The sequence below is a fragment of the Mesoplodon densirostris genome, chromosome 14, assembly GCF_025265405.1.
Source record: "Mesoplodon densirostris isolate mMesDen1 chromosome 14, mMesDen1 primary haplotype, whole genome shotgun sequence".
Classification (NCBI taxonomy): domain Eukaryota; kingdom Metazoa; phylum Chordata; class Mammalia; order Artiodactyla; family Ziphiidae; genus Mesoplodon; species Mesoplodon densirostris.
The window spans coordinates 7512530-7645489 of NC_082674.1; the positions used below are offsets into that span (position 1 = coordinate 7512530).

Sequence of the window (132960 nt, forward strand, 5' to 3'; positions counted from 1 at the left end):
GAAGAGATGTGATAAGGGCTACCTTAAAGACTTTCTTGAGACAAGAGGATAAGTTATTTTCGATCACCTACACCCAGCAGATAGCATACTGCGCTTAGTGGAACCCACTCCGACGCTTTCTTTGCGTTTTCCCAAACACAGCAGTCACTCGGTAGCATAGCAAAACCTTCCCAAACGACAGAGATTCTGTTTGCGCTTGCAAATGTTATTATGTGGATGTCAGCACTGATTAACAAATGAAGTAAAGGAAAAAACACTGCTGGAGCTCATGACTGCTGTGTCTGCTAGTTATCAGTCAGGTGGACCTGACAGAGGGAATAAACACAGTAATCGGAACACGTACTGTGGTTACTGTGAACCGGGACACAACTCAAGACGGAGTTCTTCCTGATCTTCCTGTTAGGAGAAATGACTTCTGTTTTATCATGTTCCAGAACCTTCAAGCTTTGGTTGTCTAGTATGCTAACAGTTCTAGAAAGCATTCATGAACTTATGAGACTGTGTTACTATGGCAGGGGAACATTTTGTTGAAATACATAAAAATCCTAAAAAGTGTAATTTTGTAATGGAACTAAAATCGCAGGTACCTTTAGGCTCAGGGAGGTAGGTTATTTGTATAAGTAGGGTTGATAGTTACATTCTTATATTAAAATATTCTAATGAAGTATGTGAACTAAATTGCTGGTTTTCTAAGATAAGATATGGGACACGGGTCATATAAACAATATTTTATATTTTGTTTTATGGGATCGATTTTGTCTTGTTTTTAATTGTACAATTGAAGATGTATGTTAAACCAAAGGGATTAAATTTTATATGTCTATTTCGTAATATGTCATTTCCTGTTATTCAGTTTGACTTTTTCCTTTCATTAGTCAGTAAAGCAAAATCTGAGATCTTAAAATAGTAGAGCTGAAAAGAATCACCTTAGCATTTTCTCCTTATTTCCCAACATGTATATTTGGGTCTCTTCCTTCCTCTTAATTTTTCCTTAGACGGGTCTGAAATGATCCGAGTAATTGTTAACTGAGGGGGCCCTGAATTAGTTTTCAGCTGCTTCCAAAATTTAACCACCAAAGCTTAAGAGGAATGCTTTCAGACCTAAAACCTTAGTGTTCTTGGTTTTTAAAAGCTTAACAGAAAACGTCTATTCCCTGGTGGTCCAGCGGTTAGGACTTGGTGCTTTCACTGCCGAGGGCCGGGGTTCCATACCTGGTCGGGGAACTAAGATCTCATAAGCTGTGCAGTGCAGCCGCACAAAAAAAAAGGAATAAAAATCTCCCAGTAATGTCTCAGTTCATCAGAATTTCTAAGTCAAACGGCTGTTGTAAGCATATGCAGGTAATCCAGGGCCTAAATGTGATAGACACTAAAATATATTTCTAGTGAACACATGATCACGTGAAGGAAGTAAACTCCCTGATAGATGTCCTGCAACGTCTGTGCACCTTGCACTCTAATCCTCGGGCCACATGTCAGAACTTCTGAGGTGCGCGGACTCCGTTCCTGGTCACCCAGCGGCTCCAGAGCCTGTGGGCTGAGGCCCACATGTCCTCTCCCTGTGGGGCCTTCCTAGACTCCTCTGCCCGGTCCCCTCACACTCTCTGCCTTCCCGCCTCTGGGTTTCTTTCTCCCTTGGTCACTAGCTCTTTCTTTTGCCTCAGAGCTTGTCTTTGCCCTGGAGGCGAGGGGCTTCCGCAGCCTGCACAGTGGACGCGCTCGGGTTGCCTGGCCCTGCACTGCTGCGGCACGTTGTGACCCAAACTGCCTCTCACCTCCCTGGATCACTGGCACCCAGCCTGGTGCTGGTCACATGGCAGGCGCTCAGTAACTGATTTTGCAACGACTAAGTGCCAGGCTGGTGCCCTTGACGAGCCCCACCCCTTGCAAGACATCATCAGGGAGATGGTTTAGAAGTTAGAAGCTCAGAGCTGAGCGAGGCTGGACCTGGACCTGTAGGGACACAGTGGGGGGTCGTTTGCTTAACCTGGCGGCAGTCAGGAAAGCAGAGCCGCTGAGGCCATCGTGGGGAAGGGGTCGCAGGAGAAGGCGGCCACAGCCGCAGGTGTGGAGGGCTGGACCACGCCTGCTCAGGGCCGCCAGGCGTGCCCTCGTTCGAGATCGCTGTCCTCTGCTCACGCAGTGGAGGCGGCACATTAGTGTCGTCCGGTACCAGCCGTATGGCATCTCACCCGCAGATGCTGGCCACCAGGATACAGCAAATATAGGCTGGTAGGGGGCATCGTCAGGTCTTGAACCATGCCTCCCCTCTGCCTCCCCCTCGCCAAGGGCGTCACGGCAGGTGTGAGTAACAGGCCCGCAGACTGTTCCTTCTCTGTTCGGGTCGCTTCTGTCTGACACACACACCCTTGGCCCTGAACTCCTTTAGCCGTCACCCCCTTCAAATCTTTTAGCCAAATTCTTAAAAATTTTATAAATGTAACACATGGCTAAGAAAAAAACGTAAGCCATTAGAATGAATGGAGCTCCATGAGAGGATCTCTCTGAGGGATGAATTTTCTGCCACCCCAATCCCACACCTCGGAGAGAACCACTGATCATTTTTCTAAGGCCACACAAGAATCCTTGAAGCAAACTCAGGTGTACTGTGCATACTGTTTGGCAGATAGGGTCATACTATTTTTTTTGCAAACGTTTTCACAAAAACACTATCACTGTTCTTTAGACGTGAGTTCTTTTTAATGACTGCGTTGTGTTCCATTATATAAATAACTGTCATCTTATCAGCACCTACCCGCCGATGGACATTTAGGCCAAGATTTTGCCATTACAAACATGGCTGCAGAAGAACCTGCGGGCAGGTCTGTCCTTACGTACTTGGGAGGTAGAGCTGTAGGATGAGTCCTTAGCAGGAGATACTGAGGCAGAGGCTGTGGTCTGTAAACATTCTGTAGAGACTGTAAAAACTGCCACCCAGAGTAAACCAATCACATTCCTGCCCACTGAGGGAGAGTCTGTTTCCTCAGCATCTCACTGCTTTAAGTTGCACAGCTCTGAGCGCAGGTGAGCGTAACTTCGTGTTCAGTGGCTGTTTGTTCTGGGAACCGTGTGTTTACCTCCTCGAAGGAATAATCTGTTCATCGTCCCGCTTCCTCACTTCTTACACACTCAGCCCGGGGTAGCCTGACTTCTCTCCCCGCCGCACCACCTGTGGAGCTCTGTGCCGGGTGCTTGATGACCTCCTTTAATCCTCAGAGGACCAGTGAGGGGGGCTATCGCCCCATTTCACAGAGGAGGTTCAGGAGATCACACTGCTAGGGAGAGAGCAGTATGTCCAAGTCCAGGCCTCCGTTTCTTGCCACTGTCACATGCTGTGTCCACTGCAAATGCTCTTTTCAAGGTAACCGATGACCTAATTGCCCTTTTCCCTCTCTGTCTCGGACATTCAACGTTAAAGAAAACCTTCTAAATTACTTTGGCTTTCGTGACGGGTATATCAGCTAGAAAGTTTGGGTTGCAAATATCAGAAACTCTCCAAGCTGGTTAAACAATAAAGGAAATGTGTTGCTTTCCAAGCTGAAAGGTGGCCCAGCTTGGTCCTGGACCTTGATGTCACCAGCAGCTTAATTTCTTTCCTCCATTTTTTTTTTTTTTGCTGTACGCGGGCCTCTCACTGCTGTGGCCCCTCCCGTTGCGGAGCACAGGCTCCGGACACACAGGCTCCGCGGCCATGGCTCGCGGGCCCAGCCGCTCCGCGGCATGTGGGATCCTCCGGGATCGGGGCACGAACCCGTGTCCCCTGCATCAGCAGGCGGACTCTCAACCACTGCGCCACCAGGGAAGCCCTCTTTCCTCCTTTTTAGGCTCCATCCTAAATTTTACTCTCCTTGAGGAGTTCTACCATACTCTCTTTCAAGGATAAAATGCTGAGGAAGGCTAGGCAGGCTTTTAGGAAGGTAATGCCTCTGGCGGGTGGGTGGGTTTGCTTGCAGAGATTAGGGAAGAAAATTGGACGTTCCCAAAAATGTTTCCAGCCAGCACACACGTGTGTTCAGGTTTCATTGTGTACTTGCAGGAAGATCATCTCAACGACCTGGGTGGATTTTTCCTTCTGGCCTACTCCTTTCCGTGCACGGTCTCCTCTTTCTCTTTATAGAAAATTAAGTCCAAAGCCTCCTCACACGAGTTCACACCAGCCTCTGGGATCAGGAGACTCTGAGGCTGGACAGCAAGTTACACAGTCACACCTGGTCACCTCTCCATTCGTTGCATGGCCCCGCTGAAAAAAAAGCACGCTTAATTAATTTTCAGGAAAATCGTAGATGATAAAAACTAAAATAGTACAAGATAATTGTTTTTTTACTCCCTATTTCCTTTGAGGCTTTCCTCCCTCCCTCCCTCCTTTTTTTACTTCCTTCCTTCCTTCCTTCCTTCCTTCCCACATGTTAAGAACTCAACTGCTGACCAGGGGAATGATGGGAAGAGAAAATGCTTGAGAGTTCCAGGTGGCCGGCTATCTAGGCCAGAGGAGAGGCCTCTCCCTGTAAACAGCCCTCTTCGGGGTGAGGCATGATCCCTTCTGGTCCCCAAAACTTAAAAATCACCAGGTTGTTTATCACGCAGACTGCTGTGCCTGGGTCACCTTAAAGGAGGGCAGGAAAGTGCCAAGAGTAGTTCACATTTTACCCCCTAGAATGGGTACAGAAGCTCTCCCCAAAATGATCTAGACATAGACTTAAAGCCTTCACAAAATTTAGTTAAAAATGGATCACAGGGGCTACCCTGGTGGCGCAGTAGTTGAGAGTCCTCCTGCCGATGCAGGGGACACGGGTTTGTGCCCCGGTCCGGGAAGGTCCCACGTGCCGCGGAGCGGCTACGCCTGTGAGCCATGGCCACTGAGCCTGAGCGTCCGGAGCCCGTGCTCCGCAATGGGAGGGGCCACAACAGTGAGAGGCCCGCGTACCGCCAAAAAAAAAAAAAAAACCACACAAAAAAATGGATCACAGGCCTAAATGGAAAATATTATAAAAAACGATAACATTCCTAGAAGATAACACAGGAGAAAACCTAGATGACCTTGAGTATGATGATGAATTTTTAGGTATGATCCATTAGAGAAATAATCGATAAGCTAGACTTCATTGAAGTTACAAACTTTGGCTCTGCAAAAGACAGTGTCACGAGAATGAGAAGACAAGCCACAGGCTGCGAGAAAATATTTGCAAAAAACACACCTGATAAAGGACTGTTAGCCAAAATACAGTTTCCAAAGAACTTTAGAAACTCAGTAATAAGAAAACAAACTACCCTTAGCCAAAGACCTTAACAGACATTTCACCAAAGAAGATATACAGATGGCAAATACGCATATAAAAAGATGCTCCACATCATCGGTCATCAAGGAAATGCAAATTAAAACAACCAAGAAATACCACCACACACCTATTAGAATGGCCAAAATCCAGAACACTGATGGCACCAGATGCCGGCGACGATGTGGAGCGACAGGAACGCCCAGATGTTGCTGGTGGGGATGCAGAATGGTACAGCCGCTTTGGAAGACAGTTTGGCAGTTTCTTACAAAACCATATTCTTACCATATATATGATCCAGGAATCATGCTCCTTGGTATTTACCCGAAGGAGTTGAAAATTTGTATCCACACAAAAACCTGCACATGGATGTTCATAGCAGCTTAATTCATCATTGCCCAAACTTGGAGCAATCCAGATGTCCTTCAGTAGGTGAGTGGATAAGTCACCTGTGATGCACCCAGACAACAGAGTGTTATTCAGAGCTAAAAAGAAATGAGCTCCCAAGCCACGAAAAGACATGGAGGGAACTTAAATGCATATTACTAAGTGAAAGATGTCAATCTGAAATGTCACCTATATGTCACCTATATGACATTCTGGAAAGAACAAAACAATAGGGACAGTAAACATATCAGTGTTTGCCAGGGTTCATGGGAGAGGGGCGAATAAGCAGAACACAGGATGTCTAAGATGGTGAAAATACTCTGTATGATACAATAATGACGGACACACGTCAACATGTTATTATATGGTGTCCAACCCACAGAACGTGCAACACCAAGAGTGAGCCCTTATATAGACTGTGGGCTTTGGGTGATAATGATGTAGCATAGAGGCTCGTCAACTGTGACGAATGTCCCACTCTGCTGAGGGATGTTGATAATGGGGGAGGGAGGCTGTGCGTGTGTGAAGGCAGGGGGGTAATACATGGAATATCTCTGTACTTTCGATTTTGCTGTAAACCTAAAACTGTTCTAAAAAAATAAAGTCCTAATAAAAAAATGTTTTTCCCGCACAAATGCACAGACCTGCTCTCCTTCAGGCCTGAGGTGCCCGAGAACGCACAGCCGGCCAGAACCCAGCCCGCCCTCCCCTCCTGGCTGCGTACCCAAAGCCAAGGCCAAAGAGTGATCCTTTGGGGGTGCGCAGACCGCCTGTCCTGGCTCCCCATCCCTGGGCAGTGTTGGGGTGACCCTATCCCTAGGTGGCCTGTGTGCCCAGATCTTGGGCTCAGCCGTGCAGGGAGGGTGGTCCAGGTGGACACAGCCCTCTCGGCCTCCTGGGACCTGAGGCCAGTCAGCTCTCTCTGCTGCGGTTCCCGGACTTGCAGCAAGCCAGACTGTCCCCCGGCCTCACCCTCCCATGTCCACGTCCTGCTGGACCACGTGGAGGCCGTGGCCTCCTTGCCCCGTGGCTGCAGATGGAGCCCGAGGTGAGCCTGGCAGCCGGCACAGATGGCCCAGTTATCAGGCGCCCACACGGAGCTCCCCACCTCTGTTTGCATGCGGGTTGCGATAAGAGCAGGCAAACATCCTGCAGGCCATGCAGGCTGAGGGGTGCGGCTCCAGAAAGAGAAGGTGCCCCAGGGACAGTAGCTCCTCCCAGGAGGGTCCTGGGGGCGAAGCCGAGAGAGAGGAGGAATCCACCCTTACAGTTGGTCTGCCTTTGATTCTCAAGGCAACGCTGTGAGGTGGGAGGAGAGGGGTTCATGATCCACTTCACAGAGAAACAAACAGGCTCAGAGAGGCTCGGCGGCCTGTCCCACATCACACAGCAGCAGACAGAGCCGGCCATCCCTCAGCCCTCCCCAGAGCCGCGTGGCGCCGGTGTCTGAAGACAACCGTGTCCCTTTCAGTTTCCACCCTGCTCCCAACAGCTGACTCCCATTTCCCATTTTCATTCACGTGGAGTCTGTCCTCCAAGCCTGGTGTGCCCAGCTCAGTAGAAGCAGGCAGGGTGCCCCCTCAGGCTGAACCAGCTGCTTCCTCAGAGGCCGCCTGGCCTGCCACTTCCCTTCCCGCTCCCTCTGGGTTGGGCGGGGGCCTTGAGGGGCGTCTAGTGCCCCCCAGCCCAGATTTCCAAGGGCAGCCGTCTCCGGGCAGCCCTCAGAGGGCGCAGGTTGGGGGGCAGTGTGGGTGACCCTGAGCGAGCCCACAGCACGAGGGCTGCTGTCCAGTGAGGCGTCATCCTCTCGCTTTTCGTTCTTTAGACATGGTTTCCTGTGGGTCTGTGAACACATTTAAAATAACTGATTGAACACCTCTGTCTAGTAAGTCCAATATCTGGGATTCCTCAGGGACAGTTTCTATTGGTTGGGTTTTTTGCCTCTTTATGAGTCACACTTTCTTATTTCTTCTCATGTCTTGTAATTTGTTTTGTTGAAACTGAACATTTTAGATAAGGCAACACGGCTACTCTGGAAATCAGATTCTCCTGCTTTCCCAGGGTTTGCTGTTGTCTGTTAGTTCGGTGACGTTTCTGAACGAATTCTGTAGAGTCTGCATTGCATGTTGAGCATGGGCACTGAAATCTCTGCTCACTTAGTTTAGTGGTTGACCGACGGTCAGAGATTTCCTGAAACGCCTGGAACCAATGAATCGCCTAGTCTTTGCGGAGGGGCTCAGTGTGGATGCTGGGGTGCAGCATCCCCGCTCAGGCCTGCTGCTCACAACCCTGCCTTAGCCCTCCAGCTCAGCCCGAGGCGAGGGCTCAGGGCCCCCTCAGGTCTCTTCTGGGCGTGCACACAGCCCTAGACTGTGCCTGGCCTTCCAGGCTCCCGGGAGCCTTTCAAAGCACCTATGCCTTGTCATGGCCCAGGTAGGCCAGATGATAACCGTTCTCTGGGAAAGGGGCTCTGAAGGAGCTCCAGCTCCTCTCTGCCCCCTGCGGTGGCTGCTGGCTGTCATCGCAGCTGCAGGTTTTGGATTTTCAAGACTCCCTTAGAGCTGAAGAATACAACAGGATACTACTCTGCAGTAAAAAGGAAAAGCTATAGACACACCCAGAAACATGGGTAAATCTCAAAATAATTATGCCAAGTTAAAGAAGATGACCAAAAAAAAAAAAAAACCATATTATATGACTCCATTCACAGAAAACTAGAAAATGCCAACTAAGCCACAGAGCCAGAAAAGTCAGTGATGCTTGAGATTGGATGGGGGCAGGGAGGGGTGGGTGAGCTTTGGGAGTGATGGAGACGTTTGTCCTCTTCATTGTGGCCATTGTTTCATGGGTGTATACGTAGTCAAAACTTATCAAACTGTACCCTTTAAATGGGGGCACTTTGTTATATGAATTATACCTCATTAAGTTTTTTTTTAATGTTAACGACTACGTGGGTTTATCTACTACCTGAAAACAATTTTCTCCCTTCTCCCCACGCCCCCACAGCTCCCGTCCACCTGCATCCAGAGCTGACGCCAAGGTGCGTCTCCCTAAGTCACAGGCCACCGGCCAGGTCCCCGTGGACGTGGGCCCCCCCTCCCCTCCCGCTCCAGCCCCTGGGCCTCTGCCCCCGCTGCTCCCCTGGCCCGCATGCCTTCCCGCGACTGGCCCCTTCCCCTTTACCTGGTGGATGTCTATGCGCCCTTCAGCTGAGCCGGAGCTCCCCAGGCCAGGGCCGGTCCGCCCGGGGCTCCCCTAGCAGCTCCACTGCTGCTCTCTGCCCAGGCGCTGCACCCCAGCCCCACCCCTTGATCCTGGAATCCTGTTCATACAACTGCCTCTGTCAGGAGCAGGCAGGGTCTTGGACGGGCCCTGGGAAGCACTTAGCAGGAGCCGGGCTTCAACATCAGCTGCTTGAAACAAACTCAGCAAGAATCTGGAAACAACCTGAATGTTCAACCCAGGAGGCCCGGGAAGGTGGCTGGCGGCGCTCCTCGGTGGGATGCTCTGTGCCCGGACAGACAGTTCGGGGGCATCTCGGGTGAGGTGGGTGGATCGGAAAGGGCGGGATGCCTGGCCAGGTGCCCCACGGGCTGCCGTTTCCCAGCTATGGCCTGGCGTGGGCAGGCCTCGCCGAGCGAGGAAACTCCGAAGCTGAGCCCCGTCCACCTCTCTCCTCTCTGTCCACGTGTCTCCTCCGAGAGCCTCTGCCTCCGGTGCGGAGGGACAGACAGACAGCTCTGCGGGGCCTCACACCCACCAGACCCGCTGGCCGCCGCCCCGGCACCTGGACCTCCGTTCCCAGGAAGCCCTCCCTTTGGGAAGCCAGGCCCGAGGCTGCAGGAGCCCCGGTCAGGGGCAGGACGGGGAAGCGGCCGCAGCGGGGCCTCCACCCACCGAGCGCGCCCGCCCAGGAGGGCAGAGGCATGCCTGGCCTCCACGAGCTTTGTGCCGCCTTCCTGGGGCGGCCGGCAGCCAGCCAGGCGCCGGCCCGTGGGTGTCTCTGGCCCAGCTGGACGCCGGCCACCCTCCTCCCGCGGGCCCTGGCGCACAGCCGCCGCTGGAGCGACGCTCCGACCTTTCCCCCACTTCCCGCTCTGGCTTCCGGATGATTCCAGGCCCCTGCAGTTGACAGGAGTCACATGCGGCTGGCACAGGGCCTCCCAGGCCATCCCCTCCCCCCCTCTCATCGCTCGGGCCTCAAGGCGGCCCGACGGAGCAGGGGAGGACCTCTGGCCCCGCAGAGGGCCGGGTCTCCGGCTGCAAGGCTGGGGCCACGCCCAGTGCCCCGGCTCGGCCCAGGGACCGGCCCCACCGCCGTCAGCCTCCTTCCCGGCCCCGGACGTGGGCATCCGCCCTGGGGGCGGGGCTCAGTGACCCACCTTCTCACGCTGCCCACACTGTGGGTGGTCCTCGGCCTGGGAGCCTCCCTGTGGCTCGAGCCTCTGTCATCCGCTTTTAGTTCCCTGAACACGCCCCCAGGCCGGCTCTCGTCTCCCCCGCCCAGGGTCACAGCCCCACTGGGCTCCCTCAGCCCTCACACTCCAGACACAGTCCTCAGGACAGAGGCAGACAGCTCTTCTCTTCCCATCAGGCCCGTGACAACACGGGGACAAGGGGCTTTGTCACAGAGCCACCACGGGGCAGCAGGGCCCAGGTGTGAGCGCAGGTCTGCACGAGCCACAGCTGGAGGCGCAGATGGGGAAACAGAGGCACCGAGAGGTAAGCAGGGGCCAGACAAACTGGGCCTGGTGACCCCAGCTCCACACCCTGCCTGGACCCTGGAGCACAGAACGGGGCTGGGGGAGGCAGGAGGGATTCGGTCCCAACGCCGTCACGCCTGCACGAGGGGCGGAAGCCGCTTCCCGTAAGGCGCCGGGCCAGCCTCGACCCTGCGCCCTGCACCGTGCAGCTCCCTGGTTGGGCGGGAATGTGGGGAGGTCACCTTGGCTACTCCCCGGCGTCTGGAGAGGGCAGCAGGATCATGGGAGGGACCCCCGTCCATATGGAAGCCTGGGGACGTCGGATGCTTCCCCTCCTCACCCTTGTCCTCTGCTCTGGGAAAGTGCCTCTCCCCCGCTGCTTGGTGATTGCCAGGCAGGGGCACCCAGAGTCCGGGACCTGCTCCTGGGAGAGTCGTGGGGACTTAGCGAACTGGGAAGTGGCATCCCCCGGGCCTGCGCCCTTCCTGTATCTCCGGGCAAGCCCTGGTCTCCCTGCAGCTGCCCAGCTCCTGGGTGGGCTGCTCCCTGCCTTCCTGTCCCTGCAGGGACAGCCCCTGGGGGCTCCCAGGCTGCAGGGAGGTGACTGCAGTCCCTGAGCGAGCCCTTCTTATCTAGAGCTTGAAAGGACGTGGTGCCAGGGGAGGAGGACCCAGAGCTGGGGGCCTGGGACAGGTGAGAAACGGAATCCAGTGGTACTTATAGAGGTGTCCCAGACACACAGAAACACCCACGGAGCCGATGCCTGGCTGCTGCACCTCTCTGCTGTGCGACGGCATGGTCACTGAACCTTTCCTGAGCTTCAGTTTCTGCAGTTTGAAAACAGGAGCCGTGATAAAGCCAGCTTCGCAGACTTGTGTGAAATGGAGAGGGTGCTGAGCTTGCTCAGAGTCTGTGAGCCAGGGATGCTGCTAGAACGTCCTGTCCCGGCACCCAGCGCCTGCCCCCCCACCGCCTTCTGTTAGGAAACAACAGCTCTTCCCCTCCCCTCCTCTCCTCTTCACTCCCTTTCCTAACAATTTGGTCCAAAGCTTCGGTAAGGCAGAGCAAGGTAGGCATTGGTACCTGTCTGGGGGACACAGCGGCCTAGAGTGGGTGTGGGGCGAAGAGGGCGTCCGCCCAGCCTGAGAGGGTGGAGAGGCGGTCCGTGGAGCACCGGTGGGGAGTGGTGCCCAGCGGAGGCCCAGAGCGGGCATCATCCGTCTCAGACACACCTCAGAGAATTCTCCGGCCTGGCGTCTTCCTCAAGTAGTCTGATGTCGTCTACTCAGGGGCTTCTCCATCCTGGGGGTACTCGTTTCACCTTGCCAGTGTGGACAAAGCCAGCGCGCTGGAGAGGGCGTCTGTAGAGAGCATCCCTCTAAGGATGCTGTCAGATTCTGGACAGAGCTGTGGGTGAGCCTCGGAGGGGTCCTGTCGTGGGGAGGACAGAGCTGTGACCAAATCAATGAAGGCCTCATGGGGGGGACAGAAGAGGTGTGTGGCCCCAAGGGACAGAAGGGGTTGGAGGGATGAGAAGACCGGGAGAGAAATCTGGGTCCAGCGTAGTCAGAGAGCCCCACTGAAGGCAGCCCTGAAACTGGGGGTGCTCGAGCACCCCTGCAGTGAGAGTGCTGGGAGGGCAGGGTCTCAAGTGGCACCTAATGCCTCACGCAGATGAGGTGCGGCCGTGACAGATGTCCACGTGTGCGTGCACGTGCCTGTGCCTGTGAAGGGTGGGTGGCCTGGTGGGTTTGCCAGTGGCCTGGCCTCTGACTCTGGGAAGAGGTGCCGTGGGCGGGGCCACCTGGGGCCGCTCAGAAATCCCTGAGGGAACTATGCAAAGTCAGCCTGTTTCCCGGGACACTTTCAGCCATTCTCTTCCTGCCCCAGGGAAGTTTGCCAGCAGGTGGGGTGCCAGTCTGGACGCAGAGGGAGGAGGCAGCTAACTTTCTTGGGCTCTAACCTCACCCTGGGCACAGTGCTGGGTGCGGGGATTCTGGCTTTTCTAGCTTCTCCGTTCATCTCAGCAGGTGTCCTGGTTGCAAGCAACAGAAAATACTCTAACTTAGAAAGCTGGGAAACCAGCATGGGAAACAGAAAAGAACCACAGCTAAGGCCACACCCACAGCGTCCCAGGACACGTCCTCCACCCACCCCGTCACTGGTGGCTGCAGGGCCCTGTGCTGGCCCCCAGTTCCCCTCTGGGCCTCACTCAGGGTAAAGGCTAAACCAAGGTCACTGCCAGGCCCTGGCCACTGTGCAAGGGCAGGGAGGTGAGCCTGGGCCTCCGCAGAGGAAGACAAGCCGTCACCCTCCATGACTTCCTACCCAGGGTTTCGTGGAGGCAGGGTTTCTGGAAGGATGGGATGCAGGGTGGCCCTACATGCCCACATCCCCCATGACCCCGTCCCAGGACTCTCAGAAAGGTGGGGAGTTAACCAGAGTCTAGAGAGGTGGAAGCTGTGTGGGGAGGCCTGGAGGCTGTGATCTAGGAAGCCTTCACAGAGGAGGTGACGGTGATGCTGGGCCGTGCAGGCTGGGCAGGAGCTCCCTGGGAAGAGAACATGGAGAACGTGGGCGGAGAGCCGGGCCTGCTTCGGAGCGGCCGAGCTTTGCTGTGAGGGCTTCAAGCGGGGGCTCAGGCTGCAGACCTGGAGGGACGGAGTGATGGAGCCGCCTGCCTCCCCCTTAAAGGGTGTCCTTCCACGGGAAGCGGGGGGGGCGCATGTCCACCCCTCGGCCCTGGCCCCCTCCCGCTGATGTGGGCACCTTCCCAGTGGCTTCCCGGGACACCCCGAGGGCACAGACCCAGGCCTGGGACTTGAATTTCTCACTCTGCTGCCGTGTGTGTGTTTTTAACTGTCCCAGAGGGAGGCGGAGCCACTGAGGGGCTGTGAGCAGGGGAGCTGCAAACCCGCTCTGGGCTACAGAGACAGGATGCTGTGTCCAGCTGGACCAGAGACAGGACATAGTAAGGCCAGAGGCAGGGCTCTGAAGGCTGTGATGAAATCCAGACACAGACAAGATGGTGGGGGACACCCGTGAGAGGGGCTCCATGACTGGTGGCTGGTGGAACACAGCTTTACCTGAACAAACCTTCCCGTCGGAGGGAAGGCAGCAGGACAGTCCCCCTGGCCTGTCCAGGCAGCAGCCCTCCCGCACGACATCCCCTCCCCCAGAGCAGGGCCCTGGGCGGCAGGCTCAGGGCCAGGTGGCCTTCTGGGAAGGTGGCTCTGATTTCCTGGAAGAACCAAAACAGCAAATGCACAGCCTTTCTCTGCACTTCGCACTGTGCCCCGGCCTCTGCTCGGGGAGAAAGGGCTGTGTACGCAGCGGCCACACTGAGAGGGTTCGCTAGCTTCCCCAGTGGTTGCTGGGACCCAGGGGAGGGATGGCAAAGGGATCTGAGGGCACAGGGACCCAGGAGCCGGGGCCATTCCCCACGGAGCTGCACCTCACACAGGGCAGGAAGCACGGCCAAGGGCCTGGGCATCCACGAGCAGCGGGGCAGGGCCTGAAGACTGCACAAGTCACGTGCGTGTGCGCATGCGTGCGTGTTTGAGCTTACTTTGGGGTGTGTGTGCATGTGTTGGGCTGCCTCACGCTTTTGCTCAACAGACGCTGAACAGGCCCAGCACATAAGAATGTAGCAGGGACCAAGGTGGTAGAACCTGCCTTCAGGCCTCTCAGGCTATGGGGGAGGCAAACAAGATGTCACCGGGGATGCATAGGGAGACACAGGAGCACACTGATGGGCCCCGGCCCGGGGAATCTCAACAGAAGCTGAAGGATGAGTAAGAGTATGTGTGTGGTGGGGGGAGGGTCAGCGTCCTGGGCAGAGGGGACGAGCATGGGACATTCTGGATCGTTCATGGAGCATATGCACGTGCACTGGTGAGGAAGAAAACAGAAACCCAAATTCTAAATGTAAAGAGTACTACTCGGGCTTCCCTGGTGGCGCAGTGGTTAAGAATCCTCCTGCCAAGGCAGGGGACACAGGTTCGAGCCCTGGTCTGGGAAGATCCCTCATGCCGCGGAGAAGCTGAGCCCGTGCGCCACAGCTGCTGAGCCTGGGCTCTGGAGCCCACGAGCCACAACTACTGAGCCTGTGTGCCACAACTACTGAAGCCCGTGCACCTAGAGCCCGTGCTCCGCAGCAAGAGAAGCCCGTGCACCACAACGAAGAGCAGCCCCTGCTCACCGCAACTAGAGAAAGCCCGCGTGCAGCAGCGAAGACCCAATGCAGCCAATAAATAAAATAAATAAATAAATGAGTAACTTAAAAAAAAAAGAGAGAGAGAGTACTGCTCTTTTCCGGCTCCAGCCGTAAGAGGGTAACAGGTATCAGACTTACCGTCCCATCATAAACGACTAGAAAACTGGGCAGACTATACGAAGCAACTGTTTTCATGCACTGGATGACACTGCAGGGCAGTGGTCCCCAGAGAAGGGCACACATGAGGGCAGCTCCACATTCACTCTGGCACTCTGCCTGGAGCCAGCCCAGGCACTTTCTATACCACACACAGGAAGTGAGGCCCAGGGAGTGGTGGTCTCACCAGGCAGAGAAAACAGAGGCTGGAGTTCAGGGCAGCAGAGGTGGCTAGAATTTATGGGGTCTCAGAAGAACAGAGAAGAGAATTGAGCCAAGAATTATGCATAGGAGGAGCCCCAGAAAGTTGCATGGGAGTCCCCTTGAGTTTTTTGAGCAAATACTAAGCTGCACAGGTGCCGGGCAACTGTCAAAGACCCTCCTGGGAGCGGTAAGTTAAGGTAGACTCCAGAAGATACCCTGTAATGGGGACATCAGAGTGATAAGACCTTGCCAAACACACTGGGTATCCAGTTGTGACCTCAGAAAACCTACCGTCTTTTAACATTTAGGTTAGTGCAGTATCATTTACATATAGTATAATTCACCACTTTTAGTTGTACAGTTCTGAGTTTTGACAAATGCATACAGGCATGTAATCACACTACAATCAAGATCTAAAACATTTCTGTCACCCAATAACATTCCCTGTGCCCTTTGACTGTCATTTTCTTACCCTCTTCCGGCTCCTGGTGAAAAAACAGCACTTTCGGTGTAGAAAGACACTAGCCCTGGAGTAAGGGCTGCTCTAGACTAAAAGCCTAAAAACAAGTCTTGACAGGATAAAACTGACTTGCAAAAAAATGTAACTAGCTGCTAAAACAAAGCTCGGTAATCTTTAAAGGAAGACAACACAATTCAAACTCTCAGCAATGTAGTTCACAATGTCCAGCATCCAACCAAAAATGATTAGACATGTGATAAGGCAGGGAAACGTGAATCATAACCAGGAGAAAAATCAGCCAATAAGGAGCCCTGGTGAATTCATGGGGCAAACAGGCAATACTTTTTGTCCTTATGTATTTTCCCACTGATAGATGATACAGTTGCCATAAAAATGTTAATATTGAAAAGGAGTCCTCAGAAGCAAAAGAAAGAGGACCTCAGGCATTGGAGCCAGCCAGAACCCAAGTAGATCAAGATGTCCAGTAAGTACACAGTGTGGACAGGCCTGGAGCCAGGCACTGGGACCCAGAGATGTGGGCTACACAACCACATCCCTGAGAAGTTCAGCCTGGGTGAAGACAGACATGAGAACTGCACAGATGGTAGATGCCAGCAGAGAGGCACAACAAATTCTCTGGGGGGTTAGAAAGTGAGAGGTCACCTGTGCCTGGGGGAATTATGGAAGGCTTCATGGAGGAGATTCCCTTTGAATTGAGCTTTAAAAGATGGTTGGATGTCAACTGTATCTCAATAAAACTGGGGAAAAAATAATTAAAGATAGTTGAGAAATAAAATAGTTTTTTAAATCACCCATTAAATCATCCCATTACCCAAATGTGATCACTGTTAGTGTTCTAGTAAGTTTCTTCTTTTTGAATTCTCTTTTCCTCTTCTCCTAAACGTAGCTCAAACCCTGGCTCCTCAATTCTGTTTTGCATTTTTCAGTTGATGTCATTTCAAAATAGCATTTTCTGAAAATTCTTTGTAACATCCTTTTTTTTTTTTTGCAGTACGTGGGCCTCTCACCGTTGTGGCCTCTCCCGTTGCGGAGCACAGGCTCTGGACGCGCAGGCTCAGCGGCCATGGCTCACGGGCCCAGCCACTCCGCGGTATGTGGGATCTTCCCGGACCGGGGCACGAACCCGCGTCCCCTGCATCGGCAGGCGGACTCCCAGCCACTGCGCCACCAGAGAAGCCCCTGTAACATCCATTTTTGATGGCTGTGAAATATTTCATTAAATGTCTACGACATGGTCCAATTAACCTGTTCTCTGTTGTCGAATATATAGGTTATTTTCAATTTCTACTTAATGCTGCAATAAGCATTTTGTTCTCCCCTGTTTAGATTAGGCCCTCAAGTTAGATTCCCAGGAGTGGAATGATTGGCTCAAAAGGTATAAACATTATGAGGTTCCTGATACATATTGCCAAATGACTTCTCTACATTTGACTTTGTACAGACTTACACTCCCTCCATACTTACTCTCTTATGTTGTAACATGTGCTTTCATGCCTTCTCCCCCACGAATCATGTCCTATCCACCTTCCTGTCCTCAGTGCCCAGCACAGGGCAGGATTCCAGTGACATCTGTTGCACTAATTGTGGCCACACTTTTGTAAAAAAAGGAAGGATTATCCAGAGTCAGGGATAAAAGCCCCGAGAGATTCTCCAGGAGCCGAGACTCGGCCAAGTGTAGGTGGACACGTGGGTCTCTGGAGCCTGGCTCGAACACCTGGTGTGGAGATGGGGTAGCTCTGAGAGATCTGCAAGTGCAATATCTCATTTGAAAGCTGGGGAAACTGAGATCCAGGTGGGGCGGGTGGCTTTCAAGGGCACAATGCCTATTCCTCTGGGTTATGGCCCCAGTGGTGTGGACGGGCAAGCCAGGATGTTGGGGCATCAGGCACCCATCGGGACCCACATGGCCAGGGACTTCATGTCACACCACTCACTCTGCTGTGCTGTGCATGTGTGGAGGTGGGACAGGAGCCAGAGGCCAACCCCCTCCGAGCAAACAGTCCAATGACAGGAGTCAGGAAAACGATTTTTTTTTTTTTCCAGTACGCGGGCCTCTCACCGCTGTGGCCTCTCCCATTGCAGAGCACAGGCTCCAGACACGCAGGCTCAGCGGCCATGGCTCACGGGCCCAGCCGCTCCGCGGCATGTCGGATCCTCCCGGACCGGGGCATGAACCCGTGTCCCCTGCATCGGCAGGCGGACTCTCAACCACTGCGCCACCAGGGAAGCCCGGGAGAACGATATTTGACTTGGGGGAAGCAGGAGAGGTTTCTCTTCTTATCATCCAGGGAAGACCCTCAGGATGGCTGTCACCCCTTCAGAGACCCAGTGTGCCAGAATCACACCGTCTAAGGGGCATCTGGAGCAGGAATCTCTTCCTCAACCTCCCAGACCAGCTTCAGCCTCTGAGAAGCAGAGACCGGGAGCAAGTGTCTGAACCTTCTGAACCTCAGCCTCTTGTCTGTAAACAGGGGCTGGTCCCGCCCGTCTCCAGGGCTACAGGGAGCCCCCGGTGGGGTGGTGGATGCAAAGCCCTGGTGCCTTGTGCTTGCGGTGCAACGTCCTTCAGGACACAGGCAGGTGCCGCGAGGTGTACTGTTGAGAAACCCTGATTCCCCATCATGGCCGAGATCCACTTTTCTCATCCCCTGTGGTTGACACCCCAGGGATCCGCACCTCCCCACGTTCCTTATCTTCTGGGTCCCTCCCACACTGACTCTGGACAGGTCTGGTGGCTCATTTGGCCAACAGAAGGTGCCAGAAGTGAAGCTGGGCCGGTCCCAGGCCTAGACCCCGAGAGACCTGGCAGCCTGTGCTCTCCTGCGCCCCTGGAGCCCAGTCGCCATGCTGTAGGGAAGTCAAGCCATCCTGCTGGAGAGGAAGGCCTGAACGCAGCTGCCAGAGTGAGGTTAGCCAACTCGGGAAGCAGGGTAGCCACGGGCTCAACCCACAGAGCCGTGAGAAAGAATAAATCACCGTCATTTTAAGCCACTACAGTTTTTGGTGGGGGGTGGAAGCGCTTTACTCGAGAACAGATAACTAACACCCCTCCCCTGCATCCCAGCCTTCCCTCTGGGTCTCTCCAGGGCTGTGCTGGTAAGTGTTTAACAAGCAGCCCTCTGGGCAAGGGTGGGGGGCTAATCTGTAGTGTTTTTCCGAGCTCTGTGCTGTCAGTATTCTCACCATGGCTGGTTTCAAGCTACAACGTGACACCGCTAAACATGGGCTGGAGGGGACGTGCAGAGTCAGGGTGCAAGCCCGCTCGGGCCACCACCGCCCTCCTCCCTCTAGCATGTGACAACCCGCAGAGCTCGGCGGTGAGTGAGCTCAAGGCAGGTGACATGTGGCTAGAAGCATTTTTTTCACAGGCACTCAGAGTTCCGGGCTCAGCCTTCCCTTCAGGGCAGCGGGTGGCGGAAGGAGTTTGGAGTCACGCACACACCCGCCTCCTCTTCTCTGCCTTTGCCATGTGGAAGCGGGGCCCTCGGCATGAGAACCGGGGCCCCTTGTCTCCGATGTGGGCAGGTGAAGGCCTGCGGAGGCGACAGCCAGGCTGTGTGTGCCAGGCTAAGGCGTTGCCCTAAGGCCAGGGCAAGGGCCGGCCAGAGGAGATGGGTTCTGAGCACCAGCCCTTAGCTCAGACCCTGGGGGGTCCTTCAGCCGAGTCCTGAGCCCTGTAGGAGCGGAGGGCATGCATCTGAGTGAAGCCCTGGGGACTGGGAAGCCTGCCCTGCAGCTCCAGACGCCCCCGCCACCCCACCGGCCAACACGCACACACACACACACACACACACACACACACACTCCTTTACTCTTCCTTTTCTCTTTCGTCCTTGAAGCTCAGCTCAAATATGGCCATGAGGCAGGGTTCTGACCCTAGGAGGAAGTGCCTGTCTACCCTGGGCTCCCCCTTCCCCATGCAGTTCCTCTGGCCCAGCCCCCAGTGCCTGGTCACCTATGTGTCCCCCCAATCCCCATCGTCCCCCAGACTGTGGACTCTGGGAGGGCAGGAAAGGCTCACTGTCTCTGGAACCTGGGACCAGCTCAGGGCTGGCCATCAGCAAGGGTCTGCTGAAATGAATTAATGAATAACATGTCTACTTTCTGGATGGGGGTGACCATCATTTAACCCTTTCATGCCCTCTAAATGAGGAGTGGGATCTACACATGAATGGGGCAATCTTGGGAACAAATGCTCCCCAACCCCAATCCCTGATCTGAACTGCCAGGGCATCTGCAGTCCAGCTGACATTTTCTGGAACCCAGAGAGCCTGGTTGGGCTATTTTATCTGTGCTTCTGCCAGTCCATTACCACCATACCAGCAAGGTCCTCTCATACCTAAGAAGGGGAAACTGAGGCTGAGGCCAAAAGGAGCCTGCCTCACCATGATCACTGTCCCCCCTCCCCAGTGGCGGCCAACAGCCTGGGTGTGTCCCTCTGCAGGGGAAGCAGTCCAGGCCCACCCACAGGCTGGGGAGAGACCTTCCCCAGGGTGGGGAGTTTCCTGCTCTCGGGGTACCAGACAAAGCCCTCAGTGGGCCCTGTGGGACCAGGAGCTTCCAGCACCCCTTCCCACGTGCCTCCACCCCGAAGCACGTGCTGGGCCTGTGACACCCTCGTCCCTCCCTTCTTTCGCCGCCCAGCGCTCTGTGAACCAGGAAGCCAGAAGGTGGGGAGACTGAAGGGTCTCCAAGCCCCGCTCTGAAAAGGCTGAGCAGCGAAGTGTGTGTGTCCGAAAATGCTCGAGGGCCTGGCTGCAGGATGGGGTGCCCTCTGAGAGTGCCCTGGGACCACCCCAGCTGAGGCCGGCCCACCAGCCAGGTGGTGCAAACTCAGTGGCTTTGTTTCCTACACCAGCGTTCCGGAGGTGCTTCCCCCAACCCTGTCCCTGCCAAGGGTCCTGGGGGTCCCACATCCGGGGTGATGGGTGTCGCCCCAGTGTGAGGTTCCCAGCTGCCCGCTTCTCCCTCAGGCATAGAATAAGAAGCTCTCCCACCCCCAAAGTCACACACAAGCTGGTTCTGACATGAGGGTAAGGTTGGGCCCAGCCAAGCCAAAAAAATTACCTGTTCTAGATGGGGATAATTTGACTGCCTATAAGGGCCATGTTTTGTGGAATATCACCTCCAATTCTTAACACAACCCCGCTAAGGAGGTATGATTGCTCCCGTTTTAGAGTAGAAGAAACTGACCTCCTGTGAAGGTAATGGTCGCTGCCTGGGTGACCACAGGAGAAAATGGAGGAAAACGTGCTCTGTAGATGTGTGTGTCAGGGAGCATCATGACGGCTCATGTGTGCTGGCTCTTAACTCAGGTGGCCCGAGATCTGGGGTCAGGCCTTGAGATCAGACAAATCAGAGGTCAGAGGTTCCCAGTGGGAGAGAGTCAAGCCTCCCTGGGTCTGTGATCGCTGCCCAGGCCGGGGGACCTGCCCCTGGGAAGCCGTCTTCCCACAGGAGGTGAGGTGCCTCGTCACCTGGCAGCTACCACGGCTCCTCAAGCCTCCTCCTGAGCCCAAGTGCCGGGGCGTCCAATCGCCTGCAGGGCCCGAGGCCCCAGGAAGCCCCGTTAAAGGAGCCCGGGAGGCAAAGAGCAGGCCGGCGCGCTGCACGTAGTCCGGAAGTGGGAGTGCGAGGAAGGTCCTGGAGGGCGGCTGGCGTGATGAGTGAGGACTTCCTGCTGAGGCTCACTTCCCTGGGGGTTAACCCCTGCATGAGCCAGTCAAAGCGGCTTCCCACACCAGAGAGGATTGGGAAATGATGCTGCTGATGAATACGGGCAAGAGAAGATGGAGTGCATTTGCCAAAGAAGAGGAATTTGAGTCTTTCTCCCGGACCCTTGGCCAGCCTGTAGGGCTTCCATCTTGGTAGACGCCTGATGAGGGGCCACGAACTTCAGAATGATTCCTGGCAGGCTCTGCATTTTTTGGGTTGGTATATATGCTGGAATGGGGGTACAAGCTAAAACTGCATCCCAGGGACTTGTGGTACCTAGCTAATAGCAGACAGCACGGCCAACTCAGGCAAGGGCTGAGGAGGGACTTCCTGGTGAGAAGGCTAATGCTCTATACGAGAATGGGCTGCCAAGTGCAGTCACACAGTCTGGAGGCCTGTGATACTGTGGGTCCTGGGAGGAACTGCCCAAGGCTGTGGAGACGGTGTGGCCCTGAGCCCCCAGAATCTCAGGACTGGCCCTGGGGCCCCAGCAGCCAGCATACCCTCGGCAGGAATCACTCCGCACCCCTGATGGATTTCTGCCCTTTCTGGCTTGGGTGCATCTCAAGTTGGGGAGCTCGTCCCTTGCAGGGCGTCCCTGCATGTATCACAATCCTAATACATATTCCCATTCACTCTTGGTGTACAGGGAGAAAACACGGCCAGTCCCAGAGCTGGCTGCAGAGCTATTCTTGGAGGAGAAGCACCTACGCGTGGGTCACTGGTTGTGGAGAGAGAGTCCCCAAAGCCTGACCACTCTGGGTGGGGGGTGGGACAGAGTTAACGGAGTGGGGTTGAGGGAGCCGGGGACGAGAGAAGAGGGGGGCATGGCACGTGGAGAACACTCCCTGGACGACAGAGGACTTGGGCTTTTGTAACACGGATGATCCGTTTCATGTTGTCATTGTTTATCCCCCCTCCTTCAGCGTGACCTTCACTCAAGTCCTCCCCACACTTGGCCGTGATGGACAAGGGCTTGTCCAAGGGGAGTCTGTGCCCAAGAGATGAGAAGAGGAGGAGAAATTGGTACAAACAGGTCTCAGAGCCAGAGGTGCCTGGGAGAGATGGAGCCCCCGGGGGATCCCTGGTGATACTGGAAGGGATGCAGATTTCCAGCTGGATGAGGGTTGCACATGGGCCCTTGAAGCTATTTTAGCTGAGTCATAAGGAACAGGAGGGCTCAGGAGCACTGAGGGTCTGGGAACAGCCATGGAACAGTACTGGGAACAGTACTGTGGATGGAGATTGCTGATGGGGCAAATCAGTTGTCGGTCTCCCTAAGAATTGGGGTGTCAGCTCTGCGTGGTGCATCCCCTTTCCTGGAAAACCAGGTTCCTCAGCGTGGTTGACAGAGGCCCCCCGCAGCGGCCCCCGCCTTCCTCCAGCCTCCCAGGACTCCCTCCCTCTCGGATCCAGCCACACTCACAGTTCCCCAAAACTCCATGCTTTCACCTCCGGCCCACTTGGCAGGTATGTACTGCTCCCTTACCTACATGTGCACAGGTGCACACACACCTGTGCTATCTGGAAAACTTGCTCTGATTCATCTCTTACAGTGAATTATTTAAAAAATTTTTTCTTACTTTGTAATAATTTTAGATTTACTGAGAACCTGCAGATAGTACAGAGAGTTCCGGCACGCCCTCCACCCAGCTTCCGCTAAGGTTAGCATCTTACATAACCGTGGTTCATTTGTCAGAACTAAGAAATCAACATCGGGAGAACACTACAGACTAAACCGCAGACTTTATTCCGATTTCACCGGTTTTCCCACAAACGCCCTTTCATTACTTCCGGATCCCATCCTGGATTTCGTGGTGCATTTAGTCCTCGTGTCCCTCTAGTCTCCTCCGATCTGTGATGGTTCCCCAGTCTCTCCTTGACCCTTTTTGAAGGGTCCTGGTGAAGCATTTTGTAGAGCATCTTTCAATCTGGGTTTGTCTGAAGATGCTCACGGTTAGACTGGGGTTGTGGAATCAAGGAAAGAATGACACACACGGGAAGATGCGCCCAAGCCAGAAAGGGCAGAAATCCATCAGGGGCGCGGAGTGAGGGTATGCTAGCTTCTGGGGCCCCAGGGCCAGTCCTGAGATTCTGGGGGCTCGCCTCACCTAAGGGGCCTGTAATGTCAATACGACTTATCACAGTGAGGTTGGCCCCCATCACCTGATCATGTCCGCCCGCTCTCTCCACTGTGAAGTTTCTACTGCCCTTTCCATACTGTATGTGTTCGAAGTGAGTCACTACATCCAGTTCATACTCTGGGGGAGAAGATTTAAGCTCCAATCCCTGGAGGGGGTTATCTCTGCTTGTCATTTGGGATTCTTCTTGGGGGAGAATTGTCTATTCTCTCCCATTTGCTTACTGACAATGCATTTTAATGACCTCCGCTTTAAGATCTTCATCAGGTCTCCTCCTTCCAGCTGAGCTAAGTGGCTAAGACAGCCCCCCACCCCCGGTATTTCCACGGCCTGCTGTGCTTTCCTCTCTCATTGCACTTACTAAACTATACCGTTATCACTGCTTTCCTTGTGAGCCTCCCTATCACTGGACCGCTTTCTTAGTCATCATTTATGAGTAGCTATGCGGCAGGCACCTGTGAGTATTTGTGTAAGCATCATCTCATTTAATCCCCACGACATTCCTGTAAGTAGATGTTTTTACCATCCCCATTTTACAGAAGAGGAAACTGGGGCTCAGAGAGGCTAAGCAACCGGCCTAAGGTCACACAGATAGTGAGCAGAGTCCGTGAGGACAGGAACCGTGTCACACCTATCTCTCCCTGGTGGCTGGCACAGCGCCGGGCTTCATCATCAACTTGCTTGCCTTGCAACAGAAAGAGCAAAAGCCGGAGCTGCTGTTGTCCACACCCGCTTGGGGGAGCTAAGCACAGGGGCCAGGTCCTGCTGGCTTCCTGCCCCAAGTCTCCGCGAGGCCCCCCGGGTGGCGGCACCAGCAGAGGCGTCGCTCCTGGCAAGGAGGTGCCCACCTCTCAGCGTCCCTGCCCGGCAGGAGGGAGAGAGCAGGGCAGGGAAGATGGCCCTCAAGTCGTGAGCCCGAGCAAACTACCTCTCTCAGAGCCCACGATGGGGTGGCAGCCTAGCGAGTGACCCGAGGGACCCAGCGGGGATCCATGAGTGACATGGAGCCGGAAGAGTGTCCGGGCAGGGGCTCCGGACAAATCAGGGCACGAGGCATTTTCTAAACTCATCCTGGCTAAGCAGTTCACTCATTTCTTGGCCCAATCAACACGGGCCTGCTCTGAGGTCAGAGCTCCCAGTTGAGGGTAGAGACAGAAAGGTAAATAAACAAATGCTAAATATAGCAAATGTCACTGTAGAGATGCCGCATGGGGACACCGAGGGGGGAGGGGCACTGACTGCACCTGGGGCGGGGGCTCCACGGGGAAGATGAGGGGCTTCAGGGCAGAGAGGGAGCCGGGGAGCAAGAGCCACCGCCCAGGAGCCCCTGGTACACGGGAAGCAGCGGGCAGCGGGACCAGCCCACCCGAGGGAAGAGGGGAGATGCCCCCTGGTTCTTCTGTGCTCAGCTCTGAGCTGGGAGCTGGTATCTCCTTCGAGGGTTTAAAATCCATTCCTATGCTGAGTCAGGCCAGCTTGGGACCACCGAGGTAGTGCAGCCCAATCAAGGCTCGGCCTGGCGCTCCCCCGAGGGCAGGCGTGAGGAGCTGGCATCCCGGCAGGTCCCAGCTCAGGCCTTGCAGGGCCCGTGCAAGTCCCCCTGTGAGATGCTCCTCCACCGGCCACTCTGCCAAGCCTCGAGCTGCCGCCCCGCTGGCCCTGCTGCCCGCCTGGGCTGGTGCCAGCACCACACTGGGTCACTGGGGAAGCCGGGCTGGCAGCACATTCAGGTACAGGCCACTGGCCAGGCAGACAGCCTGGGCGGCCGCGTGGACACTTGGAAGGCTGCCCGCCTAGGCCAGCAGGTACTTTGTGCTGTTGCCCAACACTGCACTGGCCTCTGAGGGCTTCCTTCTGGGGCTGTTCTCAGGACAGTGGCCCTGGGGTGTCCTCCAGGGGGCCTCATATGTGGTGGAGGGCACTGAGCCCGTAGGCGTGAGTTCTGGTCGTTTGAGAGCGATTTGGATGAGTCGTTCCCCTTCTCCGGGTCTGTTTCTCTTCCCACAAAATGAGGAGGGCGGACTAGATGAGTGCTTCTCGCAGCTTGCTCCCTGGGCCAGTGGCAGCAAGGACATCTGGGAACGTGTTAGAAATGAAAACTCTCTGACCCCACTGGAGACCTGCTGTATCAGGCCTGCCGGGCTGGACCTAGCAGTCGGTTTGGACGCAGCCTCCAGGGGATTCTGATGCTGCTCAAGTGTGAGAACCGCTGGACTGGCTGCTCTCACCCCAGGTCTCTCCCCAGGCTTATTTCCATCTATCGGGCACCTGCTGCCTAGGCACAGGTGAATGAGGTGTGTCGTCAACACTGAAACGTCACTTCCGCTCCCTGGACGGCTACCTCCCACTTGTCCCTTAACACCAGCTCCAATGACATCTCCTGCAAAAATGGTCCCAGGCGGCCCTCCCGCCAGCTCCACAGGCTCTGCCTGAGTCAGGTCCCCTCTGTTCCCCCCCAACCTGCGCCTCCAGTGTGGCCGCTGTGGACAGTACACTCCCTCGTTTGTAGGCCAGTCTCTCCTGCCGAATGGTGGGACCAAAGGGGAGGGGCTGGTCTGGTCCCTCCATGGTCCCCTAGCACCAAGCACACAGCAGGGCTCTCCTTCCCCACAGCACCACAGGCTCTCCTGCCCAGGCTCTCAAGGCCCCACTGAGCACCCATCCCCTCCGAGAAGCCTCCAAGGGCCCACTACGCCCACGGCCGCAGCCCGGAGCTTTCCTTTGGCAAATGTTGCAAGTTGGAGGCCCCTCTACCCCGGGCCTGGGGACCTGACATACACACAGCCCGGTTCTCCCTCTTAGAAGGTCTGAAGATGCAATACACAGAGAGGTCGTGCCCTGGCCTGGGGACACACAGAGAGAAGGCAGAGCACAGCAGCCACAAGGCAGCCGCAGCCACCATGAAGTTGTGTGTGTGTGTGTGTGTCTCTGTGTGTGTGTCTCTCTCTGTGTGTGTGTGTGTAGAGGGAGGAGCTGACCTTCCCCCTTTTGTCTCGTGGGAGCTGCCCAGGCCCCCGCCCCCACCCAGGTCCACTCACAGGACTCACATGTGCTCTTTAGTGCCTGTTTTCCAGGAGGAGATGGTTGGGAGAAAGACGCACTGGATGTGGGTCTGAGAGATGGAGCCTGGCTCCCCCTGTGCCAGCCAGGGCTGCTTCATCTCTCTAGTCCTCAGTTACTACCTCATTTTACAGATGAAGAAACTGAGGGTGTTAGGAGTGACGGATGCCTGCTGTCAGGTTGGTGGATCAATCATCCAACAGGGGGGTTGGTGGGTCAGTGATTCATTAATCCATCCACTAATCAATCATTGATTAGGTTGTTTAGTCAACCAGCCTGCCGGTCAGGCAGCTAGTCAGTTTACACCATGTTCCGGTCCTTGTGTGGCTTCCAGACAGTGAGCTCAGCCCAGCGAAAGAGAAAAGCAGGAAGGATGGGCCGGACCCAGGCCTTGCCAGCAGCCAGCGCTCCCCTCCCAAGTCAGCTCTCCCTGGCCCTCCCACCCACCCTGGCAGCAGTCAGGGCAGGGAAGGCAGCCTCTAGACTCGCTTTGTTCCTCTTGGCTCCACAGCTGGGCTCTGGCCAAAGGCTGAAATACTCAAGAGCTGGCAAAGCCCGGGCTGGCCAGTGTGCAACCCAGAGAGGGGATGCTGAGGGTCAGAAAAAAGAGTCTGCCTGCCCGCTGTGGGTCCTTGCCTCTTGGCAGCTGCCAGGCCCAAGGCAGAGTGAACTGGAGTCATGCCAACCATCTGTTTCTGACTAGGCCTTGAAATCAACTCCTCCAAGTTCAACATGGAAAGGGGACGACCCTTGTAGAACCACGGTTATCCAAGATGGAATGTGGACCTCCGAAAACATCTAGTACAGAGATTCCCAGATTTGGGCATTTCACTGACCATAAAATTTCAGGACACGTTTGAGGGGCTGCCACAGGGTTGCCAATGCTTTGTTCTCACAACTTAGAGTATGATGTACCATCTGCTATCACCATCGCTTCCTAAAAGACGTGACACTGTAACAAGAAAAAATTAGGAGGATTCAATCTCTGAGTAAATGATAGCCCTTAAACTGTGCTTAACTATAGGAAGAAATGTATTCTTTGCCCTTATTTTTCTCATTCATAACAAAACCTTGAAAGCTAACTTGATCACAATTCACGACTGATTATTTTGCAGGTCAGGAAACAGGCTCAAAGATGACGAAGAGACCCGCCCAGGTGATCCAGCACTTTAATACCAGGAGCTCGGACACCAGCCCAATACTCCGTCCAGGGTCCCTCCAGCATCCTAACTGGGTCCTCGGTGCAGTGGGCAACTGCTGTCACTCTCCCTGGCCGAGTCCTTGACACGTTTCCCGCTGAGTCTGTTCCAAACCTTCCTCATCTCACCAGGGCCCCCTCCCCAGCAGATGGCTCCTAACGTCCCCAAGAAGGTAAATCACAGGTCATCACCCTGGCCGTCTCTCCTCTGCATCCCAGAATCTTCCTGACTCCCCAGCCACCTTCTCTTCCTTCCCCTGTTCTCCGATGAAGCAGGTCCTTCCTCCTGCCCAGGGCCGGCTTCCCTGTTGTGCTCTCCCAGCCCTCCCTCCCCTGACACCACTCCCCAACCTCCTTCCCTTCCCTCTCCCTCTTGCGTCACTCGTTTTCCTCCTCTGAGCCCTTCACTTCAGCATACAAACATGCTCAAGTTCCTGCACTGTCATTTAAAATTCCTTCAAAGTTCACAGAAACCGAAATCATGATGGCTTTCAAATACATGAAAAACTCTCAAGGAAACTCCACCAAGGAAATGCAATCTACTGTTATGAGTTCTCATTTTTTCCACTGAGCTTGGTAGAGGTCAAAAATTCCAGATGGTTCAGTATTAGTGAAGGGAGAGGGGACTGGCTTTGCAGTTCACTGTTCATGGGGTAAATGGACACAAAAGCATGTTTGGACGGCACTTTGACAATTTTCCTCAATTAAAAATGCACATACCCACATATCAGAATTTTCATAGCAGCTTTACTCGTAACAGCCCCAGACTGGAAAGTCCTGATGTCCATCGACAGGAGACTAGATGGACACACTGTGCTGTATTTTACATCAACAAGAATAAATGATCTTCAACTACACGCAACTCCATGGCAGACCCAACAGAGAGCAAACCATATGATTTGTTTGGAGTGGGCTTCTAGGATTCTGCTAATACTCTGTTTCTTGATCTCCATGCTGGTGACACAAGCGTGTTTGCCTTGTGAAAATTCACCAAGTTGTACACCTAAGTTTTTGCACTTCCCTATATCTATGCTATACTTCGATAAAATTTATCAAAAGGGAAAAAAAGGGGGCTTCCCTGGTGGTGCAGTGGTTGAGTCCACCTGCCGATGCAGGGGACACGGGTTCGTGCCCTGGTCCAGGAAGATGCCACATGCCGTGGAGCGGCTGGGCCCGTGAGCCATGGCCACTGAGCCTGCGCGTCCAGAGCCTGTGCTCCTCAACGGGAGAGGCCACAACAGTGAGAGGCCCGCGTACCGCATAAATAAATAAATAAATAAATAAATAAATAAATAAATAAATAAATAAAAGGGAAAAAACGGGAAAAGAAATGCAAGAGCATTTCCAGCAATTCCAATTCTAGGAAGTAATCTTGTAGTGATTTTTGCATGTGGGCAAACAATGAATGGACATGATGTCCTGGCAAACTGCAAACAGCCTAAATACCCCAGTGATTTAAGCAGGAGTGGTTAAATAAAGTACAACACGTCCATATAACAGAATAGTATTTAACCGTGATAAATCATGAGGGTGACCTTTTTGCATTGATTTGCAACAGGCTCCAAGACATGTTGTGAAATCAGCAAGCAAGATGCGGAAGGTGCACAGAACACTACGTTCTGTGTAAAAGTATTTTTTCCATATACACAGACTCTCTGGGAGGACCCATGAGAACATGGTGGCAGTCTAGCTGGGGGCATCATGCTCTACTTTATCCAGGAGTTATCTGTGTCGAGGCCCAGTCTGCCTGCTGGACCGTGCTCTGCCTGAGGGTCTGTGGGGCCTGGTGCCAACGAGGGCCTTGGTGATGGCTCTGCATCAATGACTTGTAACTGTCTTCAGTTTATAAACATGTCAATATCCACTGACTATAGGCAGGACCAGCATCTGGGGTTTGGCAGCAACCACAGACTGGTGTGTGTGTGTGTGTGTATGTGTGTGTGTGTGTGTGTGTGTGTGTGTGTGTGTGTGTGTGTGTGTGTGTGTGTGTGTGACAGAGAGAGACAGAGATAGACAGAGAGAGACAGAGAGAGGCAGGGGGTGGAAGAAAGGCTTCGTGGAGAAGCGGTATCTGGGTAGAGGTGGGGAAGAAGAGAGCAGGGACAAGCATAAGCGAAGACCTGTCTCTCTGTCACATGGACGGATGTAGGAAGGGTAGGGCCTTTCGCTTGAAGAGCCCCAAGCCAGCCTGCTGCCCAAGTTTCCAGGTATTCCTGCTGTCCAGGGAGAAGAAACTGAGCTGGAAGTGAGAGAAGCTTGTGCTCCAGACTCCTGGAGAGTCAATGCCACCTCCTATTCTGCAGAGACATAGCCAGCCACATGGCCTGGCCACATTGGCAGAGCTGGGATTTGCATCCGGGTGTGACTCCAAAACCCTGCACTTAGCACTTGGCTGAGTCGTCCTGCTGTCTGGGGGTCAGGAAGGGCTTCGCTGAGGAGTCACACTGCAGTCTTACAGAGTAAAAGTGGAGAAGGGTTGTGGTGTTCCACACAGAAGGAACGCCACGTACAAAGCAGAAGACAGTGATCTGACCTGATGTGGGCGGCACAGGGTTCTGTATGGAGGCAATGGGGGCAGGAGGGAAAGGGATTTGGGGAACTGGTCGGAATGATGCAGGAAGCACTGGCTGGGGCCTGGTTATGCAGACTCATGGATTCCCACGTACGGAGTAAGCAGTCCCATAGCTGTTTGGATTCCAAACTGAGGGTTTGATTATGGGTTTGGTACCATCTCTACTTCTAGAAGATCACTGTGGCAGTGAGATGAGGCACAGATTACAGGTGATGAAGCAAGAGGTAGAGAGACCCGTTGGGAAGCAGCGGAATAATTCAGGTGAGAGAAGATGGTGGCTTGGACCAGAGCAGGAGTAGGTGATGGAGAGAAGTTAAGAGTTTGAGAGAGATTTAGGAAGAACACAAAGTAATTGGCAGAAGGAAGCAAGTGCAGGAAAAGGAAGGGTCAAAGGTGACTCTCATAGATTCCGGGGTGAAGGAATGAGGTATCTGGTGGTGCCCTTCCGGAGGTGAGAAACCCGGATCGGGGTAGAATGGAAGTTCAGTGTCAAGGACATTGAAGTAGAGGGGTCTGCAGCATGTCCAAGTGGGTAGGCCAGATGGTGTTGGCCTTCATTCGCTCATTCAACCAGTGGTTACTGTGTACTTGCAGCGAGCCAGGCACTGGGGGTTCACAGTGAATTAGACAAGGTCCCTAACCTTGGGAGGGCTCCTTCTGGTGGAGAGACAATTAACAAATAACTGAAGAACCAGAAGTTACAGGCCATGAAAGGTACTGCGAAGGATCTGAAGAAGATGAAATGGAGAGAAGCTGCAGGTCAGCCTATGCTCCCTCTGCCCAACAGAGCAGGCCTGTTGAGGAACAAGTTGGCCAGAGCCCTGGGTCCCACCTGCTTCCTTATCAGTTTAAGGGGGAGGGCCTGATGCTCTGACGGCCTGTTCCTTGGGCCCAGGGCTTCTCTTGCTCAGAGCCAATCCCCACAGTGCAGGGGGGATTTTACCTGCTCTTAGCTTTTAGGGTCAAGGCTTCCTCACTGTGGCCTCTGCACCGTGCGCTGTGCCAACCCATATCCAAACCCAGCAGGTGTGGGCCACGTGGATGGGTGAAGGGCTGTCTCGTGCCTCGCTGCAGGTTGTGAGGGTACACATAAACACAGCCTGCACTTCAGGAACTTGGAGCTGCAGAACTGGATAAACCGCACCCTGAGAAACAGGCGAAGTACTGGGGGAATAAAAGGTGTCCTAGGCATCTCTCTCATTCAGGCCTGAGGACTTCCCAGAGGGGGTGACGCTTACTCCTGGTCTGGGAAGAATGGGTTTCACCAGGTGCCTCTCGGGTGGGCACCCGTCTTGCCCCCCACCCCCACTGAGCTAAGCGGAAACTGCAGCGCAGAGCTGCCTGGGGACCGGGGTCAGCGGCAGACACAGGCCTAGAAGCTCGGGCTCTGGGTGCCTGCGGTAAGGCGCAGATGCAGGCGATGTCACCTGGGGCTAGCCAGCTTTCTAAACTCTTCCAGGTCAGGGATGCACTCCTAAGAGCGACGGTAGATTAATACCAATTAAAAAACAAGAAAGCAAAATCTGGGTTGAGGTCTCCAGGTGGGCCGCCTCTGCTGGACGGATTCACTTCACGGGGACCTGCGCTCCGGGAGGCTGCGGGCGGTGGCCCCTTTAAGCGTAATCCTCCTCCCAGCCAGCCCAACACGCTCGCGGAGTTCCCCGGCCACAGCTGCGCGGTCGCCGCCGCTGTCGCCGCCGCCGCGACCTTTCCCCTACTTTCCAGGGCCTCAGGCTCCGCCCCCCCGCCGCCACCAAAATACATGCCGCATCCCGCCCTGCCCGATCACGCCGCTGCCAGGCTCTGATCACGCGGCTCCCCGCGGCACCCATTGGCCGGCGGCGCACGGGCTACGCGCGCATTGGCTGGCGCCCGCCAGGCCCCGCCCCATCGGGGCGCGGTGTATTTTGGTTTGCCTCCGCGCTCCGCCCCTGCGGCCGCTCCCTCCCCGGCCGCCCCGCCCCTCCGCACGGCGAGGGCCGCACCAGGGCAGAGCCGCGCGGGCGGGCGGAGGCGCACGCCGGCCGCTGGAGCTCCGGATCGCCGCCGCCCGCCGTGCACGTGCGGCAGCTGCCGTACTGAACTCCCGCCGCGCGGCCGCTTTGTTGCCTCCCGGCCGCCGGCACCATGCACACGCCGGCCTCCGCGGGCTCGGGCGACGCACGCGCGGTGAGTGGCCGCCCATTGGAGCGAGGGGCGAGGCGGGGACGCGCTGCCAATGCGGGCCCAGGGCGCGGAGGAGGCCAGGGGCGCGCGGGGCATCATCGCGCGCGCACCGCTAGGAGCTCGGGAGCCGAGAGGGGCGGTGGCCGCACGAGGCCGCCCCGGGAGGGGCGGGAAGTGGGCGTGTGCCTCGCGCTGCTCTCTGCGCAGCTTTGTCTACCGCTCCCGCAGCGGCCCCGCCCCTCCGGCTTCAGGTGCGGGTCTATTTCTAGCCATGACGTCACCAGGCCCTGTGAGGAGGTGGCCTTTGGGCGGGGCGCGGCTGGCGGGAACGCGGCACGCGGGCGGGGGGGGCGGGGCGCCGACGGAGGGGCAAGGACTGTGGGAACGCGGCACACGGGCGGTGGAAATGGTGAGGGGGCGGGGCAAAAGCTGGCGGGAAGGTGGGGGCGGGGCAAGGGCTGTGGGAACGTGGGGGCGGGGAAAGGGGCGGGGCAAAGGCCGGCGGGAAGGCTGCACGGGGCGGGGGGCGGGGCCCGGCGCCTCAACCCTGGCGGGCTCCAGTCGGGGCCTGAGGGCCGCGAGGAGTTCGCCGGTTGGACCTGGGACCTAGTCGAGCCGTGCGGACTTCTGAGAGGCCGAGAGAGAGGTGTGGGAGCCCCGCGCCGCCCTGTCCCTGCCCGCCTGTGGGCCAAGCAGGCGGTAGCCCGCACGTCTGTGACTTCACAGTTCGTTCCGAGGCCCGGGCTGCGGGCAGAAGTGGGGCTAGAGCGGCGTTTGTAAAGGCGGCGGCGTTGCCTGTGTGCTTTGGGGGACACCTGGGCAGGACAGGTTGGATGTTTAGGCAAACTGAGTGGAAGTGTGTATCTTAGTAGATGTAAAATTTCTCTGCGAAGAGGTCAGTTAGTTTCAGTCGCTTCCCGCCCCGCTCTTGCTTGACAAGAGACGGTCTGCTGCGCTGGAAAATCCTCGGGGCCCGGGCTAGTGGCACATATTACATTTTCTTCCTCTCCCCGCGCTGGCCTTGTGGCGTGAATCGGTGCCCCTGGGTGTGGGGACCGGGGCTGAGCCAGCGCAGGCTCTCCCGCCCAGGGCTCTGCTGAGTGACGGCCTCACCGGTGTGGAGCCTCCGGGGTTGTCGCAGATGCGTCTGTGGGGACGCTCTGGTGGCTTCGCCGACTCAGAAGGGCTGCGCTCTCATCTCACCCAACCTCAGCCATCAGTGTGTTTTCTTCCTCCCCCGGGGACAGTTTGGTACTAGCCACTGCAGCTCACACCTCTGGAAGTAAGTGTTATTAATCATTTCCCGAAGGAGAACACTAGCTTAATAACCTTTGTTAACAGGATTTTTCGTGGAAGCCGCTGGCGGACCGAGTCCATTCCTCCTCCTACCCCCACCCCACCCCCACCCCCCGCTGGCTCGGAGCTAGTGGTCCTCATCGCTCGGCCGCCGGCATCCTTCCCTGGAAGCCAGAGCGCGTGCGCGTGCTGCCGGGGGGCGGGGCGGGCTTCTGGTGTGCGCGTCCTCGTGCTGTCCCGGTGCCCCTCCCTGTGTTTCCAGGGACTCAGCCGCCGTGTTGTGTTGACTTTAGGTTGACATCATGGACATATGCGAGTCAATCCTGGAGAGGAATCGGCACGACAGCGAGAGGTCTACGTGCAGCATCTTGGAGCAGAACGACATGGAAGCTGTCGAGGCTCTTGTTTGCATGAGCTCCTGGGGTCAGAGATCCCAGAAAGGGGATCTGTTAAAGATAAGACCCCTCACACCTGTCTCTGACTCTGGGGATGTTTCCACCATTGTGCACGTGGACGCAGCCACACCCGAGTTACCAAAGGACTTCCATTCTTTATCAACTCTGGTAAGAGGATGGGGAGAGGAGCGATTTGTGCAATGGCTGGAGTACCTTCAGTAAACATGCTGAAGAGCTCTTGGGGAGATGCCCCTGATGCTGGCAAGCAAGTTCATACCCTCCCCTGTATGGGTCCTAAGGGTGAAAACTTCTTTTATCTCTTGAAAATATGCTTTCCATTGACTGATCGTAGCTTGCAGCCACGGGGTGAAAATGTCCATAGGCTGAAACGTACAGATTGATGGGAGAAAGCAAAATGTACTCATTTCTCTGGGCAACTGAGGGTGGAGGCTTAGGTTCCCCCAGATACCTCAGGCCAGGGTCAGGATCAGCTGCCACAGCTGTGCTTTGGCACCAGACAGCCTTTGTTAGCTGGGTTGAGACCCTGGCCTCTGCCACCCTGTGACAGCCAGCTTCTTTCTTGGGTGAGTTGGGTGCAGTCAAGCACTGGTTTTGGTTTTGGTTTTCTTAACTTGCTACAGCTCTGAAGTTACTGGGAAAAACTGCTTCTCAACTTGGAGAAGTCGAGAGCTGTCAATTGCTAACAAAACTGAAAATTATAATCTAATTGTCCTGGGCTGGAAGCCTGCCCTGGAAGGAGAGTGTGGAAAACCGACTTGGAGAGGATGAGAAGGGACTTGTGGATAGTGGAGAGGGTGGTACAGGTAGTGGGCCTGGCTGCCCGGAGCACGTCTCCGCGTTGGGGTCGTCCACTGAGAGGCTGAAGATAAGTGGGAGTGGCGGGGGCGGTGTTACAGAGGCTCGCTGTAGGCAGGACCCCTGGTTAGAGCAGGGCCTTTTACAGATCATTCTGACAGGTTTTACCTCGCATCCAGTAGGCACAGGATACGTGTGTGATTGATTGGATACGTGTGTGTTAAATGATTACCACCGAGATTTTTTAAAAAAAAATTGAGAATCTAAAATTATTGTGTAAAGCTTTCATCTTGAGTATAAGTTTGATTTCTCATTTGTAGCCCTAATATGCAAATTGTTCATTTCAGTAGCTGTGCGAGGCCAGGAATGGCACTGGCGTCCTTATAACCGAGCAAATGGATGGGTTTGAGAGAGGTCGGGAAAGGGGGAGAAAGCGAGAAGGGTCTCATGCAGCTTTTATATCCACTGGGTGTGATTGTGAGCAGACTTTGACCAGTCTGTTCTAGAGACTTCTTTGTAAAGACCTTGGGGACAACATGATCAAACTAAGTTCCTTAAAATTTAACCAAAACAACCTTTTCACACAGTACTTTTTTCTTTTTTCTTTTTAAGTGCATGACTCCTCCTCAGAGCCCTGACCTCCTGGAGCCATCAACAGGGACAGTTGTTCCTTCCCAAGTAACTGATTCCAAAGCACCCATGGTCGTGGCTGTCCCCCCAACCTCTACTGGGGCAGCTGGAGTGCTGAGCAGGAGGGCAGAGAGGGCCCTGCCTGGTTTGAAGCCAGAGCTGCTGGAGCCAGCTGTCACCCCTCACTGCAGGGCCACGGTGACAAGTGTCATTTGCCACACTGCGGGGAGTCCTGCTTCTGCGCACGTTCCTACCACCCAGACTCAAGCACACCAACTTTCAGCCAACGCGGAAGGAGAAGCGCAGTTTTGGGGGCATGTTGAAGCTGTGCAGGACACACACCTCACAGACAGTGTGCTCAGCGTTAACTCAACGTCCTGTCAGCCTTGTTTGCACAAATCCAGTGGCCTGAGCCCCACCGACAAAGGCCAGCAGGCAGGGTGGCCCATTGCAATTCAGACCTGCTCACCAAAGAATTATGAAAATGACTTGCCAAGGAAAGCCACCCCTCTGATTTCTGTCCCCATTCCTAGTTCCCCTGTCCTTTGCCAAATGATCCCTGTGACTGGACAAAGTGGCATGTTATCGGCTTTTCTGAAGCCACCTCCCCAAGTGTCTGCAGGGACTGTCAAACCCATCTTACCCCACGCTGCTCCAGTGCCCCAGCCTGTGTTCGTGGGACCGTCTGTGCCTCAGGGAACTGTGATGTTGGTTCTGCCCCAGGGGGCCCTCCCGCAGCCTGCCACGTGTTCGTCGAGTGGAATGGCTGTTGGGAATACCAAGTTACTGCCCCTAGCCCCTGCTCCAGTGTTCATTGCATCCAATCAGAACTGCGCCCCTCAGGTAGACTTTTCCCGAAGGAGGAACTATGTTTGCAACTTCCCAGGCTGCCAGAAAACCTACTTCAAAAGTTCCCACCTCAAGGCTCATCTTCGCACTCACACAGGTGAGAACTGAAGCAGGTAGGGCATAGGGAATGTCGGATCCCGTGATCGGGAAACACACATCCAGCCGCCTTTGAGTGGGAGCGAAGCTGAGAACCACTGGAGAAGGTGGCCATCTTTCTTTGGTTCTGAAAAGCCTTCGTAGTCTTGGGGTGAACGTTAGTACAGCTGTCAGTGGTTTTCCTAGAACATGGTATCTGGTCACACCAGTAGCTAAAACGTAGTTCTGTGATTGTGAACCTGTGATTGAGAGGCTTTTAGGGTGAGGCTCACATTCCCCCTTTCTCTTCACATTGCAGTAGACATTGTTTCTTTGCGTTTTAGAAAGTGTCCATTCACGTTCAGTAAACATCAGTGTGACTTACTTATGGGGAAAGAGCTCTCCAAAGTAGGAAGAGTTTGAATTCTAGAATATTTGAGCTTTAAAGGAATATTGTTTTTCATTTTTGGAAATATGTAGTTCTAATTCAGAAGGACTCACAAAAGAAACTGACTATAATGACTTAATGATCTCTTTATTGTCCCATCAGCTCCATCCAGTAGAATTTTCGGCAGTGATGGAAATGTTCTCTGTCCATTAGGAGGGTAGCCGCTAGCCACACGCACTTGAAATGTGAACAGTGTGTCTGAGGAACCGAATTTTACGTTTTCATTAAGGCTGCATTTATATAGCTACATGGGGCTGGTGGCTACCAGGCTTAGCAGAGGTGTGAGGTTGCCTGGTAGGTAGAACTTCTGCTGTAGTTGATTAGGGCAGAATATGTCTCAGGTGGTCTGTGACACTCTTGTTCTTTGAGTTAGTGTCACTTGTTTTGTTTTCAGGGGTCCTGTGGTTAAATAGTCTGCTTGTTAAACTCACCTTTCAAAGGTTCACACACATATGTACATATAATAAGCCCAGTTAACAGGTCGCAGGTTCTGCAGTAAAGATGTGCTTCGTAAACTGTCTTGATCGTGGAACCCCAGATGTCGGCTAGTGGCCTGGGGGACAGCAGTGAATTGTGAAATACAGTTTAGGAAAGGCTGAATTGGAGGGAGTTGTCATAGTACTTTACATTGAAATGCTTTCCTGGTAGAGTGCTTTCTAATTAGCACATTAGAACTCCAATCTCCCACTTGCAGAATGAAGCCGCATCTGGAAGGCGGGCCTTACAGAAGGAGCCCTGCTGTCCTCCACACTGCGGAAGGGGCTGTGTGCTTCCGGGCTAAGGCCCCAAACCTGGCCTGTGAAGACCTTGCCTCTCTGCCTTTACCATCTCTCTCCAGTTCCACGTTTCTACCCGTCACCCTCTGCCCCCTGCCTGTCTCTGCTTACTGAAGACCCTTTAAGGGCCGTCCCAACGTTAGTTCTTGGAACTCTTTCCTGAACTCGCCTTCTTTATTTGACCCTGGTGGTTGGTTTTGTTTTTCACCTTATTCTTCCTTTGTATTTTTAGTTACTTACATACGTGTCTGATCTCACTGGATAGAGACTCTTGGTGTCTGTCCCAGGAGCCTGACGCTAGTCATTGGTGATGCAGGGTCGCTGTCATGGCTGTATCGGTGTGAACGGGCACCCCTAAGGGGCTTACTGACTTGGCAAGCCCTGCTTTTCACTGAGACTGCTGAGGTGAACTTCAGATCACATCCAAACACAGATTCCACATGTGGGGAAGCAGTGGAATGAGGTTTTACTGTTTATTCAGTCAGCTTCCTTTGGTAGGAAGATAAGGTGATCATACAAGCTCTTTTCAGGTTTCCCAAAGTACTTAAATATAAGTAACCATAAAGGTTCTGAAGAATCGGGGTTTCCCTGGTGGCGCAGTGGTTGAGAGTCTGCCTGCTAATGCGGGGGACGCGGGTTCGAGCCCTGCTCTGGGAGGATCCCACATGCTGCGGAACAACTGAGCCCGTGAGCCACAGCTGCTGAGCCTGCGCGTCTGGAGCCTGTGCTGCGCAGCAAGAGAGGCCGCGATAGTGAGAGGCCCGCGCTCGCCACAACTAGAGAAAGCCCTCGTATAGAAACGAAGACCCAACACAGCCAAAAATAAATAAATAAATAAATAAATAAATTTTACAAAGAGCAAGAAGGCTCTTGAAAGTAAATTAAAAAAACCGGTTCTGAAGAATCAAATTCTTGTGTTATTTCACAAACACTAAGTTGGAGTTTTCATAAGAAATAGAAACCTTGGCTAGGTTTACCTTAGATAAGATAGTTTTTCACTGTACCAACATGAAAATTTGTTCAATTAGGATAAGGTCGAGTGAGCAAAGGCTGCATTTTTGATATGCTGAAAGCATAGGGCACTTTTTTAGAAATCGCACGCCAAAGGGTGGTGGTTCTCTGTCCAGCATCTGGCCATCTGGTACGCTGCCAGCTCTGGTGGTAGTTTCCTGGAAGCAGGTAACCTTATGCTTTCAACATGGGGTCTTTGAAATCCATCACAGCATCACTGTGATAATGAATTTTCCTTTTAAATCAACTTTGAAAAACATCAGATATTTAGTTGATCTCTCTCCAACACTCATTCATTCAAAACCATTTATTCACCACCTGTCATACAAAGTGCTGTGCTGGGGGTTAAACTATACGTAGATGGATGAACTAGACAAGTCGTAAACCTTCGGGAAGGTAGGTCACGTGACAGCACGCAACAGCATTTAACAAATCCCTTCACAAGGTTGCACAAGCGGTCTATGGTCGTCACAACCTGGTCAAGATCAGGGCTTCAGGGTGCAGGAGAGGGAGCACTCCTGCTGGCTGGGAAGGCCCAGGAGGACTCTGGACAAGGGCTTTCCGCTCACCCCTGTACCTCCAGGAAGACAGTACGGGCAGGACACCTGCTGGGTGCTCTGAAACTTTGCGTGAAAGAAGCTTGAAGCCTGTAACAAGAAGGTAGCTGTTAGAATTCTAACCTGTTCTGCAGTTAACCTCTTTGTCAGTGTAATAACAAATATGAAGATGGAATTAATGATTCTGAGAAGTCTTGCAGGTCCTAGGAGGGATTTTTTTTTAGATGTGCAGCTTCCAGAGAGGGAAGGAGTCAATTCCTTTCAGGAATTTACCTCCTACCCCAAGTTCACAGTCAAAGATTTATTTTTATTTAAAAATATCTTTAGAAGGATTAGATTAGTTTGACGTCTTTGGGCCCTGACATAGTACATCTTAGGTGTGGAAGGAAGAAATGCATCTTGGACGATTTCTTGACTTCCAAATAACCTGATACCAGAATAATAGGGTATCACTTGCTTCTTAGGTTTTGATGAATACAGTTTTAAAACGACATGAACTAACCTGTCCAATAAGGTGCTGAGCGTTTATGTTTTTTTACTTTGTGTTTTCTTATCTCCCAGGAGAGAAGCCTTTCACCTGCAGCTGGGACGGCTGTGAGAAAAAATTCGCTCGTTCAGATGAACTCTCTCGCCACCGCAGAACTCACACTGGGGAGAAGAAGTTTGTATGCCCAGTGTGTGATCGGCGTTTCATGCGCAGCGACCACTTGACAAAGCATGCCCGGCGCCATATGACCACCAAGAAGATCCCTGGCTGGCAGGCGGATGTTGGCAAACTGAACAGAATTGCCTCAGCAGAGAACCCTGGGAGCCCGCTGGTGCGCCTGCCGGCCTCTGCATGAAAGGTCCTCCAGGGAATTGTGGATGGGAATTTTTCAAAGCCTTTTTTCAGGAATGGAAGTGATGGTTTTCTCTCCGAAAGAGATTGTCTTGAGGGCAAGGGGAGCTGGTTCTGATGAAAGTGTGTTAACTTGTCTTTTTTGGTGGGGAACCCTGTTCAATGTCTTTTGTAGTTTCAGAAGTTCTTTTAAGGAAAATGGAAGAAAATTTGATCATCTAAATCACCAGCATTCAAACAAACATTTCGGCAATAAATTTTACAAAATCTGGATTTTTTTACAACCTTCCTACTCCTGTTTTGAAGAAATGAGACAGGTTACTAATTTTTATACTGTTTTTTATAAAAAAATATATTGTTGGTTCTCAAATTACCAGTTTCTATATAGATGATTTTACAATCTTCTTTTCAATGTTTAACAACGTTTTTATAATAACCCTACTTTTAGTAAAGTTGGCACATTGTTCAGACAAAAAAACTTTACAATTTTGTAATCAGGCCTTTTAGATCTAAGAATTTTTTAGAATCAGAACTGGTTGAATAGGGGCCTCTTAAAGAAATGGGGGGGAAAAAACTTTGCAGTCAGCTTCTTCGTAACATTTTCAAGGGAGATTCCAGACAACCATTTCTTTAAGGCTGTAGCCCAAGGAATTAAAATTTTCGTTAAGTAGAACTTAGTCACCTGTGTCCATGGTGTGACTTGTGAAGAATGTACCCCAGAGATTAACTTAAAATACTCGGTAGATACCCGCTGAGCAGAGAGCTGCTGTAGGGTCTGAGTGTCCGTACTCTGCTGAGAGCAGACCATTCAGAGTCTCCTGTTTGTACCTCAAACCCCCAAAAAAGAAAATGTAAGCACTCAAACCCAGCTGCTTTGTCAGTTGTCAGTTTGACTTCTTTTGCTGTGGCCTTATCCAAGTGTTTTGTGGGTAGAGTAACTTCTTAGAGGAAAAGATGTCCTTAGTAGTTGGAGGAACTTTCCACCAAAGTAAAGCTTATGTGAGGTGAAGTGGACATGCATATGGTCCAGCTCCAGTGTTCTGATTGCTTTATTTATTAAGTATTAAGAATGATGGGGAATGCAAGTTACACTAAGCGGCAGTAATACTACCAAGCTGTCCTTTCATTCATTTTGTTGGAAGGAAATTGTTTTGATCAAACAGAAAATTACTTGGAATGGGGTGTTTTGCAGTCTGCCTAGAAAATAGACCATGGGCATCACTTTGAAGCAGTGAGCACAGGTCCTAGCATTACAGAGACTGCGCCCCAGTGTCCAGGTGTCCAGGAAGCTGCTGAGACTGCTTTTGTTGGGCAGCGTTGGGAATCCAGGCAAGAGAGTGCGTGTAAGGAACACGGCGATATTGCTCTGCCTTTGGAGCCTGGGAATGGTTTTTTTTTTTGTTTTTTTTTTTCTTTTTGCGGTATGTGGGCCTCTCACTGTTGTGGCCTATCCCGTTGCGGAGCACAGGCTCCGGACGCGCAGGCCCAGCGGCCATGGCTCACGGGCCCAGCCGCTCCGCGGCATATGGGATCCTCCCAGACCGGGGCACGAACCCGTATCCCCTGCATCGGCAGGCGGACTCTCAACCACTGCGCCACCAGGGAGGCCCCTGGGAATGTTTTTTATTTTGCCGTATTTAGATTTTTGTCTTTGCCTCTTATTTATTTGCATTTACCTGTATTAAAATGACGGTAGGGTGAAATATTGAATAAATATAATCAGGTTTTGTGTTCAGGTCTTTTTAGTCTAATAACCCTTGCCTGGTCATTCATTGTATATTACTTGATACCCATGAAGTATCAACCGCTAATTGACATACAGGTCTGTAAGCGCCGGCTGTGTGTTTAGTAGGCTTCCATGTCTTTGGAGACTTGTGTAGTTGAGTATTCCTACTGGTCATGAGACATGCTACAGTTGGAAGAGAACCAGAATTAAACGTCTATAGCTCGTGATTCCCCACCACCCCGTTCTTTCTTGCACTCATATCTTAAATCAGCATAAACATTTCTATGTGTATGCTATAAGTGGCATTAAATTTGGATATTTTTCTTAATTATGCAAAGTAATGTTAGTCCCGCTAATGTTCTGGTAGATAATACAACGTCTTTGAGTATTTGGTTGCTTGTCACCTTGAACTTCATTCTCTGAGCAGTGTTGTTGCTAAAGCATAGATGTGATTTTAAAAAAAAAAAAGGTTTTGATTTACACCTTCCAGTTCCTGAGGAGACTCTGAAATACCTTCTGTAAGCAACACTTTGGCCCTCTGTTGATTGAAAGATTGTAAATTGGGAAACAGCTTCATCTGAAAAATGCAACGTGAGAACCAGAACCCCGCGGTGCATGCTCAGCGTGGAGTCCCTCTGCTGCGGCCCGGGCATCGGAGGAGGGCGCGGGCTTCACGTCCCCCAGTGCACTTTACTGCCTGAGCAATTTTGCTTGATCTTTTTCGACTTTGAGCCTTTCAAGTAGTTAATAAAATTTTAAATGTTTCAGAATTATGTTTTATGTAACAGACTTTGACTTCTTATTTAAGTGAATATGTGTGATGTAACTTTTTTCTTTGGATCATATAAAACTTTTTTGATTGGCAAACTGGACTTGTGTCCTGTGTCATTTAACTGCACTCCAGTGTACCCAGTGCCTGACCCTCCCCTTTGTTTTCTGGGGTTCTGTTCTGCTTTCAGGGCACCCTTTGGCTTCTTTGGAGGGTCCTTTCTGAAAGAAATGCGTGAAGGAGCGGCTTCTGTGTTTTCCAATGTGACGTCAGGACCAGTCTTGGCAGTAGAGGACCGTGGCTGCTGGGTAACCCGTGACCCTCATCCTCATGCCCTCCGTGTGTCAAGAGGGGAGTATGGGAGGCAGCCTCTTCCCTCCCTTCCCCCACCCCCAGCCCAGGCTTTAAAGGTACATCAGGGAGCCACAGTCTCCGCTCCTGCCCCTGGAGTATGTTCTCTCTTGAACCCGCTCTGCTGGGGCTGTATATCCATGTCCCGCTAGGGGACACCCCGTGGGTGTGGCCAGGCACTACGTGGGCTCAGCTCCGGGTCCCCATCGTGCTTGTCTGTGAACCGCACTGGACAGGGTCGGTGGGTTCCCCTGCAGGCCGCACCGTGCTGCTCTCTTACCTCGCTGCTCCTTCGCCGGTCCCCCTCCTCTCCCTGACCCCTCTTCTATTCCCCTCACAGCCTTGGTGATCTTTTCCAGCCTTGGGACTTAGATAAAAATAACTTCTCTACCATTAAGAGCCCCGCATGTATGTCTCTCCTTTACACTCCGCACCTGGCTTCGAATTCTTGTATCCAGCTCTCTGCTTGACACCTGTCTAACCAGCATCCCAAACTTGAGGCCACTGAACTCCTCATCTCCTCCACACTTGCTTTTCTCACAGTGATCCCGCTGCCTTTAAAAAGAACAAGGAGGGCTTCCCTGGTGGCGCAGTGGTTGAGAGTCCGCCTGCCGATGCAGGGGACACGGGTTCGTGCCCCGGTCCAGGAGGATCCCACATGCCGCGGAGCGGCTGGGCCTGTGAGTCATGACCGCTGAGCCTGAGCATCCGGAGCCTGTGCTCCGCAACGGGAGAGGCCACAACAGTGAGAGGCCCGCATACCGTAAAAAAAAAAAAAATAAAAAAAAAATAAGAACAAGGAGTCCATCCTTCTAGCTGTTCAGGTGCAAAACCTTGGAGGCGCCCCGGGCTCCTTTCCTGCTCCACAGCCAGTCTGTCACAATCCTGTTGACTGACTGCCTTCCCAAGCCAACCATTCTGGAATGTGATTCCATAAGCCACGCTAGTCCCGGTTATGCGTGTGTGCGCACGCTAGTCCCGGTTATGCGTGTGTGCGCACGCGCGCGTGTGTGTGTCTGCAGGTGTGTGGGGAGGCGGTAAAGGATCACAATGCACTTAGCATTTAGCAATCCACTTAGAAAAGTCTCTCCAACTCCAAGCCCCTTTGCGCCTAGGTGCCGGCCACACGCCTGTTAGCCTCAACTTTGTGACTCTACCTGCTCTCATCCCTCTGTGTCACCAAGATTTTATTTTATGGCTGTAATAGCCACTGTTCCTTTGCTTTCAACCTGCCTCTTTGTTTAGGGACTTTTCATTTATTTATTTACTTTTTATTTTTAGGTGTTTTTTTTGCGGTACATGCGCCTCTCACTGCTGTGGCCTCTCCCGTTGCGGAGCACAGGCTCCGGACGCGCAGGCTCAGCGGCCATGGCTCACGGGCCCAGCCGCTCCATGGCATGTGGGATCTTTCTGGACCGGGGCATGAACCCGTGTCCCCTGCATCAACAGGTGGACTGTCAACCACTGTGCCACCAGGGAAGCCCTAGGGACTTTTTAAATTAAGGACTTGAGACATGTTGCTAATACCCAGACCCCATCCTGGGAGGAAGTCCGGGCACCAAGGATACTGCACCCCAGGGGGGTGAGACACAGTCCCTGCTAAGTTAGGGAGGCTCGTTCTCAAAAGCCTCTCACCACTCTCTAGGAAGCCTAGTTGTCCCAGAATTGCCCAGAGCTGGCTCTGCAAACAGGTTTCCTCTCCCCAGCACGTTCTCAGCTCAGCAGACAAACTGGTCAACAAGCAAAGATGATAAAGAAGAAACAAGTTATAAAATAAACATCACAGGGATGTAAGGTACAGCATAAGGAATATAGTCAATAATACCGTAATAACTTGCTGTGGTGACAGACGGTAACTAGACTTACCAGGGTCAGCATTTCGCAATGTAGAAAAATATCAAATCACTATGTTGTACACCTGAAACTAATATAGTATTGTAGACTATAATTTAATTTAAAAAAAGAAAGAAGACTGTGTTTAAAAAAAAGAAACAGGTTGCTACAAGTCCAGTGGTGCTGGGGGAGGAGATGCACAGGCCGAATGAGATGATGACAAGGGCTGGCAGTGGCAGCTGAGCTCTCACCGCCCAGCTCTGGTGTAGCCTCTGGGAGCCTTCCCAGGGCTCCCCTTCTGTGGACTCCTTCAAGACTAGAGGTTCTAACCACTCGGAAGAACTTGCCAGTTTTATTGAATTTGATTGTAAGTCTTGTGGGTCCCACAAGACTTGTGGATGGGTGGGTAGGGGTATAGATGGATGGATGGATGGATGATGGATGGATGGATGGATGTGATGTGATTTCTATCATGGGGCAGCTTACATTTTAGCAGGTAGATTAGACTTGTAATGTTCAGTAAAATATGGCAAGCTCCTACTGGAGTGGTCAGAACCTCTAGTCTTGAAGGAGTCCAGGGAAGAGGGGCCCTGGGAAGGCCTACCAGACTCCTGGCAGGCTGCTTTGGTAGGTAGTGTTGATTTGGCCTGAGGCAGGCCTGGGTGTAGGTCTGACTCCATCTAGCTATGTGCTGCTGAGAAAGGTACTCTACCTTTGGTCTTCTTATTTATAAAGTGAAGACTAGGTAGAGACAGCAGGTAGTGTGCCTATCTCAGGGTCTGGCACTTTTACTTCGTACGTGGAAGAAAACCTTAGTTTTCTATCAAAGGGAGCTAGGGCCCAGAAACAACAGAATGGGCTTAGAGTATTCTTGTGTTGCCGGCTGCCATCAAGAGTGTCAGGGACTGTGCTAAATGGCAAAGGGGCTCCCACTGGCCAAGTTGTGACAGTTTATAAACATTAAAGTGATAGTAATATGAATTCCACTTCTGCCCATGATGGAGTAACAGGAAACAAATATCCTCTCACACCCAAAATAACCAGACAAAAGGTAACAAATGAGAGTTTTCCAGGAGCTGGACCTTAGGTCATGAAAGACGGTGACCCTGAGAGACAGGAAATAAGTGAATCCTGTGACTGACCAGATTTGCTGCCTTGAGGAGGTTTCCAGATTGTGGTGCAGGGACAGGAACTCAGCAGGGACCCAGAGGAGTCCCCGAGTCGAGGAGATGGAGCTGAGGGTCCAGGGACGCCAAGGCATTGGGGGTGAGGGGCAGACTGCCAAGAAAGAGAGGACGGCCCAGAAAACCCTGGAGATCTCCAGACGGGGCGCCTGGGGGCAGGGGAACAGCCTGAAACCGAGGCGAGTCCTGTGCGCAGGGGCGTGTGTCCATCTCTGGGCTGAGGAGCCGTCTCCTGTGTCACTTCTCAAAGGGCCACCCGACGTGGCTAGAGGGCCGCCCTAGCGGATAAGGCGCTTGGAGAGAGCATAGAAGGCGCACGCGGTGGGCCAGGACGTCGGCGGGGCCTCGGGCTCAGTGTGCGCGCTCCCCGACCCCATGCCCACCTGGCTGGATGTTGGAAGCCAGGGAGATGGCTCTGTGTGTGGGAATTACACGAGCTGTGACAGGTGGTGCCCAGGCGGTTCTGCTGAGAGCCACCCCTAACAAAGGGCCACAGTGGGGCAGCAAGTCCGCACACGCACCTCTGGGCCCACGAAGAACCCGGGACCCGGGCTTCAGCAGCCGCGCGGCCCGCCCGCCGGGCCTGGGGGCCTGCGGTCGGCCTCGAGGGGGCGCACCCGAGCTCGGCTCCCCGCGCGGGGGACCCAATCCGCAGAAACCGCTCCGGGGACCCTCAGAAGCGCTTCTGCCGGGGCTGCCGGGAAAGTTCCTGCCGGCATGGGGCCGGGCTCGAAGCCAGGGTCCCCTTGAGTGTCTGCAGACCTGGGTGGGAGCCCCCCCGCCCCAGCTCCCTCCGCGCGACGCCCGCGGGCTCCGCACCCCCGCGACCCGCCCACCTCTCATCCGCGTGGCTCCGCGGGGGCACAGCGCCCGGCGGCCTTTGTCCCTCAGGCTTCCCAGCGACCGGGGCGGAGGAAGAGGCGCCGTTGGGCAGGGAGAAGCTGCAGGGCCTCCCCGGGGAGCCCAGTCCCCGCCACCCAAGCTGCCCAAGGACGGGGAGCAGCGAGGATGCTGGAACCCCGACGGCAACGGCTCTTCCCACCTCACTCTGCTCACTCGCATCACATCTTTATTTTATCCCCCAGGGCCCACCTGTCACAGGGCCTGGCCTGGAGCCCACCCTCTTCAAGTAGGCGTTGGATAAATAATAATTAAAAAGAAGTAACGTGTCTGTAACCTGTGCTACTAAGGTCATGTTTTTTTTATTTTTCACTCAAATCCTCTCCTCACCAGATTAGTAGAAAAGTCAGCCCCTCCGTCTACAGTTTCTCCCCTTCCCTGAAAAGAGTCCTAAACCTCTCGGGCTTAGTTATCCCAGGCTGGGGTCTTTGTAGCCACCACTTTCCAGGGACAGAGACACCCAGTCCAAGTGGACACCCTGCTGTGTGGACGCCTTGCTGCCACGTGGTGCCACTGTTGACACCCGACCGCAGGCCCCTGATTTGGGTGGAGGTCTGGACCTTGAAAGCGCAGCCGGGTAACCACACGCTTTTTCAGTCTCATGTGCACACTCCAGGGCACCAGCTCCACAGGGTGTCCTTTGGATGTCATCCACCTCTTGAGGACTTAAAATGTGTCACCGCTCCTTCGCAGGGTCCACACGTCACAGAAAAGGCAGCTTTTTGTTTCCAGAGGGGTTTCATCACACCAGAAAATTGATCCCCGCCCACCTGTTAAGGTCTGATTTGGTCCCAGGGGGTCCAGATGTCACCACCCCAAGGGTCTGGTTTTACATTGTCTCCTTCCTAGGGACAGCACAGGACTTCAGAGCCTCAAATGTTATTTGTCCTCTCAAAGGCAACCAAGAAGGCTTTTCTCCTGCCTATCGCCAGCCCAGAAAAAGAACCACAGCCCCAATCCACATAGGCTAGATCTTCAGACGGCTTTTGGCTACAGTTCTTTGACAGCCTCTAGCTTCTCTGGCGTGAATCCATGTTTACAGGTGCGCCACTAGAAACGGCGTGTCCTCACTAGTGGAGACCAGATCTTGCTACGCGAACCCTGGCGTCCAGCAGAGGGCCGGGCTCACAGCAGCAGGGGCTCAGAAGGTGAGAATGAATGGGGGGTTGAACAGAAATTCCCCAGGGGCGTCCACCCAGTGGGGCTATCTCACTGGATGGCAGCCCGGTGAGAAGTGGCTCTGAGACTTTGGAACATCAAAGGGAAGCGTCTTGGAAAAGCTCACCTTGGCTGAGGAGAGGGCGCCTGAGCCAGGCAGGGCCCCTTTGAGAACTCGTGCAAGGGGCAGAGGAGGGCCGTGGCCTGGCTTCTTCCCCAGGAGGACGGACACAACATTTCTCAGAGCTGGGAATGGAGCGTGTTTTCTAAGTTCCTGGGCTTTGTAGCATCTCAGAGGAACTCGCCACCACAGAAGCCAGGAGACACGTGTGTGGCAGAGACTTTTCCAGACATCGATGTGTCATTGTCACCTTCGACGTGGAGACGTTTTTCTTCCTGCCTCTATTTCAGCCACATTCCCCCACCACCACCCCTTCATGAGCAGGTTCCACACTCAGCCCCAGAGCAGAAGGCTGGGGCTCAAAAGCAACACCCAGCGACCAAGAGAAGGCCCGGAGCCGCGCTCGGCACCCAGTAGGCCCTCTGTGCACGTCTAGTGCAAGAAGTACTCGCCTCCAGGCCCTGCCTGATTCACAGGGTGTCAGCGTTCTCATCAGTCAGCTGGGAATGTTCTAAGGCTCTCCTGGCCTCACTGCTGTGATTTTCTACCTTCTACCAGGTGGGAAGAGCCGGCGGCCCTGAAGACCCTTTCCAGGTGTGGCCAGTGCTCACCCTCAGCGGGGAAGGCAGTCCCGTGCCCCCAGGGGACGAGAGACCGAGGAAGCCTGGGATTGTGTGATCCCTGATGGTGAGAGCTGGGGAATAGGGCATGCCTCCAGGACTCACTTTCTAGAGAGGGACACTGAGGACCAGAGGGGGGAAGTGACTGCAAGTTAGAGCAAGAGCAAGGATCAGAACTGGGGTCTCTGGCTCCTGTCCCCCCTGCAGGGGCACAGGCCTCTCTCTTTGGGGAGGTGGGTGGGTCGTGGCTCTGGGCAGCCTCCAGCACCGGGCGAGGAAGAGTCAGCCAGGCCTAAGCTCAGACAAGGTCCCTGCTACTCCAGGCATGGCTGGGATCCAGCAGCCTGGGTATCACCTGGGAACTGGTTAGAAACGCAGACTCTCAGGCCCTGCTGGAGACCCACAGAATCAGAATCTGCATTTCAATAACATCTCCAGGCGACTCATTTGCAGAACAGAGGGTGACTCCCTCCAGCTCGGTAAGGCATACCTCCTGGGTGTGCCCTCCAGAGGGGAACCTCCTTGGGGCGCTCTGGGACGTGTGTTAAGAGTTCCCAAAGTGTCCAGTCTGAGCCACGCTCAGCGAAAGAGGCTTCTTCGGAGCAGGTGGCAAGTGGGCCTTCAGAAAGGGGAAGCATTTCCAGATCCAGGAGAGCCTTGTAGACGGATCTCCCCAGAGACTGAGAGGAGGGGCAGGTATCTGGCAGGTCACCTGCCCGTGCACCTGTGGGGCAGCACCTGTGCCTTCCTCTGGCCTGGATCTGCACAGCTGATCACCTCTTGCCAGCAAGCATGATGGCCAGCTGCCGGCCACGTTCAGGACTGTCTGAATATGGATTTGAAGACGGCAGTTGTGAAAGATCTGGGAGTAACTGCACGTTGGAGGTGGCTAAGCTCCAGCTAGAGCCCTCGGCAGGGCAGGGGGATGTGTGCGCCCAGCCTAGGCTCCTAAGAGACCCAGTCAGCTGGGGCTGGGGCTGGGAGGAACGGCGCCTTGGCCGCTGGGTGACCACGGGGCTGCTGCACCACCAGCCTTAGCAGCAGTACTCCTGCTCGATGCTGGCCATCAGCTCCTCCTCGGAGTAGTCGTACGTGATGGCTGACTGCCTCTCAGGCCTCTTGTGGCAGCTGCCTGGGGCTCTGTGGGTGAGAAAGATGGACACGGAAAACAAGATGTTACCTTCCAACTCCACATCTGTACTGGACAACCAAGGTGGCCCCTGTATGGAATTCTGATCCATCCTAAAACTAAAACTGAAAACCTCTGCCCCAAGAACACCTCCTCAACCTCTTCCATGAGCAGGCCCCTGCCTGATTCTCTGGTTTCATCTCCCCGACGTTACCCGAGACCTTACGCTGTGAGGAAGCCAGTGCCTGTGATGCTTAAGGGTGAGGGCCCGGGGGTGGAAAGACCCAGCTTGAATCCCAGCTCTGCCACTTACTAGCTCAGTGATCATTTTCTCTAAAATGGAGCTGTATTCCTAAATTCATTCTGAGGCATAAATGAGATAATGCATGGCCAGCGTGTGACACCGAATTTTGCACCCTGCACGGCCCTCAGCAAAGGTGGGCTGTGTCTCGACTATCCATCGGCCTGACCCACTCCCTGTGCCTGCCCCTTGGGTGGGCGGGGGTGTCTCACAAGAGCTGCCACGCTGGGACAGGACGGGGTGTCAGGATCCCGGCCACTCCCCCAAACTGCTGGGCAGTGTATTAAGTGACCAAATCTCCGGATCCTCATCCTGCTGCCTGGGCCCCTGGAAGGGGTTCCCACCAGCCTGGACCCGGCTGCCCACCCCCTCTCCGGCTCTCCGGACTCTGTTGTGCCGACTTCCCTGTCCTGCAGCCTGTCCCACGGCGGTGTCCACCTGTGCCTGGCCATGGCCTCGCCCCGTTCAGTACCTTTGACAGGTGGGTGTGAAACCTGGGCCGCACTGGGTGCTGCCAGCCTGAGGGGCCACCTCTGGAGGAGGACTCAGGCCAGAGCTGCCCACTGCCAGGTATGGGGCCTCGAGCTCCCACCTGCCAGCCAGAGACGTGCTGCCATGTGAGCTGGGGGCTGGGCGGGGTGATCTCTAAGGCCCACCTGATCACTGCCGTCGCACTCCTGACATGTTCAGAGAAGCCTCCAGGGCCCTGTCTGCTGTCCCGGAATACAGGGCAGGAGCTGGGCTCCTGGCCACGTGACTGTCACCTCAGGGTGTGTGCAGCCTAACAGGCCCCCCAGCGCTGAACAGCAAGGATGAGGGTCTAACGGCGGGACTCCACCTCCCCCCAAGCCCAGAGATGACACGTGCCTCCCGCACAGCCCTCTGGGGTCACCCAGGCCAGCCCCCTCTCTGTGGATGGGGGAGAAATGCCTTGCCCACGGTCCCATGGTGACCTGGCTACAGACCGTCCTCACCCGGTCCCACAGCTCAGCAAGGCCTTTCTCTCTAGGCACCCGATGCTCCCTGCAGTTGGGACACGGGGGAGAAAGGGGGCAAGGAGGCAGGGCCAGCAGGGGAGGCTGGCAGGGGAGGCCGGCAGGGGAGGCCGGACGAGGAGGCCAACGGGGGAGGCTGATGGGGAGGCCGACGGGGGAGGCTGATGGGGGAGGCTGATGAGGAGGCCGGCAGGGGAGGCTGACAGGAGGTGTTGCAGCCCCAGCAGCCGGGGCTCCACTCGGCCTCACGCCATCCTAACCTGTCTGGCAGGCAACACTGTCCACCAGCGGCCGTGGGGCTGCCGGCCCGGGGGCCTGAAGACCGAGATGGGGTCTCCCCCTACTTGGGGGAGGGCAGCACAACATTAAAAGGGAGAGATGGTTCCTAGAGGGACTGAGGAGTCAAGAATTGAATCTTTTGTTTAAATTATAATTCACTATGTCAGAGATTCCTAAAGTCACGCAAAACAACAACCCATTACCCTTCCCCAGAGACAGCAAATCATTTATAATTGGGCTGCAGAGCCACATGCGAAATGAGGCCTGAGTCATTTGTACTATCTGTTGGGTCTAGAATTTACTGGCCCTTTGACCATGGGCAAATCATACCTTGTATCTGTTTACTCATTAGGAAAACGGGGTGCCTGGCCTAGGCCTGGCTTATATTAGGTATCCCACAAGCATTTACAGAATAAATAATGAGCAAATTTCAGCAGCAGCTGCAGACAGAAGGCTCCTGAATCCCTGTTTCTCCTCCACAGGCCCTAGGCTTCTGTTACCGGATCCTCACAGACTTCAGGCCAGGCCAGCCCAGCCCCGTCCTCAAAGCCAGCCCGGATGGCTCAGCTCTGTTGCTTCCACACCCCAACCCTGGAGAAAGGGCGTGGCCAACATCGAGGACGGTCAGGACTCGGGGGTCAAGGCCCACAGGCCCAGGTTCACACCGAACGTTCCCTTCAGCTGCATCTGTGAAGCACCTGCTCTGTGCCTGGTGCTGTGAGGGCCCAGAGATGTGGCTGAGAGTGAGAAGACGAGGTAAGACAGGTTATCACAGGTACCTGCTGCGTTACACGCACAGGTGTGGTGTAAACTGGAGCCGGCACTGCCGAAGGAGGGAGACTCACCAGGTCGACGCGGAGGGAGGGGAGGGGGAGAGTCTCCGAGGAGGAGATACGTGAACTGAGTTGGGGAGGATTTTCCTCTTCAACCTTTTATTACGAAGACTTTCAAGCATACCGAAAAGTTGAAATCGTGGATTCAACAATTAAGTAAATATTTTTCTGCTACATTTTGCTGGGTTTACTTTATCCCGTCTATTACTTTATCTGATTTCTGGATGCATGTCAAAGTAAACTGCACGCATTAGGACACTTCTCCCTGAAGCGCTGCTTTGAGGGGTTCTGGCGGCCGAGAAGGGGACAGTGGGCTTGCCTGGGGCCGGAAGGATGGGCACTACAGGAACCAGGAGAGGAGGGTGCTGGGGGCTGTGCTCTGTGTGCACCCAGTCTGGGGGGCGGGGATGGGGGCGCACGCTGGCTGGGCGGAGGAGCCCAGGGCCAGCCGCGGGCAGTGAGAAGCCACCGTGGACGTGGTGGCAGGACACCCGCCGCTCCCTCCTGAGAGAGGTTCCCCTACAGGCAGGGGAGCCCAAGTTTGGGGAACAGAGGAGGACGGCTGCTGCCAGTCCAGACCCTGGGGGAGGCCTGTATGGCTTCAGAGCCTGCTCCCGGAGGCACAGCCCTGATCTCACCTTCACGACGCTCTCCCCTTTGCAGCCACTGAGCCAGGACCAGCCTGGGACCCACCCAGCCCGGAGTCCAGGGCCTAGCGTGGCACTCAGGATGCTCCCACTAAAGTATATTGAGGGAGTGAATGAATGAATGAATGAATGAACGAATGAAGTGCTCCTGGTGAGGGATGTCCTGGAGTTTGCATGTGAGGTGCAGGGACCTGTTCATTTAAAAAGAAGAAGAAACAGCTAATGTGTTCGAGGCAGAATTTCATCCTCCTAAAGTCCTTGGGGTGATGAAAACTTAAGAAAGTCACTGCCAGTTATCTTTACAATCAGTAGAAATATGCAGGCGGGACTGAGCTCCGCTGGCACCGCGCCGGGCCCAGGTCCCCCGCCGCGCCACGTGCTCGGGCGTCCAGGTCAGCGGAGCAGAGCCGGCCCTGGTGCCCGGTCACTGCGGCGAGACACAGCGCCCGGCCCAGCACGGGAGTGCACGGGGGCGCTGGGCCCACCCAGAGGCAGCTGTGCTAAGCGGAGCCTGTGATGGTTTGCAAAACAAGTGAACAGCAGGGGCTGTGAGGGGGACCGGAGGGATGCTTCTCTCTGCCGAGTGAAGCTCTGGCCTTGGCAAGGGGCGGAGCCCGTGTACCTGTGCTCACCGCGTCACCTCCGCGGCCACGGTGGAGTCCCAGTGCCCAGAGCTGACCGCAGCGTCCTCTGGCTGGACAGCAGCGGCCCACGGCTTCAGCTTGGCCTTCAAGGCCCTCCTTCTCCCCCAGACCCCGTGCTAAATGTCACCGGCCTGTGCGTGGTGTCCTGTTCAGACCTCTGTGTCTTGCCTGTGGATCCCACAACCTGGAACGCACATGCCCTCCTCTCTCCTTGGTGAAAACACGTGTCCTGCAAGCCATTTCAACATCAGTTCCTCCACCAGCCCTCAGCAGATCCGTCCCCTTTCAGACCTCACTTGAGCCCATGTGAAGAGACCCCAATCTTCAGGAGAAGGTCTCCTCAAATGTTTGTTAAATAAGGGAAACCAGCAAAGTTCTGGCCCTGAAGCTGTTTGGAATTGGTAATAAAAAATAGCTGTTGAGCCAGAATTTTCACATCACTCGTCTTGAGCACCACAGTCACCTACCTCCCAGTGACCCAGGGCCAATCACTGTGACCCAATTAGAGATGAGAAAGCCAAGGGCAGGATGAGCCAGAGGCCCAAGGTCATCCCAGCACAGCTTCCTGGTGCTGGCTGCTCCTGGGGCCCTGGAATCCTCACACAGCCCAGGGCCGTGCAGACAGAGAAGGCCTGGTCTCTGGGCCTGGGGTCCTCAGCTGACACTTTCCAGGGGTTTTAAATGTGTTTTCCTGCTAACACTGTAATGGGATTATGGGGGACCCACCTGCCATCCTTCTAGACTGTAAACTCCTGAAGGCCAAGGACTGTGCCTCATTTACAGATGAGCCACTGCAAATAGTTTCTGAGTGAATGGGTGGGGCCAGGGCCGGGGGTGGGGAGCATCCAGAAGGGGGATGCGGAGGCGTGGGGAGGGCGGGGGGTAGGGTGGCTGTGACTCTGGTAGAGATGTGCTTCCCCCCCCGCGCCCCACCCCGTACTTACTCAGAGACGCTGCTGCTCTCTGGGTGGACTTCAGTGCTCCGTTTTGGGGACACCTTGAGAAGGACAAAAGGGAGAGGCATCAGTAGGTTGTCAGTGGTGCAGCCTGTCTTTGCCCTGGCTTTGTGCTGACAGACGGCCACCACACTCAAGCCAGGGCTGAATAAACCAGACCTGGAAAGTGGAAAGGCTCCCCTGCTGTCTAGTTCCATCCGCCTAATTTGCATGTGGGAAGCTGAGGCTGGGAGAGGGGAGTGACCTACACAGCTCACACCAAGAGACTCCCCACCTCCCCGGCAGCTAACGGCCAGCATGTCCCCATCTCTCATTCCAGGAGCTGAAGTCCTGACCTCCATCTAAGCGCTGCCTGGCAGCCTGCCCTGCTGCTCTGCTGCGCCTTCTTTGTTCTAAGTCAAGGGTGCTCAGACGTCGCACGTGTCTGTCTGCAAACTCTTCCACTGGTCCATGCCTGTCCTGTCCCACCACCACCCCGTCTCAGTTTCCACAGCTTTAGAATAAGCCTTGACTCTTCCCCGTTCCTCGCACCTCCTTATATGTGTACTGCAGTCAGTTAGTCCCCCTTGGGGATTTTGTTGGGGTTGAATTAATATACAGATCCTTTTAGGCAGACTTGATATCTATAATAACAAGTCTTCCAGTTTAAAAACGGGGAACATCTCTCCATTCATTTAGGATTTCTTTAATGTCTTTTAAGAAGTCTTATCACTTTCCCTGTAGAGGTCATAGATATCTCTTTTTAGACCAATTTCTAGATACTTGATATTATCCTCTTTTAAATAAAATTTTATTTTCTTCCTGTTTATTTCTGCAGATATATGATTGAAATATATACATTTTGTGTTCACCAGTCTTACCAAACTCTCTTATTAGTCCTAATAACTTATTTGTAGATTCTTTTGGACTGTCTTTCTTCCCGTTCACGTTATCTGAGAAAAATGGCCATTTGATTTTTTCCCTTCTGGTCCCCACACACTTTTCACCTAGCCCTTCTGCACTGGCTAGGACGTCCAGTACTACCTTGAAAAGAAATGATAACAGGCATCTCTGTCTTGTTCCTTTATTGAAAGGGAAAGGTTTCATTATTTCAAATGTAATATTAGGTTTGCCGTGGCTTTTTCTCAAGTTGTCCTTAATCAGATCCTGGTCTCTCTGTGTAGGTCATTTCTTCAGTTCTGTCTTCCAGGGCACTGATCTTCTCTTCGTCTCTGTCTAATTTCCTGTTAACCCAAACCATCAGAATCTTTAATTTTGTTTATTGTATTTTTCATTTCTTCAAGTTCTATCTGATTCTTTTTAAAATATGCTAGGTCACTTTCTAGAGGTCCTGGTCCTTCAAAGGTATTTCCCTTAAATAAGATAAAATAAACATAGTTGATTATAATCTGTGTCTGGTAATCCAAATAAATAACTGAAGTCGTCATTGGTCTATTTTTGTTGTCTTTGTTTCTTCTAGCGTTCACTTGGTTCTCTGGCTGGTTGGTTATTTTTTCTCTGGCTGGTTGGTTTTTCAGCCGCCTGCCGCTACAGGCGCTCCCATGCATTGGCCAGAAGAGCCTGCCCTGCCCACCTGGCGCTCTCTCCACGTGGAGGTGGGCTGCGCAGTAAAGGTGCACAACTTCCTTCCAGGGGTACATGAAGGGCCAGCTAGTGTCTGCTAGTGGCTAGTGATCTTGCCCCGGAGATTCAGTATTCCCTGCATATTCCTTTGAATATTCGTGCCTTTGGGGAGTGTAAAGATGAAGAGGAAGTGACTCCCAAGGCAGCAAGGAATTCACAATGGGAAGAGAGACAGAGGGTAGGGAGGGGCGATGAAGATGAGAGAGAGGAGGGGAAGTCACACAGGCACGCACACACATGTGCACGCACATGTACACACATGCACTCACCTCCACCACCTCCTGAAGCAGCCCATTCCTGCTCGGGCAGCTCAGACTAGCTGAAAATTCTTTTTAATTTTTTTTTATTCAAAAAAAATTAACTGTGGTAAAATACACACATCTTAAACCATCTTAACCTAAAATTTACCATCTTAACCATTTTTAAGCATACAGTTCAGTAGAGTGAAGTACATTAACCAATCTCGCAAACTTCATCTTGCAGAACTGAACCCCTGTCCACATTAAACAACAACTCTCCTCCCCCAAAGCCCAGCAGCCACCATTGCACTTCCTGTCCGATAGAAATGAGTCCTTTAGCACCTCACCTGAGTGGAATCGCACAGTACTTGCCCTCTTGTGCCTGGCTTATTTCACTCAGCAGGATGTCCTCGAGGTTCACCCATGTTGTAGCAGATGCCAGAGCTTCATTCCTTTTTAAGGCTGAATAATATTCCACTGTACGTGTATACCATGTTGTGTTTATCCATTCATCCATCAAGGGACACTTGGGTGGCTTCCACGTTTTGGCTATTGTGAACAATGCTCCTATGAACACGGGTGCACAGATATCTCTTTGAGAGCCTCCTGTCAACTCTCTTGGCCATATGAGAAATTTCTCCCATATCATATTGATGCCAAGCTTCCTCCCTGCAGTTTTCTGTCACTGAGGCTGGTTATTTTCTCAGGGACGACAGAGAAGTAAAGTAATACTTTTACTCAACTACCCTTCAGCTATTTTTTATGAAGTCATCCAGTAGGGACCCTAGTTTCCTCTTGTCCATTTCTGCTGGAACCAGCTTTTGCCATCACCTGCTGGGGGCTTTTCCTCTCAGCACCAGGTTTTGTAAGAGTTGTTACAGATATGGCTTCTCCCATCAGGTGGGCAACTGAGTGACAGAGCAAGACATCGGAATCAAACATTTGCGTAGTCACAGCCAGTTTCCACTTCTCTGCGCTGCTCTGCTCACTACTCACGGGGACGCACTGCCAGCTGTAGGGCAGCGATGATGTGGTCCATCAAGTATGTGGACTGGACGCCCCAAAGCTGCACTCAAACCGAAGGCCATACTCTTTCTTTTATAATTTCCCTGACAGCTCAGCTTTGTTATAGCTTTCATTTCTTTACCTGTGTTTCTTTCTGTGGTTTGAATGTGTGGTTCTTCCTCTCGTCAATTTAAGTCTTTAACTTGACTTTCTCAGATGCAAAATGTGTTAGACAGGCCTCCCAGAAGATCCAGCTTGCTGAAGCAGCTCAGGAGCTTGTGAAAAGCAAAGACACAGCAGCCCCTGGTGGCTGCTCCAGGCCTAGTGCAGACACAAGCTCCCAGCCAGCAGGAAGCCTGCCACTCCTGGTCAGTAGGACACATCTGGACCCCGGGGAGGCCATGGTGCCTGGACTGGGGCCATGGGAACCCGGCTGAACTCAGGATGAGCGTGTAATCTGTCATGACTAGAGATCCCAGGGAGGCTTTGAAAAACTCACACCACAGCTGAACAAGAAGCAGAAAACATCTGAGGAAGAACTGAATAACATGATTTCTTAAAGTGTTCTCTGGGACTTCCCTGGTGGCGCAGTGGTTGAGAGTCTGCCTGCAGATGCAGGGGACATGGGTTCGTGCCCTGGTCTGGAAAGATCCCACAAGCCGTGGAGCGGCTGGGCCCGTGAGCCATGGCCGCTGAGCCTGCGCGTCCGGAGCCTGTGCTCCGTAACGGGAGAGGCCACAACAGTGAGAGGCCCGCGTTCGGCAAAAAAAAAAAAAGAATCCGCCTGCCAATGCAGGTGACACGGGTTCGAGCCGTGGTCCAGGAAGATCCCACATGCCGCGGAGCAACTAAGCCCGTGCGCCGCAACTACTGAGCCTGCGCTCTAGAGCCCGCGAGCCACAACTACTGAAACCTGCGCACCTAGAGCCCATTTTCCACAACAAAGCCCGCACACCGCAACTAGAGAAAGCCTGCATGCACCAACAAAGACCAATGCAGACAAAAATAAATAAATTTATTAATTAAAAAAAAAAAGTCTCCTCTGACTCTTACAGCTAGGGTTTTTTGAAAAAAAGTGAAGTATCGGTGGTTAATCTTTAGAAAACCCACTGAATATTTTATTTAACAATATGTATATCCTGCTTCTTCTGTTTAAAGAGTTCTCCCCTTAACTCTTAAAGTGTAACAGCTTTATATGTATGTATGTACCCATATCAATAATATATATAATTGACCTGGAACAAGCTGCAGATGTCTGAAGAATACGATTTGAAAGGTTTTGACATGTGTATCCACTGTTAAACCATATCCATCACCCCCGGGTGATGCTCCGTCCTTCCCTCCTCTGCCTTCCCATCTCCAGGCGGCCACTAGTGGGCCCCTGTCACCGCACACCCATGTGCCCTCTCTAGAAGCCTAAAGACGTGGGGTCAGACAGCATGCGCCCTTTTTTGCCTGGCTTCTTTCACGCCGCACGACGAGCCTGAGATCCATCCACCCTGCTGTGTTTTATCAGTAGACTTCCCCCTTCCTCTCTAAGAACTGTCCTTCTTTGAGGCCCAGGTTTGCTTATGTTTCATTATGGAAATGTTAACACATGCAGTGTAGAGAAGAGTGAACTCAGTCTCCGGGTACCGAAATCTCCCAGCCTCGGCAGGTTTCAGCACTTTGCCAGTCGGGTTCAGTCCTCTCACCCCCGGGGGCACTACTGTCCCCACACGGCTCCACTTCATGGCTTCCCAGGCAGCACACGCTGCTGGCCCAGTGGCCTCTGCTGTGAGGGCTGCTTTGCGTTCCTAAAGTGACAAAGGACTTTTGCAAAAGGAGGCTCTGACTGAAGCCACCGGTCCTAGGGCGCCCGCCTCCCCTCACCAGGCCTTGCTTCAGGAAAGTGTTTCCAGAGACAGAGGCCGGGGAGACCTGGAGAAGGTAAAGGGTGGAACTGAAGGAAAATAACAATAAATTACTTATCTACACCTTATGAAGCACCTGCAAACGCATTTTCACACGGCAGCCAGATCCTCACCCCCGGAGGCAGATGACCTGGCATGGATCCTGGTCTTGCTGGGGATGTGGGCAATCACCCTGCTGGGACCCAAAGGCCTGGGATGTAAATGAGAAGGTAGCCTCGATGGTCTCTAAGGTCCCTTCAGCTCCAGCATCTGTGATTCTCAAACTGCGAAGAAACCAAAGCGGCGAGGTCTGCTGGGAATCTGAATGGGTAGCCTTGGGCTGCAGGCTGCCTTCTGGGCTGGTGACAGCTCCCGGCACTCAGGTGCTAAGAATCTCCGTCTGCACGAACCACTGCTGACCCTCCTCACCGGAGTCCAGCTAGGGCTCGTCCCAGGCGCTGGGGGAGCCCGAAGCTCCTGTGCAAGGAAGCCTTCCTCAGCACCTCACTGAGACGCTGCAGTGACGCCCAATCCACCTCATTCCCCCACCTCCCCCGCACCAGCGCTCAGCACCAGTCGCTGGGGCCCGGCCTCAGGCAAGGCGCTCGGAGACCCTGCTTCCAACCTTCACTAAGGTCAGGCTTCCGACCACGGACAAAGCCCATATCCCGGAACCACGGAGGGAGGGAGCCCTCTGGGGTCACACCTCTGACCCCATCTCCAGGCAAGCACTTCTAAACACTTTTAAATCTGGCTGTTTTTGTACATCTCCTGAGAGGAAGCATCTTCCTCCGGTTCCTGGAGTCCTCCAGGGCTCCAGCTCAGGACTCTTCTCCGGCCACCCACATGCTCTCCCTCGTCGCCCCATCTAGATGCTGAGGTCCACAGTTACCTGCCAGCTCCAACCACCTTGCACAGTGGACCTGAGCTTCTGACGGCCCACAAGCTTGGCTGCCTCGCACCCCAAAGCCAACTTGCGCAACACTGAGCATCACTGTCGACTCTACGACGCCAGCAGGAAACCCGGGTGCCTTTGCGGCAGCCCGCCTTCCCTTGCTCTCACACCCAGTGTGCACCTCGCTTTCTCGCATCGCCTCTTACCTGGATTTCTGCAGGATCTCCCACCTGGGCACCCTGCTTCCCGCGCCGTCTCCTCTCATCCCCCGCCCTCCTGCCACCCCTTGTCTTTCTGAACACAGGCTGGGGAGGAGACACAAGGACTCGATAAGCTGGGCGTCTCTGGAGAAGGGAACTGGACAAAGTGGGGGACACGGTGGAGGGGAAACTTTCCTTTCAGTGTACCTGTTACAATATACATGTGCATGTATATTACCTATTCTGATTTTTTAAATAATCATTTAAAAATAAAACCCACAAAATTTCCACTAGCTCCCTGTTGCCTACAGGATAAAGTTCAACCCTTTAGCCTAGAAGGTTGTGAAATCATGACCCAAACCGACCTCGTTGTCTTTTGCGCTCCGTCCAGCCATCATCACCTTGCTGTCCAGCCATCATGGACAACATGCTGTTCTCCTAAGGCACTTGGTCCCTCTGGGGTTTTCTACATGCTGCTTGCTCCTTATGGAATGCCCCCTCCTTCACTGACTGCTGGAAAACTCTGCCGATCCTTCACAACCAACTCAGCTGTCAGGGCTTCTTGGATGGGAAGACTTCCGCCTTGGATGGGATTATTCAACTCCTTGTATGTAATAATTCCTACTTACCTCCACCCCAGGGCTTCCATGACGAACGCTCACTTCACAACCCTCCCCCAACACAGTATGCGCCCTGGGGGTCAGCACTATGCTTTACTCTCCTATGACTCCTCGGTTGATCAAGTACCACTTACTGCCACTTAAATTTGTGTTCTTTGCTAGAGATCTGAAAGCGGACAGATGGTAACTGTCTTCAAAATAGTGGCTTTTTGCCGAAAGTCCATTATCAAATCCATCACTTTCAAATCCCTCTGGTGGATCTGCTTTCTGGCCACGTAATCATTTTGATGCCTGTTTTCACCTTCACATCCCACAGCAGCTGTGAGCCAGGATTACCGTGAAGCCCTGGCTGACGGCAAAAGACAAGAAAGAGTTACCCAGGTCCTCCTTTGCTAGAGCAAAAGGGAACCTTTGCAAAAACGGTGGACAGTGGATTCATTCAGCCTAGAAGACAGATAATGATCTTCCCTAGATCTTGAGTGACTAAGATTTATTAGGCGGTGGGGGGGAGTATGAATTATCACCTGCTAGTAAAAACACTGAATTTATATCTATTAGACTGAATCAGAATACCCTCTTTAAGGGTGCCCTTGAATTTCACTAGCACATTTAATCCCCCAAACTTCTTTTATCTAGCCCATCCTGGGACTGAGATTTTATGGTTAATTCAGTGTCCTAATGGAGCCATCTTTATGGCTACCCACCAGCACTGCACTGTAAAAAGAACCTTCCTGAAAGCCTTGGCTACTCTCCAGTTCCTTGCCTCCCATTCTCCATGAAGTCCAGCCCATCAGGCTTCCCGCACCGCTCCACTGAAATGGCGCTGGCCAAGGGCACCAGGGACCTCCAAGCCGCCAGATTCAAAGGTCAGCTCTCAGACTGCATCTCACTTGTCCCTTCGAGCAGCACTTACCAGAGCTGGTCACTCCCTCCTCCTTGACATACTGTCCTCCCTTGGCTTCCAGACCTGCATCCTCTTGGTTTTCTTCCCTTTAGGATGTCCCCTCATCGTCTCTACCTCTGAACACAGGTCACACACATAAACACCCAGAGCAGTGCCTGGCACACACTCAGGTGTTAGCTGACCTCAGTATTACTGGTGGTCCGATCTAATCTCAACCTTTCTCTGTTTTAATGGCTGCCAAACTGATAAGTCCAAACCCAGCCTCTCCCCTGAATGCCAAACTCTTACAAAGATCTTTTCAGTTGATATCTCTATGTAGATGTCTAGCATGCATCTCAAGTTTAACATATTCTAAAACAGCTTCTTTTTTTTTTTTTTTTTTTTTTTTTTTCCTTTTTGCGGTATGCGGGCCTCTCACTGTTGTGGCCTCTCCCATTGCGGAGCACAGGCTCTGGATGCGCAGGCCCAGCGGCCATGGCTCACGGGCCCAGCCGCTCCGCGGCATATGGGATCCTCCCAGACCGGGGCACGAACCCGTATCCCCTGCATCGGCAGGCGGACTCTCAACCACTGCGCCACCAGGGAGGCCCTAAAACAGCTTCTTGATGCACAACATTCAAACCCTGCCCCTTCCACACTTACAAGGTCAGTTAATGCCAACTACGTCCTTCTAGCTGCTCAACCAAAAACTTCGGGGTCCTCTGACTCCTTTCTCACACAACCCACAGCCAATCCATTAGTAAGCTGGCTGTCTCTATTTCTAATCTAGGTCTATATGCCAACCAGTCCTTCCCAGCTCACTCACTGCCACTCTGGTCCAAACCAATCCCTCTTCTCACTTGGATTACTGCAAAAGCTTCCCAGCCCTGCTCCCAGCTTTGGCCCCTCCATCCCATCCCAGGCTGTCTTCAACAGGGCAGCCAGGGTGAGCCTTAAAACAAACCAGATCATGTCATCCGCTGTTCAGAATTCCTCCAGCCTTCTCTACCTCATTCAAAGTAAAAGCCAAGGACTTGGACTTCCCTGGTGGTCCAGTGGTTAAGATTCTGTGCTCCCAATGCAGGGGGCACCGGTATGATCCCACCCCCTACCCCCCCAAAAAAGCCAAGGCCTTCCGGTGGCCACAAGGCTCACTGTTCTCTGCCCGGGCACCAGGCCACCACCCTATCTCTCCCAGCTCTGACCTGCTGAGAACAGGCCCACTGCTGATCTCCCCAGCCCCTACTGCTTTTTTGTTCTTTATACTTTATTTTGTTCACTGTTGGACTTCCATGACCGAACGTTAGTGAAGGTTTTGTCTGTTTAGTTCACTTATGTATAACCAGCACCTAGAACAGTACCTGGCACACATAGGTGGTCAAAAAATAAACGTTGAATGGATAGACCAATATTAGATGGTACATTTTTCTAATTAATAGACCACTGATTGAGAGAGATACTGCTGCATTTTTTAAATCACAATTTGATTAAATAACTTAATACAAGACAAATCCAAACCCTTAGATTTTCACACATAATTCTCCCACCCTAAATAGTTTTCAGTTTCAATATCTCACTAAAATACTGTTGATTTTGAAGTTCTTCTGACTTTGGGAAAGGAATTCTGCCTTGGGCACCTAAGACTGCCCAGGAACAAGTTGAAAATTAGTCTAGAACAGTAATAGATGCTTTAGTGAATTAAAGTACGTGAACTTGATGACATACTTCGCATTCATTAAAATAATAATGAAGAATATTATGCAACGCATGAAAAGCCGCTTATGAGATAGTTTATGTAAAAAAATCTTAAGACTCTGTTATAATTCAATGATATATATCTTTAAAAGCTGTGACAAAGTGAGAGAGTGGCATGGACATATATACACTACCAAACGTAAAATAGATAGCTAGTGGGAAGCAGCCACATAGCACAGGGAGATCAGCTCAGTGCTTTGTGACCACCTAGAGGGATGGGATAGGGAGGGTGGGAGGGAGGGAGACACAAGAGGGAAGAGATATGGGAACATATGTATATGTATAACTGATTCACTTTGTTATAAAGCAGAAACTAACACACCATTGTAAAGCAATTATACTCCAATAAAGATGTTAAAAATAAAAAAAGAACAAAAGAAATGAAAACAGGTGACAGCTGATAAGTTAAAGAGTATACTGGGAAACATTTTAAATTGTTAATGATGCAATATGGTCTTTGCCTATACAATTTTCTTAAGATTCTCAACATTACAGGAATTCTCTGGTGGCCCAGTGGTTAGGACTACACGCTCCCATTGCAGGGGGCATGGTTCAATCCCCGATCGGGGAACTAAGGTCACGCAAGCCACGACGCGGTATGGCCAAAAAAAAAAGATTCTCAATATTGGCAAAAAATAAACAAACAAAAAAACCTACCTGGAAACAGCCTGAATATCTCACAATAAGAGATTAATTAAATAACACTACCTCTGGATGGTGGGCAAATTATGAAGACATTATGATGGGAGAAATGCTTATACTATAATGCTAAATAAAAGGATGTTATAAATTGTATATCTACACTACGCTCTTTTTTTTTTAAGGGAACTTTATTTTTTTTTTAATTTATTTTTGGCTGCGTTGGGTCTTCGTTGCTGCGCATGGGCTTTCTCTAGTTGCGGCGAGCAGGGGCTACTCTTCGCTGTGGTGTGCGGGCTTCTCATTGTGGTGGCTTCTCTTGTTGTGGAGCACGGGCTCTAGGCGTGTGGGCTTCAGTAGTTGTGACTCGTGGGCTCTAGAGAGCAGGCTCAGTAGCTGTGGCACACGGGCTTAGTTGCTCCGTGGCATGTGGGATCTTCCAGGCCCAGGGATCGAACCCGTGTCCCCTGTGTTGGCAGGTGGATTCTTAACCACTGCACCACCAGGGAAGCCCTATGAGCAATCTTTATTTCCTTTTCTATATATATTTTTAATATATATTTTTTCTGTTTTCCAATTTTTCTGCAACGAGCATATACTCCTTTACAATCGTAGAGTGAAGCTAATATAGGGCTTATCTTTTCATTTAAAACCTCTCATGTGGGACTTCCCTGCTGGTCCAGTAGGTAAGACTCTGTGCTCCCAGTGCAGGGGGCCTGGGTTCGATCCCTGATCAAGGAACTAGATCCCGCGTGCATGCCGCAACTAAGAAGCCCACGTGCCACAACTATGAGCCCGCGTGCCACAACTAAGACCTGGCGCAGCCTAAATAAATAACTGAATAAAATGTTTTTTTAAAAACCCCACATCTCTCATGAGTAAGATCATTTTAAGTTTTTTATTGCAGAGAACAACCAAGAACATTTTTTTTCTCATGTGCATGTATATTACCTATTCTAACTTCAAAAACAGACACTTAAAAGTAAGCATAACCTTTTCTGGGCTGAACACATCTTTAGAGACTGGAACGCATCTTGTACACAATCATGGAAGCCGGGGCATGGAGACCTATCTCAGAGAAAAACTGAGCACCAGAGGAATCAGGGAACAAGTGAGAATCCCTCCTGATGGCAAATTCACTCCGTTAAACTTCTAGTACACACAGTACTCTACAGAGGTATAGTCAGAAAGCCTCCGACCGGCTCTTTCAAACTGCACGATACTGGCCAAGTTAACCACCTCTCTGAGCCTTGTGCAGTCCCCTCTGACATGAAGTTGGGGGGAGGCGACACCAATTTGGCAGGTACCTATTCTGATGAGGATTAAGTAAAACAATGGATGTAAGAAGCCGACTATTAGAATAGCCTGAATAAACAGCGGCTGTATTACAACATCTGAACAATTTCCGAGTGATTGCAAGTGAACTGCAAAGCCCTCTGTTTCACAGGAATCAAAACTGATACAGGATGGGGAGGGGACTCTTTCTGAGTCTTTTGCCTCTTTGTTCTTCTGCTTCTGCCCCTGTGCAACCAGCAACCTGCTTACACGCAGGGGCTCGTGAAAATGCTCAAGTAAAAGGATGCTGGTGACAGATGTACTAAGTGAATAATTGGGAGTCTCACAACTTTTAGTAAAAACTGTATGACCCCTAAGCACATAAACATCTGAATGAATAAGGAGGCTGCCGAAAAAAACATTCTGGGGGTATTATGAGGGCAAGACGGGTGGTACTTTTATCAGACAAAATACAGGTTCTTGATGAGTTTGCTTGGGGAACGCTAGGGATTACTGAACGTTAAAAAAAAATCACACAGTAAAGAAAAACGGGCCAGGCATTAGTGCCACTGTGAGCAGAGCGCTGGAAGTGCTGAATCTGCCTTGTGACTTGGACATCTGGAAAACGGGAAAGGCATGGAACATTCCAGGTTATCTACGGAGGGGCTGAGCCCGGCAGGCCTGCTACAAACTCTGCTGCCCCCACTTACTGGCTGTGTGGTTTGGTTATGTTATCAATCTCCTGGGACTGAGATGGCCTTGTTTGTAAAATAGAAAGCACTATTTATCTAAAAGGCTGTTTGAAGAGGGGAACGTGGGACAATGACCAGGAAGTACCTAATGCAGTCCTTAACACAGAGCAGGTGCCCAACGGACGTAATCCTCCTTCCCCTTCTCTACTGTGCAAGTCATCTGATAGAAAACCGAACATCTCATGCGCATCTCTGCAGTGGACATGCACCCAAACTTAAAACTGCATGAAGGGAAAGACTTCTTTCTAGCTGACATGTATTGGTACCAAGAGTTTATGGAACTGGACTGAAAACTAGGAATGTCACGGAAATGCTCTTTATTTGGGGAAGTGTCTCAGTAGTTATACTTCAGTGAATGTAAATCCACACACAGACACACACAGACTGTCACGGGTTCCCCAGTGGCCTTGGCTTCATTCATCCCATTTTCTCCCTGAGATCCTGTTTCTTGGACATGGGGATTTGTAACACAGCCCCAGTGCAGAGAGACTACTGTATCCTTCACATTTGTGTCTTACCTCAAATTTGCCCATAATTTTTCCTAAATTTACAATCCAGAGTGAAAATCCTCTTACCTAGTGTTTCATTACAAAGTATTACAGTTCACAGACAAGAAAAAAAAATATTTAACTGAAAGTTGCTTCTACCAAAATGTAAGGGAAAAATTTACCTTGATTCAGAACATATACATGATAAGAGCTGAAAAACTCCATGGTTAAAGAGTTCTTTTTAAATAGGTGATTGAAATCCTTCTTTAAAATTAATTTTAAAAATTCAAGTTTTAGATGGAATATAGCAATACCTTATTCTTATCCAGCAACCTAAACTGTATCAGGAAAACAACCAAGAATTAAGAAATAAGACAAAAAAAGAGCACTTGATCAACTAAAATTATTGCCACAAAGCTCATTCACTGAACAGATGACTCGTCAGGCCAGGGAGGAGACCTCTCCCAGGCCTGACCTTGGAGGGTCCTGCTCCTCCTATAAGCTCAGTGCCAGCGAGCATGCTTCTGTGTTTCTACCACCCGGGGCCGCTCAGAGAGGTGTCTATTTGGGCGAGGGATACAGAGAAGTTTGGCTGGTTGCATACAGACTGACAGTGGTAAACAGTGACAGCTGTAAGACTGAGGTTGGACCAAGGACAGAAAGGCAGTAACAAGCAAGTCTCACAGCTGCCAGGGCCATTTTGGTATGAAGGGTGCAGGAGTCTGACTGTCAAGGTCGGGGGGTCTGATCTCTGCTCTGCCATAACCACGTGGCTTTAGTCACTTAACTTTCATCTGTGCCTGTTTCCTCTTGCCCAGCTGTAAAAATGGACGATAATAATAACGGTAAAAATGAAATGAGTTAATACATGTCTGAGACCCAAGTGCTCACTGAAATATGAGCTACAATTATTCTTGGACATAGACAAGAATAATACATAAGATTCAGAATAAGGGTTCAGAGATACACATAATTCGTCTCTAAGAAATTCTAATCAACAGCGGTCAAAATTGTAAATGTGGGTGCTTAAAGGGATAATTTCACTTGAGTTTGACATTCTCTTATGGATAATACCTCTCTCCTCCAAAATGCTAGATAGTTATGAACCTAAGAAGGCTTTTCTTCCTTCCTTCCAGAGAAATTTAAAATAGTGTTTATTTACATGCTCAGTCAGGCTTTCTCTGTCCATGGGAACATCATTTCCAACATTTTGAAGAAGGGCCAACTTCTACATATAGGTTTCAATACCGACTCGTCAAAATCCCCATTTGTTCCCAGGCCAATGGTGTCTTGTTAACGCAGAGTCTTGTAAAATGTACAGCTGCCAGAGACTCAGCTGAAGGGTGTAAAGTGTAAAGCAAAACGGCATAGACTCCACACTTGGCTGTACAGGCACTTAGCCTTCTACCTGTGACCTCTAGAGCCAGGAAGTTAAGAGGCTTCAACCTTTTTACTTCATCTCCCCAGACCTGAAGAGAATGAACTGGACTCAGGAGCCTCCTTGCAGCTCTAATAGTCTAGGATTCTAGGATTCATTCAAGAAACATCTATGGGGCTTCCCTGGTGGTGCGGTGGTTGAGAGTCCGCCGGCCAATGCAGGGGACACGGGTTCGTGCCCCGGTCCGGGAAGATCCCACATGCCGCAGAGCGGCTGGGCCCGTGAGCCATGGCCGCTGAGCCTGCGCGTCCGGAGCCTGTGCTCCGCAATGGGAGAGGCCACAGCGGTGAGAGGCCCGCGTACCGCAAAAAAAAAAAAAAAAAAAAAAAAAAAGAAACATCTATGGTACAGAAGATACATACAATCCACATCCAAAAGAGCAACCACAGCTGGCTGACTTTACCTCCTAACCTCTCTCGACTCCATCTCCCCTTCAGCCCTCTCACTGCGCTGCTGCCCTCAGGACCTGCCCGTCTGGACCACCGAAGCAGCCCCAGTTGGACATCTTGCCCCTAGTCCTTACTCCGCCCGGTTCATCCTCCCCGTGGCTGTTGGTCCAACCTTCCTAAGACACAAACTGTCACTCCCCTTAGTCCTTCAAAGATACCCACGGCTTTTATGGTAAAGTCCAAGCTCCTCAGCAGGGAATACTCCTAGTGTGACATGTCCATAGCCTGGCATTCACCCTTCCCAACCTCTTCAACTCCAGTGCGCCCACCCACACCCTGGGTACCATATGCCCCGGCCGCCATTGCCTTTGCATGCAGGCTTCTCTCTGCCCAAATGCTCTTTGCTGCTTGTTTGCCTGGCTAGTGCCATAGACCCTTCCAGATCCAGGTCAAGTGCTGTCCTGCTGGGATGCTGACCTGACTTCTCCAGAGGACCAATTGCTCCTCCTGTGGACTCGCTCTACAGACTGCCCACAGGTATTCCACCTTTTGTTTGCAGATCCGTCTCCCCCATTACACTGTCAACTTCCTGAGGGCAAGGACTGCGTGCCATCAGTGTTCATCTCTGGCACCCAGAGTGATGCCTGGCACACAGTAGGTGCTCAAGCAATACCTGAGAAATGACTGAAAAAATAAGTAAGGCAGTCCATGCAACCTAGGAGTTGCTGTGATACTCAGCGAATGGGGGTGGGGACGGGGGAGGGAAATCCATTCTCTCTGTTTTCTTTTCATTTTCGCTTCTAAAGTTTCCAAAGCACTTGACAGCTGATCCCTAAAAGATTGCTTCCGTGCCGTCTCAGAACTTCCCCCAAAATTTCTCAACTGTTTATCCATTTTGAGGGTTATATAATGGAACTCTGATGTAATCTTAAAGGAATCTTGTTATATAATTGAGTCCCACTTGCTGCAGCTCGTTTGGGGAGGGTAGCAGGGGATGGGCAGGAGGACAGGAGAGGAAGGCCCTGCAGTGTCCAGGTTGGCCCAGTCCTTTCCACCCACCCCTCCCCACCTCACTGAGGAGCTTCCAGGATTCCACTGCTTGGTGGCTGCCCCGGAAGACACCCCCCTCTGGTCCCAGCAGTTGTTAAGCAAAGCCTGCAGGGCTCCGGGGAAGGGGGGAACTGCCTTGGACATCCTCCTCAAGCCCAGGAGCTGATATCCCAGATCTTGTTCATTCAGCTCTGCTGGAGTGAAGGCTGTTCCCATACGAGAGTGCTCACTTTTATTGTTTTTCTAGAACAGCGGGGATGTTATTACAAGTGTTCTGGAAGAGAGAAGAGGGAAGCCAAAAAGAAATTGCACAGCGTCTTAAAAATAGCCAGTAGTATGCAAATTGCTTGACCACAAGGCAAAGATCCTGATGTGTCTGACGCGAGGGGCCTTTGTAAACACTGTTTGGCTACCGGTCCCAGCTCTTAGCATCCTCCTCCGACAGTGCCCGGGGAATGGCCAAGGGGGAGGTACCTGAGAAGAAAGCAGCCCCGCTGGCCAGCCCCTACCTAGGCTGGAAGAAGCCACAGTTCCAAAAGGAAAAAAAGGCAAGCTCTGGCCAGAAGCAAGCCTAGGAGATGCATTTCTGCTAAGGGATAGCTGTCTCCCTGCCTTTTAAGGCTGCTGCCAGTACAGCACTGTCACCCCCCAAATTGGAGGCAGGGAGACCAGCACCCAGAGGAGGCAGAGAGGGAAAGGGGGCGAGCAGGGAGAGCGCGGCGGGACGGCCGCGGGGGCTGGGGGACAGGGCAACAGGGCGGGGGCCCCGCAGGGACAGGGCGCGGGGTGCGGGCCGGCGGGGAGGGGGCTCCGGGGCAGGAATCGGCGCAGCTGCCCCACCGGCTCCGCGGGCTCCGACACTCACCGGGCTCCCGGCGCCGGCTGCGGGTCGGGGCCGCGCCGGGCCCCGCGGGGCCAGCTCCCCGGGGCCCCAGGCCGCCGACTCGGCCAGCAGCTGGTCCAGCAGGCGCAGCGTCTCGTCCCCGCCGTCGGGGGGCGCCGCGGGGCCGGGGCCGGGGCCGGCCGCCCCCTCTGCCGCCTCCGCCGCCGCCTCCCGGGACTCCTCCCGGGCTGCCGCCGCCGTCGCGGAGACTGGCGGCCCCGTCCCGCCCTCCGGGGCTGTCCCGCCGGGCCCGGCCGGCCGGCTGTCGGGGCTGCGCAGCCGCCTCAGGGCGCGGCTGCTTCGGCTGCTGCCGCTGCCCATGGCGCGCCCGCCAAGCAGGCCCGTGGCGCCGCCAGAAAGCGGCCCGGGGGTGGGGACGCGGGAGGGGGCGCGGCCGGGCCGGGGGTGCGGGGCCGGGGGTGCGGACCCGGGCCGGGCGTGAGGGGAGGAGGGGGAGATCCCGGGTCTGGGACGCGACTGGGGGCGGGGACGCGAGCAGGGCCTGGGGGAGGGGCGAAGCCACCGGTGTGCGGAACGTGGGGCGTGGTGTCGCGGTGGGGGAACTAGATCCCGGGACAGGGGAACGTGGGAGGGGGCGCGACCGGAGCCGGGGTGCTGAGCCCGGCCTGGAGGTGGGGGCCGAGAGCCGCGGGTGAGGGCTCTCGGGGAGCCGGCGGCCGGGGGCGGGGAGCGACGGCCGGGTATCCGGGCACTGGATGGCGAGGGCACTGGGGCGCGGCGTCCCCTCCTCCTCCGACTCCTTCCTCCTCCCTCCGGCCCGCCTCGGGCCCCGCCTCTCCTTGCGGGGTCAGCCCTCCAGGCTCTGGCTCCCCGACCCTCCGGGTCCCCGCCGCCTGGAAGAACTGAAAGCACTGGGGTTCCTGCAACACGCCCAGACCGGCCTGCGTGGGGTGGTGATGAGTGCGGAGGTGACTCCACAGCCGGGCCCCTCCCGAGCTTAGAGCGCGATGGGGACTTCACCTCTCCCAGCCTCCTATTCCTCACATGTTAAGTTGGGGGAAGGGGCCGGATGGTAAAAATACCTCTGAGGATGGAGTAAGATGATGAAGGTGCCGGGCCTCCCACCCTTCAATTTCTGCGCTGCTCCCTCGCGCGACCTAAGAGAGGACAGACGGAGGGAAGGGGGCGATTCTCCCGGACCGGACTCCCCGCTGCAGCCTTTCCGCAAGGCAAGGGAGCCGGTAGCAGGCAGTGGTGGGCCCTGGGTTCCCGTCCCTCTCCTCCTGCCCCAAAGGAGATCTGGTGCTTGAATGCCGAGCCTCATTAAAAAAGTAACTACTTTGGGGAAAGAAAAAATTTGAAAGGAGACAGAGAAAGCATTCTCTCCCCAAGGAAAAAGCCAGTAGGTACTGATCATAATTAATTCTAGCTTTTGGTCATTGGATAGTAAAAAAAAAAAGAAAAACGCTTATTATTTTTAAGTGAACCAACCCCCAAATAAGAAAAAGGCCGAAGCTGTCTAATTCAAACTCGGTGGTGTTATTGTTGGTTGTGCTTGCATTTTAAGACTTGACTTTTTTCTTTCCCTTCCTTGCTTACTTAAAAAAATCTAACTTTTCCAAAGCAAGACAACTCGAACATCCTGGGTTTAACTCACATCTTGACCTTAACCTGAATCCAGATGGGATTGCAGAATAATTGTTAAAATGAAATTTTGGCTAAACTTTCCCTACCGTAGACTTGAAATTTTACTATTTTATCACTTCAGGAGTAGGCATTGAAAGATTGATGCCCAAGACAATGGAATAAACATGGGATTCAAGTCTATATCCATTTGTTTTATTATCAAGAGACTAAGGAAGTATTTGTAACTCCTCTTTATTTTTGTTTTTGCATTTTTTTGATGTGCTGTCTTAACCATCCAGATGCAGGAGATGGGCCACATACATTATTTGGTGTCATTTGGGTGTTCTGATTCCACAGATGTGTCTAGTTTGGAAGCTATTGATATAAGTTTTCTTTTTAAGAAAACAAATCTCATCTTGAAACTCTTTAAACCTGGTAGACAAACATTCACAGGGAAAAGAAATCTTTCTTGTACTAAGTTCAACTAAGTTTAATCATTTAAAGGAAAACATGTTTTACTACTGCCTAAGTAGAGTCTCGTCATGTGACTCAGTTTAAATATACCCAGAGCTCCCTGTGTTCACCTCCCAGGGCAACTGATTTTTCTGACCACTGTTGCTTCCAGCCCTGTTTCCCCAGACTTGTCTGGCTCCCTCAGCTTCAGTGAGCGTAACTGCCAAAGCCTCTGTCCTTTCCACTCCGAGAGTGCATTTAAAATCAGCTACATTTGGGGACCTGGCTTCCATCTACTTGTGCTAAAAACCCAGACTGCTTTTATCAGAAGCTTCCCATGACAAGCAAACAACCTGAGTTTTCCCACGTGACCAATGCCACCTAAGATCATCTCTAGAAATAAACAAGAATCTCTTTGGCCCAAAGGGTTGACAAAGTCCCAGGAATATTGGAACCTTGAAAATGGGGTCTGATCCCTCTTAAGGAAGCAGCCGTACTGGCAGCCACACTCCTCCAGCTAAAGGACTTCTTTATGCAGTGACCGGGGTGGTGGCTGGTGAGGGCGGTGGAAGATGAGGCCCAGGGTGGGAGCTGTCTGCTCAAACTCCTGGAAAAGAAGAACATCCTGCAATGAATAAATAAAACTTTGCAAGAGAACTAGTTGTTGTTCTAGTTGTTGATAGTTGTTGAAAGTTGTTGATACTTTCGGCAGGAGATGTGTCCTGAGTGGTGTTTCCCTTGGCAACAGGGCTAGCCTGGCATCTGGAGATGAAGCAGGTCCTTTCCTTACCGCAGCCTGAGGACCACCCTCATTGCAGTGGGCGGGCAACCCCTGCCCCCCTTGCAAAGCCCCACTCAAGTGCCCTTCCTCAGGAACCTTGTAGATCTCTCTGCTCAGAACCTCTGTGATTTCCCACCATCCCTGACCCATCACTAGCTATTACATAGGAGAGGGATATTGTATAGGTGGCCGTCATTATGAACATGCAGAAGGATAGCGTTTATAGTCAGATGAGAAATGAGATAGCATTTGAAATGTAGGCAAGCCATGTTTCTATTTTTAATGCTTAATCAGTAAACTGAGAGGGCCACGGTGCTATCAATTATTGCTGATACCTTCATACCTTCTGAGAGCAGTATCTCATATAGTTGCTATTGTCTTCTTGCAAAGTTCCAAGTTTTGCATTTGGTTTCACGCCTTCACCACTGAGAGGGGTGGGAGAAGTTGTAAAGGAGAGTCAACACCATTCATTAAGGACCATTAATGAGTTACAGAACTCCTTTGCAAGATTTATTCAGAAATAACGTATCTTGGACTTCTCTGGTAGCACAGTGGTTAAGAGTCCGCCTGCCAATGCAGGGGACATGGGTTCGATCCCTGCTCCAGGAAGATCCCACATGCTGCGGAGCAACTAAGCCCGTGCACCACAATCACCGAGCCTGCGCTCTAGGCCCTGTGTGCCACAACTACTGAGCCTAGAGCCCATGCTCCGCAGCGAGAGAAGCCACCGCGATGAGATGCCCCGGCTCGCCACTACTAGAGAAAGCCTGCATGCAGCAACAAAGACCCAACGCAGCCAAAAATTAAAAAATTTTAAAAAAGAAAAGAAATAACGTATCTTAAGTCCTCAGAGTTAGCATGTTTACATCATGACTGATTTGGCCCGTTCTATAACATAGTAAAAGATTCTGGCCCTATGCGGTAAAACACGGATGACTTATACCCCGTTTGAACAAAGGATGGAAAGTGGGATTTGTGATGCCGACTCTCCATTAGTTGACCAGTTCTCACTGCTTAGAGAACCATCTACGGGCTTCTGGTTCAAAATGACAGATCAGGCAGAGTTTGCTTCTCTTGTTACTTGAGACCCCCCTCAAATGCAGATGTTGAAGTTTAAAAAAGGAAGTTCAGAAAAGAAAAAAGGGATGGGGAAGGAGGGAAAATCACAAATGAGAGATTTCAACACACTTCTGGAAGCTGGAAAGCTACAGTAGAGAGCTGCCAGATGAAACAGGAAGAGAAGTGACAACCTAAGCTATGATGTCAGGGGCTGGAGAGGAAACGGTAGTCAGCCTTCTGACAGATGAGGCTCTGGGACTCTTCCTACGGACAGTGCATCCTCCCCAACCCCGTCCACGCATAAGGAGAAAGGCCCAGGTCGCTGGTGTGGCTTACTCTGCTACTGTGTGACTAAGACTTTTCCTGCTGAGTTTTTACTTGGAGTGGGGAGCCGTGTGTGGACGGGGTGTTTGCTGGCCGCTCTGGAGTTGCGTTCCTCCAGGTTCAGGTGCTCACACCTGCCCACTGAGCTGTGGTGATGGCTTGTGTGGAAAGACTGTCCTTCCCGGGGGCTGTGGGCAGGGCAGGCATCGTGACTGTGCAGTACAGTATCCATGGCTGCTGGCCTTGATGAACCCGTTCTCTTCTCCTTGCAGAGCCGCTGCACAGAAGCCACAGGCTGAGGGTTCTGCCACGAACCCACAGTTTTGAGTTGGAGATTTGGAGGCTACTCAAAGCATACTCAGATTCCAGGCCTGGTCAGGGTTATTTATCACCCCGAGGAAATTGTGTAGCAGGAGGGGAGAGGGGAGAGGGCAATGGTGAGGAGGGGGCGATGAAGCCTGTGCACATGTGGCCATTAACATGCTCTGTTTATCACAGAAGTTAACCTTTGCAATACCACTGGCTAAAAAAGAGTGTGTAACATACATGAAGTGTCAAACTTTAAGCTCAAACATCCTCACCATGAATGGCAACTCTGCAATGTGGAAACGGCCCTGTGTGGATGGTCAGTTCTGCACAGAAACAGCCTATGGTTCCAGAGAGCTGGGAAGATGCTTACAGCGCCACTTCTTGCTGGAGACCTAAGAATTAACTAGTGAGATAATCAGCTTGACGGCACAGAGGTCTCCGCTTAAAGCTCAGGTTAAGCGTCAAGTCTCTCAACCCTTTTGTTCGCAGCTCTCTAACTTGTAAAGTGGAGTTAAAGTCCCAGCCTGCTCACAGCCGTTCCTGATGAATGCCTGCGAGCTGTCTGCACAAGCCCTCCTGCCGGGAGGGACCTCTTGTCCTCTGGAACATACCTTCTTCCTCTGTGCCCTCAACTACCGTTTCCTGAGAAGCTGCCGTGGTTCCCCTACAGGCTGTAACTCACTGAAGGAGCCACTCAACGCATCCTTCTGATGTGGATATCAACCTCCTCCATTTTACGGATGCAAAGCTGAGGCTCAGGAGAGCGGGGGACCTACCTAAGAGCTCAAAGCTAGTAAGTAGCGGAGCTGGGACTCAAACCCAGGGTCTTTTCATTACGCGAGCTATGCCCAGATAAATGAGAAACCTAGTAGACTAGACAAACTGACCTCTGAGTATAAGGAACTATGACCCCGGTATCCAGGGCTACCATGCAGGTAGGGTGACCAACCATTCCTGCTTGCCTGGGTCTGGGGGGATTCCCAGGTCATGGGACTTTCAACTGGATGAGTAGGTCGCACTACATGTAGGGTTGCACAGGTTGCTCACTGCACAAAAGTATCTGACCAAACAGCAAGTCGAGGCTGCAGCCTACCCACGCTCCATTCACCAAGCTGCCCCTGTAGAGCAGAGCTGTGTCCCCCTAGACAAAGGGCAGCATGGGCTCACCAAGGCCCCACTGGTTCCTCTGACACTATTGACCCAGAACTTTAAGTAGTTCAGTGATTAAGGTAACGGCTTCATTTTAAACTAACCTTTTTACACTCTATGCCAGAGAATTTCTCCCAATCCCTGTACACACACACACACACACACACACACACACACACACACAGGATCAAAACACAAAGTCCTAATCATGTTCTTACAAACTAGTCCCGTCACAGATGGGAAACGAAGCTGGAGAAATACCATAACAGATCTAGAACACCACGTCTGATGGTCGTGAGTGCTGCTTTGTGAACATTTCTTCCCGGATGTGTGGGAGGGATGTACTTCCCCCCTGGGGACTGGGTGGTCCTGGAGCAATCTCTGGCCAATAACTCATGAGCAAAAGTGAGCGTGTCTCTTCTGAACTAGAGCAATCAATCTTACTGAAAGAGTCCCTCAGTGACTGGCTGTGTTAAAGATGGTGGCAGCTCAGTCAGCCAGGGTCCTTGAGGGGCCAACTCATGATGGACGTGGAGCCTGGGTAAGAACTAAATCTTCGCTGTCCCAAACGAGTTCTACTGGGTGTGTTTCCTACTGTGGTATAATCCAGCCTACCCTCGCTGATACTCCACGGTAAAGACAGTGACACTCGATTCTGTGAGCCACACGGGGCCCTGGAGAGTCAGAGAGTCAGGTTTGCAGTTTTCAAAGACCACCCTACTCTATCTCACTGGGTATTTTAAACATGAATAAGTTGAATAATAAGGTTAGTCTTAAATATATTCTTTTTTTTTTAGTAAAAGTTACTTTAATGGTAGATGTGTGGTTAATTTTATGTGTCAACTTGCAGAGCTAAGGGATGCCCAGATTGCTGGCACAGCATTATTTCTGGGTGTGTCTGGGAGGGTGTTTCCAGAAGAGATTAGCATTTGATTCTGGACTCAGTAAAGCAGAGGCCCTCACACACCTCACCAACGCGGCTGAGGGCCTGAAGAGAACAAAGAGTTGGAGAAGGGAGGATTCTCGCTCTCTGCTTGAGCTGCAACGTAGTCTCCTGCCCTTGGACGTCAGCCATCCTCATTCTCAGGCCTTATACTCAGACTGGATTACATCACCGGCTTTCCTGGGTCTCCAGCCAGCAGATGGCAGACTGTGGGACTTCTCAGCCTCTCTAACCCTGTAAGCCAATGCCTGGAATAAGTCTCCTCTTATATACATCTCTGTATGTATCCTATTGCTTCTATTTCTCTGAGAACCCTTACTAATACAATAAGCCACATAAAATCTCTGAGTAATAAAAGAAGCAAATTTGCTTTCCTACATTTCTCAGAAAGTTAACACTTCTAGTGTATGAAGGTTTGAGTAGTTGCTTCAGAGACCATTTGTCAAAAAAAAAAAAAAAAAAAAAAGGAGTTCCCTGGAGGTCCAGTGGTTAGGACTGTGCACTTTCACTGCCAAGGGTGAGGGTTCAATCCCTGGAGACTATTTGTCCTATGAAGCCTAAAACATGTACCATCTGGCCCTTTACAGAAAGTGTGTGGAGCCCTGGTTTAGTTGAAATTCCTCTGGGTTTCACCCATTAGTCCTGGATGATAGGGTTTATTCATGAAAGAAAAGGAAGTTAATATTAACCACCTACAACTTTTAGTAACTTATTTCTGCCTTCACACATAACTCAGTATGCTCACCTGGGCCCCCAGGTGAGATTGCTGAGTTACGAAACCCAAAGTAAAAAGGTTCTTCTAGACAAATCAGCCTTCCCAATGTTTAAATTCCTTCTTGTGTATGAACCAGAAACTAGATCTGAAAGTCACCTTTACTTTTCTACTTCTAGATTGTATTTTTTCCTTACAGATAAAATATTAAGAGCATTTCCCTTCCTTATTTGAATACAAATAAAAATCTTTTTTATACAAATAAAAATCTTTTCAATTTTTTGCAAGTATCAACACTAGGAATATATTAAAAGTTATTTTTGATCCACTCAAGAATACTTATCCAAATATGTTTTGATTATTTAAACTGAAAGCAAACTTATACCAGAATAAAATCATCAGAAAAGAAACTCAATCTGTCTGAACAAGGATACACCCCTTGTATGTAGATGCAATTTAATTCAACTCTACAAACATTTGCAAAGCACTTACCATATGGTAAATTTGGGGAATATACAAATAACTGATCCATGATCCCTGCCTTCCAGGAACTCAGGGACCAGCAAGAGAGACAGCTCTGTTGAACAATTAAAATAAAGAGAGAAATGTGAAATAGGTACAAAATCAGACGAAAAACAACTTACGTGAGTTAAGAATTCTAGGAGAGGGCTTCCCAGGTGGCGCAGTGGTTGAGAGTCTGCCTGCCGATGCAGGGGACACGGGTTCGTGCCCCGGTCCGGGAAGATCCCACATGCTGCAGAGCGGCTGGGCCCGTGAGCCATGGCCGCTGAGCCTGCGCGTCCGGAGCCTGTGCTCCGCAACAGGAGAGGCCACAACAGTGAGAGACCTGCATACCGCAAAAAAAAAAAAAAAAAAAAAAAAAGAAGTCTAGGAGAGGTCAATAAAGTATCATGGAGAAAACACCAGAGCTGGGTTTTGAAAGAGGAGCAGGGCTTCCCTGGTGGTGCCGTGGTTAAGAATCTGCCTGCCAATGCAGGGGACACGGGTTCGATCCCTGGTCCGGGAAGATCCCACATGCTGCGGAGCAACTATGCCCGTGCGCCACAACTACTGAGCCCATGAGCCACAACTACTGAAGCCCACGCGCCTAGAGCCCGTGCTCTGCAACAAGAGAAGCCACTGCAATGAGAAGCCTGCACACCTCAATGAAGAGTAGCCCCCGCTGGACGCGACTAGAGAAAGCCTGCGCTCAGCATCAAAGACCCAACACAGCCCAAAATAAATAAATTAAAAACACATACACACAAGAACAGGGCACAAAGTAAGTGATCAAAAAGTGCTATCCACGGGGCTTCCCTGGTGGCGCAGTGGTTAAGAATCCACCTGCCAATGCAGGGGACAAGGGGTTTGATCTCTGGTCCAGGAAGAGCCCACATGCCTCGGAGCAACTAAGCCCGTGCGCCACAACTACTGAGCCCGCATGCCACAACTACTGAAGCCCGCGAGCCTAGAGCCCGTGCGCCTAGAGCCCGTGCTCCACAATAAGAGAAGACACCGCAATGAGAAGCCCATGCACCGCAATGAGGAGTGGCCCCCGCTCGCCGCAACTAGAGAAAGGCCGCATGCAGCAACGCAGACCCAACGCAGCCAAAACTAAAATAAATACAAAATTTTGAAGTGCAACCCTCCCCCACAAAAAAAACAACAAATAAGTACTGAACACCAGCTGCCCTGAAAGCAAACTTTGGTTGCCATGGTAACTGGGCCATCAGCCTCTTCCTGACTTGAACAGTGCCAGCAGCATCCCTGTGGTCTTAGCTCCAAACTGTGCCTCCAGGAGCTCACTCTCTGGCTGCACACTGCGGAACTCTGGGTCCCTGGTTGGGTGAAAGGGGGCGAGGGGGTGAGGAGGGTGGGAGGGACGCGGAGAAGCAGACGGGCCTCTCCTTACTGGCTGCAGTGTTCTTCAGCTTCAGGGCAAATTTCAGAGTCAGTGTTTTGATCCTGACAGAGTTCAGGAGGGCCCACCCTTTCCTTAACCATCTGTGCTCTGTTGGGGAAACAGGCAACACAAGGGGGACGTTTTGCTGCCTTTCAGGCCCAGCTCTGTTGATCAGAAGTGGCCGTGGTGACCAGGGATTGGTGGTCCCTGGGCTAGGAGCTCCAGTGAGCTGTGGACCAATGCAGTGGCCCAGGCCAGGGAGAGACCCAGCTTGGGCTGCTCCTCTCTTGGGCAGGCTCCCTGGGTGGGCAGGCAGAGCTTCACCCCGGCCCCAGACTCCTGCCCAGACCTGGGGCCCAAGAAGAAAGGAGAGAGATGCCTGGCAATTGCCAAAGAGACCGAGAAACTGTCTCAGATTGGAGGAGAGTAAGGAGACATGACAACAAAACACAGGGAGGGGTCCTGTATCACAAAAACAACAGTAGGGGGAAAACTCGGGAAATGTGAGTAAAGTCTGCAGTTTTTAGTTTTAGTAGTATTGCACCAACGTTAATGTCTTTTTATTTTTTTTTTTTGGCAGTACGCGGGCCTCTCACTGTTGTGGCCTCTCCCGTTGCGGAGCACAGGCTCCGGACGCGCAGGCTCAGCGGCCATGGCTCACGGGCCCAGCCGCTCTGCGGCACGTGGGATCTTCCCGGACCGGGGCACGAACCCGTGTCCCCCGCATCGGCAGGCGGACTCTCAACCACTGCACCACCAGGGAAGCCCTAATGTCTTATTTTTGTAGCTGTACTGTGGTTATGCCATGTGTTAACAGTAGGCGGAGCTGTGTGCAGTATGGAAACTCTGTACTATCTTCTATCAGCCTAAAAGTATTTCAAAATAAAAAGTTTAAAGCATTGTGTATTTTCCTTCATGGAAATAAAAGGAGGTGCTGGCTTCCATATCTTGGTACACTGTAAAATAGTTTTGTCATACTGCCTTCTGTCTTTACCCCTATAACTCTGGCACAGGCATGCCACCCAGACCACTGGGCAAAGGTCCACAGAGGCCATGGGCTACAGAGAAGAGAACAGCTGGCCTCTTCTTGTTGCTACAGCATCATTCTAAATTCTTTATTATTCCAGCCACTCAGTCACTTGGGGTCCTCCTTGACTCCTCCTCTCTCACATCCCACCTTCAGACCACCGGAGATTCCCTTTGTTCTGCCTTCCAACTACATATCTAGAATCTGGCCACTTTGGACTACCTCCATTGCCCTTCCTTATCTCGCTCCAGCCTCGCTGGAGTCCTTGCTCGGCCTCAACCAGACACACACGCACCTTTCCACTGACTGTGTCTGTGTCATTCTTCCAGAAATCTGCATGGCTCACACCTGCCCCCAGTCTCCCTATCATTGCAGGGAGGCTTATTTTAAATTAGATCTCCCCTCTTACACTTCAGCTCTTTATTTTGCTCTATTTTCTTTCCATAGCCCGTTCTCCTTCTAACATAAGTTTGATATACTTATTAATCATGTTGATAATTTCCTTCGGTTTTCCTCCTGCTAGAATACAGCTCCCAGGGACGGGATTTTTCTGTTTCCATACTGCACACAGCTCCCCCTACTGTTGTTCCCGGTGATGACCCCAGCATCTAGAATAGTGCTTGGCCCTTGGTAACTATTTGTTGAGTCAGTGATTAGTGTGAGAGAAGGGGTATGTGACAGCCACTTTTTCTCTCCAGGGATAAGCATGGGCAAATTGTCCACAGAACTGTTCTGCTGTGTTTCCTTTTCCAGAGCAGAAAAATGTCACAGGCACACCGTCCAGCCAAGGCCAACACAGAAATGGGGTCTGTTCTAAAGTGTTAGCTTTATGGAGCAGTGGCACCTTGGAAATGGAGACACTCAGGTGTGAATCTGGTCTGCACCATCTGTGTAGCTTAATCTCACTGTGCCTCAGTTTCCTCATCTGTCAAATGGGTATTAATAACACCTGCCTCATCGTGTTGTTGTGAGAAGTGAATAAAATTAAATGTGGTAGGCTTCCTTGGTGGCGCAGTGGTTAAGAATCCACCTGCCAATGCAGGGGACACGGGTTCAAGCCCTGGGAAGATCCCACATGCCACGGAGCAACTAAGCCCATGCACCACAACTACTGAGCCTGCGCTCTAGAGCCCGCGAGCCACAACTACTGAAGCCCGCATGCCTAGAGCCCACGTTCCCCAACAAGAGAAGCCACCGCAATGAGAATCCTGGGCACTGCAATGAAGAGTAGCCCCTACTCGCTGCAACTAGAGAAAGTCTGCATGCAGCAACGAAGACCCAACAGAGACAAAAATAAATAAAATAAAATAATAAATAAATAAATTTATAAAAATAAAATAAAATGTGGTAATGCCTGTCAAGCTATCAGCACAGAACAGCGTCTAGCCCATAACAAGCACTCAAAGAATGTGAGCTCATAATGCATTTGTAAAAGGCAACTGTTTAAAATCCAAAATACATTTTTCCAGAGAATGAAAGGAAAAAGATAATTATTCCCTAGAGCTCGTGAGGAAAGTTTGGTAATTGAACTGAGGATGTATAATCTGCTAGAGGCTTTTATTAGTTCAGTGAACATTTATTGGGGACACACCGTCCAGGGCAGTGGTGACAGGTAGGACCTCTTTTTTTTTTTTTTTTTGGCGGTACGCGGGCCTCTCACTGTTGTGGCCTCTCCCGTTACGGAACACAGGCTCCGGACCCGCAGGCTCAGGGGCCATGGCTCACGGGCCCAGCCGCTCCGCGGCATGTGGGATCCTCCCAGACCGGGGCACGAACCCGTGTCCCCTGCATTGGCAGGCGGACTCTCAACCACTGCACCACCAGGGAAGCCCAAAAGTTCAGATTTTAAAGAACTAAATATCAGTTGAATTTTTTTTCTATTCAAGCTAACATTAAGTGGTGTTTAGACCTTTCCTGCACTGTTTTGAGCTCTCCTTGAATAGTTTCCTGTGTCAAAGCAGAGCTGGAGGGTCTCACCCACACATCCTTGTCTTAGGAGGGGCAGGGGGGAGAGAAAGGTGGGGCTGCCACCCATAGGAAGATGTTCAGGTATTAAGCCGACAGGGGGGTGGGCAGGAGCACAGCCAAATGACCGCCCCAGAGACGGGGTGGAGGACAAAGGCAGGGGCCAAGCTGAGGGTGCCGCAGGTGCTGGGGGCAGACATGGCGGGACGTCCGTCTACTTCGAACTGTTCAGGCATATAAACCAGTAACACCCTTTATGCTTAAGTGTCCATCACTTGCAGCCAAAAGAGTTCTAACTAACAGTCTCCCTCTCCATCTCTGTTCTGCTTTCCTCTACATTGATTCCACTTCCCACTCTGTGCTCCCAAGAGCCTCAGGCTTAATTCTCCAAGCTCCAAATGCAGCAAAAGTCAGAGCTTCTCTTCGCCCTCCCCCTGCCCCCCACGATCAGCCTGAAATCGGGCTTCCTTAGGAAGGTTTGAGTTGGTTGCCATTCCTGAATGGGTCAAGAAACTAGAAATTACCAAGGTCATGTGCCTCTCCCACATATTCAAGGGCAAGGAAGACAGGTGGGGAACTGACCGGCTTAAACCCCATGAGCCTTGTGGGCCTTGTAAGGACTTGCACTTCTGCTTTGTGTGGGACGAGACAGATGAAGGCAAAGTGCGTCAGGACCAGCGCTGAGTGTGGAACCCAGGCATCTTGGCCCCCTGTCCACACTCTCTCCATGACCTCATCCTGTCCCCATACTTCCTGGAACATTTTCTTGCCACTTTGGGTTGTGTCAACCCACCCTAAATGTGATTCTGCAGGTTTTTTAAAATGTGCATCTGCCAGGCCCAGCCACCAACCTGTCTAATCTCCCTGCACCGCACGGCGCTGAGCCGAGATAAGCTTCCCATCAGGCACAGGCAGGGAGAGGACAGCGGCACCTCTGCTGGGTCTCCTGAAGCAACACAGTGGTGGAGCTTTTGGATGGGGGGTACGGGGTGGGGTCTTGGAAACCCCTGGAGCAAAGCTCACAGGCATCCTAACAGCTACCATTTATTGAGGATCACGACGTGCCAAGCACTGCGCTAGATCTGCCATGAATTCCCATTTAAGACTCACAATATCCTACCACAGCATGAATCCCCATTTTACAGATGAGGGAGGTAAAGCTTGCTGAAAAAGCAACTTGCTCAGTTACACAGCTAGGCTGTGGCAGGGAGGATCCACCGTGGCGTGTCTGGCTCCAAAGGCCGTGCACTAAAGTCACGTCACCTCCGTTTCAATGTCCCACCTCAAATGAATCTGGTCTCTGGGCTTCCCTGGTGGCGCAGTGGTTGAGAGTCCGCCTGCTGATGCAGGGGACACGGGTTCGTGCCCCGGTCCGGGAGGATCCCAAATGCCGCGGAGCGGCTGGGCCTGTGAGCCATGGCCGCTGAGCCTGCATGTCCGGAGCCTGTGCTCCACAATGGGAGAGGCCACAACAGTGAGAGGCCCGCGTATCTCAAAAAAACAAACAACCCCCCCCCAAAAAAAACCAAGAAATGAATCTGGTCTCTAGTTGAACTTTTTCAACCTTTTTCACTAAGTAGGGTTATGTGATATGCAGCAGATAACAGTATCAGTTTTATTCCAAACTCTACATCGTCCACCTATTAAAATACTCCTATAAAAGTTAATGATGGAAATGTACATCAAAGCCACAACGGTTATTATTTTCTAAAAAAAAATAAAATAACAAATGTTGGTGAGGAGGTAGAGAAATTGGAACCCTTGTGCACTCTCGGTGGGAATGTAAAATGATGCAGCCAATGTGGAAAACAATATGGCAATTGCTCAAAAAATTAAAAATTAGATTATTCTCCATACTTAACAACATTTTTTTTTTTTTTTTTTGTGGTACGCGGGCCTCTCACTGCTGTGGTCTCTCCCGTTGCGGAGCACAGCCTCCGGACGCGCAGGCTCAGCAGCCATGGCTCATGGGCCCAGCCACTCTGCGGCATGTGGGATCTTCCCGGACCGGGGCACGAACCCACGTCCCCTGCATTGGCAGGCGGACTCTCAACCACTGCGCCACCAGGGAAGCCCTAATTTGATTTTTAAAACAGATTTTTAAAGAGCTAACATTTAATCCAAGAAGAGACACTCTCTTCAGCAAATGCTACTACCCTCCGAACCATGAAAAGGTGAATTTCAAAAATGTCCTCTTGCTCACCAAATATGAGAAAATCTGGGCTTTTGACCCAGGCTCCCCCATGAATCTCATTGCTTTTGAGGGCCAAGACTGTGCTTGAATCTGGTCCAGTGTAAGGCCGGGTTTAACCTAAGTTTGCAGGATGATGGGTAAGAGTCCTCTGGAAATACTTCCTGGTGTAGCTGGGATTCATAATCTAGGTTCCAGACCTCTGTGCCATGATGCGTCTTCTTCCTCGTTCTTTTAATTCAACCAGTGTGTGCTCACTCAGGGGAACTGCCTCCTTCCTGCCCCTGCCCACACTCAACCTGACTGCCTAGGAGGGCGACTCAGACAGAGGCGACAATGACTAGCCGAGGGGTGACGGGGCAGCCCCACAGCACAGGCACCAGGACTGGAGAGAGTAGTCAAGGCGCCGCCCCCAGGCCAGGCACGTAGTGTGCAGCTGGTGTGTCGGGGCGGGGTGGGGGGGTGACACCCTTTAGCACGGATGTTATCTGACCTGGATGTTATTAGACCTGGCTAGTTAGGACAGGTGTCGGGTCAGAATGTCAGGGAATTGATGCTTCCATGGGAGTAGGAATTAGGCCAGGAGGCATGGGGTGTTTGTTGAGTTGAGACACTTGGGCCTGGTCCCCTCTTCCTAATGAGTCACCCCTTCGTCTCCTTGGAGGAAGCCTGGCCCCCCACTTGTGATGGCCAGGGAGTGCAGCAGGGCCCTCTGGCTTGGGTGGTAGGTGCAGCTTCTGCTTTGCTCACCGGCATGAAATGAGCCATGTGGTGGTGATGGGCAGGAGACAGAAAAGAGATGTGGACGGAGGAGCTGGAATAGTGACTCCAGGGCTATAGTTAACTGAGGACCTGGACATGAACTGAAGTAGGAAACGAAGAAAAACACATTGGAGTAACTTGAGTTTTGTATTCTAAAGGACTAAGAGAATTCAGCTAGGCTAGCTAAATGGAAACGATTGAACTAAATATTCTGCCCCATTTAGTCCTTAGGCTCACCCTGTGGTGTAGAAATGATCACAATCATTTTATCAGTAAAGCAACAGGCTCAGATATATCAAGTGACTTGTCCAAGGTCATCTAATAAATAAGAAGTGACACGAATTCAGACCTGAATCCAGTGTTGGTCCCTTAATTCCACTACACTGATCTAGTCTAAAAGCAGCTTAACTTCTAGGAAGTGAATCATCAGGGCTTTGCAGGGTTGATTCTCCTGGGCTTTGTTTCTCCCCCTCCTAAAGCTATTATTTAGCTAAGATGGTGGGCGGTGGCCTAGGGAGATTTATCTCTATGCTGGAGCTGATCGTGCTTTTCCCTGCCCCCTACTCACTCAGGAAAAGAAGGAATTGCGTCCTATTTGCATAGGTTGCTCTATGTCTACCAGTTCAGAATAACATTAAAGTTGGCTGCACCCCCATTCCCCAAAACACACGCACACACACCCACCCACACATACACACACCGTTATACTTAGAAAGTAGTCGATAGTGTGGCCTCCTTATCCAGGAAAGGAGGCTATTAGCGAAGAGATTATTCAGTAATAAGCCAACAGAAAGCTGAACTTGGTAAGGAAATAAACTAACCCTGGGCCTGCAAAATCCTGGCCTTACATTCCTATTTTTCTTTCTTTTTCAAGTCAGTCTGTGGGAAATCCTCTCCTTCAGACACAGCCTGAAAGGGGCAGAGACACAGCCTGAAAGGGGCAGAGACACAGCCTTCAGGGGAGGGGCTTGACCTGGGCCCAGGAAGACCAGAGCCGGGCTGACAGGAGAGCAGGGCTGACAGCGGAGCAGGGCTGACAGCGGAGCAGGGCTGACAGTGGAGCAGGGCTGACAGGGGAGCAGGGCTGACAGGAGAGCAGGGAAAGGCCCTGCCTGGAGGAGGGAGGGAAAGATGGGGACACCGGGGTAAGTTGGGGAGTGCGTTTGCAAAGGAGGAAATAGATGTGTGGAGGCCGAAGTCCCTTGGCAGAGAGACTGGAGGGCAGAGGGAGGCGGACCCAACCCAGCCTCAGCCCACTGCCTCGCTCTTGAGATTCCACGGCCAACAAGTCAGCCTGGAATGAAGTATTCCATCTTCCTGCTTCCCGGGAATGCTTTTTCCTTAACAGAGAACTCTGAGCATCCTGAAGGTCTGAAAGCGGAATGTCAAGTTCAGAAAGAAGAAGGAGGTGCTCTGGAGTCACACAGGGAGTAGCTCAGTTTAGAGGAGGGTTGACCTTGCTTCCTAGTAGTTGGGAAACAAAAGAACTCCATGGTGGGAAGGGGCTGACGGATTGCAGAAAGGAAACCTCATAAACAAACTGTGGGATATCCACGCACTGGAATATTATCCAGCCTTAAAAAGGAATGAAATTCTAACACAAGCTACAACATGGATGAATGCTGAAGACATTATGCTGAGTGAAAAAAGTCAGACACAAAAGGACAAATAATGTAAGATCGCACTTGTACGAGGTACTCGGATTCACACAGAAAGTAGAATGGTTTTTACAAGAGGTTGATGGGAGGGAGGAATGGGGAGCTAGTGTTTAATGGGATGATAAAAAGTTCTGAAGACGGATGGTGGTGATGGTTGCATAAGGCTGTATATGTGCTTAATATGACTGAACTGCATGCTTGAAAATGGTTCAAATGGTAGTTTTTAGCTTATGTACAAAAAAAAGATAAGCTAAATCTAATAAAGCCTTTAGATCTTTCAGTTTACAGTAAAAACAGGGATTAACAGAACAAATTAAGTGACACTGTGGAGACACATCAGGCAAATGTAGAATGTGGGACATTCTACAAGAAAACTGGCCTGAACTTTGAAAAGTCAACCTCATGGGGGAAAAAAATGGAGTAGTTGTTTGAATTAAAAGAGACTAAAAAGGGACTTCCCTGGTGGCGCAGTGGTTAAGAATCTGCCTGCCAATGCAGGGGACATGGGTTTGATCCCTGGTCTGGGAAGATCCCACATGCTGCAGAGCAACTAAGCCCGAGCACCACAACTACTGAGCCTGTGCTCTAGAGCTCGCAACTACTGAGCCTGCGAGCCACAACTACTGAAGCCCAAGTGCCTAGATCCTGTGCTCCGCAGCAAGAGAAGCCACCGCGATGAGAAGCCGGCACGCCACAATGAAGAGTAGCTCCCACTCGCCGCAACTAGAGAAAGCCTGCACAGCAACGAAGACCCAACGCAGCCAAAAAAAGAATGCCCCAAGGCAAATAAAACTCTGTGATAAATTCAAGAACTGTATTAAAAAAAATAAGAGACTAAAAAGACACAATAACCAAATGTAATGCATGCGTTTAATAGGATCCTGTATCAAAAATGAACAAACCAAATTAAAAGACATATTTGAAATGACTGGGGAAATTTGATTATGGACTAGATATTAGGTGATATTAGAGAAATAATGTTAGTTTTCTTAGGTCTGAGTATGGTACTGTGGTTATGTTAGTGAATGTCCTTATTTTTAGGAGCTACTTGTGCAATACACTGCAATATCTCGGGGTGAAGTGTCATATCTACAACCCACGTTCAAATGATCCAGAAAAGGGCCTCCCTGGTGGTGCAGTGGTTAAGAATCCGCCTGCCAATGCAGGCGACATGAGTTCGAGCCCTGGTCCAGGAAGATCCCACATGCCACGGAGCAACTGAGTCCGTGCGTCACAACTACTGAGCCCGCGATCTAGAGCCCATGCTCTGCAACAAGAGAAGCCACTGCAATGAGAAGCCCACATGCAGCAACGAAGACCTAACGCAACCAAAAATTAAAAAAATATAAATCAAATATATTTATTCAAAAAAAAAAGATCCAGAAAAAACAAAAGCCTCACACACCCGTAAAGAGGGATAAAGCAAATATGGCAGAGGGAAACAACCGTTGAATCCTAGGTGGTGGGTGAACACTGTAGACTTCTTTCCATTTTTCTGTATGTTGAAAATATTCTTAATAAAACGTTGGGAGAGAAAAGTTCCAGCTGCATAATGTAAGGGGCTGTGTGACCGTGGGCACCCTCCTGGCCTCTCAGGCCTTAGTCTCATCTAAAGAACAGAGCTAAAAACACCCACTTCACACTGTCGCCTGGATTAAAAGTGTAAATCACCTGGTCCAGTGGTCCAGGTGCCCAGTGGCTGTGGAGTTATCATTAGTATTATTGTGACAGTCCCCAGCATGGTGTCAGGTATATAGAGGGATGAGTGGCTTTGGGAAAAATCACTTGAGCTCCCCGGGCCTCAGTGACGCCGCCTGGTGTGGTGTGAGGGGCCCCATAGAGGTCACCGCACCCTCCCGCGCGAGACGGTAAAAGTGCAACTGCTGGGGGCGTGGCGGCCGGAGCGCGGGCTGCGGAAGCGGGGGCGGAGCTTGCGGGGGCTCGGCGTAGGATCCCACAGCCTTGGAAGAGCGCAGCCTCTCTGAAGTTGGGGGCGGAGTCTCCGTCTCGCGGACCAGTAGCGGAGTAGCTGTCAAATCGCGCGCGGAAGGGAAAAGAAGAAGATCGCAGGCGGATCCCAGGGCTTGGCGCTAGGCCGCTGCGGGGAGCGTCCTCTCTCCCCCGGACTGGGCAGCCTGGTCCGCCCGGGCCCTTTGCGTCTCCGGTACCCAGGCAAAGAGAGGGGGAGCTGCAGACCAGAACCCCGACCCGGCTGTCTCCTCCCGGCGTGACCGCTCGGCAGAACCACGTAGACTTCTACCCCTGCTTCCTCCTTTGTAAAGTGAGAGCAGTAAAAACCCGATGTAGGGGGAGGACGGGACATGCCCGAATGACTCAGAGGTGGGAGGCGGTGAGGGGGAGGATGGCGGCTTTCCCCCCCGCTGCCTCGTGGCAGTTCTACCGAAAATGAAATAATAGCTTCTGCCTAGCTCACAGAGTTACACTTTACAGTTCCTGTGCATACAGAGTATAGCAGGAGCTGAAAAGTACACGGTGCCTGGGACAGCAACCAAAAGGAGTACGTCGGATACTGATTACCCGAAACTGGATGTTCATTAGGTATTAGCGGACACCAAGGAATCACTGATAGTTCTGTTAGTTTTACGGCTGATAAAGCCATTATCACATCTTCAGTAAAAGTATCCATTTTCTGGAGGTGCATGCTGAAGGGGAAATGGAAATGTCTGCGAGTTGCTTTAAAACAAATGATGACAGACCAAAGTTTTAGTTGTTGCTTTGTCTAAGAGATGTGATGGTCATTGGTCTTTCTTCTGAGGCTAGAGAATACTTTAAACACAGTACTTTAAGAGAAATAGACCTCTGTGGGGAGGGTATCTTCTCTACCCCCCACCTCTTTAAAGTATTATATCTAGAAAAGACATGGTAAAAAGTCCAGTCTCACTCAGAGACAACCCTGACTGTGTACAGCTGTTGGAGCTTTTCCTGGTTAATCATTTTTTCCCTGGATCTTAACACTTCTTTCACTTCAATCACTTCTGGCGTTTTGCCAGATGCAGAGCAGACGTCTCTGGCAAATCTGAAAGACCGCGTACGAAGTAAAATGAGAACTGTTACTGAGTTCATGTCCCCACCCTCACCCGAATGGAGGTTTTCAACCCCCTCTTTAGGCTCTTTGATGCCCAATAGGCAGTAAATGAATTCCTAGTTCTTCAATCATTCTCTGAACTTTTTCTCAGGAATTTTTGCTCAGTTTGCAATTTTTAAAACAATGTCGACATAGAGGACAGGGGTCCGACAGCAGACACGATTTCAGGGGGACACTGCACCAAAGGCCCTCTCTCTGCTATTGACTTGAAAGTTTGCAAAAGACTTCGCATTTTACGTGAATTATCTCATTTAATCCCTTCATTTTATTAGTAATCCCACAGGTCAGGTATGGCTACGAGGCCCAATTTACCGACGAGGGCACCAAATCTTTGTCAGATGACGTGTCCTAGTGACTCAGCAGCCCGCACCCCTAACCGTTTGGACAGTACGGTCACCACCGACCACCCCACACATTTGCCCGACCTCAGGGACCCTGCTTGCACCCCCACCCAGGTACACGTATCTAAATCGCCGGAGCCACGTTCCCTCGCAGCCAGGGGCTTTGTACTGGCATTTGCACCAACCTCATTTGCAAAACCAGTTACCCGGAACCGCGAAACGGGTTCAAGAGACGTTTTCAGAGAGGTGGGGCTCGGCGGGGTGGGGAATCCTCTCCCGCTCTCCGGCGGGCGGGCTCCAATCGCGTTGCTTCATTCAATCCTAAACCTTTCCGGTACGAGAGAGTGCCCGCGCGCGCCAGGGCCACCGGAGCGCGCAGGGCCTGCAGCCTTTGTCCAATGGGGCTCTCGGGGATATGGGCGGTGGCGCCCCCAGCCCAGCCTGCGGCCCACAGAGGCCCGGGAGGGATAGATCCCGAGGGTCCCAGGAGAGCAGGGGTGACCGGCGTCCGCGCACAGCTCCGGAATCTGCTACGGGAGGCGTGGCCAGCATCCATCCAATGGGAAGCGGCCACGCCCACGGCGCACGCCTGTGAGGGATGCTTTAAATTCCCAGCGCCGCCGTGCCGCGGCTTCCCGGACCTGCGCGCAGCCCCACCTTGCCGAATCGTACGCAGCCATGCTCTCCGTCCGCGTCCCGCTCGCCACCATCGCTGACCCGCAGCAGCAGCATCCCCTCCAGCTCTCGCCTATGAAGGGGCTCAGCCTGGCGGACAAGGAGAACACTGTGAGCGCGCAGGGGCGAGGGGCGGGCAAGGGCGGCGGGGTCCTGTAGGACGCGGGCAGGCCTCTCACCGCGCGTCTCCCTGCAGCCCCCGTCCCTCAGCGGGACCCGCGTGCTGGCCAGCAAGACCGCGAGGAGGATCTTCCAGGAGCCCGCCGAGCCGGTGAGTAGGCGGGCTGGGGGCGCCCGGCGAGGGGGCGCTGCAGGAAGGCGGTGCAGGAGGAGCCTGCTCTTGGCGCCAAAGCCTCATTGTCTCCTCTCAAACCCTACCCCCTCCCGGGCCCGCGCTCCTTTCCCGCCAAAGTCTCTTCCCGATCATTTACTACTTTACACATCTGGACATTTTCCTATTATGTCTCTACTATAGTCCTGCTCTGTTATGTACAGAACCCATGTGTGACAAGCGACATACATTAAACCGCATGAAATTCCCGATAACTGGACATACTTTGCTTAAAAAAAAGACAATTTCGTGGTTCGCCCTATACTTTACATTTTCCATCCTTTCTCCCCCAGCAGAACCCTAAGCTATCTGCCCCCAGTGTGGAGGATGAACCACTTCTGAAAGAAAACCCCCGCCGCTTTGTCATCTTTCCTATCGAATACCATGATATTTGGCAGATGTATAAGAAAGCTGAGGCTTCCTTTTGGACAGCTGAGGAGGTAATCGCATTCAGGAAACAGGAGACTTAAAAGACAGTTGGAAGCATTGCCCCTAACTCCAGAGGAAGACCCCTGCAGTGCCGGTTATAACTTGTTTGAAATGTGCTTTGCTTTCCTCATGTTCCTCTTGGGAATGTTTGCCCACAGAGGGAGGATATTAGATGTTCTCACTGGCAAAGTGCATGAGGGGTATATTAATCAAGCGATACTAGTAGACTTAAAGTTGAAGAATTACGCATATGTGTGAGGTCCTGCACGTTTGAACCCCTTGTGAACTTCTGTACTCCAGGTGGACCTTTCCAAGGACATGCAGCACTGGGAAGCCCTGAAGCCTGAGGAGAGATATTTCATTTCGCATGTTCTGGCCTTCTTTGCAGCAAGTGATGGCATAGTAAATGAAAACTTGGTGAGTTTCCAAAAATAAAGTCTACTTTTATGCATTTCAAGACTTAAGAGAACTAATAATTTTCTTTTTTCGTCTTTTAAATTTTTCCACACTGAATGCGTATATATCTGTAAGCTAGTATGTATATTCCATGGCATTTCCTGTCCTATAATATACTTTGCAGTTATTTCTTCCTCATGGTATTTTTTTCCCCCAACTGTAGAGAAGCTCAAAGACAATGTTAAGTGGTAGTAATAGATCTACGACCCTGGTAGCTACCTATTTGCTCTCCTTTTTGTGGCTTTGCTGTTTTAATAATTTGGTTGCATATGTCTTGTTGAGTGCATCCTCCTTGCAATGAATTAAAAAGAATGAATTGCTATTTCTACCTTACGATGATACAAAAGAGGAAGTGTGACGCAACCAGTGTTCCTTGACTGAGTTGCTGCTGGTAGATTTTCCTTAAACTGATCTTTGTGTTTTACCACTAGGTGGAGCGGTTTAGCCAGGAAGTTCAGATTACGGAAGCCCGTTGTTTCTATGGCTTCCAAATTGCCATGGAAAACATCCATTCTGAAATGTATAGTCTCCTCATTGACACTTACATTAAAGATTCCAAAGAAAGGTGAGTATTTGGGTGGTGATATGCCAACATATTTAGGATTACCAATTGTTACTTTTTGAAATCGTATAGAGGAATGACTCTAAAATGACCAAGTCAAAGAAATTCCTAGCACCCGTGGTCCTGTCTGCTCTGAAGAAGAGGCCTAAATTCACTTTACTAGCCAGTCACTTAAAAGCAAAGTTATGAAGTTACTCCATTTTATAGAGGTGGAGATATACTGCTGAATGTCCAACCTAATGCCTTCTGAAAAAACATCCCTAGAGGCTCTGTCTGATACCCTAAAACCTAGGTCTGATAGTTTTCACGTCTGGCAAATCTGTCAGCCTACAACTTGAGCCTGGGGCAGGGTGGAGAGGGTGGAGGATGCAAAGTAGAAACATAAAACTTGCCTCTTAAGGGGCTGTAACATAATATAGAAAATAAGACCTAGGAGTATAAGTAGAGGAATTACATGATAGTGCAGAGGTAGCCGTGAACCATGAGATTAATTTAGGCACACAGCTGTTTGCCTGAAATGATAGTTTATATTGGAGGATAATAGAGGAGAAATATAGGTAGCCTCGGGCCTGTTTACATTTTCAAGATTGACTGGAAAAGAGGGGAGAGTTAGATATGGGCGTTTGAGTCTAGATACTAAGGTCAGCTTCAGGACAAGAGCCTGTGTAGAACAGAAGTGGTGAAGCTGAAGAGTAGCCTCTTGTAGATGACTTGGAGGAAAGTGAAGAGGGAAAATGAGTAGTGACTTGAAAGCCTAGCAGGATTGAGGAGATTCATTGGGGGTAAAAAGATTTGAACATGTTTGTAGACAGAAATGAAAAAAGAAAGTAAAGGTAGGGGCATGATTGGGATACATTACCGGAACAGGTAGGATCAGGACGGCCTGGTGGTTGAGTTTTGAAAGCCAGGGAGAGGCAAGGCCCAGGTTGACATGGAAAGAGAATGAAAGGAACCCAATGGCCTGATGACCTTGGCTTCAGAAAACAAAGTCATCTGGGAAGGACGAGGCTGGGCTGGAGAATCTGTAGGCTCCCAAGGTGGGGATGGGGAGGAAGAGAGTAATAAGGAAGACCAGGTAAGTGTAGGGCCGATCGATTTGCTTTTCTGACCTGGGATCAACATTGTAGCACGGAATTATAGCTGGAAGCAATCTCAGGTTGTTTAGTTTATTGGCTTTAATTGCTTTATTATATACTTGTGGCGTTTGCCGCCCAAATAATTGGCACAGTGATAAGAGTGTGGGCATCTATTTAGGGAGATAATGGTCAGCATAGCTTAAACAGTCCTAGCAGTTAAGATTTTATAGTTCTTTTAGCAGTTTTCTTTGAAGTTGAAGGTAGGGCCTGTGAACCTTGTCATGACCTGGACTTGAAATAATTAAGCCAATAAATGCTCTTGGTGTAATAGACTGAGTTTTCATGTTAGTAGATCTTGGGGCTCAGTGTGAATGAATGGATGCCTACATTTGTATTAACATAAACCAAATGAATGTTGAGATTTTTGAAAACACTGGAGGAAAAAGCAAACAAGTAAAAAGAAAACATTTCAGTTTGAATCCCAAATTGGCCTTGGTCCCAGTGCTCTTACCCAGAAGCTTAGGATAGGAGGTCTCTGCTGGAATTGCTGATGCTCTGTGTGCCTACAGGGAATTTCTCTTCAACGCCATTGAGACAATGCCTTGTGTAAAGAAGAAGGCAGATTGGGCCTTGTGCTGGATTGGGGACAAAGAGGCTACGTATGGTAAGGATACCTTGGCCCTACTTACCCCTGAGCTTCGTTTTCTAAGTGATGTTACTGGTTTGTTTCTATGAACACAAACAGATACTCACTAGAAATATTTTGGCATTAACTCTAGGAGAACGAGTCGTAGCCTTTGCCGCAGTGGAAGGAATCTTCTTTTCTGGTTCTTTTGCATCGATATTCTGGCTCAAAAAACGAGGACTGATGCCCGGCCTCACATTTTCCAATGAACTTATTAGCAGAGACGAGGTGAGTCTAGTTCAGATAATAGGCTGACCTGCACCCCAAACACCTACAGCCCTGTGTTCACTGGAGGGAACCCAAGATGTCAGATGGCTTTAAATGCACATTTAACAAGTGGCTTCAGCCATATACATACTTGGCAGAGAATGAAATACTTTAGATAACTTGCTGAAATTATTTTACTCATATTCTCAATATACATAGGTATTGCTCTATAGGTGATGGGATTTTTTTTTAAGGGAAGTTTTATTATTTCTACCTGGTCTTCTGTGTGATCCTATTGTACTTCAAAGTTAGTTGGTGAGCATCTCAGTGAATCTATTCTGGTCCAGTATATGTCTTTGAATGCACTTGGATTAAAGTGCAGAAGGAAAAGTGAAGGTGCCCAGATGTTCTAGTGTAAGTCCCACCAGCATTGGGATTTTTTTATTATTATTATTTATTTTTGGCTGCATTGGGTCTTCATTGCTGCGCGCGGGCTTTCTCTAGTTTCGGCGAGCGGGGGCTACTCTTTGTTACGGTGCGCGGGCTTCTCACTGCGGTGGCTTCTCTTGTTGCGGAGCATGGGCTCTAGGCGCACGGGCTTCAGTAGTGTGGCTCCCGGGCTCTAGATCGCAGGCTCAGTAGTTGTGGTGCACAGGCTTAGCTGCTCTGCGGCGTGTGGGATCTTCCCAGACCAGGGCTCGAGCCCGTGTACCCTGCATTGGCAGGTGGATTCTTAACCACTGCGCCACCAGGAAAGCCCAGCACTGGGATTTAATGCACTAAGACTTGCAGACTTGATTCACTCGAAATTGCATTCCCGATTTCCCAGGCATTAGGTTTTAAATCTAAAAACTAACTAGCCTAGTCAGAGTTTTGCCTTTCCTGCTAGGAATAGTGGCGACAGTAGAGCTCAGGGCTGTAGAAAGAATGCTCTGAGTGCAAGTTCTGCCCAGTCCTTTGCCACCACACAGAGCAGCGAGGACCAGACCTGGCCTGCTGTCCTCCAGGGGCCAGCCCTAAGGCCCCTGGGTGGGACTGAGCCTGCCTAGGTGACACAGCAGCTGAGTCATCTTCCCTTCCACAGTTAAAATGCTCTTAGTCTGGCCACGCAAGATGTATAAGGAGAATACAGACCAGCATAAAGCAGTTTCCTATTCCACGTTAATGCTAGAAGTCTGCTGGTTTGATAGTGACCTTAAACCTTTTCTTCTAGGGTTTACACTGTGACTTTGCCTGCCTGATGTTCAAACACCTGCTACACAAACCTTCGGAGCAGAGAGTCAAAGAAATAATCGTCGATGCAGTTAGGATAGAACAGGTGGGTGACGCGTGGAGGCCTCGTGCTTGCTAGAAGATCTCTTGATGCTTCTGTTTTATTGAGAAGCTGTGTTCTGGTCCCTAGGAGTTCCTGACGGAGGCCCTGCCAGTGAAGCTCATTGGGATGAATTGCACTTTGATGAAGCAGTACATCGAATTCGTGGCAGACAGACTTATGCTGGAGCTGGGTTTTAGCAAGGTAAAGTATTGTGGGTAGCCCTCTGGTTCTTTCTGAAACTGGTGTTCTGTATTTATGTTTTGCTGTGAACCTTTTCAGGTTTTCAGAGTAGAAAATCCATTTGACTTTATGGAGAATATTTCACTGGAAGGGAAGACTAACTTCTTTGAGAAGAGAGTAGGCGAGTATCAGAGGATGGGAGTGATGTCCAGTCCGACAGAGAATTCCTTTACCTTGGATGCTGACTTCTAAGCGAACTGAAGATGTGCTCTTATTTTGCTGATTTTTCTTTTTTTCCTTCTCATCAAAAGAGAAATCAGCTACTTGAACTATATTAACCGGCTACACCATAAATCGCCCATAAAGTTCATTAATGGCATGTTTAAAACTGTGTAGCTACCTCAAGGTCAATCCTGTTAATGCTAGTGGGGTCACCTAGGTTGAAAGCGTAGACAGAAGCTACTCGGATTCTTACGAAAGATCTTGTCCATGTTTGGCGTTTGCAAGCAGGCTGGCTGTACACGACTTCACCCTGGCTCTTAACGGCACCTTCCTTGGCCTCAAAGTGTGGGGAGTCAAGCAAGTTTGATCCAGCAGGATTAAACAGTTACTACCACAAGGCAGTAGGAAGACATCAGACTCACTGCTTCAGATTTTAAAGCAGATTTTAAAGTTTACTTATGATTTGTATATAAAACTGGCACTTTACACACAAATAAACATAGTTTGTACTGTCAGGGTGAAGGCTTGATTTAACCTAAATTTGTTGGTTTCTACACCAAATACAAAAGTATTCTATTTACCACTAACGGGGGCCAATTCAAGATTTACTAGTTGATCAACATAGGTTAAGCCTGTGTAAACTAAGGGTGTTATTTTTATTCTTTCTTTTCTTTGATGAATTGAAGAGCTTTTTAACTCAGTCCTGTGCACACTTAGGTCTCAGTATCAGCCAGGTGGTGCCACACAGAACACAGGTTGGTTTTGTGTTCTGTAGCCCACGTCGAGTATTGCGGGGTAAGAGATGTGGAGAAAGGAGACTCTTAACTTAGGTCATTAGGAACTGAAGTGTGATCGGACTCACTGTGGGTAACCTGGGTGTGCATGAGGGGCGGTATCATTTAATTTCTCTAATTGTATGTCCCCCAACTTCAAGTTAGTATGAAAGGTCCTTGAAGAGTTTTCCTAGCTGGGATCCAAGATATTAACTTTGTAAATTGGTTTTCAAATCATCCCTGAATGAAAGGACCCACGTAAGATCTTTCTCCTATCAAGTGGTAAAACCAGGACTGAAATTGCTTCTCCTAAAAGTTGAGTGTTTATTCTGGTTTTGTTTAATTTGTGTGTAAGTAGGTACTGTTGACTTAACCATTTGTACTTTAAGTTAGAAAGTTCTGCTATATTTTTTTTATATCATATCTGTAGTTCATACTTTGAAATAATTACCTAGTATTGTTCTGCAGTTCGTAATTGATTGAGTGGATATTGTTCCGTGCAATTGCTCCTAGGATTTGCGTAAATGTGAGCATCATCTACTGGATTCTTAAACTTCAGTAGAAAGCTGGTGTTATGTGAATAATTAATACATGTTCCACTCAAATATTAATTTCAGAGAAAGTATAAACTTAATAGATATATTTAATAGGGCTAGTTTGAATCCATCTGCCTTTCTGTTCCCTCCCGCCTCCAAAAAAGATGTTACGTGGAAGGTAATGCATGACACACACCAATCCTTTGGCCGTATTTGTTAACACATTGTGTTGTGTGTTGGCTGACCACTGGCCTGTTCTACTGTCAGTTTTCTTCATTTATTGTATTAATATAAATGGTAAAATAGTCAATTTAAACACTTCTGTAGTATGGGACCCTTTTCTACCTTTTAAATTATTGTTATAAAGTTAATCTAGATTTTATGGTCCTTACACTTGTGCAACACAAAAATAAACACTTTGCCTGGTGTTGTCAGGTGCAGGTGGCACTTGGAAGCAGATTTCGGGATTCTACCTCCCATTAGCTGTGTGATACAAGCACTAGCTTCTGCCAACTAAGATTCGGTTTTTTAATCTGTTTAAAGGGAAACATTTTGTCTAAAGCATTTCAGAGTCCTGATGTTGAGTACTGCGCAGGTGTCAGTGATTTAAATAAAACCGTTCTCATGTCCAGTTCCTTGAGAAAATTTGCATTTCAATTCAGGAAGAAAAAGCCAGGAAGTGTTCATAAATACTGAATAGGAGTTCATTTGTTTTTAGCAGTTCTGGGGAGGGAGCTTTCCTCATGCCTGTCCTGGCCCAAGGTATGTGGGAAACAGGTTCACTTGAAAGATGATGCCCCAGAGCTTCTGCCACAAACTGACCTACAGGGGCTCGGGTTGGTCCCTCTTGTCTATAAATGCCCTTTCCTGGGGCGATCCCACCCACCTTCACCTGTCCATTCCCAAATTAGCAAATTATTCATTGTGTGTCATCACTTCAGATGTGCAGTTATTCATTGAGCGAACAGCAGCTGTCTTGCTGGGCGCTGTTCTCTGCTGGAGGTGGGACCGAGGACGCAGCCGCCCTGTGCGGTTTAGGTTTACTCACGGAGGAAGCTGGGTGCATAAGTAAATCCTGGTGTTAGGTGGCGATGCAGTTCGGAGCCAAACCAGGGAAGGCGCAGCAGGGAATGCTAAGTGGGTGGGAACCTTTAGGAGCCATGTGGTGACATTGCTTTTCCGTGTGGTGACATTCCTTTACCGTGGTAGAGGTGGGGATTGGGGGTGAATCTTACTGATGGTTCTGCTCCTGCCTTCCTGCTCTGTTGCATTAAGAGTCCTCCTCTTGGGGCTTCCCTGGTGGCGCAGTGGTTGAGAGTCCGCCTGCCGATGCAGGGGACATGGGTTCGTGCCCCGGTCCGGGAAGATCCCACATGCCGCGGAGTGGCTGGGCCCATGAGCCATGGCCGCTGAGCCTGCGCGTCCGGAGCCTGTGGGCCACAACGGGAGAGGCCCCAACGGTGAGAGGCCCGCGTACTGCAAAAGAAAAAAAAAAGAGTTCTCCTCTGTTTCTTCTATGAAGGAGAATGTTCCCTTAGAAGGCACAAGTTTTAGCCACCCCCTATCTCGGGAGCACACAGCCTCCAAGGATCGGGCCCTCAGGGAGTGGCTGGTGGATGTGATTAGTTTGAACTGGTGTTTGGGGCTGGATAGTGTCTTGGGTAGAAGTGTGCTGTGTCCGGGAGGAGTCTCGTGGGCAGCTTTGCCTTTGCACCCCAAGGGCACTCCGTGCCTTTATTATTTGATTCATAGTGTTGGGTTGGTGGCACCATTGGGTACTTTCCAGGCAGCTGTGCTCTAAGGATCATCAGCTATTAGAACAGCCTCCCAGTGGGCAGCCCAAGGTCATGTTTTTCTTGCCATCCATCCGCCTGTGCCAGCTGCCCGTGCTCTTTCTCGGACACATCTCCATACTTCACTTGGAGGGGCCTGCATCAGAGTTAGTGTGGTCAGACCACTGAGTCTGAATTGCCTCTGGTATTAAAGGCTCAGGGGCCCCATCCCAGACCTGCTGAATCAATCTTGGGGTGAAACTAGGGAGCTCACAATTTTAACAAGTTCACCTTGGGAGGTTCTCAGACATTTGAGATGGGGATGGACTCTTGCACCGTTCAAACCAGTGGTGTTCAGCTCTGGGTGTGCATTATAGTCATTCACAGGCTTTAAAAAAACCCGTGCCCGGGCTTCCCTGGTGGCGCAGTGGTTGAGAGTCCGCCTGCCGATGCAGGGGACGCAGGTTCGTGCCCCAGTCCGGGAAGATCCCACATGCCGCAGAGTGCCTAGGCCCGTGAGCCATGGCCGCTGGGTCTGCACGTCCGGAGCCTGTGCTCCGCAATGGGAGAGGCCACAGCAGTGAGAGGCCCACGTAATGCAAAAAAAAAAAAAAAAAAAAAATCAAAACCCTAGGTAGGCCTGTGCCTCTCAGACTTGGGGTCTAGGAACTCATGGGAGATACATACTCCCAACCAAACTGCACGTGATTCCCACGTTACAAAACGTGCACAGAAACAAACCACATGATTGTAGGAACAATATAAGAATCTCAAGGGCCTCCCTGGTGGCGCAGTGGTTAAGAGTCCGCCTGCCGATGCAGGGGATACGGGTTCGTGCCCCGGTCTGGGAGGATCCCATATGCCGCGGAGCGGCTGGGCCCGTGAGCCATGGCCGCTGGGCCTGCGCATCCGGAGCCTGTGCTCCGCAACGGGAGAGGCCACAACAGTGAGAGGCCCACATACCGCAAAAAGAAAAAAAAAAAAAAAAAAAAAGAATCTCAAGAACTTAGCTTCATAAGATAATGTGTGATCAAAGAAAAAAAATGAAGTCAGAAAGAGAAAAACAAATACCGTATGCTAACACATATATATGGAATCTAAAAAAAAAATGATTCTGAAGAACCTAGGGGCAGGACAGGAGTAAAGACGCAGACGTAGAGAATGGACTTGACATGGGGAGGGGGAAGGGTAAGCTGGGACGAAGTGAGAGAGGCACCTAGAGGGGTGAGGGGGAGGGAGACGCAAGAGGGAGGAGATATGGGGACATATGTATATGTTTAGCTGATTCACTTTGTTATAAAGCAGAAACTAACACACCATTGTAAAGCAGTTATACTCCAGTAAAGATGTTAAAAAAGAATCAAACCCCAAAGAACAGAACTATAAAGAAATAATAGGCAGATTTTTAAAAAGAACTAGCTAGAATATCTAGGAATACAGCACTACTGGAATTCAAGCTCTTAGAGCTTTAGAAAATATCCTGCTTAGTAAGATTAGACACAGCTGATGAGTTAGTGACCTGAAGGGGTGTAGCTGAAGGAATTATCTGAAGGTCAGATGGGGAGGGTAGAATGGGGGGTTTTATGGAATGGACAATGTCAAGGTAGTAATGCAATTTCCCAGAATTGACTCGTCTTCACAATCCAAGTCCAAGGATGCCTCATCCTCTCATGTCCAGGTGGTACCTCCGAGCGAGGTTCTGGGACCAGTGTGGGCTGGGCAGCTGTGACCTAGTGGCCGCTCGTGATGTGAGCAGCGTGAGTTTTGCAATTGGGCCGCACTGACCTGGGGACAAACCAGCTGAGGGCTTGAGGCCCAGATGGTAGCATGTGAAGAGATATGCGGGGCTGGTGCTGGACACACGTGGCTATGGAGACCAGGACCCTCTTAGTTTGGGAGTTGGGGCTGAGCCTTGTTGGGCGTGCTTGAGCTGAGGGTTCAAAGGACCCGCCCGAGGTTGCCTGAGACCCAGAGAAGGCCTCTAACTCTGCACCCTCTGAATCGGGCGGAGAGTGGGGAGGGGAGTTGCCGTCCCTCCTGGCTCTAGGAAGATGGAATCTGCTTCGGGAGTGGGTAGGGCCTTGGAAAGGCTCGCTACCCGCTCTTCCTGCCAGACTGACCCCTGTTGCTCACAATCAAAAGTACCTTGACCACAGCCAGTGGAGTTCCAGACTGCCTGCACGGAGGACCTGGTTACTGCCAACCAGAGCCAGGCTTAGGACTTGAGTTTGGTTTGGGCTGGGGGCGGCCCTGCCTTCCCCTGGGCTTGGAGTTTAGGGTACAGAGAGTCTGGGGCCACCGCAGCCACCCTACAACCGTGAAGGAGGCCTGTATGGGCAGTGGGTCCCACGTACGGGAAAAGAGGGCTGATTTACAGAGAAAGTCCTCATGACTTCATTTTCTGGATCCAGCCATACCTGAAGTCCACACCCCAAACTATTCACTTAATTCACAACAACTCACAGCCCTGAGTTCATTTGATCCACAATCACCCTGGGGCAGCGAAGATTAGACCCATTTTACAGATGTGGCCTTGAGGCACAGGGAGGTCACATACTTTGCTGGGGAAAGCACGTGGATAAACAGTGGCCGAGACGAGGACCTGAACTCAGGTGTCCTGGCCCCATGGCCACCCTCTTGTCCCTTTACTACTTGGGAGCTCTTGTTCCCCTTTATGAAGCACCCAGGCCTCCAACCCGGTCCCGAGGAAGCGCTTCTGGAGCTGCTTCTGCTGCTCAAGCACCCTTGTCCAGGGGACTGTGTCCTCACTCCCCTTGTCCTGCTTTCTCTGTGTGCCTGGCGCGGTGGGGAGGCTACTCTCTGCCTTGTCCTTGTCCCTGTGGCCCTGTGGTCTGCCTGGGCAGGAGCCTCCCCTGTTTTGTCTGTAAATCAGAGAAGTTCATCAACAGCCCAGGCTTTGGACCCAGGGAACCACTGCCGGCTGGCTTCTGCCCAAGTCTCCCAAGTAAGGTTGCAGCGACGCGCCCTGCACTGCACCAGGAAGGCTGAGGAGAGAGCCGGGCACTCATGGACTTAGTAACAGGGTGAGTGGGAGCAGCGAGTGACCTTGGAGGTGGAAAATGGCAAGGTTCCAGCTGTTTCCAGAAAGCGTCTGGAGACATGGCTGCCTGTGTGAGGTCTGGCTGTGCCTTCCCTCCTTCCCCTTGGGGTGGGCAGCCTCTCCTGCAGGACCCCAGGACGTGCTCCTGCTTCGGAAGGCTTGCGGATGGGTGCCCTGGGCTGCTCCAGCCTGCCTTGGGCCAATCCCACACGGATTGCAGTTGCTGAGCTGCATTTCCTCACCTCAGTGAGCCTGTTTCTGTCACTGCAGGGACAGTGGCAGCAAAGACTGGTTTTAGAAATTGTCACCATGAGAACTCGGTGACTGTAGTGCCTGGTGTATTTTTTAAACAGCTTTGTGGAGATACGGTGTCCATGGTTTTTAGGCTACTACAGACTTGTGTAACCATCACCACAACGCACTGTATAAGGAGACCCCATACCCAACAGCAGTCCCTCCGGGTTTCCCCTCCAACCCCCAGCCCTGGGAACCAATGATCCGTAGTTCCGTCTCCACCGGTTTGATTTGGAACATTCTTGAGACGCTCGGTAAACAAGTTATTAATGGAAAAGGCACTGCATTTTCTTTCTAAGAGATCATTTAGAATATTAGAGGCAGCAAAGAGGGGACGGGTCTGCCTCGCCGAGACAGATTTGATTTACATTTCAGAAAGCTCTTCTTCCCTTGGCATATTAGAAAAACATTTTGCATTAAAAAAAAAGATTCCTGACATTGTCTGGAAGGGAACTTGGCCGACTGAAATGCCAAGCCTGTGAGCTGGCTGGCGGTGCTTCATTCCAGCACTCCCGGGATCATCAAACAGTAACCAAGCCCTCCTCCCTCTGCTGGGGGAGGGACGTTCCGAAGGCCAGGGGGTCAGAAAACCAGGCCCCGGGGCCAAATCTGGTTCGCTGCCTGTTTTTACAGACTCTGAGCTAAAAATGTTGAAGAATGTATCAAAAGAATAATATTTCACAATGCATGGAGATTATGTGAAATCCACATTTCAGCACCCCATGGATGGTTCCACCGGCCCACGGCCACAGTACTTGTTTATGTATTGCTGCAGAGGCTGCATGGTGTGTAGAGCTGAAATATTTTCTCTTTGGCCCTACCTAGAGGGCATTTGACGTCCTCTGAGTGAGACAGGACCTTGCTCTTGAGGGATCTACAGTCGAGTCAGGAAACGGGAAGGTGGTAGATGGTCAGCAGTGGTGGGCTGGAGCCAGCAAGTACTCACTCAAGAGCTGGTTATTAAATGTTCAGGAATTTTTGGAGTGTATTAGCTTGCTAGGGCCACCATAACAAAGTACCACAGACTGGGTGGCTTACACAACAGACGCTTATTTTCTCCCAGCTCTGGAGGCTGGAAGTCCGAGATCAGGGTGTCAGTAGGTTTGGTTTCTCCTGAGGCTTCTCTTCTTGGCTTGTGGATGGCCACCTCCATACTGTGTCCTCACGTGGTCAACCCTCGGTCTATGTGTGTGTCTTAATCTCTTCTTAAAAGGACACCAGTCAGATTGGGTCAGGGCCACCCTTATGATCTTATTTAACCTTAATTACTTCTGAGGTATTGGGGGTTGGGACTTCAGCATATAAATTTGGGGGCGGTGCTCAATTCAACCCATAACACTGAGCTAGTTGTTAATTAAAGCCATTACTAAAAACTAAATTACATAAACATAATTAGATAAATTATATTAAAGAGGAATATGATAAGCATTCAAAAGTCTTACTACCTGTTACTATTATCCATGCTGCTCAGGCTATTTACACCTGTCATATCTGTCTGGTGGAAATAACTGCATAACAGCACGTTACTGGGCATCTCTTTCCAATTCTATGACCAGTGACATCACTTTGGCAGCTCAGAATCAGCTTTGGTATTGACACCGTGGAAACTGATCAATGCTACAATTCAGGCTCCCCACCCAGAGAGCCGATCGTTACCTTTTCCAGCACACCACTGACTGGGATGCTAAGTGCTGAGGCAGAGGTCAGCCCAGGCATTGCGGGGCTCAGAGGAGGAGGCCAGGCCTTGGGGAGCCAGGAAAGGTTTCACGGACCAGGGGATGCCGAGTGGCACCTTAGATGGTCTAGGGGTGGACCAGGCAGGGGGAAGAAGTGGTGACCAGGGTTTGCAAAGCCCTGAAGCAGGAGAGGGTAACTGGGTCTGGGGAGAGGGGGGAGGTGATGGCGGAGGTGGTGCATGAACCACCTGGTGGGAGAGAAGAGAGGAGCTTGAAAGGGGGGTAGGGCAGGCCCTGGGGCACCAGGCTAAGGAGGTTCTACTTGCCCTGGCGGTCATGGGGAGCCATCCGGAGGGGGACGGACCAGGTTGGTGAGGGGATCGCTGACCGACTGTGGGCTTGTGGTTGTGCCTGTGTGTGGGGTGTGGATGCAGGGCCCTGTGACTTGCTTCCTCTGTGCCCTCTACAGGTAGGAGATTCTCCACCAATGCTTGCTACCCGGCTGAACCATCCCATTCATTTTGAAATCTCGAACAGGGGACTCAGCCTTCCGTCTCCAATTAGAGTTGGAGCTGGAAATTGCCTAAAGGTCAAGCAGAAAGGGAATGGTTAAAATAAATTACAGGCTATCTACTCAGTAGAATACTAACTAGTCATTATAAATGGTAAATATGAAGGCTCTGTAGCAACATGGAAAGCTGCTTCCAGAATAATGGGAAATGAAATAGCAGAACGTAAAGTTATAAGTATACTTTGGTTACAGTGATATAAATGATACAGAAATACATGTACATCTGGATAAAGACGGGCGGTATCACAAACGGAGAAATGAAGTCAGGGTGGTGGGAGGGAGGGCAGTTTTCCTTTCTATTCTGTTTTTCTGCTTCAGTTTTCCTCTAATGAATGTTGAAGAGCAGTTGCAGCAACTAAGGGCAGCACGTAAGAGGTGGATGGCTGTTCCAGCCCCGGGAGGAGTTCAAGGCAGAGGGGCGGGGCCCCGAGCCTGGAGGGCTGGACCCAGCCCTGGAGTTGCAGCTGGAAGCACCAGGCACGTGGAGGCTGACGAGCTGGGGCTGCATCACGTGGACGTCATGCCACTTGCTGGGCCACGCTGGTGACTAATGTGTGCACCCACTCCTCTGCTGTGGTCTCTGGATGCTGCTTAGAAGGCTCGGGATCTGGCTGGGAACCAGGAGTCAGTTGCTTCTGTGACAAGGGCTGGCCAGGGGTCAGCTCGAAGCGCTTTTCAGTTCAGAGAACTGAGCCCGGATAAGTCCTGCTCCGCTGTGTACAGGCCGAGCTCAGAGGGGTTCAGTCCGCAGATGTCAGGGCCCGGACTTCAGGTGGGGTGTTGGGCCCTCTGTTTCCCCACCTCCACCCCCGACTGTGTCCTCCATAGGGTTTCAGAGAGCTAGTGCCACCCAGGCACGCTCAGTGGCAGGTGTCATGGGCTGTGCTAGGATGACATCCCTTTGTTCATGTGGCCTCTCCGGGGAGACTGTCAACTCCTCCCGGGCAGGACCCGTCCCCTTCGCATCCCTGGTTGCTGCCAGCAGAGGCAGATGAAGGCTGAATCCTTGTGAGGTGGCTGAGTGGAGCAAGCCTGCTGTCTGCGCGTGGTCTCGAGTCAAGGGGGCATGGGGTTAGGGGTCTTGTGCTCCAGGGTCACAGGGAGGATGTGTGATTGGCTCCAGGGAGGGAGAGAGTAGGGGGCAGAAGAGCCCCCTATGTGCTCTTGGGAAGGAAAAAGCAGGGGGCTAGGGGTGGGGCTGGTGTTCCAAGGTCCCAGACACTGAGCACCGGCGAGGCAGACGTAGCAGTCGGGGGAGGGGCGAGGCGTGGGGCGGGACTTAATTCCAGGCCTTACTATGTATCCCCTCGGCTCCAGGTGCTGGGGAGACAAGCAAGCACAAAGCGGATGAGGCCCAGGCCCTTGTGGAGAGTGTGTGCTGTTGGGGAGACAACGCCAGCCGACTCACGGACGTGCAGTAAGTCAGGCCGTAGCGGTGCTCTGGGGGAGGGGCAGGGGCAGGGCACGTGCTCTTTGTTGTGTGTGGTCAGGGCTCTCCGAGGAACTAGAGGAGGAAGTGGGGGGCAGACCACATGGTTAAAGGAAGAAAGCATGTTTCCAGCAACCGCCAGGCAAGTGCAAACGCCCTGAGGCAGGAACCTCCGTTGTCTCCGTGTGATCAGAACAGCCTGAGGGGTGGGAGACAGGGTCAGATCGGTGGGGTTTGTGTGTGTGTGTGTGTGGAGGGTCTCGTGGGTCCTTGTAGGCCAAGGTAAAGCGTTTGGCTTTTGTTTTAGTGGGATGGGTAGCATGGGAAGCTCGGGATTAGCCTTCCATTTTATCTATCTATCTATGTATCTATGTATGTATCTATCTATGTATCTATCTATTTGGCTGGGCCATGCGGCATGCAGGATCTTAGTTCCTTGACAGGGATTGAACACGTGCCCCCTGCAGTGGAAACACGGAGTCTTAACCCCTGGACCACCAGGGAAGTCCTCCTCCCATTTTAAAAGGAGCACTCTTGTTCCTGTGTGTCAGGCATCAGTCAGGATGTCCCAGTGGAAGCAGGAGACTCGCTCAGAGGCGGTTGCACCTGCCCAGGTGAGGTGACGGCGACGTGCCCGGGTCGGGGAGGGCAGCAGGGAAGGTGGCGGCACGGCCAAGTTCTGCCTGGATTTTGAAGACAGAGCAGATGGGCTTAGCTCAGGGGCTGCCTGTGGGTGTGAGAGGGCAGTAAAGGGGGGTGCCAGAGCACAGCACCCGGAGACACACACGAGAGGCCTGTCCTGGGCAGGTTACCTGTGAGACGCCTGCTAGGTACGCAGGCACGTGCTGGACAGGCAGGTGAGAACATGGGACTGGAGTCCAGGGAAGAGGCCTAAGCTGGACACAGCACCGCGGGGGTCTTTGAAGCCATGGGACGAGTGAACCCCAGGAAGTGCGTGTCCACGAGGAGAGGAGAGGGCGAGGACTGTCCCACGAGACTGGAAAAAGGGGCACTTCCAGCAAAGGAGGAGGGGGGCCAGGGCGGCCAGGGGGGCGCCGTGGGTGAGGCTGAGAGGGGTGCGCCAGGTCCCAAGGGCAGGGGGACAGGGTGGCTGTGAACAGCGCGAGGCCTGCACCCGCTCCCTGGGCTGCCTTCCTGCTTCCGCCGTCTGGGGTGCCCCCCGACTATTCCGGGGGATGCAGTGGAGAGTCTGTCCTCCCCTGCAGGGGCACCTCTGCCCCCACCTGGTCCAGGCCCAGCTCCTCCAGCCTCTGCTCTTCGGTGTGTGGTCAGAAGGGGCCTCGTGGCCCGTCAGGCCTTCAGCGGAGTGAACCTGAGGAAACTGTGGACAGCCACGCACCTCCCCCACCCCGTGGGCCCCAGCGTGTTTGGGGTCTGAGAATCCACGTCCCTGGGCAGCAGCAGTTTGGGCCTGAGTGGTTTTACCTGGGGCGGGTGGAGGACGGAGGAAGGGTCAGTCTTCACGACCTGTCAGCCGGCACCGCCAGGATACCAGGCAGGGGTCTGGGGCAGGGCTTGGGCCCCTCGGAGTTTTCCCAGATCCCAGTCTGGGTTTCTTTATCCTTCTTGGGTTGTGTTGTCTGGCTTCCTCCCCACCTCAACCCTGACACTGCGTCCCCTGGACACCAGGACCTTTGTTTCCTTTTCCCTAACGTTTATATGTTGCTCGCCATGCACTATTCTAAGCACTTTTCATATACTGACTCGTTCACTCCTCACACTATCCCTTTACAAGCGAGGGACCGGAGGCACAGAGAGGTTAAGTCACTTGCCCAAGGTCACACAGCCAGTAAGGGGAGGAGCTGGTACTTGAGCCTGGGGCAGCCCGGTTCAGCGGCTCTGAAGCTTCACGTCTGTCGTGCTGCCCCGTTGTGGCCCCTTCAGCTCTCACCTGTGTCCTCTGGGGTCCGCTCTGGAGGCTGCTTCTCAGTCCCCTTTGCCTCCCCCATCCCCACCCCTCCCCCTGCCCTCTCCTCCTCTGTCTCTCCTGCAGGATTTTTCCCCAGGGTCTCTGCACACCTGTCTGTGGACTCGAAACTCTCACCTTGACGCAGGTTGAGTTATTCAAGTAAACTTCTCCACCTGGGTGTCCCACCGACACCCCCCAAACTACACCCCCAAGATGCTTGCCATCTGCTGTTTCCTGGCTCTGTGAATGGCACCCACAACTCTCCAGGTCAGAAATCCCCAAGCTGGGGGATTTGCCTTTCCTCATGTGGCCAGTAGGGGGAGCCTCCCACACTCCCTTCTCCCTCACCCACACCCCCCTCGGCCCCATCCTGCGGATCCACACCCAGATGGTCCCAGGCAGCCCGTCCTAATGGAGATCACGGCTGGCCGTCTCACCTGGGTTCTGGCCACACTCGGTCAGGCTGCTTTTCCGCACTTTGCCCCCCTCCAATCCGTTATCCACATAGCCTGCAGATGATCCCTTAGAAAGCAAATCACATGATGGGTCCCTCTTGCCCTCACCCTGCGGGAGCCAAGGCACCTGCTGGCTTCACCGTGCCTCCCTGCCTGACCATCACTGAGCCTTAGGGCTTCCCCACCTGTGCCTGGATCTCACCACCTGTCCAACTTCTGCTTTTTCGGGGTTCAACCTCCAGGTTACTTTCTCAGGGCGCTTCCCAGACACAGTGGGGCTGGGTTAGGGGTCCCTCCTGTGTTCGTGTGGCTCTGACTGTTTATAATACAGAATTGGATCTGTCTGTCACTTTTCTGACCTCCCCATCCCCTGGGTGTTGAGTCCCCTGAGGGTAGGGATGGGGTCTAATGTGTCCACGGTATCATCAGCCAGCTTCCGGCACAGGCCTGGCACTCTGGATTCTCTCAAATGTTCATTGAATGAATAAATCAATGAAGGAGCTAGTGAGTGACTGACCTGGGGGAAGCCGCTGTCTGTGCCCCAGTAGCAGGGCAGTGGGGCGCTGAGTGGCACGCTAGTGGTGATTAATCGAGATAGTGGCTGCAGAGGCGCTGGCCCTGGAGGGGGTGGTCGCTGCCCCCGCTCCCCGTTCCCTTCCCGCTGTCTGTGACTGCCGATGCTAGGTGGATATTATAGCCATGTCCCTCCCCTGCATTCACAGGACCTTCTGGAGACTGTCCTGTGACCCGGAGCCTCAGGCCTTTAGAGCCGGGCACCTGAACTGCGGTGGACTTCCTTCCACAAGTGTCCCCAAGCTCTGGGCCGGGCTGTGCTCCCTTCTGTGGATGCAGGGAGGGTGGAGACGGCAGCAAGCACCCGAGGCCTTGGGCTCCTCAAAGGTCAGTGACGAGGTCTCACATCTACTTGTTAGTGCACACTGTATTTCTTTTCAATCTTCTTTGGAACCTGTGCTTGTCCAGGTGTCCACAGCATGTGGTGGGAACCGAGCCTCATGAAGCTGTTGGCAGAGTAGCGTTTGGTATCCCTGTGGTTCTAGAGGTTTCTGGGGCCTCGGGGCTGGGCTCCAGCTGCAGACAGCCGCCTGCCTTCTCGAGCAGTCGGCTTGTGAGCCCAGCAGCTTCCTCGTTCCAAACACGTGAGTGACCTTATGATTCTGGCCCTTCCGTGATCCCCGACAAACTCCCGGTCACCTAGGAGACGGCCCGTGATGTCACGCCCTGCCCACTCGGTCCTGACGTTGAGTCCTCTCTGGGGGCGTGGGCAGGCCACTGCTCTCTAGTGGGGGTGGGGGTGGGATGAGGGGGGCTTTTGATGTCATGCTGAGGGACCTGAAGTCTGTCCCTAAACCCACTGAGTTCTAGCTGGGGAGTGACACGCTCAGGTGTGCATTTCAGGAAGGTTGAGGGTCATGGATGAGAGCAGCATCTTTCAGTCTTTCGTTCACGCCACAGGGGCCTGGTGTCCACCCCACAGCCAGCGTGTCGTGAAGCAGCAGTCACTCCTACCACGCCTGACACATTCCAGCGTTTTCTATCCTCTTCTCTCTCATTTGTTTTTCTGACAATGCTGTTTGCAGCTCTCCCCATAGATTTCCTGTCTCCCTGAATGTTTTTGATGTGCAGTTTGAATGGCGCTGGATTGGAGAGAGGGAGACGGGGGCAGGAGTCCAGCTGGGTAGTGATTCCCCGGGCTCAGCACATCCCCCTCAGGAGACAGGAGACGCGGGGCAGCTCCCGAAGCAACAAGAGGGAGCCTGTTATTGTGCCGCGTTGGGGATCCAGAAGATGTGGTTTCATAACTCAGACACGCTGCGTGGTGTCTGAAAGTCATTCCATTAAATGTCGAGTGGAATCAAAATAGAAATTACATCTTTGGGACAAAGCCCGTTGAGCCAGGAGCCAGGCGTTCTGAAATGGAACCAGAATAGTCTCCCAGAGGCTGGAGCTGTGGATCCAAGGCAGCCCTGTCTACATGGCCAGCTTCTCCCTCTCTGGCTCATCTGAATCCCCAGATGTGGCAGGTGGTCCTGGAGCCCAGTCGGCTTGCAGGAATCAGAGGCAGCCGAGGTGGAGATGATGATGACAGCCCCCGCTTGTCACACACTCCTAGGTACCTGCGCTGAGCTGAATATCGCTGATCCCCGCCCGCCATCTGGGAGGGACACTTCTTACATTTGAGAACACTAAGGCTCAGGGAGGGCAAGGTATTGGCCTGAGGCCACACAGCTGGTAGAGGCAGATGGGGTTTGAACTCCAGAGTGGATCCCATGCCCACCTTCCTTTCTGTGTCCTGAGCTTCCTCTCCCCCCTTGCTCCTGGTTTTTGCAACTAGATGACCAAAGTCGATTAAATCCCAATGTCTGGGGGACGGGCTTGGGCATATTTAAAGCTCCCTGGCAATCCTAATGTGCAGTAAGGGCTGGGGACCACTGCTCTAGAGGGCGGGGAAGGGGTATGAGTGGACTTTGTGTCTGCCCTCTGCCGGGTGGTCCATTCAGCTGGTGCATGAGAAGGACCCTCTTCTGCAGGCCTGGTAGCCCAGACCTTGCAGCCCTGTGAGCTCGTCCATCCCACCCACCACCCCCAGGTGTGTGCTCATCCCCCCCCATCCCTGCCCCCAGGTGTGTGCTCATCCCCCCCATCCCTGCCCCCAGGTGTGTGCTCATCTCCCCATCCCTGCCCCCCGGTGTGTGCTCATCCCCCCCATCCCTGCCCCCCGGTGTGTGCTCATCTCCCCATCCCTGCCCCCCGGTGTGTGCTCATCCCCCCCATCCCTGCCCCCAGGTGTGTGCTCATCTCCCCATCCCTGCCCCCCGGTGTGTGCTCATCCCCCCCATCCCTGCCCCCAGGTGTGTGCTCATCTCCCCATCCCAGCCCCCCCGGTGTGTGCTCATCCCCCCCATCCCTGCCCCCCGGTGTGTGCTCATCTCCCCATCCCTGCCCCCAGGTGTGTGCTCATCCCCCCCATCCCTGCCCCCAGGTGTGTGCTCATCCCCCCCATCCCTGCCCCCAGGTGTGTGCTCATCTCCCCATCCCAGCCCCCCCGGTGTGTGCTCATCCCCCCCATCCCTGCCCCCCGGTGTGTGCTCATCTCCCCATCCCTGCCCCCCGGTGTGTGCTCATCCCCCCCATCCCTGCCCCCAGGTGTGTGTTCATCTCCCCATCCCTGCCCCCCGGTGGGTGTGTGCTCATCCCCCCCCATCCCTGCCCCCAGGTGTGTGCTCATCCCCCCATCCCTGCCCCCAGGTGTGTGCTCATCCCCCCATCCCTGCCCCCAGGTGTGTGCTCATCCCCCCCATCCCTGCCCCCAGGTGTGTGTTCATCTCCCCATCCCTGCCCCCAGGTGTGTGCTCATCCCCCATCCCTGCCCCCAGGTGTGTGCTCATCCCCCCCACCCCAGGTGGGCCAGGTTTGGAGTGCTGGAGACCTGGGGTGGCATAGGAATGGAGCAGACCCCGAGGTGTCTGGTGAGCCCAGAGGGGAAGGGGGAGGGGGGCAGTGCAAGGGTTTTGCATGCACCAGGTGGAGGAAGGCCATCCCTGGGCGTTGGTTTTCTAATGCGTTACTTTCACTTTTGTGTGTACTCTTTCCTGCTACTTATCTTAGGTTGATTTTGTTTTTCTTATTTCCTACTTTGGATACATAATTTATTTCCTTTTTTTTTTTTGGTTTGCTTATTTAAATGTAAGTTTTTAAGACCACTTTTCCTGTGAGAACTATTTTAGCTGGAGCTGGTATGGGGTGTTTTCCTTATTATTATTTCCACATATTCTGCAGTTTGGGTTTGGGCTTCTTTGACTCACGAGCTAGCAGAACTTTCCTCCCTCAAGATGGCAGCTTTTTCCCCCCAGGTTTTGTCATACATTTTTAGTTTTATTGCACTGTGATTAGAGAATGTTTTACATTATTTCTGCTTTTTGGAATTTGAGATTTTCTCCTTGTTAGTTGGCGTGATTTTCTTTTTCTGTTTTTCCCTGGCTTTATTAAGGTACTCTTGACATACAATAAGCTGTGCATATTTAATGTGTACTATTTAATAAGTTTGGACACATGTATACACCCAGGAAACCATCACCGAAATCCAGCTGGTTACCATCTCCATCACCCCCAGTTTCCTCACACCCTTTTGTAATTTCTCCCTCAGGCTCTTTCTTACCCTCACCCTGTCCCCAGGCAGCCACTGGTCTGCTTTCTGCCAGTGTAGGTTAGTTTGCATTTTCTAGAAATGTATATAAATAGAACTTGATAGCTGATTGTTTTTTTCTTATTAAAAAAATTTATTTATCTTTTGGTCACCCTGCGTAGCATGCAGGATCTTAGTTCCCCGAACAGGGATTGAACCTGTGCCCCCTGCAGTGGAAGCATTGAAATCAACCACTGGACGGTCAAGGAAGTCCTTGATTTCTTTTTCGACTGGCTTCTTTCACCTACCATAATTATTTTGAAATTCACCCAGTTGTGTATAACCAGGGTTCGTTCTTTTATATTACTGTGTAGTATTCCATTGTATGGATGTACCACATGTATTTATCTATTCACCTGTCGATGGACATTTGGAGCTTTCCACTTTGGGGCTATTATGAAAAAAGCTGCTACAAACATTCACGTAGAAGTGTTTCACGGATCCTCTCATTCCTCTTGGGCAAATAACCCAGATGCAGAATGGCTGGTGATATGGTAGGTGTATGTTTAACTTTTAAGAAACTGCCAAACTGTTTTCCAAAGTGACTGGCCCTTCTGCATGCCCCTGAGCATGGAGAGCAATGGGAGAGTTCTCGTTGACAATTAGAGCTAGTGGCCAGTCTTTTTAATTTTAACCGTCCTAAGTGGGGGTCAAGTGTATCCCCCATAGTTTTATTTTATTATTATTATTATTTTTAATTAATTTATTTATTTTTATTTATTTTTGGCTGTGTTGGGTCTTCGTTTCTGTGTGAGGGCTTTCTCTAGTTGCGCCAAGCGGGGACCACTCTTCATCACGGTGCGCGGGCCTCTCACTATCGCGGCCTCTCTTGTTGCGGAGCACAGGCTCCAGACGCGCAGGCTCAGTAGTTGTGGCTCACGGGCCTATTTGCTCCGCGGCATGTGGGATCTTCCCAGACCAGGGCTCGAAGCCATGTCCCCTGCATTGGCAGGTGGATTCTCAACCACTACGCCACCAGGGAAGCCCCTCCCCCATAGTTTTAACGTATGTTTCAATAATGACTGATGACTTTGCACATCTTTGCTAATTTGCTATTCAAACGCCTTGTCTTATTAAGTAGTAAGGGTTATTTATGTTCTAGACACCAGTCCTTTGTTAGATACATGATTTGTGAGTAATTTTTTCCAGTCTGTGCCTTCCGTTTTCATTTTCTCCACAGTGTCTTGAAAATCAAAGTTTTTTAATTTTGGTGAAGTTGAACTTCTTTCTTTCTTTTCTTTTTTTCTTTTATAGTCTGTGTTTTTTGTGTCTTATTTAAGAAATTCTTCCCATGCTAAGATCGTGAGGATTTTCTCCTGTGTTTTCTTCTAGAAGCTTGGTGGTTTTAGCTCTTACCTTTAGGCTCATGATCCTTTTTTTTTTTTCTTTTTTGGCCATGCTGCAAGGCGTGTGGGATCTTAGTTCCCCAACCAGGGGCTGAACCTGTGCCCCCGGCAATGGAAGCACCGAGTCCTAACCACTGGACTGCCAGGGAAGTCCCCCATGATCCATTTTTTTAGTTAATTTTGTATATGGTGTAAGGTAAGGTTTTTTGTTTTGTTTCGTTTTGTTTTACATATGGCTATCTTTGATGCATTTTCTGAAGGGAGAAGTGGGATATGCCAGCTCCTCTGCTGTGTTTGAGTTACAAGGCCCCATTCCACTGGGATTTCTTTAATTGGCAAGTTTACATTCTCCAACAGGGTGGAGTCTTGTGAAAATGGTAAGATAAATTACAGAGAAATAAATAGACTAAATATTTGGCATATCTGAGTGTCATGTGTTAAATTGCAACCTAGCCGTGTGAGACTTCCTGGGCTGGGTTTTCTTCTCTCTGAGTGTTTGTTCTGCAGACAGAAGGAACTCAGTCTCTCTGTCCACCCAGCTGGTCACCTACGAGTCAACCCAGAGAAGTGGAGAGGACAGGGGCTGGAATCAGACTGAACTGGATGTGTCCCTAGCTCAGGCCCTTACTGCCTGGCCATGGTTTCCTTACTGTAAAGCAACAGAGGGGCAGAATATCTGGTCTCCCACGCCACACAGCAGTCGGGTTCCGGAGTTTTCCTCCACTTTTTCTGATTCCCTCCTGTCTTCTATTTCAAGCCAAAGTATCTCCTTTCTGCCTCAACGCCTCCGATTTTCATTTGACTGGGAGCAGCCCCAGAGCCACGAACCAGGAGCCATTGGGCCTGCCCTGGGTGATGCCTACCCTCTTCCTTCCGGCCCTCCCCAGCGCATGGGGTTTCCTCCAGGACACTGCAAAGAGCTCTCCCAGAGCCAGAGACACCCAGCTGGGGGAGTGATGCTGAGCCAGGGTTACGTGACTCCCACTGGCCCCCAGGGAGGTGTAATTATGCCATCAAGTTCTCATTGGCTCTGCTTTAAGGGTAAGGAGGCTGCAGCCCAGAGAGGTTGTTCAACTTGTACAAAGTCACACAGGTCATGTTCTAAACCAGATCAGCTGAATCCAAAGCCCCCATTCGCACTGCTCTCCAAGGACTCGATTCCTCTGGTCGGGGTCTGCCTGGGTCTATGGGAAGAGCCCTGAAGGCACCCCAAGGAGACCGTCTAGACCTTGGAAATATAGCTGCTCTCAAAGCTAAATTCCAAGTCGGTCTATTATGTAACAGAGACATGCACAGTCTTCTTAGAGGGAGAACAGCTCCCAGGCCTGTAGGACCTAAAGGAAGCTGAGTGAATGCTGTGAGCAAAGAAAAGGGCAAGCCCGCTGCGTGGTCCTTGGTGGTGGGGGACCAGCTGTGTTTCCTCTGGGATGTGGCGCATCTGAGTTGTTTGGAGTGCTGGGGGACAGCCCCCCAGGTCTGCTTGCCTCCTGGGAAGTGCTCACCTGCAGGAACAGAGAAGGGAGGGGCAAAAGCCTGGCCAGTTCATCCATCCACTCATTCAGTACTATTTACTGAGCCTTGACTCTGTGTGAGGGACTGTTCTGGATTCTGGAGGCAGCGATGGAATGAAGGGAGGGGAGTTTCTGAGCCCCCATCACCCCATTACCTGTGCTGGGATTTTCCCCAAAGCCCCAGGGTGAGGGGCTGAAATGGAAGAGAAGTAAAAAGGGAATGGGCAGTGGTCTTGGCCGCAATGATAGGAGGTGGAGCCTGAGCTTCAGCAGCTTGGAGGGCCGGGAAGCCCACACCATTGCAGGGAGCAGGTGAGGGCACTATGCTGGGTGTCCTGGGACCCCTGGGCCCTGTGACCCTGTCCAGAGAGAAGACTGGGAAGACTGCATCGCTGGGAGAAAGTAGCCCAGTCCTTGTCACACCTCAGTTGCTCAACTCAGTAAAAAAAAAAAAAAAAAGGCTTCTTGTTTATACATCAGTCATGTGAGTCTGGCTAATGTGAGTCTTCCCTGAAAGCCAATCTGTGCTCTGGTTCTGGCACAGCAGTGAGCTGGGTCAGCTGAGGGGTAAATGCCACCTCAGGAGGCTCTTCCTGGAGGACAATCAGCAGCGTCAGCCACCAGCCATTTAGCAAACAAGAGGTTATGTTTGGTTCAAACACAAAGATTGTGAAGCCCAGTGGTGAAAAGCCAGATGAATTCTTGTCACCCCAGCTTTTCCCAAGCCTTTGCAGCCTGGGCTGGGGCGGGGTCATGATGTGAGCTGGATGCAGGGGACGCGGGTTCTATTTACCCACGTTATCTTGGTTGTCCCTCCTGTGGGCTGAAAATAAGTGCTGCTGGGGGCTGAGTCATTCCTTTCTTCATACCTGGGCTGCTTTTCCAGCACTTTTGGAGCACAGACCTGCTGTATGCAGGATGTTGCCCTGAGCCCTGTGAGGGGCAGGGAGGTGAATCCCACCCAGTTCTTGCCCTGGAGGCCCTTGGGGTCTAGAGAGACTGAGGGGGCCAGAGAACCGGTTTCTCAGGTGAGAGGCAGGGAGTGTTGGCCCTGCCCTGGGCTTACCTGTCTGCCTGCTGTTTCTGGGTTTCCTCACTCCAGAGGGTGGGCACTGCAGGTGGATCTCCACACATTCTATAAATTTGATATTTAGTCTGTTCTGAAACGAGGTTCTGGGTTACATTCTCTTTGGAGGTTTTGACGGAATGCACAAGGAGCTGGATTAAATTAAAACAAAATTGCAGTTGCTCCGTTAATGACTGTGACAATACAAATAATTCACAACCAAATTAATGCAATATTAGGTCTCATTATTATTCTAATCTTCGCACAGCAATACAAAAACAATTGTTTGGGGAGGAATGATTCATTACACAGGAGAACAGAGTTCTGGGAAAGTCTCAGAATTTCCTTCTGTGATCTGAAGAGGGAGAGAGTGGCGCTAAGGTTTCTGAAGTGCCTACTGTGTGCTAGGATGCAGGGGTGACAAAGAGACAGTCCCTGCTCTCAGGGAGCACCCAGCTCCCATAGTGAGGACAGCCATAAGTGACTGTAAAGTGGCATGGCCTTGAGAGGAAGAGGGCCATAGGGGAAGGCTTCCTGGAGGTGGCGGCATTGAGCTGAGCCCGGACAGACTAGCATCCACTGGGCCTTGTCGGCCTTCTTGCCTCCGTTTTCTCTGCAGCTGGCTGCAATCCGGCTTTTGTCCCCTCTTCACCTCCGAAATGCTCCTATCACGTGACCTTCACATTGCGAGATACAGATGGGGCCTCGGTCCTCAACCTCCATGACTCCTGCTATACCTGCTCCCAGAGGCTTCCATGGCCTTCGGGGCTCCCCCCAGCATCGCTGGCCCCCTTCCCTGTCCCCTCTGCTGGGTCATCTTCCCTTCCGGACCTCCGAACACCTGCAGGCACCGGGCTGAGCGCTTCCCTCCTCTCTGCCTCATCTCCTGGCTCCCCCAGTGTCCCGGACACTCACCTTCCAGTCCTGACCCTCCTGACTGCCACGCGCAGGCATCTCACTGTCCATACAGCACCTCCCTGTGAGTAGGGTCTAATACACATTTCTTAAGCCAGATTTTGTAATACAGAAAGATGCACATGGCTTAAGAGCCCAGCTGGAGGGAATGCACTGGGGAGCTGGCTCTGGGATCAGGGAAAAGGAAGCCCCTCCCGGCCCCTGTGGCCTCACCACACAGGCGTGGCCACGTCCTGACTCTGTCATCTGAGATGGGTCTTGCCTGGCCTGGTACTGAATATGAATGGAATCACAGGGCATTTGCTCTGGCATATGTCTTCTTCGGCTCAGTGTCACGTTTGTGGGACTCATCCACGTTTCTGTGTAGCTGTAGTCCATCCTTTTTGTTGCTGTAGAGAGTATTCCATTGTACGAATACACCACAGTTTATTCATTCTACTCCTGATTAGCATTTGTGCTGTTTCCATTTTTAGAATTATGAATAATCCTGGTAGAGGGGGCTGATGGCGCAGTTTTACTCCTTACTCTGCAGGGACTAGCTTGACGTGGTCGGTGCGGGGGCGGTGAAGGTGAACACGTGGGTTAACGGGACCCACAATGCCCTGGCCTAATGGAGGGCCTGCTGTTGGCATCTCAGCACCATGGCTGGCCCTTTTACTTTAAATAAAGGAGTGCGCGAATTAACGAAGAGATAAATGAATGAATGCATGGATGCATTTCAGAAAAGGACATTATTGCATGTCGCCTTGTGTCAAACACTGTGCTGGCCATTTTCATAAATGTTACCATAGTTAATCCTTGGAGATGGGGTGATTACCTTGACTTTATAGATGAATAGAAGGTTCAAGGCCCAGAGCATCCAGGTCATTTAACTTCTCTGGGCTCAGTTTCCCCATCTGCGAAATGGCAACAGTAGATCTCAGCAGGTGGTTGAGAGAATAAGTACGTGATATACGTAAAGCCGTCAGCATAGTCCTGGCACAGACAAGGGCTTAATAAACTGTTGCTCATCATCTTTATGGTTCTAGGTCATGAGCTTGTAAGTGGCCAACTCAGGATTTGAACCTGTGAACGTTACATCGTCCCACGGCATCATTTCCACCACGGGGGATATGGGAGAGTGAAGGAGGGGTCTTGGCTGTATCTTTCCAGCCTCCTCTCTCCCGAGCTTTGGGACGCGAGGGGGGCTTGTGCCCGAGCCACCTCTGTCCCCTCCCTGCCCGTAATCTGGGCGAGGATTAAGCAGATCAGTTTAGACTCAGCCCTGGGATCTGGCACCCTCCCTCCTCTAAACTCTCTTATCCAGAGGATGAGATTAGTATACACTTCTGGGATCTCCTCACTAATTTCATTTTCTGTGTCTGGAGTAATAGGGCCTCTTGAACTATCAGGATCATTTAAATTCAAATAACAACCAGATTAGCATGTGACTGGAGTTGGGGCCTGAGGCTTTGCTCTGAGCAGGCCTGGCTGCTCCCAGCAGAGGGCATGGCGGGTGCTTCCAGAAGCAGCCTCCTCCAGCACCAGGTCAGCCAGCTGTGACCAAGCTGAAGTCACTGGGATCCAACCCAGGCAGGCCCCTCTCCAGCACCTTCACCTCCGGAGAAGCCACTAGGAATTAGAACAGTGACCCATAAAAAGCAGTGGCCCTGGGGGCCCGGTGGGGACCTTAGCCCTTTGGATGGGACAGCTTCTGGGCTTCTTCCATTAATTTGTCATTTATATCACACTCTTGGGCCAAGAGATGGATGTCAGTTTCAAATGGGGATCAAGTCTGGTCCTACTTTTTAGTGACATCTGGTGCTCAGAGGTGAGGGGGAGCAGGTGACATTTTCAAAGGGTTCTGTGGCTCCAAATAGGACAGAACCACTTCCCTGGTGAGCGGTGATGTCCTTAGTTCAAGCTTGAGTGTTTGAAGAGCGGTGAACTGTGTTACCACATGCTCTGGGTGCCGAGACAATGAGCAAGACTCCCTGGCTGTCTCTCGCTCAGCGCTGAGGGACCCCAGGGGGCGGAAGCAACACCTGAGACCCCAGGAGGACACTGCAACACCCGAGGGACCCCAGGAGGACACTGCAACACCCGAGAGACCCCAGGAGGACACTGCAACACTCGAGAGACCCCAGGAGGACACAGCAACACCCGAGAGACCCCAGGAGGACACAGCAACACCCGAGGGACCCCAGGAGGACACTGCAACACCTGAGGGACCCCAGGGGCCGCGGCAACATCTCACTCTTCCTCGCTCCTTGCCCTTCAGCAGCAGGGATGCACAGTGAATTCCTTGTTTCTTCCTTCCCCTTGACGGGCAGTGTTTGCCTAGTGTCTACTCCTGTCTCTAATTCTTAGGAGACTGAGGCTACCTTCCTTGGGGCTTTTCTCCCATTCAGTTCCACAAACAGCCCCAAGCCAGCCTCTGTGCTGGTGATACTGAGATCAGACTCAGGGTCTTTCCATGAGGACCTCACAGTCAGGCGGGCTTGGAGTGATGTTTTCCAAATCAGGATTTTACGAGTGCAACCAGAAAAAACAGCTCCAGGAGGAATGAGATTTAGACTTCACTGGAGTGAAACGGTTCAACAGGCTTCTTTCCTGCAGGACTGCTCAGAGCCTTTACTGGCCACAGAAAGGTATAGGTTGGGGCATTTCCCAAACACACGAGGGCAGGACCCTCACTGCATGCATACCATGTAGCAGCCTGGCCCAGGCACTCTCCTGGCCCTGTGAGGTGGGCAGCATCATCTCCATTTTACAGATGAGGGAGAGAGGTGCAAAGAGGTGAGGGACTTGCCCAGGTACACCGTTCAAAAAGGAGCCGAATGACAGCCGGGAATCCCTCGCTTGGACTGGTCTCTCTCAAGTTGCTGGGCCTACAAAGTTGTTGGTTAATGGGATGGTATGGACTCACCCTTTCAATGGCATGGGCTCTCTGAGTCAATCAGGATGCTGCTTTGTTAGGATTGCAGATACAGCATTTGGGGGACAGGGATGACTGACATCAGATGTGAGCCCTGGTCCAGGAATCAGGGGACACAGGATGAGTCTTGGCTCTGCCATTTATTGGCTGTCTGAGATGAACTAGTTCCTTCTGGATCTTGGTTTCTCCACATGGAGATAAAGGACCCCCTCTCTGTCCCCACGAAAAGTTCTGGCAACAGTTTCTGCGGCCTGTCAACAATTTGATCCATGCGCCAGTTTAGTGGGGAAAAATGATGTTCTTTAGTTGGCTGGAAGCCTTTACTTCTTTCTGGCCAAGATGACTGTGTATCTCAAACCAGCTGTATGGTCAGCATGAGGCAAGCACACCTGCAGGGAGACTTGGTTCCGAGTGGAGGCTCTGCTTGGATTTGCTGCATGACCTTGGGCAGGACGTCTCTCCTCTCTGAGGGCGGGGGCTCCATCTTTACAGTGAGGCATCTGGGCTCCAGCATTTCATGACTGGGGTCCTTTTTTTTTTTTTTTTTTTTTTTGCGGTACACGGGCCTCTCACTGCTGTGGCCTCTCCCGTTGCGGAGCACAGGCTCCGGACGCGCAGGCTCAGCGGCCATGGCTCACGGGCCCAGCTGCTCCGCGGCATGTGGGATCTTCCCGGGCCGGGGCATGAACCCGTGTCCCCTGCATTGGCAGGCGGACTCTCAACCACTGCACCACCAGGGAAGCCCCCAATGACTGGGGTTCTTTAGGCCCTGACTAATGGCCTGTGGCTGCAGCTGCCCAGGCCTGACGAGGGAGGGGGCCTTGGGGCATCGCCACCCCAAAGCCGGCACATCCCAGAGGCAGGTGCACTTGGCCCGCTGCTCCCAGGAAGAGCCTCCAACGGGCGAGAGATGGGGTCCTGGCTGGGGAGAGCCCACGGGACCTGCTCTCCTACAAGCAGGGCTCTGGGGTCCAGTGCTCCTCAGCTCAGCAGGTAATTGTGTGTGCTCTCTGTTCCCCATACAAAGGAGCTCTCAGAGAACTTCCGAGAGGCTCGGCTTCCTGGCTGATTTGATTTTTTTCAGAACTGGAGTGTGAAAGCCAGGCCGAACCTGCCTAATTGTGCCTGTGAAGGCTATTCAGAGAGACGGTTCTTGGAAGGAAATCAGGACAATTAGCTCTTGGCTGTGGGTAGAGGGGGGAAGCGAGCTAATCACGGTGAATGTCAGCCTGTTCCCAGGGGAACCAAAGGGCACAGAATTGGGAGAGGAGATAGGAAAAAAGCAGGGCATCGGCCCACCTGCCTCCGGGGGCTGGGCTCACCCATCAGGTGGGAGCAGAGGCCAGGCCAGGCCAGGGAGAGCTGGGGAATGCTCCCCTCAGACTGCTGGGGTCGGTTGTGTGACCTTGGGCAAGTCACTGAGTCCCTGGGGTCTCAGTTTCCCTGAGACTGCAAAACAAGCGCTGTGCAAAAGGACCAGATGGAGCCCATCCATCATGGAAACGACAGGTGGGAGCTGCAGGGTCCAGAGCAGATGGTGCCGGAAGGGCCTGAGGAGAGGGCTCCCGTAGCCAAGCGCAAACCCTGGTCCTCTGGCCACTTCTTGGCTGCTGCTGTGTCCTCTCCCTCCCCCTCCCAGTCTTCTGCCTGGACCAGAGGAAGATTTCTAATTCTAAAGCGAGTGCCTTGGGCGATTGGGATTGACATGTACACACTGATGTGTATAAAATTGATGACTAATAAGAACCTGTTGTGTAAAAAAATAAAATAAAATTCAAGAATTCAAAATTAAATAAATAAATACATAAAGTGAGTGCCTCACTGAGCTTCCAAGTCAGAGAGGTGGCAGTTTAAATCTCAGCTTTGCCTCTTCTAGCTCTGTGGCATTACGGACGTTCCTTAGCCTCTCTGAGCCATTGCTCAGCTAGATACGTTGTGGTACACAGTGGCCTGACACCCAGTGGGTGATGAATGCTGGTTGTCACAGCCACGGCATCTGGAAACAAGGGTCCATGCAAACTCATTTTCCCCGTAATGAAAACTTGTGTGAGTGTGTCGCTCTTTAGACAGTGTTTCAGAATAGAGGATGTGCTTTTCTACTTTTTTGAATGGAGTCCCAGGTGCATATTCCATTTCTTTTTTTTCTTTTAAAGAGAAGCCACAGAGTGTTAGAGTACCAGCATTGTGGTTGGGCGCCTGAGTCTGCATCCAGGCTCCAGCCCTCACTGAGTGTGTGATAATCACTTTGATCCCCAGTTTCCTTGGTTCTCAGTAGAGATAACGATCACACCCACTTCACAGGTGAGTTATGGGGATTAAACTCATTACTATACTCAGACAGGGGCTGGCACTTAGTAAGTGCTCAATAAATTTTAACATTATCATCATTGTTATTTGATGGCTCAGGGTCACACTGTAAAACCCACGTGTGCCAGCAGGCGATGTGGGGGTGAATCTATTCCCACATGGCTGAATGAGAGAATCAGGGCTCAGGTTCAGCCAGTGCTCATGGGCAAGGCCAGCAGGCTGACATCCGTTCTATTGGTCTATGCTGGACCACATCAGTTGTTAACTATTTTATTATTTATTTATTTATTTAAATTTTATTTATTTATTTATTTTTGCTGTGTTGGGTCTTGTTTCTGTGCGAGGGCTTTCTCCAGTTGCGGCGAGCGAGAGCCACTCTTCATCGCGGTGTGTGGACCTCTCACTATCGCGGCCTCTCTTGTTGCGGAGCACAGGCTCCAGACGTGCAGGCTCAGTAGTTGTGGCTCACGGGCCTATTTGCTCCGCGGCATGTGGGATCTTCCCATACCAGGGCTCGAACCCGTGTCCCCTGCATTGGCAGGCAGATTCTCAACCACTGCGCCACCAGGGAAGCCCTGTTAACTATTTTAAATACCACCCCTGGAGAGAAGAGACAGACCCTCAGGGCACCTTCCAAATGCAGGGACTGAGGGGACGGACGTGAGTGTGGCCAGCAAACCGGCCCTAGAGGTGACCCAGGTCTGCTGTGAGGAGCCCCGGGCCCTGCGGGGGTCCTCTGGCCCTCACAGCCACTCCTCTGGTCCCCAGGGGTGAGAATAAAGCTGCCACACCAACCTCAGCTCTTTCACCCAGGCACGTGGGGACAGGCTGCCCCAGCCACGAGAGGAAGCTTCCTTGTTTTATTCCTTTATCCTTTGGCTGCTCCTTGAATAAAACGCCTTGTGTTTTCCTCACTCGGAGGGCAGCCACTTTACTCTTTTGGTTACCTTAATCTCAACACTCTGGGGGAAATTTTGGAGCTCGCCATACACGTTTCCCAGTGAGCACCTTCATGGAATCCTGTGGGATGAAGTTTTCCGCGGGGAGCAGGGCTGAGACCAAGTGGTGGCGCCTGTGGATTCGTAGCCCCGTAGCTGACGTCCCCAGGACCCTGCTCCGTCTGGGGAAAAGCATGTGCAAAGCTAACTGGGCTGCCAACACCACACAGGGGACCCACTGTTCCTGACCCCAGGCCCTCGTTTAGGACCCAAGAGAGATAAATAGTGTAACGCCTACGTGAAATAATGGTTTGAAACAAGCTCTGTAAACAGCACTGTGCCAACAGGCGCTCATGGTTATATGACTAGTGTCCTCTCCTGGGTGACCAGGGTGGTGATGGAGCTGAAAACACAGCGTATGAGGGATGGTGAAGATGTCAGGGAGGATTCTTCCCCCGAAGACACCTGGGAAAGATGCTCGTGACCCATTGGACTCGGTGCTCGGTTGAGTCAGTGTTCACTATGGGCCGTGGGCCGTGGGCCTTGTGGTTTCTCTTTGCCTGTTGCTGGACTCGAGTACAGAGCCCTTCCACAGTCTGCAGTGTCTGAAGATGGAAAGGGCAGTGGGCAGCGAGGAGGGAGCAAAGGCAGTGGGGCTGGCTCGGGGGCCTGGCGGTCCTTCCACCTGTGGGCTACGTAGGGGGGTGGCCTGGAGCAGACGGAGCCCTGCTTGGGGAGCTCTGTCCACCCAAGCCTCTCCACGGCCCCTCCCCGCTGCCTACCTGCCAGCAACACAATTCCGTCTTAATGCCTTTTCAATAAAGCCTTAAAGATGACAAGCCCCATTTCCCAAGCAGAGCAGAACGGTTATTTTACACTTCATTATAGTTATTTTACACTAATTGATGAAAATTATTCCTCTAAATTAACCAGGCCTTACTTGCAGAGCTGAGGGTGGGTAGTGAGACCCGGAGACAGAGCAGCTGGCTGGGGAGGGAGGCACGGGCGGTGAGGGGCCGCGGGGTCTGGCCGGAACCCCGAGGTGCGGGCCACCGCCCCTCTCCTTGGCCCTGCTCTCCTTCTTCCCCGGGCGCAGCTGCATCCCCCCCCTGCCCCCCAGGCTGCAACTACCCTGCTAACCTGTGTCAGCCACTGGCTCCTAACAGGCTCTGTCCCTCCCTGGACGCCAGGCTGTGACCACTTAGGGCCTCTGTCCTGGGGTTGGCGAGGGTCAGGGACACATCTGCTCACTGCGTGGCAAGTGGGTGAAATGTTTGGTCTCCTTTAATCCTCCAAACTGCTCCAAGAGCTAGATAATTATGATCCCATTTTACAGCTGAAGAAACTGAAGCCTGCTAGGAGGTGCTGCGGACTAAGGCTCACCCTGTTGACTCTGGAGCCCAAGTCTGTTCACTGCCACACTCCTGCCCTGTGGGGCTGGGAGAGGTACCTTGCTGTTGTGTTATCTTCCAAACCCTGGCGGAGTGCACGCTGCACCCCGTAGTGCTCTGAGCATTTCCCACGCGCGCTTGGTTAGGAGGAGCCTGTTTGCTCAGTGTCCAGGTCTTTCCCACCTGTGAGGCCTGGAGTCCTGGGGGAGGACGACTTACCCGGGACTGCACGAGGAACGCCTCTCCCTTTGCTGGGGGCCGACGTCAGCAGGAATGAGGGCGGTGCCTTCACGAGCTGGCTGTAAAATTCTGTCTGATGCACGTGTATTGACACCTGTCAAAGAGGCCTGTCGCAGCCTCTTTCAAGCAGGGCTCAGGTGCCACCTCCTCTGTGAAGTCTCTCTGTTCTCTGGCCTTGCCTTCAGCTCCCCTGGAGCATCTCCCTGGCCGTGAACTTGGTTACGGGGAGGTCCCTCCACTGTGCCCATCACCACTGAGTCTCACTTGCCTTGGTTTTCCCAGGTCTGCCCCAGTAGTATGCACGCAGCAAATGATTGTTAGGGGAAAGCGTAGACAAATTAAGGAATGAATTAGCAAGTGAGTGAGAAACGAGTGACTGGGTGTGAATGGATCCCTTAGCTGGGTTGGGAGGGGTCTTCCCTGGGCACCCCCGCCCCCTTTTGCTCCTGGACCTCACTGCCCAGCTGCCAGATACCTTCTGGCCCTGCTGGCTCCAGGGGGCCGGACAGACACCTCTTCCGTACCCAGGCCCAAAAAGTAAGTGCGCGCGCCCTGCACAGGTGGTCGCAAGACCGGGCAGGGCAGGGTCTGGAGTCCTCCTGGCCAGCGGTGTGTGTCTGTGGGCTTGTGTTCAGGGGATGGGGTGCAGACCAGGGCGCAAAGCCAGGGGTCCTGCCTTGCTGATCTTCTCCACTGACGAGCTGTATGTAGCCCTCGGCAGCTGCCAACACAAGACCCAGCAGCTGCGAAGGTCCTCTTTCCCTCTTGCCTCTTGGAGGAAGTGGATGCGAAATGGAAGCCGAGAGCTTGGGCGGAAGGCTGGGGGAGGGCGACAGGGTGGGGCTGGTGGTCAGGCGAGACGTGGCTGCCACCAGAGTCTACCCGATGGCCCTGACGCTGGATCCCCAGACCACAGCCGACCAAGGCCGGCTGTGCATTGTGGGGGAAGGCAGGGCATGGCCGTGCTGGCCGGGACAGGAGAAGGCAGGCTGCCTGGCTACTGGGTGAGGCTGGACAAAGATGGGAGAGGTGGGATCAGGGCCAGCGTCCCTGGCCCCAGAGGCCATGTGCTCCCAGTGTACTTGTGGCACATGTTTATGGCCTGCCCATTCCCATTTTCCAAATTGAAGATGATTGTGGCTGCTCTGATTTCTCTTCCCAGCCAAGGCCCTGTTTCTGCGCATTTACTAAGCCCCTTGGCCAAACGTCTGTTCGCCCAGAGGAACTGTCTCCAGGGTTTTCTTGGAGACAGCTCTCAAAGCAACACGTCGAACTGTTGGGAGGAAAAACTTTCACTCTGTGGATTTGGGTCCAGTGGTTGGGGCCTGCGAATTTAACTGACAATGGACAGATGAACAGGAGAAAAGATAACTATAGTCACAGGCATATAAGCGCCCAAAAGAAGTGGCTTACAAACCAGAGATAGGGGTTCATACACCTAACTGACTGGGGGAAGGGGAGGGGCAGAAAGGAAAAATGAATTTACTTAGGAAAGACGCTTTAAGAGATAAGACAGCTTGATGTCTGTTTATACAGGTGGTCCTCTGTCTTCTTCTGGAGGGAAAACTCCCCCGGGGAAGGGATGTATGGCAGCACCCCTCCCAGAAGCATCTGTCTTTAGTCAGGTAAGGGAAACTCCGAAAGGACTTCTTCCTGTACCTGTTTATTTATCTGTTTCATTCTAGTAAGCAGTCAGCCTTCTGGGCCCATGGCGCTGAATTCTCTTTATAAATTCTCAAGTCGAAGCCCCCTTTTTAGGTAGAGTTATACATACGCAACAAGGGGGAAAGATGTATTAGATTAACTACCGGGTCCAGAATTCCTCTTAAGAAAGGCACTGCCTTTGCTCCCAAGGATGCCCTCATTTGCCCTGTGGAGGCCTAATGTCCCTTCTCAAGAGAGAAGACGGAAAAATGCTCTGCATGTGACGGGTCTGGTTTTTGTGGCAGAGACAGTGGCACACTGTGGGTGGTCCAGGCTGGGGCGAGGCGGGGCGGAGACCACGGCCTTCCCAGCAGAGGACACGCTGAGACTGGCGGTGTGTGCTGCTGTTGAGAACCTTGCTGGCATGGCCCTGGTGCAGATGCCCTTTCCAGAGTGCCCTTGATGTCCAGTGACTCCTGAAGGCCGTGTAGATGAACTTGAAGTTCAAGTTCTCTGAGCTGAGTTTCACACCTGGATTCCTGAGAGATGGAAGCAGGATCCTGGAGGTCCCGGGGGTCTGAAGCCTTGAAGAGGATTTGACTTCGGGAGAAGAGAGAGATGCGAGTCAGTTTTCCCAGCTCCCGAGGCCCCTCGGGGCCTTGGCTAACATCCAGTTGACAGAGATTGGGTGCCCCCCACCCCTGCTGAGTGTAACCCAAAGTAAGTGAGACCAGGGGAGTGGCCTCAGCCCCGCCCTGCAGGCTGCCAGCCCAGGTCTCTCCCACGGGACACGGGAGCCCCCCTGATCCCTCAGGAGAGCGAGCGCCCTGAGTCCCAGGCTCAGACGGAATTCCAGGCAGGAAGGGGTGAGGACTGCCTTTCTCCGCAGGCTTCCCAGCTCTAAGGAGGGCTCAGGAACCCCCCAGACTCCCCGGCTGGGATCTCCTGCGCCTGCCGGGACCCCTTGTCACTCTTTCCACCTTCCAGAATGACCCATCTGCACTTTTCCCAGTTAACTATCACATTTCCTCCTTGGCTGGAACCTGGAATTTGTTTTTTTTTTTTTTTTTTTTTTTTTGCGGTACGCAGGCCTCTCACTCTTGTGGCCTCTCCCGTTGCAGAGCACAGGCTCCGGACGCGCAGGCTCAGCGGCCATGGCTCACGGGCCCAGCCACTCCGCGGCATGTGGCATCTTCCCGGACCGGGGCACGAACCCGTGTCCCCTGCATTGGCAGGTGGACTCTCAATCACTGCGCCACCAGGGAAGCCCCCTGGAATTTGTTTTTGAGGCTGAGCAGGTGGCTGAGACATAGAGCGTGAATCTATCATGATGAGGGAGTCGGCTGGCTGATCATGAAAACACACGTCCTCCCTTCCAAGAAGGGGTCGCGTGGCCGGGTTGCTGAATAATTCCTTGACTGGCTTTGATCTCAGCCGGGAGGGGAAGCAGGCAGCCCCCAGCCCAGCCCGTGGGCGCTGGAACCAGAGGGGAGTTTCAGTATGAGTCACTGATGCCGGAAGGGGGAGTTGGATGGGCTGTGTTGTCAGTCTCGTTTCCCTGTCTGGGGTGTGTGTCTGTGTGTGTGTGTGTATGTGTGTGTGTGAGAGAGAGAGATGCAAGGAGATGTCTGGGTGGTTGATTAGCTCAGCTACCCTCAGTGGCTGCAGTCAATTTGGGCCTGTAATTGGGACAGACACAGGCCCTGCTGTGAGGTGGGTCATTTAAGGCCTGGGTCCCTCTCTCTTCTCTCCCTTCTCCTTCCCTCTAACCTGCCTTCCTGCTGGAAGGAATAGTGAGTCAGCCACGTGCCTCTGAGCAGCAGAGAGAGTGTGAGACTCGGCCTCTGCTCCCTCCCATCTATGGCCCCTTGAAAGCACAGGAGATGAACGCCTGATTAGAAATCAGATGCCAGAAGGAAGCTGTTCCCAAAAGCCAGTGCAAAGTGAGAGACCAAGAGAGACAGCCTCCATTCAAGAGTCCCCCTAGCCACAGGCTGTACCTCAGGGCCACAGGCTGCTCTGAGATGCGGGGCCCAGGCCTCATCAGGGGAAAAGAGGTCACCTAGAGCACCCTGTGTCCTGAGCAGACCTGTGTGGGCCTCCAGCGGGCTCAGAGCCCGGGCAGAGTCTGCAGTGGGGCATGAGGCCCAACCCCTCCCCGGCTCACACGTGCTTGACTGGCCTTCCCCGCAGAGAACCTCAGTCCTGTCTCCCCAGGGCTGTGGAAGGGATTAAGTGAAGCAGTACACAATAGAGCTCGGGAGAGAGTGGAAACAGCTCTCTACTGAGCTTCATGCAAAAACAGGGAAGATGCACTGAAGTGGGAAAGGAAACTGGCTGGCCGGGCGACTCTGAATGGGGAAGCTGCGATCTGTGTGCTCTGTGGCCTCCGTGGTCTTGCTTCCAGTCCAGCCCCCAAGCCCCTTTTGCCGGTTTTTGGCGTTTTTACAAATGGTCTTAAAGATGGGCCTGTCCGTGAAGTGGGCAGGGGCTGGGTAGGCACAGGCTGGCACCAAGGCTCTCCAGATGTGGCCTGTGATGCTGACAGGCCTGAGCAGAGAGGCGATTCGGGACCCACGGAGGAGCCATCCTGGGCATCTTGTCCGGAACAATGTCGTGATGTCCCGGGTCCCTGGAGGACATTCCCATCGCCTGGGGATCGGAGCAGGTCAGCCAGTCAGAGGCAGAAGCGGTCACGGACACTTCCCCAAGGCCACCATCACTCAACTAGTTTTCCTCATTAAAGGAAGTTGTGTCACCTGCGTGTCAGGCTCCGACTGGACACGGACTCCTGGTGGCAAACAGCACAGACAGAAGCCCGGGCCCTATGGACTTCGGATGAGAGGAGGGGTCAGGAGACTCCGAGGGTGTCCCCAGCCCGCTGGGGCCTGGAGGGCTCGGGAGAAAGTCCTGCTGCAGGGTGTCTGCCGGCTGGGAAGGAGGCCTGGAGGAGGGCCGGGGCTGAGGGTACGGGGAGCCACACTGCTCCAGGTTAGGCGCCAAGGCCCGAAGCTAAGCAGCACGGCTCCTTTGAGGGATGAAAATGTACTCCTGTGTGACTGAATTGAGAGGGGCAAGCTGAGCTAACGGGGCCTGAGCTCTGGAGCCAGACGAACCTTGGTTAGATCCTGATGCGACCACTCACTGGCCGTGTGGCCTTGGACAAGCGGCTTACAGTCTCTCTGCTCTAAGTGGGGAAGCCGACCCCTCCGTCACGCCATTCTGGAGGGTCAGAGGTGAGGGACGCAGGCTGTCACCACACTGGTCCCCTTGGGGCCCTGCTTTCCCCGCTCCTCTAGCGTCTTCCCGGACCAGAGGAACCAGGGTGGGCGAGAGCGGGAGAGGGGCTCTACCTCCCCTGCTTGTCAGCGATTGATGGGAACCCGGCTCAGCCCGGAGCTTGAGGAAGACACAGGCAACGTCCTTTTGTTTTTAGTTCAGTTTTGTGAGTGGAATGCTCCTGGGGCCGATAGTTTTTTTCCAGTAATGAAATTGTAGAAAGAATTGAGTTATGCCTCTCGAGCTTTAAAGGACAATCTGTGCCCTTTCCCTGGCCCTTCCGGCCAGACCAGCAGACGCTCACTCCCTGTGCTGAGGCCAGGACCCCTGCCTTCTTTCTTCTGAGTCGCCGGCACGGCCTCTAGAATGTCATCCCGTGACAAGGAGGCACTTGGGGTGTTTGCTTCGTGACTGCACCCAGGACTGGAGACGTAGTTTGCCAAATGAAATGTGCGGCCCCGTGTTCAAAACTTATTAAGGATTTCAAGATGGCGACAGCAGAGCGTTAAAGCAGGTGCAGAGCCCTTCTGGCTGCCTGGGTTTAAAGCCAGCTCCACCACTTACTAGAGTTAAGTCCCGAGTCTGATGACTTAAACTCTGTGTGCTCAGTTTCCTCATCTGCGAAACAGGGAGAACAACAGTAGCAGCCTCTCCCCCTCCAGGGGCACCGGGAGAGTCACCTGGTCTCTAGGGGTGAGGCTGCGTGTGACTCAAATCCTTCCTCCCCCCACTCCCTCTCCTTTGATCCCCTGCCTTTACTTCCTTCCTCTTTCGAGGGTCCACTTCTCCCCTCTGCAACCCCAACATGCTCGCTAGTGGCTAATGCTGACCTCTTCTTGCTGCCAAAAGCTGGTACCTGGGTCAGCGAGTCCCCTGGGAGCACCCTGGGCCCTTCCCTCTGGGTGCAGGGCGGCCCAGCTCCAGCGCTCCACTCTGAAGCCCCCAACCTCCCCTCCTCCTGTGGGCAGAGGCCACGCCCAGCGCAGGCCCCTCACTCAAGGAGGGCAGCCTTTCCCACCAGCACGGGCCTCAAGCCTCTGGGGCACCTTGGATTTTCACCCAGAATCTCAGGTAGAGAAGCAGAGTGAGGAGGGAGGTGATGGAGACCCCCGAGAGCCCCTACTGTGGGAGGAGAGAGAATTAGGTCCAGAGGAAAATATGCCCGTAACCCAAACATAAACACAAAGCTCCGCTAGCATGCCGTAGCGCTGCCTTCTGTTCTTTAATCAAGGCTTAAGTGCTTTTTCTCTTATTTAAAAGTGTTCATTGAAGTGTAACACACAGCGCACAAATCTTGTGTGTAGTTCGATAAAGTTTTATAAACATACACACCCATGTGTCCCCAACCCTGACCAGGACATAGAACAGTGCCCGTGCTCAGAGGCCCCGCAGGCCCTGCCTAGGCAGTCCTTCCACTGCCTCCAACACTATTCTGATGCATCACTGTAGAGGAGTTTTGCCTGCTCTTGAACTTCAGTCAAATGAACCTACGGTCTGTGGGCTTTGTGTTTGACTTCTTTTGCTCATCATCCCATCAGAAAGACTCACTAATGTGTGAACAGCACTAGACTGTGTTTTTTTTTTTTTTTTTTTTTTTTTTTTTTGCAGTACGCGGGCCTCTCACGGTTGCGGCCTCTCCCATTGCAGAGCACAGGCTCTGGACGCGCAGGCTCAGTGGCCATGGCTCACGGGCCCAGCCGCTCCGCAGCATGTGGGATCTTCCCAGACTGGGGCACGAACCCATGTCCCCTGCATCGGCAGGAGGACTCTCAACTACTGCGCCACCAGGGAAGCCCTAGACTGTGTTTTTTAATTTCCATGTGAAGGATCCCATTGGTTGAAAACAACACAATCTGTTAGTT

The 132960-nt window shown here is 52.2% G+C and overlaps 3 protein-coding genes across 6 annotated transcripts; 2 read left to right on the forward strand and 1 right to left on the reverse strand.

The window, feature by feature from the left end:
- The first annotated feature begins 22858 nt into the window (after positions 1-22858).
- On the forward strand, positions 22859-98783 carry RRM2 (ribonucleotide reductase regulatory subunit M2). 3 transcript variants are annotated; one of them, XM_060117015.1, is made up of 10 exons: positions 22859-22863; positions 91577-91651; positions 92008-92151; positions 92441-92557; positions 93028-93161; positions 94804-94898; positions 95014-95147; positions 96340-96444; positions 96529-96642; positions 96721-98783. In XM_060117015.1, exons 3-10 carry the CDS (start codon positions 92110-92112, stop codon positions 96871-96873), a joined length of 894 nt encoding a protein of 297 aa, XP_059972998.1. In that variant the 5' UTR covers positions 22859-22863; positions 91577-91651; positions 92008-92109; the 3' UTR covers positions 96874-98783. The 3 variants fall into 3 exon arrangements, with proteins under 3 accessions (XP_059972998.1, XP_059972997.1, XP_059972996.1); XM_060117014.1 differs by lacking the exon at positions 22859-22863 and adding an exon at positions 91316-91491 and having other exon boundaries at positions 92005-92151; XM_060117013.1 differs by lacking the exon at positions 22859-22863 and adding an exon at positions 91329-91491.
- On the forward strand, positions 32164-40267 carry KLF11 (KLF transcription factor 11). 2 transcript variants are annotated; one of them, XM_060117152.1, is made up of 4 exons: positions 32164-32275; positions 33862-34131; positions 35392-36355; positions 39687-40267. In XM_060117152.1, the coding sequence occupies exons 1-4, from the start codon at positions 32234-32236 to the stop codon at positions 39965-39967; spliced, it is 1557 nt and encodes a 518-aa protein (XP_059973135.1). In that variant the 5' UTR covers positions 32164-32233; the 3' UTR covers positions 39968-40267. The 2 variants fall into 2 exon arrangements, with proteins under 2 accessions (XP_059973135.1, XP_059973136.1); XM_060117153.1 differs by lacking the exon at positions 32164-32275 and adding an exon at positions 32859-33554.
- Positions 47028-70756, reverse strand: CYS1 (cystin 1). Its single transcript, XM_060117417.1, has 3 exons — positions 70418-70756; positions 54398-54450; positions 47028-49765 (listed from the first exon to the last, which is right to left on the reverse strand). The coding sequence occupies exons 1-3, from the start codon at positions 70754-70756 to the stop codon at positions 49660-49662; spliced, it is 498 nt and encodes a 165-aa protein (XP_059973400.1). The 3' UTR covers positions 47028-49659.
- Positions 98784-132960: the final 34177 nt, after the last annotated feature.

Excerpts from the sequence above, each read along its gene's own strand:
- KLF11 (XM_060117152.1), top strand. The coding sequence starts at position 32,234 with ATGCACACGCCGGCCTCCGCGGGCTCGGGCGACGCACGCGCG. Across the intron at positions 32,276-33,861 it reads GCTCGGGCGACGCACGCGCG|GTTGACATCATGGACATATG; the intron begins GTGAGTGGCCGC and ends TGTTGACTTTAG. Across the intron at positions 36,356-39,686 it reads TCATCTTCGCACTCACACAG|GAGAGAAGCCTTTCACCTGC; the intron begins GTGAGAACTGAA and ends CTTATCTCCCAG.
- CYS1 (XM_060117417.1), bottom strand. The coding sequence starts at position 70,756 with ATGGGCAGCGGCAGCAGCCGAAGCAGCCGCGCCCTGAGGCGGCTGCGC. Across the intron at positions 54,451-70,417 it reads CAGCCGGCGCCGGGAGCCCG|GTGTCCCCAAAACGGAGCAC; the intron begins GTGAGTGTCGGA and ends GTCCTTCTCAAG. Across the intron at positions 49,766-54,397 it reads GAGAGCAGCAGCGTCTCTGA|AGCCCCAGGCAGCTGCCACA; the intron begins GTAAGTACGGGG and ends TCTCACCCACAG.
- RRM2 (XM_060117014.1), top strand. The coding sequence starts at position 91,384 with ATGCTCTCCGTCCGCGTCCCGCTCGCCACCATCGCTGACCCGCAGCAG. Across the intron at positions 91,652-92,004 it reads TCCAGGAGCCCGCCGAGCCG|CAGAACCCTAAGCTATCTGC; the intron begins GTGAGTAGGCGG and ends TTTCTCCCCCAG. Across the intron at positions 92,152-92,440 it reads CCTTTTGGACAGCTGAGGAG|GTGGACCTTTCCAAGGACAT; the intron begins GTAATCGCATTC and ends TCTGTACTCCAG.